Source organism: Melanotaenia boesemani, chromosome 2 (assembly GCF_017639745.1).
Source record: "Melanotaenia boesemani isolate fMelBoe1 chromosome 2, fMelBoe1.pri, whole genome shotgun sequence".
Taxonomy (NCBI): domain Eukaryota; kingdom Metazoa; phylum Chordata; class Actinopteri; order Atheriniformes; family Melanotaeniidae; genus Melanotaenia; species Melanotaenia boesemani.
The window spans coordinates 34,311,114-34,428,925 of record NC_055683.1 but is presented as its reverse complement, the minus strand read 5'-3'; the positions used below and the strand labels follow the sequence as shown (position 1 = coordinate 34,428,925).

Sequence of the window (117,812 nt, the reverse complement as noted above, 5' to 3'; positions counted from 1 at the left end):
GCCTGAAAAGAAATGTTAGTATGGTACAAAGAAATAGTGTACGAACGTTTGTTGCAACATCACAATACTTCAGACATTATCATGCTATGTAACACTGTTTAGGGCTCATGTGTGTCCTAGACTGATATTTGGAGTATGTATTTCAACATGCAACATTGTACCATGGAGAGTGGGCAGCCAGTGTTATTGCACTCTGGCTAGTATTTTCCATATTTACTGACAGTTATGACATTAGACATCAACTAAATGTGATCAAACACACAAATGTAAAGAATGATAAATGCAAAATTCCTTAACACAGTGACTTTCAAGAAAAATAGTTCAAATTAATAAACTTGTACAAACCCAAATGACCACAAAGATAATCACTGCTAACTAAAAGACATAGCGTTTACATGCTTCTGCATCCATAATTTGTTAATGTATTGATATTTTTATTGGTTCATAGAAGGGAAGCTGGTGCTGCACACAGATCAGTGGATCTCCTGTAGCTAACTATGTAGCAGGTGTTAACCTAACTCTGGCCGGTAAGCTATGTCAAGAAACTAAAAAGAAACTATTAAAAAAAATTTTTTAATAGGTTTGCCGGTGGTGTCTGTATTTTATTAGCCGAGCCATAACAAGCGTTCTCCAGAAACACCACTGCTGCTACTTTAGTCAGAGGGCACAAAGTGTCATTGAGACAAGAAAACAGGGTGTTTTTGTTTGTAAGATACACTCAGTTTTCAGTTTGATCATTGAAGAAGTTGATCTGGTTAAACTTTTGGTTGTTGTCGTATCACAGCTGATGGAAGTTACAGCCAAACTTGTAAGTCTGTTACTAACTAAAATCTTGTCAATTTCAACGTAAACTAGCAATTTAATTAAATTTGATAAGGAAATGGCTAAATTTAGTCCAAAATACATTCATTTTGTTTATTAAATTTCTACAAGCAAAGACAAAGTCAGTAAAACACCCTAAAACTTGACATCCTGGTTAGCTTAGGTCCTCTTCTCTTCACCATGTAACCCCTGCAATTCTCCATCTTTCCGTCTGTTTTTCTCCTTCTTTTTCTCTCTTTGCTCCTGCTGGGGCGATCGAAGCACCTCTGCAGTGCTGTGTGATCAGAGATGTGGAAGGAGGGTCACCAGAGAAGAGATAAAGTGCCCCCCCCCACCTCGCCTTGGCTGGAAATAGTAAGCGCAAACACACTTGTTCTGTCTCTGCCCAAGCCTGGCCTTGTGTCTCTGGCAGGCTACAGTTACATAACCTCACATCAAACCTTCTAATGCCCTTTTTGTGACCTTACTGGACAACGTTCTGGGACAGGGAGGCCGACACCAGCGGGAGCTGCACCTCCAAATCCACTGCCAACTTGGAGTCGCTGAGGAGAGGCTGCAAACCTCAACATTCGCTTTCTGAGTAACATGAAATATGAGTTGACTTCTGTTCAGAGGAATGTTTATGATTATTAGTACGATTTTTTTTCCTGTGCATGCAAGCATTAAATCTGCATGTGCAAGCCCGAGTGTCTGCCTGTTGTTTGTGCTGACCAGAGAGCAGTTGCTGACTGCGCTCACCCCAGGTTATTTTTGGGTCATGTAAAGTTGAGTGGCAACAGAGCTATGAGCACAGTCCTCCAGCTAAAAAAAAGAGAAGAAAAAAAATCATTGGAGCAAATACAGTTGGAAATGACATGTTCAAATCACTGCTGCTGTTGATACAAGCAGTAAGAAGGGCCATCATTGTCCTGCATAAGAAACTATACAAACCAAAAGCAGTCTGAGCTGTCTCCCTTCTGTTTTGCAAATTATCTGATGCTTTTAAATCCAGCACACAATAGAGGACAGTTTAAAAAAGAGAAATGAAGAGGAGGAACCAAAGTAGGGTACAGAACACAAAGTGCTCTTGGATGCGTGAAGCAAATGAAGCGCAGGGCTCCGCCCTCTGGTGGTGTGATGGGAGAAGAGGCACAAAGCTGCTGCTGCTTCCATCAGCTCAGGGAACGCTGTGTCCATGAACGGGCCTGGAATACTGATGCCACGGTGCAGGGGTGCAGGAGCCGCAGTCTGAAAGGACCCACAGAAACCGTCAGATTCAGTGTCACCTGCAGACAGAATGAAGAGGGACCACTGACTTGTGATGCCACATTGCTTTCATTAGCATTGTGCATCTATGTAAAATTGATGAATGAAGATTTTTCACTTGAGGAAAGAGTCAAAGTCTATTTTTTATTAAATAAAGGCTGGAAGGGAGAAGAAAAAATGATCAGTTAGGTATTTCCACCTGCTTACATCAAGTGTGACATATAAATATGTTTTCCAGCGTTTATGTTAGGAGTTTAGCCAAGAGGACTGTGATCGATTTACGCTTTAAAATTACACCCTGAAGCAATATGAAAGCCAGACATCCAGACCACATGAAGAATAAATGTATCTTTAATGATATAACTGAAAAGGCATTTAGCCATCAAGAATGCTTTTATGTTTTCCCAGGAAAACAGGAATTAGGTGCAGCACATAAACAGAAAAACAGCATATAGGGGCAAAAACAGAATTTGCACAATTCTGATTATGAAAGTCATTATTTAGTATGAACACTTTTATTTTTCAACACAGTCTGAACCCTCTTAGACAGGGTTTCTTGTATATATATTTTTTTTTTAAAAAGCAGTGTTCTCCAGGTTTCTTCAAGGACTTTTAAAGCTCCTCTTTAGTGGTTGCCATTGATTTTTAGTCCGGTTCTTGTGCCATTTGCATACTTCAGCTTTTTCTCTCTGTTCCCCTTCCTTCCTCTTGCCCTTTTCTATTTCACACTTTCATGGAGACCATTTCTGGTGAGGCTTTAGCCAACAGTGGATGGATAAACTGAAGGTCCAGGTGCATCTCTCAGCTCCTGGTTCAGGTGTTTGCTGGATTTGTTTCTGAAGGGACATCACATTAAGATCCTATTAATGTAACTCCCTCCAACTTTTTCTATAAATGGCATAAAACAAAGACAAGTAGCAACTTTACATGTCATTTCATGTGAAGAAAAGTTTTTTCTTATATATTGCCTTTATAATAATCAAATGTAGAGTTTGACAATGAATGTTCTTGGATATCTACTAAGAGCAAAATTCAGGATTTCAGGATCACATTAGTGTCTTTCATTAAATTTGTTTGACTTTAACAAAAACACAAATTTTCCAACCTGATATAATATATATATTCTATAGATTCACCACGTTGGTGACATAAAACTGTCCCACTAGCTTTAGGATAGTCACCGTCGGACCAGTTGTCGCCTGTGGCCTCCATCCTGTGTAATATTGGTACTGAGTGTGTCTAACAGTCTATCCTCCTGTTAGACTCCGTGATGGCCCCACACACTTTCCTCACTCTGCAGGACGGCCCACCTCTGTGCCAGCCGGACATAAGTGATGCCAGGAAGCACACCAACACACAGATGCATACACCTACATGTGCAGGTAACTGCACACTCACTGCACAGATTCACATAAATCAAACGCTTGGCCCTCTTCTCTGCTGTCCCAGCATGCACTCTGGTTACCTGGCCGCTGTCCCACGAACAACAGCTGCTACCACAGCTCTAGACTAGAGGTTCCACTGCATGGTAGCACATACACAAACACACACACACTGCCTTAGAACAGAGTCAAACAATACAGAAGTCTTCTTTGTTGACTGAAGGGAGAACTCATTTGAAATGACTGGAGACTAAAGTATTCACAGGCAGATCCAGGTGGTTGGTGCAGAACAACTATGTTGTGACTGTCAACATTCGCTGTCACTCAATGAGCAACAAAATCACATAAAATACATATATGTGTGTGTGTGTGTGTGTGTGTGTATTGGGATGGGGGGCATCCCAAATATACTGTTTAGAGGCTATGTGCTGAGCACAAAGAGGAAGGTAGAGGATATGTGAGTACCAGAACCACCATCCAAGATGAAACATTCAACAGAAATATTGGTGAAATAGGGTGAAATGGTGCACACAGGCTCCTGTTGGAGCAGATGCTGGAGGTCGCACCTTCCCGAACAACCAGCCTCACCTGAACTGGACCCCAGTGCAATTAATGGCACAGCTCTGAACCATTAACTGCCACATACAGCTGGGAGGGGGGTCGTTATGTAAAGCTAAACTCTGCTTATGCCACAGCAGGGCAGGGGTCAGAGCCTCTGGAGGTGGTTATGTAAGAGCACGGCTATCTCAACAGTTGTCCTCTGGCGGCAGCAGCACGAGGCTTCACCCTGCTTCTTCTTCATGGACAGCTGGATCACTTTTAACACAAGCGTCCTTTAGACAATGTCTCAACTATAGAAGTGCTTTGGTACAGAAAACGTCAAAAAGTATTAAAAATGCTGCTCCGTGGAGAAAAGTCATCCTTCAACTCCCTCAGCTCCAGGTGAGGTGGGTGGGACCTTGAAAATCCTTTAAGTAAATCCACATTTCTGCAAAGAGAGCCGAATTTTAAGCAGATGTCTCAAAAAAAGCATTATTTTGCAGGACATCTGACTTTTGGAGCCCTCTCAGGGTCTCCCTCATTACCTGCTGAAGCTGAGGTTTCAGTTTTGCCAGTGATGAGTCAGAACAGATGATGTTGGGGCTTAATTATCATCCTGTGACTACTGGAGCTCTGTTGTCAGCCAAATGCAAGCCTTACAGCTCAAGGACACATATAGCCAGTGGAAACATGCAATGTTAGCTAAACAGTGACTTGCTGTCCATCAGTTCTGCATAGGTCGCTGCTCTCATCACGTCTGACACCAGCCTTTTCAGCTGCACTTCCAAAGTGGACGCACTTATGCTCAGTTAATGCAAACCTGCAGTTTCAGTCCTTGTATAGAAGCCATTCACACTTTTCCCACCACTCAATGTCACTCCAGTCAACTACCACATCAACTACACTGAGGCAAAGGTGTTTTTTTTATTAAATATTTTATTAAACAACTCTGCACAACAGTAAAGATGGTAAAATTCAACAAAGCAGAGACTGTTGCAGTTGGGGACTCTAAGCGGTCTCCTCCTTGGCAATGCGGTCCTTCTTGAGTGGTCCCTGTGGAAAAGAGAAAGACAAGACCATCAGTCTCCTGTCAATACTTAATAGTCTGCTTTTGGCTCTGAGCAGCCAGTGTTCCCAGAGAGTGAACAGGGAGCCAGCACAAAGAGGCACTGCTCCCCTGCCTCACTGGAGCTCAATGTGGCACTGGAATGGAACCCAGAGTTCATACTGAGGACTGAACCAGGTTACGAACAGTGCAGGATAAACCTAACTTCACACATGCTTGTGCTGGTTGTTGCAGTTAGGAAGTGAAGCAGGTTTTCTGTTATCCATGACTTAAGTTAAAAAAAAAAAAAAAAAAAAGTTCAGAATTTAAATCAATGAAGGACAAGAGCTGATGAACCCAACCTTTTGAGATTTTAGATGCACCAGTTAGTAAACAGATTTTGTATTCCTATGAACAGCTTTAAGAAAACTAACTTCAATGTTTCAGGTTCAGATAAATTGAGGGATTTCATGTTTATATCTCAAATAATCTGATAATAGTTTTTAAGTCTTACCATAAATGCCTTCTTTTCCTCCACAGTCTGGAAACGGCCATGACCAAACTTGGATGTTGTGTCGATGAACTTGAGGTCGATCTTCTCCAGAGCGCGACGACTTGTCTGCACAAGCAGAGACTGGAGAAAAGAAAAAAAAAAGTCAAGTGTTTCCACAAAATAAAATCAACTTCATCTGCTGTAAACTGATAATATAAGCGTTTGTGATATTACATAATTGGTCCCAAAAACTGCTCATTTTTTCCCCTCACCTTGCGCAGAGTCAGCACCCTTTTCTTGGTTCCCACAACACAGCCCTTCACCATGACAAAGTCATTGGTCACCTCTCCATAGTGGACAAATCCACCCTGTATTTTGAAGAAAAATGGATGAGCCCCGTTTCCAGAAAAATTCATCAGTGTGTCTCTGCATAAGCGATCCTTACCAGGGGGTTGATGCTCTTGTTGGACAGATCATACTCAGTGGAGGCGTTATTCTTGACAACCTTTCCATCCTTGGTGTGGTAGCCTTGGCCTATCTTGTAGATCTTCTTGTTGATTTCTGTGCGATGGTGGTAACCCTTCTGACCAGCACGGGCCACAGAGAAAGCCACACGGGCAGGATGCCAGGCACCAATACAGGCCACCTTACGCAGACCACGATGGGTTTTGCGAGGCAGCTTCTTTGTGTGCCAACGGCTGGTAACACCTGACAGGGGAGATGTTTGTTAGGACTCAATGTGCACCAGAGGATCTTCTTGACGGTTCAAAACCAGGCAAATTCTTACCCTTGTATCCGTGACCCTTGGTAATGCCAATAACATCAATCATCTCATCCTGGGTGAAAACGGTGTTGACTGGTACGGCCTGCTCCAGCTTCTCACGAGCCCAGTCCACCTTGTCAGAGATGGTGCCTCCATTCAGCTGCACCTCCATGAGATGAGACTTCTTCTGCCTCACGGGCAGCAGACGCATCTGCACAGAGGAAAAAACAGTCAGGACAAAACATACATGCAACCAACAGACTAGAAATAATTGTAGCTCTCTGGTCTCAGAAGGAAGGCAGCATGGAAAATATCCTCATAGCTATCGGGCGCCATGCCTGACGCAAGTTCCGTGGTCACATCACTGACAGTTTGGGGATTAAACGCTCACCTCAGAGTCTAACGTACCAACCTGTGTGTGTGTAATGACACGGATGACCTGGCAGTACTTCTTCATGGCAGCAAAGTCTTTCTCCAGCTGTTTCTTGCCCTCCTCATCCTGCCATTTCTTGCAGTACTTGGTGAAAGCCTTCTTCTTGGACTTGTACCTGAGAGCATGAAGCAACACTGGTTGGCACAGGTCCTTCATAACCCCGAGGGGCCAGCGGAAGAACACAGTGCAGAGCTGCCAGCCCTCCCTCCATGATGAGTGTGACTATAACAGCCAGCAATGATTTCGGCTCATGGCACAGTTTCTAAGAAGCACTTTCCACTGGCCAGAGGAGCCCGGAGCTCATCAGGGCACAAGGCACCTGAGCGGAGCTGCCACAAGGGCCACCGTGATGTTAGACTTGCACAGTGAAGACATGGTTCTGTTTCATTCCCACTGGCAACTAACACCTGCTTCAAGTACTTTTAATACATAATTTCATTTTTATGAAAAACTCACCAGTTTTTGTAAAACCGCCGCTTGCACTCATCACTGATGTGCTCAGCAAAGACGGTCTTGAAGGAACGCAGGCCACGAGGGGTGTTTACGTAACCCACAACTCCAACGACAATCATGGGAGGAGTCTCCACAATGGTCACAGCCTCAACCACCTCCTTCTTGTTCACCTCTGCATGAGGAACACCACATTACATTTGGGTTAGCCAACCTAACATTTAAATCTGCATGTCGGGAAAAAAGTAAATAAATTAAACAAAAAAGCTGCACTCAGTGCTCGACATTCAGCAAGGGGTATAAACCCATTCTGTCCGCCCGTCGAGTGTCTCATCACAGGCAGAGCATTTCACCAGAGAACTTTCATACTATGGTTATTACAGCAATATAACTTGTTTTTTTCAGAAACTCTTAAGCCAATATAAAAAAATGTTAATGATTAGCTGTGTAGTTGATCCCAAATTAACTTCCTTTACAAGCTTAACAGTGTTAAAAAAAAAAAGAAGGGGGGGGGGGGGGGGGGGGGGCAAAGGCCTCATTCAGTCTTTATGTGCCTTATTATTGACCATCTTTAAGCCTACTTTCACTTACTTGAGCCAGGTCTGTCCACCTCACGGACAATGTGGGTCATGCCAGCCTTGTAGCCAAGGAAGGCAGTCAGGTGCACGGGCTTGCTGGGGTCATCCTTGGGGAAGCTCTTGACCTTTCCACGGTGACGACGGCTCCTCTTGCGAGGCAAGAAGCCGAGGGACCCGTGACGTGGAGCCGAAAACTTGCGGTGAGACTATTAGGAGAACAAACCATTAGCATAGCTGGTAAATTAAATTGATCTCGAGCTACCTAAAAGTGATTTATAAATTACTGCTATTTAATTGTGACACGATATATGCTGACCAAGTGTGGATGATGGCTGCTAAAGTTTTCATTAAGCACTGACTAATTGATTAAAAGTTATACAGTAGTAGTGATTAAGGCGCAGTTGGCAGCCTATTAGCAAGCTAAGTACAAAACGAGTACGAGATTCTGTCGTTATTCGGTCCGCTAAAACTCTGCTGTTAAGATAACCAATTTATCCAATGCACACGTTTTGCGATGTAATGTACAGTTTGTGATTTAAGCGGACCATTTTATAAAAATGTATTGGTCGGCCTACTTAAACCAGCCATTTTGGACGGAGTGTCACCGGCGCGGTTACACATGTATACCGAAAGCTACAATTCCAAAAGATACTTCGAAATGTTTGTATGGATCTCGTTATAAACTTCTGTGAACACAATATAACAATTTTAAGCTTGTGAAACATGACGGATGCCTCAGATAAAGGGAGGATCCCCTGCTTCAGAAAAAATGCCTGATCACTTCCACTCACCATTTTGTCTCCAGTCCGTATGAAAGAGAACGTAGGACGGGCTGACGGCAAATATATACTTGGGCAAATATCGCGAGAGTTAGCGTGACTATTTTCAGAGAAGTCCCGCCCCCGTAGTACAGTTACGTTTCAGACGTAACGGTACTACATGCCTTTACCACTAGATGTCACTGTTTACTTTATTAATGTATGGGTGTTAAAACACGAATAACTTGTAATATAATTGACGATTATGACTTATTTTTGTGCTTATATTCTCTGGAAGAACACAACAGGAAATTTAACCTTCTAAAACCCGAGGTTTTCCAAATGTGGAGACAGAAAACAGATGACCAAAGTGTGCCAAAATAGCAATTTTGGAGACCTTTTCTGAACAGGCTTTACTGGCTTGAATTGGCTTTACTAAATCCTCTCTAATTTTGTTCTGCTTTATTTGATCAGAGTTGGCTTTGCAGAGATAACGTTCATACATTGTACAATGGTTTGTTAGTGATATAGATTTAGAGGTACAGCTTCATCATTCCAAAGGGATACTCATATCCATCCTAAAAAGTTTTTTTTAGATGAGCATGAAATTGTTTAGTTGTGCTGTATACCATCTTCATTCTTCACCAACAGCACATATATTTACACATCTTAATAAGTCTCCCTTCACCAAAAGAAATTCAAATATATTGTTGATGTACTTTTTGTTTGATTTTTTTAAAAAAAAATCCACTTGTTTAAGATGAATCGTTTTGGGTCCAATGCCACAGCTCATCTTACAATTTTAAATAACATACATAATTCTTGTGGATTTGTATTTTAAACAGAACTATCACACCACCATATATCACTCATTAAAATCACGTTGTGTACAATTTTATTGACATAAAACTGAAAGAACAGAGTCACAGCTTTGAAATTAAGGCAGAAATGACTTTGATCCAGTGTTTGAAAGTTTTATCTATTATCTGTGGATTGAGAGAATGAAAACATTTTAAATCACCAGAATTTAATCAGGTAATATTCTTAGGACCACCTCTGTGCCCTTCATTAACCATTACCCGCAAGCTCTTGGCAACTTATACTTTTTAAAGAAAATTATATTAATATAGCATCAACATGCACAAATGAACACAGTGTAAAGTCCAGAAAGGGCAGATCATATGTTTTCACCCCATTACAGGTCATATTCATTGTCTTTCTTAGAGCTACAAGAACAGAGCAGATGCATAAACAAACTAAAACATATTATTGTACTGGATGTAATTTAACAGCTCTTGTAAACTGTAAAAAAAAACTGTAAAAATGAGCTTTAAATCCATTTTTCCAGCATACAAAACAGATTTGAAAACCATCTACATAGCAGATAATCACCCTAATTTGTCTTACTGCTACAGGACTGTAGGTTCTGCAGGGAGGCAGGCAGCAGTATGTATGAAGTCTGTACTGAAAAGGGCTGACACACAATACCACCATGCAGTTTGTCAGGCAATGGGAGTAGATGCTTTCCATTCATGCTACAGTACAGATAAACAGTGGATGAGTGGGATCAGGGTTGCATCAAGGACGACTGCGGTCAGGCTGACATATTCCAGCATTTTTTTAATAATTCAATACAAAATCCTTCTTTCAAGCACAAATTTCTGTTTTTAAATCACGACAGAGCTCTTCAAATAAGCACACAAAGTCTGTGGTCCTTCAGTCTTCAGACTTGTAAAAGATTCTTTTAGTGGCCAAGTCTGTAGGTGTCTCAAGTCTTTCTTGTTGCCACTTCATGACAACAAATCTGCAGCGAGATGCATGCCTGAAAAGAGTGCAAATCCTCATTGTTTGTCCTTGAAATCCTACATCCAGGCCAGCCTGTTCCTCCCAACTGTCCTGGCAATAAAAACCTGAATGTTTATCACGTTGACAACAAACAGCAGCAGCCTTCAGGTTACCAGATGCTGTTTATCAAGGTTTATCTTTTGGAAGAAAGCCTTCCCAAACTCATAGCTGCTTATCATGACGGCACAGGCTGGGGCAACTTTGATGACCCGGGGCATGAAACCTGGAGAAAACAAATAAGTTTTTACTTTTGGAAAAAAAAGTCACATTTTTACCTTATGAATGTAAAAAATAAGTGTGTACCTGCAAAAAGGCCCTTGTAGCCCATCTCAGCCCAAATTTCCTTCATTATGTGCCAGGTGGATGTGGTCTTCTTCAGAGAATCTATGAGGAATAACAAAAAGAAATCATAATAAGTAAATGTAAGGACATTTTAGACAAAATTAACTGCGTACATTAGTATGAAAAGCACAGACCTCCCAGTGTATCCAGCTCTCCAAGCTGGATCTGCCTCCGCGTCTTTACAACATCGAACGGCAGCGTCAGGATTGCAGCAATCTAAACATAAACATGAAGAACACAAGTTACACTTCAAACTCCTCAGTCTTATCTTTCTTAAAGTATAACCATCTCCAGCTCATTGTTTTAAACCTCATTATCAGAGACTTGCATGTTATAAAGTTACATAATAATATGATAGAAGCCGGTAGTAAATGAACTACATTTGATCCATTTTCACTTGAGATAGTTGACATGGTTGTGTTTCCATCCAGCTGATAATTGGAACATTCACTTATCAAAGTTTATTACTATAGCACCTAACAACACACAAGCTGACCAAGATGCTTATCATAAAAACAAATAAAAACACATTAAAATAAAGAAAACATAAAAGAAAGTAGTAAAAGCACAAAACAGATTAAAACTAAGAGGTAACAAGGAAAGTGTTAAAAGTACAAAACACATTAAAATACATTAAAACAAAGTACTACAAGCCAAAGGTCTTCTTAAATAAATAGGTCTTGTCTTGTTTGCTTTTGCCACCAAACACCACTTATCTTGTAGTAAGAATCCCACACAGTCAGGGGATGGAAATGGCACTAATGTGCATTTATTTATCTGAAAATCATCTGATCTTATCTGCAGTTGCAAGACATCCTACAATTAACTGGTGCATATTAAATGCTGTTTAACCAGCGTGTGTGTGTTGGTGTTACTGTCGAGTACTCACAGCTCCAGAGATGGCTCCTGCAGTAAAGCTGATGGAAAAGTTGGCCTGAGGCATTTGATACTGTTCACATAGCTGGACCTTCACCAGCTCATAGTTAAACCAGTACAAAGCTGCAGAGACACACAAACAAGGATGGTTGTTTTCTTAGCTGCTGTTGTGCTAATAAGCAGCAATGTTACAAACTGCTGTTGATTTCTACCGGTTTATCTGATGGTGTCTAAAATGTGACTTAATGATATTGAGCTGTAAAGATAAAATACACATGACTTGTGTAAAAGTAAACATAAATTTCAAACATGGCCTCTGAGGGAATGCAGAATGTCTGATGGTAGAAAAGCATAAAAAACTGTCTTGATTTATTGGTAGAGGGTTGATTAGCTTCATCTGTTTTCTTTGTTTTACAACATCAATGTATTAGTCCTCACCAGAAAAGGGTACATCCCTGAGAACAGTGGGTCCCCAGCCCCTCCACAGCGACAGCAGGCCGCCCTGGGCCACAGAAGTGCGGATACACATCCGCAGCTCGCTGTAGGACAACTGTCTGGACTGCATCTTGGTCCGGACCAGCTCCAGAGGACTGATCACTGTCACAGCTCCCACTGGAAGACACAAAATACACATGGACCACTTAGAGAAAGCTGCTGACATAAAACTGGGTTCTGTGTGTGTGTTTTGGGCTTTTCATTTCCTTACATCTGGCAAGACCCCCAGCAAGAAGAGGGACATGGCTGCCCTGAAGACCCAGACCAAACCTCAGAACATCCCGCAGCTGGTCATAGCAGGTGAAGTAGATGATTGTGGCTGGCACTGCCATGACCCTACGCATGCAAACCCACACACACACACAATTAAACAAAGAAACAAGCATCTAAAAACATGCACATTTATCATTCAGGTAAAAATGATGCTACAGTCTGTAGGTATGACAAGTACACTTAGCAGGAAAGGTTATTTAATAAAATCTATGAGCTCTCAAACCTGCAGAAAAACTACAAATAATAAATGTTTTGTCTACTTATTTTGTTAGTTTAATCATTTGTAGAAATTCAGTTGAATTTTGGGTGGATTTTTCAATGAGAAGAAAATTCTTAATATTATTGCAGGTTTTTTTTTATAGTGATTGTTGAGACGAGGAGGAAATGAAGGCAGAGAGAGGATAAATGTCTGACTGTGTGTGCTGCAATCAGCAGCCTTCTCCAGTCAGCTACAGAGAAGCCTCCTGGTTAAGACTTTCCCTAACTCATTTTAACTGCTGCTATATATCTTATATGTGACGGTGGAAGATGTGACCAGTGTTTATGGACATCTTTTAAATAATCAATAGTAATTTAGGGCATCGCTAAATGGATTAAAACTAGGCAAAAGGGCAAAAAGAGGGGGAATGAGTGTGGAGTCTTTCTTCCTTGTTTTATCTGTGGGGTGATTGATTGTCTCAGACTGAAATCCTTGTCTACTGATGATGCTTCTGGGGACAAAGACCAATATTTCAGGGCTTCCAGCAGATGCTGTGGACTTCCTAACATCCTGATACAAGTATTGCTCATAATTTAGAAGTAGATATATTTTAAAAACAGAAGAAAAACTTATCAGAAGCCAGTATTTGTTTAAAAACTGCCCATAATTTTGAGATTTCATTTTAGCGAATGTGTTCCACATATTTTTCTATCTACATGATTGTTTATATACATAGATATTAAATTTCTTGTTCCTTTATCCTGCACATTCACATGCTGATAACCATTTATAGGGCTCTGGTAGACGTCAGTCTGACTCGTGGAATTATAAAACTTACTTTTCTTTGGGGAATTTTTTTTAAGTTGTAGCCTTTATGCTAATCTTAATGACTGCAACACATTCAACATGTTCTGCAAATATTTTCTAGATGACACTCACAGTGTTGGTGGCAGCCCACTCCACAGAGACCGGACTCCTTCATGGCGTGTTATTTTCACAAAAGCATCCTGCAGCACAAACAAGGAAAACAAGAAATCACAGTTGAGTTTGGAGAGCTAAAAGACTGACAGAAGCAAAGCTGCTAATTTGCTGCTACTTACAAGAGTCCCACTAAAATGAGTTGGTTTTTTATACCAGCTGGTGCAACTGGTTCCATTCTGGCAAACGTAGATGTGATCCATCAGCCCATTGCAATACAGAAAGCACTTCCCTGTGTATAAGAACAAGCAGTAATTAGAAGAACAGATATAACCCAGTATATTAACACTTAGACATTTTTAACAACTTGTGATTGGCAATATTACTGTAAATCAGCAAAGTGAGTTATATAATCCTTCACAGAGGAGAAAAGTTATAAATAATTCAGAGGATGGCACTGACCGCAGAGCCACTCGGGAGATAACATCAGGCCTGTCCTTGTTTCTGCTTACTGTCTGTTTAGTCAGGGCCAAATTCTAACTAGCTATTGAACAGTTCTTTTAAAAAAAGGACCATTTCCCAAACAGCCCCACAAAGAAAATATTTACAGAAGGATAAGATTACTTGTAAGTGACTGCTCTCCAAAAACAATAAAAAAAATAAATAAAAATGGAACACCGATGTTCCTTCACTATCTACACAGGTAAAAATCTATTGAATCTGTCTGCAAAGGCCGTTGCTTTGTGGCCATGTGCTAGAATAACAAACATCAAACAGCAAAATGTGCAATGTGTCAGCATGCTGCAGCAGCAGAGTCGATACTCACACTTGGAAGAGCGTCCAACAGCACCCCATGGAGCAGAGTCACTGGCTAAAGCTTGGGGTCGAAGCAAACAATAAATAAATAAAATAAAATAAAATAAAATAAAAAGGAGGTGGGGGCAAAAGAAAGGCAAGACATAAAAACAGAGCAGCTAAATGTAATGGGGTTAGTATCAAGAGCAAAGCATGATGACAAACGCAAATGCAACATGATTTAAAAACAGATGACTTGTTTTCTTACCGTGGTGGAATGGTCTCTGCTGAGCCTGCAGCCTTATCTTCACAACGTCCAGCGGTGTGACTGTAAACAAAGAGAACTGTCAACAAGCTGCAGAACGGTGTAAATGAAAAAGAAAAAAAAAAGAACTCCTTTGAAAAATAAATAAATAAAATGCTTCTACTAGTCCTCGTTTCTAAAATCTAACCAAATAGAGATGTGAGGAGGGCTCCAGTGCCAGAGGCCAGCATCTGCTGCACTGGAGAGATCGCAGCCACAGGGCTGCAAACAGTCCGCTCCCCCATCCTGCCCACCTGTCAGACCAAAAAAAAAAACATTAAATACATAAACTAAATAATATCAACAAATCACACACAGTTTCTAAACTGTTTTCCGATCCTATCAACAGTGTCCAAGTTACGTAAAACAACTGTGAAGGAATAATGGTGTCCTAAAATACCAGCAACCTTACACCAGGCTTGTGACTAGGTTAGAATCCTGTTATGTCAGAAAGGTGAGCGATACCTTCTCCTTGGATGCTTCAATTAGTGCCAAAACAAATTAAGAGGAAGAGAGTGTGGAACAGAAAACTAATCGTTTTCTGGAGTCTGTCACTGAACTTAGCAGGGTAAGTCTAGGTGGAGTAGTTAAAAAAAAGGTCATTGAAACTTTAGATAGCTTATCTTTTGCATGCATGTCTCCAATCTCACCATGCAGCTAGCAAGAGCCTCACCCCTTGATCCACTTAAACCAGTACCAGCCGCCTCAGACTTGTTTTCATATTACTGGTTACCTTTGTTTCCACATGCCAGTCCATTTTCTTTTGTTTATTAGTTTAGTAGGGCAGTTATAAACACAGAGCCCTCGGGTTTTGCTAGACCAGTAAGATGATTTGCCAAAGATTTCTCGCGATGCAGAGACGCCCCAAACTGACATGTGTCTGCAGAACGTGCGTCCTAACACGAGGTCTTTCCAACAAACACAGCGCAACACTGAAAGCAGTCTCGCACCCCTAAAAGATTCTATACTTGTGCACACCAGATACAACATTAAAAAACAACATACTATCTTCAGTTTAGATTAACCAGTCGTCTGGAATCTACAAGTTTAAAAACACAACACAATCCCAAAGATGTCCTAGCAACCAGTGTTGGTACACTATGTTCCTTTTCAGTATTAGCATGATAGTTTAGCATTTTATATTTTAGGCCAAGCTAGAGGTGAGCAGGATCATTTATTTTTGGGCAAAAATGTTACTGAATAAAATGCATCTTATCAAACTGCAAAAAATTGTGCTTTTTGTTTTAACTGCAAGCAATAGCTGAGTAGCTAGCTAGTTGTTTTCATGCTACATTACCCCCTTTTCTTAGTGAGAAGCTAAAGTCACTCACCTCTATTTTAGTTGCCAGATTCTTTTTAAAACACAGGTGTCTTCTTCACCCATGTTAGTTCAAAACTAACATGGCTGTGATTCAGCATATTCGGGTGTTTCATATCGACTGCCCGTTAATGTGTTATTGGAGTCGAGCTTAGCTCGTAGCCAAGGCTATTCGAGCAGAACATGTCACGAAACACTTACGTATACTTCACGTAGATTTAATAAACACATGCTCTCTGTGATTGGTTCAACGACTAGCCAGGAGCGGCTTATGCGAATGATTTGGAGATCAGCACTATGATCTGCTTAGCTCCACCCCTTTTTACTGCCAAGGTCTAACACTAGCGCCGCCTAGTGGACATGAAGCTGCGGTGCGCTGTGAAGCATGTAAACAAGTTTGTCCTCCATTCAAATGCAGTCTATATTATGAAGTACAGAGCCGCGATGGACACGCAATAAATCGTATTTAGTCATTTTTAATTTTTTTTTTTAATAATCAAAAGTTGGAATTTATAGACGAAATCAAGAGTGTGAAGACTGTTTTTTCAGGGAAGTTAGGAACCTCTCTCTCTCTCTCTCTCTCTCTTTCTCTCTCGGGGGCGTGTTAAAGCAGATGCAGGTCCATTACTTGGGTGAAGTTGTGGTGAGACGGCTGTGAAACACATTGCAGCTCACAACAGCCCTTTAGTCTATCACAAAGGTAAGACACATTTAATTAATTTTTTTTATCTTAAAGTATCGGTCGAACTGTTTCCAAATAAAGACCTGTCAATAAATTGTAAAGGCTTTTTGATAAAAACAAAACTAGTTTTTTTTACAGTCTAATGGTGGTTTCATCTTCATGGAGTGTAATAAGTTATCCATTTGCTTAGATAATCACAATTTATTCTGAAGTGCTTGAACGGTAAGTTATACGAGGTTTTATTATTTCATTATTTATTTTCTTTTCCCTCCTGTTGTATCTGACTTGCTCACTCATGGGCATTAAAGGAAGTATGTTACTCTGTCAGGAATGAATGAAAAATGTTGATTCTCAAACCATATTTGTATGGATTAGTTCAACTGATAATAATAAAGGAATATGTTTACCTTGGTCCTAGGGTTTTACAAACAAGTCAAGAAAAAGTTGGCATGTGCAAATATAGCACAACTGCTTTTCTTGAGAATGCACATTTTCTGTAGCTTTTTTTAGGAACAAAAAAATCTAACTTGTGATGTTAGGTGGAAATGAAATAACTCATGTACAAGTTTCACTTGCCTTTTTTAATCCCTTTGTCTGTGTGTGATTCCCCCATGTCTCCAGATGCAAAGGTGGGTTGTGATCTGTTGGGCTCTCCTGGCTCTGGTTGGTGCTGATGAGTGTCCAGATGGAGGGAGATGTGAAGAAGGTCAAACTTGCTGCAAAAACCCAGCTAGCGGCTATGAATGTTGCCCACTAGATCAGGTAGATGTGGCTAAGCAAATGCAAGGTTTCCTAGAGCGCAAAGAATATTTGCCTCAGGTGTGGCCTGGAACTGGGCCATGTTAACCTATTTCTTAAATCAGTCTGAAACAATCATTTTTATAATTTAAAATAATATATGTATGTATTTTGTTTAAAACCCAATCCCTAGACGTCCAGGCTGTTTAAAACTTTTATGTAGGGTAGTATATTACAATATTTTAGCTTCTTTATTGTTTATGATATTTTTGTCATATTCTGATTTTTTCTAGTTACACGTAGCCACAGCTAAGATCATATAAAGCTAAATTAACATATTTTTTCCCTATTAAAGTGTCTTCTTATTGAAATATTTTGATATTGTTATATGAAGACCTCAGTGATATTGTTTAATTTAATCTGTATACACATAAATTCAGTTATAGAAACTATAAAGATGTAAACTACATAGCAACATAAAGGAAGTTAGCATTAGCCACGTTTAGATTAGCTACTGAATTAGAATTTACTTTTTGGTATGATAAGCTATGTTTTAAATATCTAATCAAATTAAATGTGAAAATATCTTTTCCTTCAGAAAACTGTTAGTTTAATAAAAAATATAATTTTATTTTATTTTCCAAACATAAACATTCTTAAGATAAGGTTTGTCTAGCAAAAGTATTCAGTTTTAGCTTCAATAGATGAATTGTTCCTTTGCTATTTCACAGGTAAATGGGCATTCAAGATAATATTTCTCTTTTACTCTAAGTTAAAAGCTATTGTACAGTAGTGCTATTCATCAGTGATGTTTTACTACTTGACGAGTCAGATAAAGGCGCCAACCTCAATATGCCTGTGTGATAGTCCTTAATTAACTTTGGTAGTCAAAGTGTCTTTACTACTGCTGTCTCTACAGGCTGAGTGCTGTGAAGATCACATCCATTGCTGTCCTGCTGGCACACTCTGTAATACAGCCACATCCAGTTGTGACAATGCCACTGTGTCCATCCCATGGGTAGAAAGAGCCTCTGCTAACCAACCCAAAGTCTCCAAAGTAGGACCAACACTCATCGCTTGTTTTCTGTCTTGAATCCAGACTACATATTCAGGTTGTCCCACATTCCTTGTCCTTGCAGTCCTTTAGGATGATCAAGTCATATGTGGGTGAGGACGATGATAACATCTGTCCTGATCTGTCACGGTGTCCGGCTGAGTTTTCCTGTCTGAGGGCTTTGACGAAGTTCGGCTGTTGCCCCCTAGCTCAGGTAATTTATAGCCCATAGATAAGATGTAACAATCTTCAATAACACAATTCAAGTGAAGGTGATATTTTCTTGCTGAGATAATAATCACAGAAACCTGCTGTTCTCCTACGTTGCATTTATTAAACTGACTATCTTCCAAAAGTCTGTTTTATTCAGAGTTCTGTTCTTATTTTTTTTCCAGTCTTCTTTAAATCTAAAGATTTTTTAATGTCAGTTCTCATTCTAATTGCCATAATGACTCACCTTGCAACTGATATTTTCTATCATATTTGAACAGTTTCTAAATTTCTTAAACATATCTGCATTTTTCTGGAAATAGCAGCTGGGATTGATTCCAGCCACCCCCTTTGCGATCCTGCATTGGAAGAAGCCGGCTGGCATTTTTAAAATTGGACTTTGGACGTGGATAGCCTCAACAATTAATTCATAATCTTAAAGTTTTAAAGTACATGTTAAATTACAGCAATATACCAAAGACCAAAGCTGTGCAGCACAAGGGTTTTCTTGAAATTTGGCAGGTCTTTACTTGCATTAGCTTTGTGGAGTAAAGAGATTATGTGTTTAAATCTGAGCTTCTTTTTCTTCAAGATGAACCTGGAGATTGTTTTGTCTTAATAAACAAGCTGTAATTAAATATATTCCCATTGTATATGGGCATGAGCAACAACAATTAAACAAATAACCAATGAATGGAGGTGCATACTAACAGCAACCTCTAAGGCTGAAAATGAGGCCAATATTGTGCTGCGGTTTCTTGAATAGCCACTTCAGACTACTTTCAAAAACAAATCCTTTTTGATAGATACACATGTTTAAATACTCAACTTACTTGTTTTGTAAAACACTTTTACAGTTTTACATGTTTTAATCAATGCTGTACTAAAGTTTTTAACAATCTCCCTTTTATTCATATATTACGTTCAAAAAGTCATGTTTTCTAAAAGACTATCTTCTACGTTTATCTTAAAACAATAGCTGCTTTTTTGTACATTTATAGACCAGTCCTTGTAGCTGATTGCCATTTAAAACCAGTTGAACCAGTGTTGTGTTTTTAAGGAAGAAGCAGCTGGCCTGAAAAGCTTTGTACTGCAGATAAACAGTATCTAAACATTATGAAATATAAAAAACTAGAGCTGACTCTTCAGTGGACCCCACTTCTATTTGCTCAAACCTATCTAGAAATGGTCTTCATGAAAGGATGGCTGTCAAAAAGCCATTCTTAAAAAACTTAAGCAGCGAAGAAAGGTTAATGTGTGTCAAATGACACAAGAATTCGACTGAAAATCTGTTTAATCAGGAGTAAATATAGTATGTATTCTCTCTGTTTTTGCTTTATGTACTGTATTTCCATTTAAGCTTCCATATTTAAGCAAATCACTGCACATATTTCCCAATTTCTTAGCAATATAATAAAAAATAAATGGCCACTCGGGACTTCTCTATTATAATAAAGTTTAAAGTATAAGATTATTATGGGTGTAAGAGATATATTATCCATTGGACACAACTTCTCAGAGCAAAACGCAGAACATTTCACCTCCTAACTAAATTTAAGTCAAACTTTGTTTTTGTTTTTTTGCTTGTTAAGGTGAATACAAGCAGACGTTTGCAGTAATAGCTCTTATTGTGGGAAATATACAAAAATGAACTCATCTCTGTTTGCACTCAAAGGTGTGGTGATAGTAGTTGCTGTAAACTGATACATGGGTTTGTTTTACAGCCAGGCCATACCTTCCCACTGTTTCTTCATAGAAGTGTTATTTTGAGGATTGATTGTATTTTCATGTTTTCACCCCCATCAGGGAGTCCCCTGCTCTGATGGCAAACACTGCTGTCCTGAGGGCCACCAGTGCAGCATCGACTGCCGCTCCTGCATCAAAAAAGGTTGAACTTCTATATGTATTTTCATTTTGAACTCCAATGTTATTATTCTTTATCCAGTTTCAAGATGTTGATGTTCCTGCTGTATTGTGACAGAGACTGTGAGCACAGTTCTGTGCAATGACAGCGTGTCAGAGTGTCCAGATGATACAACTTGCTGTGAAACTCCAGAAGGCAAGTGGGGATGCTGTCCAATGCCAAAGGTACAAATTTTTTTTTATCTTTTTTAAGTAAGCCACAAGTGAGATTATGAATGAGTTAAAAGTCAAATGACGAATTTTGCATGTTCCGTCTCTACTGTGTCTTATTGTCTCTTATCCTGCATAGCTCTAAAATGATACTGCATGTGACTTTATTGTCTAAACAGGCTGTGTGCTGTGATGATAAGACACACTGCTGCCCTGAGGGGACTTCATGTGACATTGCACATATGAAATGTATTTCCCAAACTACCAAAAAAGTGATGCCAATGTGGGCCAAGTTCCCTGCCAGGATAAGAGCAGACTGGGAGAACAAGAAAGGTCAGCCTGTTTGTGTTGCAAATACTCAAAAATACTTCCTTGTTTTTGAGTTATCTTTGACTAAAACTAGTTGTTTGTTCTTCCAGATGGTGATAAGGTGACTGCTAAGGAAGCTGGTGATACTGAAAAAGAAAAAATTCCTGAAGCGACCACAGCCAATGAGGTTCCTCTAAAAGAGGAAAAAGTATCTGAGTCATCTGTTGCTAAGGCAGATGAAGGTGAGCTTGCAATTACACTTACAAGTATTTGGACAGTAGATAGAGAGTATGGATGTGTGTGAAAATAATACAATGAGACTAGATGCAATTTTTTTTGCCCACTACAAAGTTTTAAATTTAGTTTCTGATGGTTTAGGCTGCAGATTTACAAACAGTGACCGTTCCTGATATCTCGCTACATGACAATGTACATGTTCAACACTGCTGATCCGACCACAAGCACCTAAAAAGAGGAACAGGGGGTGTTGAGATGGTTTCTTCTACAAACTTACTGTACGGTGTAAAATCATAGAACTATAGATTATAGAACTTCACAATTTCTCTAAATTTACTGACAGCAGTTTCATTAATTAAATGAGGCAAAAACAGTTTGTATAATTCCCATGAGTCTTCAGGAATAAATCTCCAGGTTTTTTGCAGGACTTTCCAAAGCTTGTCTTTGGATGTTTTTTATTTGTTTTGTCCTCTGTCCAGATGTTCCCACACTGCTTCAATAATGTTCAAATTCAGGATCCATAACTCCATATGACCTGTTGCCATTGATTTTCAGACCTGTTCTCATATTATTTAGCATACCTCAGCCGCTTCTCCTTGTTTTTCTTCGTTAAGAATTGCTTTCTGACAGCCCCCCTTCAACAGGGGAACAGTAAACAGCTCAATTGAAGGGTTGGATGCAGATGTTTTTTGTTAAAAACATCACTTTCTGATACTGTTAATTTGCAATAGATATTTCTTTAGTCCTGACACTTTGCTTTTGATATCCAAAATTTTTAACTAACAGCTTTTTGAGAATTACTTTACTACAAAATACTACTTCATAAAAACTGTTAAGATATTTCTTGCAGATTCAACTAGAAAAATGACAAGAAAAAAAAGTAATGAAGTGCCTAAAAATAAACTTAAAAATTGGTTCTTTATTAAGTTCTGTATTTTGTGTAAGAGCCTTTTTATGCTTGAATAACTCGTAAGTAAAAGCAACAATAAAAATTCCTCCAGAGCAGGTACAAATGCTGGGGGAAAACACACAAAAAAAACCTTTGAAATACCTTCAAACATTCTGTAGAACTATCACTCGAGATCACTGTAAGATTACGAGAAGGTATGGCTCATTGGAAATGAAATAAAGAAAAGAGGTATAGGTCAGGACCTTTGCACAGACTTCATATGTGAAAAACCACCAATTCAACTTTCAACCTATAAAACAATGTTCCACAGTCCTATAACATTCTACTTCCTCTCATTTATGTAAAGTAGACGTCACAATGAATATGGATTAGTGTAGATGATAGAAACTCCACATTTTTCTGTTGATGAATCATCCTTGTCGCATGCATTCTGCTCCTTTTTGTTCTGCATCACATGATTAATTATCTTGGCTAAATGTTGTTGTAATACGTTACAGTATTTCCTTCTATGACAAGACAAAAATGATGCTGCAGAGCAGGTTTGTTGAGGCTGAATTAAAAACACCAGTGTGCAAAGGTAAAAGTAGTTTACCAGTTTTCAGTAGTAACTGTGATGTGTCACCTTTTGGTAAGTTGATGCAACAATTGGAAGAAAAGTTGAATAAGTAAGTAAAGTTTATTTGTATAGCACCTTTGGCAGACAGTCGTCACAAAGTTCTTCACAGAGATAGTCAGTAAAATTCACAAACTAATAAAATATTAAGACTAAAATAATAGAAGTATAAAATGTAAAATCGGTCATAAAAACCCAAGTCTAACTAAAAGCTTATTAGAGTAAAAATGTATTAAGGTGTTTTTTTAAAAGATAGGGGCCTGATATTTCATAGTCTGGGTGCCCCTGCTTGGAATAATCAGTCTCCATGAGTCCTAAAGCGAGTGCGAGGGACCATTAAAAGATCTAGTTGGACGACCTCAGAGTCAGCAATATAAAAAGGAGCCTGACCATGAAGAGCTCTGAAGGTTAAAAATAAGATTTTAAAATCAACTGGCCACCAGTGAAGCAACAGGGGTTAAATGAGCTCTTCTGTTTGAGCGAGCCAGAAGATGGACTAGCTCCTTTTTATTAGGTCAGATGAACAGACTATTACAGTAATGTAATTGGGCTGAGATAAAAGCATGGATGGCGCCTGTGCTTGGCGTTGCCGCGGCCAGACTGCTCTGTTGTTGGCTGTCATTGTTTGTTTTAGCTTCTTGTATTAAAGTGTGGTTGTCAAAAACATGTGCTGATGTGTTACACTACTGGAAAGCCCCATTTTATCATGGTGTAACTCATCCTATTGAACTTACTGGGTTCTATAAAACAGCACTAACAAGTTCAGACGGGAAGTGCTGGGAATCTATAATGAGTGTTGTTGCTGAATGAAATAAAACACAGATATCATAACAGATTTGTCAGAATCTTGTAGACTTATAACTAAAGCTAGTTAGATAGATAGCTGTCCGGTTAATGTGTAGAAATATCTATCTTGGATATCCTTATGTGAAGACACAAACTCAATCATGTTGTTATTTAGTAAGACAGGAAGTTAGTGGGCAGCACGTTATGGTGGTCAGCATTGCCACATCACAGCCCCTCTAAATCCCTGAGTAGGATGGACCATCAACATAGATTTTTTTTTTAAATGAGAACAGGTTTGACATAAAGAGGAAACGGGTGTTGAGTTATTTTCCATCATAACTTCTGTTTTTTGCTTTTTCAATAGTCAATGATGTCCCTTGCAATGATACAGTAGCCTGCAGTGATGGCACCACCTGCTGTAAAACCAAAGCAGGTGGCTGGGCCTGCTGTCCTCTTCCTGAGGTGCTTATTTCTTTCCTTCCATACAAAAATTTCCTCATTTAGTAGGTAAAGCTTTGATGATTTCCCATCTAACCATCTCTATCATCCTCAGGCTGTCTGTTGTGAAGACATGGTACACTGCTGTCCAAAAGGTAAGACATGTAACCTTGCTGAGCAGACCTGCGATGATAGCAAATGCTCTGTGCCCTGGCTGGAGAAAGTACCCACAATCCCAAGGAAAAACGTCCAGGTACAAGTAAAGGATGTTCCATGTGACGACACAACAGCTTGTCCTGATGGCACCACCTGCTGTAAAACCCAAGAAGGAGGCTGGGCCTGCTGTCCTCTTCCAGAGGTGACATCATGAATGCTGTTTTATTTATTTATTTATTTTTAAATTATTTAAACACATTGGCCCTCATTTATCAAATTAACATACGACAGAAATCTGTGTGCACGACCATTTCCACGCAAGGTTTGCCATTTATTAATCTAGACATGAGCGTAGGATACGAGCAAATCTCACTACAGGTCTGAGATCATGTACGCAAGTTTGACTCAGTGTAGATTAGCGGTGCAGCACAGCAGACCCTGAAAATAATTATTAAACACACCTCAAAGCGTCATCTAAGCATAAGCAGACACATACTTAGTACACTCAGAATGAACATACTAAAATGGATCCCGAAACGAATAAAATAACTTGCTGGAGTACACACCGATGCGTTTAAAAATGATTTGGGAAAATAACAAATATGATAAACAGCCTCAGCCCACGTGTGACAATTACAGTAACTGAAGTTAATGAGTAGGCTCATAAATCATTATGCACTACAATTTGAAATAACAGCGGGGGAATGCTGCTGTCCCCTCTGGAGAAAGTGTGCAACATAATTCTGTCCTGTGCAGTCCTGCACAATACTGCTCTGGCTAGTAGAGCCTTTTGATGCACCTTCGCAGCCAGAGGAACGGATTCCTCTTCCATGTGGCGTTTTTGTGCACACCTTTGACTCTGACTTAGAGGCTGCCAAGCAGTACCTTTTTATTCTTTTCCACCTCACAAGTGAGAATTTCAAGCTCGACCTCCAAAAAGTTCATTTTTTGTGGCAGAACGTCTGTTCTCTATGGTTTGAGCTCACTGGGCAAGGCCTCTGAACCACGAATATTTGAGGGTGTACCATGTAAATGACGATGGATTTCAGAAGCTGCATTCATCCAGGCCCGATCATTAGTATGCTGGGATCAGTCAGATACGAACATTTCATGAGTCACACGTGAATCCGATCATAAGATCATTCCTGTGATCAGATGTGCGCTCATTTCCACATTCGTTTGATAAATGAGGGACATTAAATCTTTAGACTTCAGGTGTTTTTTATGTATTGACGGTTGTCCATCTGTCTAATCATATCGTTCCCAGGCTGTTTGCTGTGAGGACTTTATACACTGCTGTCCAAAAGGTAAGACGTGTAACCTGGCTGCACAGAAATGTGAAGATGGCTTGATATCTCTGCCCTGGCTGGAGAAGATACCTTCAATCCCCAAGAAGAAGGTCCAGGTACAAGTAAAGGATGTTCCATGTGACGACACAACAGCTTGTCCTGATGGCACCACCTGCTGTAAAACCCAAGAAGGAGGCTGGGCCTGCTGTCCTCTTCCAGAGGTGACATCATGAAAGCTGTTTAATTTATTTATTTTTAAAATTATTTAAACACATTGGCCCTCATTTATCAAATTAACGTACGACAGAAATCTGTGTGCACGACCATTTCCATGCAAGGTTTGCCATTTATTAATCTGGACATGAGCGTAGGATACGAGCAAATCTCACGACAGGTCTGAGATCATGTACGCAAGTTTGACTCAGTGTAGATTAGCAGTGCAGCACAGCAGACCCTGAAAATAATTATTAAACACACCTCAAAGCGTCATCTAAGCATAAGCAGACACATAGTTAGTACACTCAGAATGAACATACTAAAATGGATCCCGAAACGAATAAAATAACTTGCTGGAGTACACACCGATGCGTTTAAAAATGATTTGGGAAAATAACAAATATGATAAACAGCCTCAGCCCACGTGTGACAATTACAGTAAATGAAGTTAATGAGTAGGCTCATAAATCATTATCCACTACAATTTGAAATAACAGCGGGGGAATGCTGCTGTCCCCTCTGGAGAAAGTGTGCAACATAATTCTGTCCTGTGCAGTCCTGCACAATACTGCTCTGGCTAGTAGAGCTTTTTGATGCACCTTCGCAGGCAGAGGAGCGGATTCCTCTTCCATGTGGCGTTTTTGTGCACACCTTTGACTCTGGCTTTGAGGCTGCCAAACAGCACCTTTTTATTCTTTTCCACCTCACAAGTGAGAATTTCGAGCTCGACCTCCAAAAAGTTCATTTTTTTGTGGCAGAACGTCTGTTCTCTATGGTTTGAGCTCACTGGGCAAGGCCTCTGAACCACGAATATTTAAGGGTGTAACATGTAAATGACGATGGATTTCAGAAGCTGCATTCATCCAGGCCCGATCATTAGTATGCTGGGATCAGTCAGATACGAACATTTCATGAGTCACACGTGAATCCGATCATAAGATCATTCCTGTGATCAGATGTGCTCTCATTTCCACATTCGTTTGATAAATGAGGGACATTAAATCTTTAGACTTGAGGTGTTTTTTATGTATTGACGGTTGTCCATCTGTCTAATCATATCGTTCCCAGGCTGTTTGTTGTGAGGACTTTATACACTGCTGTCCAAAAGGTAAGACGTGTAACCTGGCTGCACAGAAATGTGAAGATGGCTTGATATCTCTGCCCTGGCTGGAGAAGATACCTTCAATCCCCAAGAAGAAGGTCCAGGTACAAGTAAAGGATGTTCCATGTGACGACACAACAGCTTGTCCTGATGGCACCACCTGCTGTAAAACCCAAGAAGGAGGCTGGGCCTGCTGTCCTCTTCCAGAGGTGACATCATGAAAGCTGTTTTATTTATTTATTTTTTAAATTATTTAAACACATTGGCCCTCATTTATCAAATTAACGTACGACAGAAATCTGTGTGCACGACCATTTCCACGCAAGGTTTGCCATTTATTAATCTGGACATTAGCGTAGGATACGAGCAAATCTCACGACAGGTCTGAGATTATGTACGCCTTTGGTTTTGAGGCTGCCAAACAGCACCTTTTTATTCTTTTCCACCTCACAAGTGAGAATTTCGAGCTCGACCTCCAAAAAGTTCATTTTTTGTGGCAGAACTTCTGTTCTCTATGGTTTGAGCTCACTGGGCAAGGCCTCTGAACCACGAATATTTAAGGGTGTAACATGTAAATGACGATGGATTTCAGAAGCTGCATTCATCCAGGCCCGATCATTAGTATGCTGGGATCAGTCAGATACGAACATTTCATGAGTCACACGTGAATCCGATCATAAGATCATTCCTGTGATCAGATGTGCTCTCATTTCCACATTCGTTTGATAAATGAGGGACATTACATCTTTAGACTTCAGGTGTTTTTTATGTATTGACGGTTGTCCATCTGTCTAATCATATCGTTCCCAGGCTGTCTGTTGTGAGGACTTTATACACTGCTGTCCAAAAGGTAAGACGTGTAACCTGGCTGCACAGAAATGTGAAGATGGCTTGATATCTCTGCCCTGGCTGGAGAAGATACCTTCAATCCCCAAGAAGAAGGTCCAGGTACAAGTAAAGGATGTTCCATGTGACGACACAACAGCTTGTCCTGATGGCACCACCTGCTGTAAAACCCAAGAAGGAGGCTGGGCCTGCTGTCCTCTTCCAGAGGTGACATCATGAAAGCTGTTTTATTTATTTATTTATTTATTTTAATTATTTAAACACATTGGCCCTCATTTATCAAATTAATGTACGACAGAAATCTGTGTGCACGACCATTTCCACGCAAGGTTTGCCATTTATTAATCTGGACATGAGCGTAGGATACGAGCAAATCTTACTACAGGTCTGAGATCATGTACGCAAGTTTGACTCAGTGTAGATTAGCGGTGCAGCACAGCAGACCCTGAAAATAATTATTAAACACACCTCAAAGCGTCATCTAAGCATAAGCAGACACATACTTAGTACACTCAGAATGAACATACTAAAATGGATCCCGAAACGAATAAAATAACTTGCTGGAGTACACACCGATGCGTTTAAAAATGATTTGGGAAAATAACAAATATGATAAACAGCCTCAGCCCACGTGTGACAATTACAGTAAATGAAGTTAATGAGTAGGCTCATAAATCATTATGCACTACAATTTGAAATAACAGCGGGGGAATGCTGCTGTCCCCTCTGGAGAAAGTGTGCAACATAATTCTGTCCTGTGCAGTCCTGCACAATACTGCTCTGGCTAGTAGAGCCTTTTGATGCACCTTCGCAGCCAGAGGAACGGATTCCTCTTCCATGTGGCGTTTTTGTGCACACCTTTGACTCTGATTTAGAGGTTGCCAAGCAGTACCTTTTTATTCTTTTCCACCTCACAAGTGAGAATTTCGAGCTCGACCTCCAAAAAGTTCATTTTTTGTGGCAGAATGTCTGTTCTCTATGGTTTGAGCTCACTGGGCAAGGCCTCTGAACCACGAATATTTAAGGGTGTAACATGTAAATGACGATGGATTTCAGAAGCAGCATTTATCCAGGCCCGATCATTAGTATGCTGGGATCAGTCAGATACGAACATTTCATGAGTCACACGTGAATGCGATCATAAGATCATTCCTGTGATCAGATGTGCGCTCATTTCCACATTCGTTTGATAAATGAGGGACATTAAATCTTTAGACTTCAGGTGTTTTTTATGTATTGACGGTTGTCCATCTGTCTAATCATATCGTTCCCAGGCTGTTTGTTGTGAGGACTTTATACACTGCTGTCCAAAAGGTAAGACGTGTAACCTGGCTGCACAGAAATGTGAAGATGGCTTGATATCTCTGCCCTGGCTGGAGAAGATACCTTCAATCCCCAAGAAGAAGGTCCAGGTACAAGTAAAGGATGTTCCATGTGACGACACAACAGCTTGTCCTGATGGCACCACCTGCTGTAAAACCCAAGAAGGAGGCTGGGCCTGCTGTCCTCTTCCAGAGGTGACATCATGAATGCTGTTTTATTTATTTATTTATTTTTAAAATTATTTAAACACATTGGCCCTCATTTATCAAATTAACATACGACAGAAATCTGTGTGCACGACCATTTCCATGCAAGGTTTGCCATTTATTAATCTGGACATGAGCGTAGGATACGAGCAAATCTCACGACAGGTCTGAGATCATGTACGCAAGTTTGACTCAGTGTAGATTAGCGGTGCAGCACAGCAGACCCTGAAAATAATTATTAAACACACCTCAAAGCGTCATCTAAGCATAGGCAGACACATACTTAGTACACTCAGAATGAACATACTAAAATGGATCCCGAAACGAATAAAATAACTTGCTGGAGTACACACCGATGCGTTTAAAAATGATTTGGGAAAATAACAAATATGATAAACAGCCTCAGCCCACGTGTGACAATTACAGTAAATGAAGTTAATGAGTAGGCTCATAAATCATTATCCACTACAATTTGAAATAACAGCGGGGGAATGCTGCTGTCCCCTCTGGAGAAAGTGTGCAACATAATTCTGTCCTGTGCAGTCCTGCACAATACTGCTCTGGCTAGTAGAGCCTTTTGATGCACCTTCGCAGCCAGAGGAACGGATTCCTCTTCCATGTGGCGTTTTTGTGCACACCTTTGACTCTGATTCAGAGGTTGCCAAGCAGTACCTTTTTATTCTTTTCCACCTCACAAGTGAGAATTTCGAGCTCGACCTCCAAAAAGTTCATTTTTTGTGGCAGAATGTCTTCTCTCTATGGTTTGAGCTCACTGGGCAAGGCCTCTGAACCACGAATATTTAAGTGTGTAACATGTAATTGATGATGGATTTCAGAAGCAGCATTTATCCAGGCCCGATCATTAGTATGCTGGGATCAGTCAGATACGAACATTTCATGAGTCACACGTGAATGCGATCATAAGATCATTCCTGTGATCAGATGTGCGCTCATTTCCACATTCGTTTGATAAATGAGGGACATTACATCTTTAGACTTGAGGTGTTTTTTATGTATTGACAGTTGTCCATCTGTCTAATCATATCGTTCCCAGGCTGTTTGCTGTGAGGACTTTATACACTGCTGTCCAAAAGGTAAGACGTGTAACCTGGCTGCACAGAAATGTGAAGATGGCTTGATATCTCTGCCCTGGCTGGAGAAGATACCTTCAATCCCCAAGAAGAAGGTCCAGGTACAAGTAAAGGATGTTCCATGTGACGACACAACAGCTTGTCCTGATGGCACCACCTGCTGTAAAACCCAAGAAGGAGGCTGGGCCTGCTGTCCTCTTCCAGAGGTGACATCATGAATGCTGTTTTATTTTTTTATTTTTTTTTTAAAGTTATTTAAACACATTGGCCCTCATTTATCAAATTAACGTACGACAGAAATCTGTGTGCACGACCATTTCCACGCAAGGTTTGCCATTTATTAATCTGGACATGAGCGTAGGATACGAGCAAATCTCACGACAGGTCTGAGATCATGTACGCCTTTGGTTTTGAGGCTGCCAAACAGCACCTTTTTATTCTTTTCCACCTCACAAGTGAGAATTTCGAGCTCGACCTCCAAAAAGTTCATTTTTTGTGGCAGAACGTCTGTTCTCTATGGTTTGAGCTCACTGGGCAAGGCCTCTGAACCACGAATATTTAAGTGTGTAACATGTAATTGACGATGGATTTCAGAAGCTGCATTCATCCAGGCCCGATCATTAGTATGCTGGGATCAGTCAGATACGAACATTTCATGAGTCACACGTGAATCCGATCATAAGATCATTCCTGTGATCAGATGTGCGCTCATTTCCACATTCGTTTGATAAATGAGGGACATTAAATCTTTAGACTTGAGGTGTTTTTTATGTATTGACGGTTGTCCATCTGTCTAATCATATCGTTCCCAGGCTGTTTGTTGTGAGGACTTTATACACTGCTGTCCAAAAGGTAAGACGTGTAACCTGGCTGCACAGAAATGTGAAGATGGCTTGATATCTCTGCCCTGGCTGGAGAAGATACCTTCAATCCCCAAGAAGAAGGTCCAGGTACAAGTAAAGGATGTTCCATGTGACGACACAACAGCTTGTCCTGATGGCACCACCTGCTGTAAAACCCAAGAAGGAGGCTGGGCCTGCTGTCCTCTTCCAGAGGTGACATCATGAAAGCTGTTTTATTTATTTATTTTTTAAATTATTTAAACACATTGGCCCTCATTTATCAAATTAACGTACGACAGAAATCTGTGTGCACGACCATTTCCATGCAAGGTTTGCCATTTATTAATCTGGACATTAGCGTAGGATACGAGCAAATCTCACGACAGGTCTGAGATTATGTACGCCTTTGGTTTTAAGGCTGCCAAACAGCACCTTTTTATTCTTTTCCACCTCACAAGTGAGAATTTCGAGCTCGACCTCCAAAAAGTTCATTTTTTTTCGGCAGAACATCTGTTCTCTATAGTTTGAGCTCACTGGGCAAGGCCTCTGAACCACGAATATTTAAAGGTGTAACATGTAATTGACGATGGATTTCAGAAGCTGCATTTATCCAGGCCCGATCATTAGTATGCTGGGATCAGTCAGATACGAATGTTTCATGAGTCACACGTGAATCCGATCATAAGGTCATTCCTGTGATCAGATGTGCTCTCATTTCCACATTCGTTTGATAAATGAGGGACATTACATCTTTAGACTTCAGGTGTTTTTTATGTATTGACGGTTGTCCATCTGTCTAATCATATCGTTCCCAGGCTGTTTGTTGTGAGGACTTTATACACTGCTGTCCAAAAGGTAAGACGTGTAACCTGGCTGCACAGAAATGTGAAGATGGCTTGATATCTCTGCCTTGGCTGGAGAAGATACCTTCAATCCCCAAGAAGAAGGTCCAGGTACAAGTAAAGGATGTTCCATGTGACGACACAACAGCTTGTCCTGATGGGAGCACCTGCTGTAAAACCCAAGAAGGAGGCTGGGCCTGCTGTCCTCTTCCAGAGGTGACATCATGAATGCTGTTATCTTTAAAAGTTGTTACTTTAAAATTTAAAACTTTAGAGTTAAAGGAGGTGAAGTTCCTCTACCTTAGTTAACAAACCACTCATGATCACTTTGTTTTCACAATCCATGCTAAATATATTCCCACAAAAGTCTTGCACTAAATTCTGAGGATATTCCAAACAGATCTTAAAAATGTTAAATGTTCAGAATGGCAACATGAAAGTGATGGCTTATAACTCCTGCTGTCATGTTTTTATAAAAGGCGGTCTGTTGCGACGACCATGAACACTGCTGCCCCTCTGGCACTACCTGTGACACGGCCACCTTGTCCTGTAATGGTGTTTCAAGCTCAACACCCATGAAACAGAAGATTCCTGCTTTTTCTGCCACAATCCTCAAAGTGGAGACGACAACCAACAGCCAGGTTACAAGCTCTACAGAGACCGATGAGGGCGGAGCAATGACGACACAGGAGAAGGAGAATACAAAAGTAGAGGCCATGATTAAGTGTGATGCCCACACCAGCTGCCCTCAGCACACCACATGCTGCTTCATGGCCTCAACCAAAAAGTGGGGCTGTTGTCCACTGCCGGAGGTGAGCTTATCTTCCTCACAAGCTTATGAAGAAAAATCAAATGTACAACAGTGTGACAAAATAACTCTGATAACTATCAGCCAACTCTTATTTCTGGTTTCTAAAACATCTTTTGACATTGTTTCAAGTTTTAGGGGAAAAACTCCCTCCTACAGTACAGTCACACACTGATATGTTTTGTTTTTCAAGCCCTAGAGAATAAATCAGTGATCAGTTTAACCCCTAATTTGCATAATAATTAACTTTATTTGGTATCTTGACATTTATTTCAGTAGCTAACATCATACTTATCAACTACAGGCCACAGTATTACAAGAAAATATAATTTCTTGTCATCACTTGGAGTTTTTAGATCAACGAATACAGTTTAAACTTAAGTCCAACACTTTAGTTTAGCTTTCAAACTATAGCATTTCAGTACAGATGAAAGCAGAACTGAAGACAGGATGTGTGACGTTAAAGTCATGCTTCCTCTCTCACTTCTCCTCAGGCGGTGTGCTGCAAGGATGGAGCCCACTGCTGTCCCACCCACTACAAGTGTGAAGAGAGAAGGACTTCGTGCATCAAAGATGAAGTGGTGATCCCGTGGTACACAAAGATTCCAGCCACCACAAGTGCTGAGGCTCATTCCACCTTTGTGGATTGTGATGGTGTGAATCGATGTCCTGAAGACACCACCTGCTGTCAACTTTTTACGGGCGAGTTTGGCTGCTGCCCGCTGAAAAATGTGAGCACTATGTGTGCGTGTGTGGCTGAGATTAGTGAAAGTGGCTTTGACAAGAAAATTTGAGATGCTCTGTCTGTTTACATTACCTTCACTAGTCTTTGCCGATGTAAAACAGGAGGTGTTATAATTGTGTGCAGGCTGTGTGCTGCCCAGATAAGGAGCACTGCTGCCCGCAGGGATACACCTGTGACATCGCCTCCATGTCATGTCACAAGCTCATCATGCTGCAGCTGGAGACGGTCCCACTGACACCAGTCTATCTACCACAGCCTGAGTCCCTTCCTCCAATAAATCAGAGAGATGTCAAGTGTGATGACCAGCACAGTTGCAAAGATGACGAGACCTGCTGCAGGACATCTTCCACCACCTGGGGCTGCTGTCCATCTCCTAATGTATGACATATGACACACTGCATAGTGATGATACAACTTATCTCAGTGTTGAGCTGAGGACAGCAAAACAACTTAAGAAAAATGTTTTGATTAACTATTTTTAGTTAATCATTTAACAAATTAAATTAGTATCTAATTGTCATTAATCAAATGACTGGTGCAAACTAGTTCATAATGTTTTAAACAACTTAAATTTGATGCACAATTAACACACTTCCTAATTGACTAATGAGGTAGCACGTCCTCCCTTAAAGCCAGTTTTAGGTTTGGTGATATAAACTGCAGAAACATCTTGGGGTTTGAGGTAGATAGGTTTTGCATAATTTTACTTAAAAATAAAAACATACATCCTCAGAGAAAAAATGTAAGTAGAACAAAACAGAATAAGGCGAATTAAGTAACTTTAGTTTGTTGAAAATAGTAAAAACAGTTCTTACTGCAAAAAAATGACCATTATTTCATCTTAAGTTATGTAGTTGTTCCTGCTGCAGATTGTACCTTTATCCTATATTTTAAGAGCAGCAAAACAGCTGTAGAGATTTTCTCTCTGAGCACAAGGGACTCAAATATGCACATATAATATCACCACCCCAGAGAATTTAACCTCAGCTTGGAAGCTGAGTGGATTGTTTTCTTTTCTTAGGTGTGTTATGTTTGACTTGGGAGACTCGTTGATTCACTACACCTTAAAGATGCACGACTAAACTTTGGCAGATTTATGCACTTTGGCGCCCCCTAATGATGGCTTTGCATCCTGTCTCTTTTCTAAGCTCTCTCCAGCCAGTTCAAAGTCAATCCAGTGTTGACTCTCGCTCTCTCCCTTTCTCTATTTCTTTCCCTCGCTTCCTCCAATAAAATCCTCTTACTTTTCTTTGCTGAATCATCCTTGGTGTGTGTTCAGACTGGTCAGTATGTTGGTATCCAATTGCTGGCCTGTGACACGTTGCCGTGAAGCAAAACACAGCTGTCAAGTTATGTCCTGGGCTGGAAAAAAAAGTTGTGAAGTGCAGTTTCTTAGCTTCAGGATGCTGCACGGCCATGATGGCTCCAGGAATGTACATAAGGGATGTCATCAAAATAAGTTGCACCATCAAAATATGTTAGAAGCACAGAGTTTTAGGATCAGAAACAGCCAACTTGTTTTATTTAAAATGTCTCTTTTTGCATCAAATTAATAGTCCTGAAGTCACAGATGAAAGTAGTTTTACCTACTACAGGTGGTAGGATTTCTGTATTCTTCAGATGTAAACAGTAACACATATAGGTGTGTGTATAGACATAAAAGGAACATAAACCACCACCCACCTGTTTTTGCTCTCAGATTATGAAGTAATAAATTATCACTAAGTTTCCTAAAGCGATTTAAACCTTATGAATACTGAGGCTTTCAAATGATGGTTCAGAAAGTGCTAATGAGTTGTGAGGGGTTAACTGAAGCTTCCTCTTTCCTGTCTGCAGGCGGTGTGCTGCAGCGACATGAAACACTGCTGTCCCACCGGCTACACCTGCACTGAAGCTGGATCCTGCACCCAGAACTCTGGGCTTCACTGGTACAACTGGCATGTTTTCCTCGCCAACAAGAAGAGAGCTCTGATTCTGTGAAAAAATCCATATGCACTCTAATGTATATCTGCATACAATGCACTAATGGAAGTTAACATACAGGGATTTTTAAATGATTTTAAGTGATTTTAAATGTTTTGTTTTTTGAGAAGTGTGGTCAATGGTAAGGGAGATGCTGAACAGCTGAATTGCACTAAAGAGATATGATGATCTGTGAGCTTGGAGTTACAAGTTTCTATCTGCATGCATGTAGTTGACATCAGATACAAAAAAATAAATTACTAAAGTTGTATCATTAAAAAAACACAAAACAAAAAGATAGATCCTTGTTATTCTAAGTACACACAGTTTGTTACTTGAAAACTGTACTCCAAATAAGAAGAACACAACTTAAACACTCCACAGGCAATATGATTTTACACCCTGTCTGTCATGGTTGTTTCTGTATGTCCTGCTGCAGCTGCCTACACTTTACAAAGTCCACTTCTTTATCAATAATCACTCATAGCTTGGGGCCTAATTTACATACTATCTACTATAGTTTTGAATAAGACAGACTGCTGTCTTATTCAAAACTATGTTGAATGAGCAGTGCGGTTGATAACTGTTACATTTTTACTTGCTAATACAATCGTAGAGCTTTTTTGAGTGTGTAAATTAGTTGGAGGTACCATGTCTAATGGTTTCATTTATCATGGACTTGTAATCTTTATTGCGTTCACCTTCTTTTTGATTTCCTGTTTTTTTTTTTAAGCAAAATAAATAATTTTATGTTTGGTGCCTCTTGGGGAATTAAGATTTCTCTACAGTTAATCAATAAACAAGTAATGTCAACATTAAAATGACACTGACATTCATTCATTGTGGTGCAAGAGTTTTTGTCATAGGAATAAGTGTAAATGAAAGTTAAAGAGAACTCCTATGTTCTAAAGAGTCCTACCACCATGTGATGTTGCAGGCGACAAGAAGTAAATTTCAGATGATCATAAACATGAAAAGAGCAGAAAAGGAACTTTTTTTTTCATATTTTTCACTTTCTTACCAGCCAGGTTTTCTAACTCACATTGTTAAATAAAACAGGCATTATTCTGTTGTACATATGTAATTGCTTTCTACTCCAAGGTCACGTCATATAATTGACTGTTATTACTGTCATGGTGCAGCAGAAGTGAGGACCCAATAGCAGGACTCAGGAGGTAGGCAGTTAGGAGGCAGACTGGTTTAGAATGAACAAGGATCTGACAAATGAATCTGAAAACCAAGGGGTATAAATATACTGAGGCACTAATAAGTAAGAGGTGAAGTGAATGAGAAAATCAAACCAGTTTATCAAATGACCAAGAAGGAAAACAAAACACAATACACAAGGGGAATTAATCTATAAAATAAGATAGGAAACCAGAACTATACATGACAGGACTAAAACCCTTAAATCAAAACCTACAGATCATGGCAATTAGATGAAAACTGCATGTTTTCTGTGCCTTAATTTGTTAACAAACTGCACCTCCGATTTTTTAAAACCTGACATATAGTAAAATGACACTTCCACTGTTAAAATTTAAAAGAAGAAGACAGAGAATATTTTTCCCCTTATTTAGTTCAGAATTACTGAAGCGTGGAGCTGTCACCCAAATAAAAAACAGGGCCCTTATCACCTTATAACGTGATAGTTTTATTGTAAAAACTTGAAAGTATCACGTTATAACACAAAAAAGTTGTATTATAAAAGTATATTTAAATATCACAACCTATGCAAATAATCCTTAAGATGTGCAAGCCCAAGTGAATAAACTAAATAAAGGTTTGCAGGTTGAAGAACATTACTTTATGATTTAACTGTTACATATCAAAAATATGCACAATTTTATGCATTACAAAATAGAACATGCAATTTATTTATTAGTCCATTTTTACTGTATTAAATTGAAATGGCAGACATAACATGACTTAAAATTTAATAGGATTCTGTGGTTTAAATTTTACATTAACAAGTTAAGTTAAATTCTCCGAATCTAAAGATTTGACTTCTTAAGAGATAGTTCAGTAGAACAACTACTGAAATTGATAAATAACTAGAACAAAAAAATCTCTTCGAAGATATTTAATAATCCAGTCACGGTTCATAAGTTTCAGTTTAAGTGTCTTCTGTACAGTTTTTTTATGAAGTGCGGGAAATGTATTTGTTTGATTGTAACGGAAGTACATATAAATTAATCAATAGCCAATACTTTTAGTTAGCCTTAACGCATTTATTTTGGAAGGTGAAGTGATAATCTTCCGGCGTTTTTTCGTTACGCTCTGGTTAACTTTACGTGCTTACGTTTTGACGTATGAATCACCCTTCCCAAGATGGCGATGCACCTGTTTTATTAGCGATGATCCCTGTTATCTGCGTAGCATTAGAGATTAACCGTTTGAAACGCAGTGTTACTAATCCGGAGGTGCTAAACAAAGAGCTGGAGTGAACCTTGTCATCCAAAATGTCCACCGAGGAGCTGTCAGCTTCGGACAGCGAGGCTGTGCTCGCCGGCGCAGGGGAGCGATGGACACCGGTGGGCGCTGTGGCCAGTCCCGAGAATGAGAACATGACCGGTGGTCATGCGAGCCAAAGGAGCTTGTCGTCGGCCGGCGACAAGGAAATGACCACCAGACTGAAGAAGCTTGAAGAAGAACAGGACTTGCTGAACTCCTCTCTCCTCGCCCTCACTTCACATTTTGCTCAAGTTCAGTTCCGACTGAAGCAGATCGTTCACGCGCAGAGCGAGGAGAAGGAGAGGATGCTGGCCGAGCTGGAGGAGTTCGCCTTCAGGGGCTGTCCACACGTCGTGGGCTGCAGAGCTCAAGATACCAAACAGCTGGAGAACTCGGTGAGCTTTCTGGTTATGCTGCCTCAAACTATAAACACCAAACAGACCTCCAGCGTTCACATACATAGTGTACATGCAAGTAAGGGCAATTTAACGGTCAGTAATGTCACATCCAGGCGTAGAAGTTCAGTGTTTCTAGCCACAGGTGCCTGACTCCTCCAAACAACTGGAAATTAATTGTTCAAATAAATGTAACATGTTGCATTTTTACACTTTAATGGACTACATTTTAATTTAATTAATCAACTCACCTTAAAAAAAAAAGCTTTAAACTGCAACCTCCTTTCTAAGCCAGTATTCATTAACCCATCTTAAATTAATATCTGCATCTAAAAGCCAAGATTTGAGTTATGAATTAAATAACCAAAATAACATGCTTTATTTATGTCAGCATAATAAAAAAAATAAGAAAGGCTTAGATTGCACATAAACAGACACGCTGTGATTGTTTTACACAGGCAAAGTAAGTGAGAGGATTCAGTTGCTGTAAACTGTCTTATTAAGTGACTGTGTGCTTGTTGAGTCATTCCCAGGACTGCTGCACCCACCTGTGCTTTGTTTCCAGAGTTTTCTTATCTCTGATGGAAAATATTGCTTTTGTGTGTGACTCTCAGCTGCACAGCCTCAATGAAAACCCCTCAAGCAGATCGCTATCTGCGTAATGAAAGCTTCTGTGTACACAGTGATGTGGAAGCAACCTGCTTTGTTTCAGTTCAAGTAAAATTTCAGCATCATGCATTATGACGTTAGCGCTTACGTTGTCCTTATTTTTCCCTTTGCATGCTTCACTTGCAGGGTGATTTGGTGAGTATGATGTATTCAGGCCTCATCATATCTCATTTAGACTTGAATGCATCTCAACTCCAAAAATCAATTTTCTAAAAAAGAAAAAAAAACATTTATAATGCAAATAACCAGTACACCCCTGCAGTCATTGTGGCCACTCATCTCACTCTATCTGAATAAATTACCATCAATATCTGTGTCTTCTGTCAGAGTGAAAGGGAGAAGAGGGAGCGTCTGGCGGCTCAGAGGGAAAAACAAAAGGATCTCATTTTCCAGCTGAAAACGCAGCTGGATGATCTTGAGCGCTTCGCCTATCAGGAGGGCAGCTACGACTCGCTGCCACAGTCTGTCGTCATGGAGAGACAGAAGGTGGGATGCAGAAATGCTACTTGATGCACAACATGAAGGTCACAGGTTACAATCAGCTGTGTATATTCTACAAGCAGAACAGCTCAGGTTTTTCTGAGTTGCTTTTTTGTTATTTTCAACAAATAATGTGGCTTTTGTCAATTTTAGATGAGGTACAACAATAATTATTATTACCACTTTATTTTGAAATATTTAGATGTTCCCCATATTTGCTTTTCTCGAACAGTACACATATTTCTTTATGTTTATTTTTCCCAACACTAAGTGCCACTTCCTTGTTTGCGTAACTGATGGCTCCATTCAAGGAAGTCTGAGTTATCAGGTCCTGGAATCGCTGGTTTGTGAGGTGGCGCTCACTTGTTGGACTGTAATCTGCAACATGCACAGCTCACTGAGGATCAGGAAGCAGTTTGCTCAATGATAGCATCAAATAAATCTGAATGTTATTTTTTAAAACATTGCATTTTGTTTGGAGAGGATGAATTGCAACAGTTTTTAAAGAGCAGCTCTTTAGTGTGTTTTAAGCTGCCACTATAAATATAGGTAAATGAAATCTAAACTAAAATGAAAAGATACAGTATTTACTAGTATTTAGTTCTTGTGTGGAGTTCAAATGCCACCATTTGTAGGTAAGGCAGCAGCTGGTTGTGGTATTCATATATGCACACATATCTTCACATGATGGTCATCTATCTGGTCAGCTCAGTCCACTTCTGTCAGTATGTGTCTGTCCAGGGTGGGTGGTGGTGGGTGTGGAGGAGCTGTAGAGGCAGAAATGGCCTCTTATATCGCTCCTTCAGACAGAGAAGTTAAAGAAGTTTGTTTGCTGTAGCTTCTTCTTTTAAATTGGTTTTCCACAAGCACATTAAAGCGGCTGCAATCAGTATTTATTTGGTGTGTGGGGGTCAAATGTTGCAGTGAACTTAATTACAGAGAATTATCTTCTTAATCCGGTGCTTCGATCAGCTTTAGAGTGAGCGTTTACTGCTTTGGTTTACTCTCACTAATCACATTAGTCCCGCTTCCATCGCTTTTTCTGATTCATGTTTAAAAGAAACGAGTAAGAAAAGTAAAACATGCAAAACTTTAACATGCAAGAAAGGTTTATGGGTTTACTTGAGGTGGTAAAGGCTGTGATGGGTTAAGTAAGGCTACTTAACCCAGAAAGGAATAACATGCTGCTCTGATTGGGCTCAGTTTGGTTAATTTCCATCTACGTCTCTAGTTCTTGACTCTTCTCAGCACACTATGCTACTGGAAGTTGCGGTTATGTCTTGCAGATTCTCATGGTTACACCAGGTGATTTCTTTATGTTTCTATTACATCTGTGCAAAATAATGAAATAAAAGCTAAAATAAAAAGGTTCCTTTTGAAACGTAAGGAGTAGAAAGTACTTTGAGATTTAAAATGTTGCAGCCAAAAGCTAAAAAAACAAAATAAACAAAAGCCCAAATTCAGATACCAGAAAATCTTCTTGGAGGGATAATTCGCTCATTGATGGCTTTTACTTTCGGTTTGTGTCGTATTTTCCAGGTCATCATTGACGAGTTGATCAAAAAGTTGGATGTGAATCTGAACGAGGACATCGGGAACTTATCGCCCGAGGAGCTGAGGCAGAGAGTGGATGGTGCCATCGCTCAGATAGTGAACCCAGCCAGAGTCAAAGAGCAGCTGGTGGAGCAGCTCAAAACCCAGATCAGGGACCTGGAGATGTTCATCAACTTTATTCAGGGTATGTAGGCCTCTCAGGCATCACTAAAAAGGTTAAAAGCTTCATTTTTCATAATATTTTTCTTCTTTTTCCTTTGAAAGATGAGGTAGGAAACCCACTCTTGTCAGATGGTGGACACAGTCATCCGCCGCAAGCTGCAGGGACCAATGCCAGAACTCCAGGTGTGAAAAAGAAAGGTCAGTCACTTTTTAGCATCTGCTTGTAGTAATTAAACTGCCAACTTTTCCTTGTGTCTAAAATATAATCTGAAGTGATCCATGTGATGTATGCATGTGTGTGTGTGTGTGAAAGACTTTAATGAGTGTTTTTTTTTATTGCTATGTTTACTATTTTGATGTGTAAAGGTTTGTTTTATTTTTTAAAATATGCACAAATTGCTTTTTTTTATTATGTAATGCACTTTGTGTTGCCTTTGGCATGCAAAGCGCTTTATAAATAAAGTTTGATTTGATTTGATTAAAGCTCTACTCAGTCTTCTGGTTTTTCTCTTTGTCCTGCAGTGGACCCGGAGCAGGCCCAGAGGATGCGGGAGACCGGTCTTCAGCTGATCCAGAAGGCCCTCGCTGTGCTGCAGATATTTGCTGCGAGCCAGTTTGGCTGCGCAACTGGCCACGTCCCCCAGAGCATGTGGCCTCAGGAGTCCACCATGCAGGACTACGGACCCCTGCTGCAGCGTCTGGAGGCAGCAGTAGAGAAGGTGAGAGTTTTGGGCTCATGCAGACAGCCCTCTGTGGACCATGTGGTCAGCTACACCAGCACCTCCACACTTGGGGCCCGAGATGAGCTGACAACAGCTGTAAGGAAGGAGCTAGCGATCGCTTTGAAGGAACTGTTGGCCCATGGCCTCTTTTCCCCCTCACAGACCATGAGCCTGGTGCTGGCTCCCATCTCCTGCCTTCTGCCTTACAGACCAGCCCCACAAACAATGCACCCATGGGAACTCTTTGTCAAGTACTACAATTCTAAAAATGGGAAAGCCTTTGTGGAGTCACCAGCACGCCAGCTTTCACAGTCCTTCAGCCTGCACGTAGGCAGCGGCCCGGTGACCGTCACCCCGAAGCAGTCACTACTGTGGGCCATTCACAGCGTGCTAAAGGAGCACGGACGCTACAAACGAGGACCGGACACAGAGTTCAAAGCTCTGGTGTGTATGGCTCTGAATGAGCAGCGGCTGGTGTCATGGCTCAACCTGCTGTGCAAGTCCGGGACTCTCATACACCCACACTACCAGGCCTGGAGCTACATGGCTCAGACCGGCTTCGAAGGAGCCCTGCGCATCCTGGGTCGCATCAGCCACCTCAGATTCAACCTCCCAGTGGACCTGGCTGTTCGGCAGCTCAAAAACATCAAGGATGCTTTCTGAGGACAAAATACTAAAATCCACCAGTGTGAAGCATTTTATCAGCTAAACCATCTGCTCTTACTAAGCATTCGGGACCAATAAAAGCATGACTTTCTATAAAGTATGTAGCCTTTTAAAGGTTATTCAAGCGTCAACCTATTTAAAGTGCAAGTATGTGTTAACAGTACATGCATGGATATTGTGTCAATCTGCATATCCCACTGTGTTTAAGATGCCAAAATGTAAAGAAAACAGCGCTACTTGTACTGTATATATGCCTTAGAGTGGAGACTGAGATTACCTCACCTTTAGTGAAGCCTTCCTGATCTTTGTAACCTGTGCTCAGCCTACACTACCATCCGCTCTTGTACCTGACAGTGCTCTGGCCTATGCAGCAGATGTATTGTGTACTTTACTGTCATGTGTTTCCTTTCCAGGAAGAAAGTAAATGAATGGGAACTTTGCGACTACTGTGGCTTCTGCACAGTGACCAGGAGCTTAGTTGTTATAGAATTATATATTTAGCAGGTAAATCATGTAGCAGATTGGTTGATGGCAACGTTAAAAATAAGCACTCAGGTCAAGTTGTTGATATCTTACAGTTTCCATCAGAAAGCACTGAGGGAAAATGAAAATTTAAAGTGCTGCGTTATGTTTCCCATAAATATGCAGCTTTCAGCTTCTTTCTCAGCTCAGTTTTAAACTGAAGCTGTTGTCGTGTTTCAGGTGTATGAGCATTTTGACCCTGTAAGATCTGCTGCTTTTCTCCTCTTCATGGAGGAATCCAATGTGATATGAATTTATCTCATATATTTAGCACGATTGTAGGATGTAAAAGTTTTATTCCAGATTTCCTTTTTATCTTCCAGAAACGGCATCAAAACATAACTGAATGTATAAACCGTAGATGCTGTTAAACTGGGGTTAGTTTATATCCGCTGTATGTTTTGTTACTGTTTATGATGTTGAGCTCAGTGTTCCCGTGACCACGTGTATGTGTCAAACCTTCATTTGTATTTCTTGATTATAACAGCCTTGTTTTCTTTGTAATGCACTTTGTCAAATTTCTCTTTTGTTTGAGCTAAATTTAGTAAACCCTGTGCTATATTTTACTAAATCTTTTTCCCTTTTTTGTTGTCTTTTGTTCAGGTCTTTATTTATTAATAAAGTTAGTAGAAGACATCAGAACATTTGAAGTAGCTGCTGTACTGTAGCTGTCGTAGTTTATTTTGGAAACAAGACATGCTGCACAATTTAAACTGCTATTTCTGTTACTTTTATTTAATCACTAATCACAGATTATATAGTGGGGGACATGAGTCGTGTGTGTTTTGGTTTTTATTACATTTAATGTGTACCAGCAGGTGTAAACAAATTAAACATACCAAATGAGCTCCTGTGTTGCCTGTTATTATTATTTTATTTATTTATTTATTTATTCGTTTGTTTGTATTAGTTTTAAGAATGTAATAACCTAGAACATTTAAATGTTAATCTTTACAGACTGGTAATGTAATCAATTTTGAAGACATTTAATTAAAATAGAAACAATATGTTATTTATTTATTTCTGTTTCATCATTAACAATGTATTTCAGTTAAATGTCATATTAGTAAATGTAACAACTTTCTTATAATACAAACATTTTATCCTTTTCTTTCAGTAAAAATGTGGGACATGGGAGAGATCACAGCTTAATTACATGAGTTTATCCAATATTATGACAAACTTAGGTTTACTTGGTCCTTTTAATTGAAATGTATGTTATGATTTATTTTAGGGGGGAATGCATGGACTTATTTACCAGTCTAAGTCATTCGTCATTTCTCATCTGAAAATAATAGAGTATAGAATATAGTTTGCTATAGTATAGCAAGTCTGCTTTTCATGTGTAATCTATATGTAATATATAATGTATATCATAACTAAAATACACAAAGGTAAATATTTTACATTTTTTTGGGAATATTCTTTTAAAATATTTTTTTTATTTCTTTATAAAATTATTTATTTTTCATACACTCACATTTTCAAGCTAATGATTTTTCCAACTGAAAAGTCTAAACAAGGACAATATATAATGTAAAATGGATCTTGTGTTCAGTTTTATGAAGATCATTTTTAATGAATTCACAAAATTATTTTTTATGGGAGGATAGCCATTTTAAATGATAATTAAACAATGCATTATAATTTTTTTAAATCACATCCGGAAGTGACGTATCGTTATCTGGGGGTCAAAGTTGACAAAAACCCTCTGAACTTCCTTTCCTGTTAGCGGTGGCCGTAGAACAGCATCAGTGAGTGCGATTTCCATTTAAAAAATCGTCCTCCATCGCTCCTAATGTAGCTTGTTCTATTGTCTTTTCACAACATATCAGCTGTCATCATGCTGTTAGCTAAGATGTGATTGATATTTTGGAAGTCCGCGTTTGATTATTAGAGAAAATGAACGTTTAATTAATCTCTTAGCTCCCGCTATGCTCATTTCAACATGGCAGCTCCCTTGATGTATTAGCGCAGCCTCCATTCTGAACTTTATATGAAGGCGCAGTGTTTTACATCTATAAGATATGTATTACCATTTTAGGTTGTAATTAAGGACGTCTTTAAAGATTTCCCAAGTGTATATGAAGACGGGAAAAATTAATGTGTTGCCGTTTTTATAGCTGTTCACTAGCTTAAAGCTAATGCTAAACGAGCCGGCCACTCGAGCAGCAACAGGGGAAAACTTGGACCATGTTGCTAAATTAAAGTCTTTGTTTTGTATGGACCCGCGGTTGTAGATTTGAGTTTTATTACACACCCTCTAACAGCGTCTTCTTCGTTGCAGAAATGGGCAAGTTTATGAAGCCTGGGAAGGTTGTGATGGTCCTAGCTGGACGCTACGCCGGGCGCAAAGCTGTCATCGTCAAGGTAAACCTTGCTTCTAGTGGATGTTGGATGGTGCTAATACTGCTGGAATTACTGTGATGGATCTTAGACAAACATAGCACCCATTCTTTAATCATTTTAAGCTTTGGTAGGATTTTTGAAGACTAGTAGCTATTTGGGTCTTGCATTAGATGTAAGGAATAACAGAGATTCAGACATAATCTCCTGGATGAGGTTCACAGCTGCCCCAAGCCATGTTTTCTCCAAAGACTTAAAATGCACATCCATAAACATGACTGTAAACTTATGTATTATTTCTAAAGAAGTTATACTTGAATTCCTACTGGACTCATGTCCAAGGCATTGTTACCCATAGTAAAAAAAAAAGTAGAGGAATGTTGCTGGTATCTATAGGAGAATGAAGTAAAGCTGTCCTGTAGCGTGTGGCCCAAATCCATCCTTTTTTCCGCCTGTTGTCATAGTCTGTTGTTCATCTTTCTGCAGAACATTGATGATGGCACCACTGACCGTCCTTACAGCCACGCTCTGGTTGCAGGGATCGACCGCTATCCCCGTAAAGTGACTACCACCATGGGCAAGAAGAAGATTGCCAAGAGGTCCAAAATCAAGGCCTTTGTTAAGGTTTTCAACTACAACCACCTTATGCCCACCAGGTCAGTGTCACAAAACACTGACTTCAAATGAGGCTGTAAATCCACGGCTGGATTATTATTATTTTTTTTTTTGACAATGTGTCACCATATAAAATGCAAGTAGCATTTCTCTATTCAGAGCTTGGTGCAATGCATTGCTATACAGTTGAAGTTTCAAAATTGGCCTCGTGCAGACAACACAACCATTCACAAGTGGAGAGGAGTAGAGAAAAAATCTGGTGTGGTCACAGATGCTCAAAGTAGGAAAATATGGAGTTTGGAGTTGGTAAAACATGAAGCACCCACTTTACACTGTTTACAATGTCTGTTTTGGGGTTAGGGGTTAATCATTAGGCCTCATGTACACCAAACTGAATAGACTCCCCTTGTCTAAACAAATGGCACATGAATGGACTGCATACTTTTTCCAGCTGTTGGTCAAGATGTAGAGCTTGCCATTGCAGAAAAGGGTGGTAAAACGTACATTACACACAAAAAGAGAAAGACCACATAGATTTAAAAAATCATGAAGCAAAAGCTTTGTTTTTCAGTGATGGACTAATTTGAGTGTTCATCAGTTGGTGTTTAGTTTTTTCCCTCCACAGGGCAGCATCATTTGTGAATGTGTTGCTGACTGACCTGATTGAATGCTGAGATGTTCACCAATGCTCCACATGTACCCGATGTTAGATTATCAGCTTGTTGTATAAGAAGCCTTAGTCGTTTGTTTCAGGTGACTGGATGGGGTACAGTATGTGCTGCCTCTAATATTCACAGATTATGTTGATTTTGCTCAGTAACTCAACAGATTGTAGTTTTTATAAAAACCATTGCTCTTTACTGGAAACAGCTGTAGCTAGGGCTTGGTGATAAAATAATCTCAATTAGATTGCAACTGAAGCGCATCGATCTAAGTGATTAGCAGCAGACATTTTAAGTTTATTGATCTAAGAGACAGCTCTTTATCTCTCAGCTTGTTCCAGTTAACTAGTTAGTGGTAATGGGCCTTTAAACTGGTTGCTCATTGCCAAGAAAACCCAAAAGCTGAAAACAAAACTGAATAGAAATGTAGGAGAGGTTAGGTTTAGTTATAGAGAGCCATTAAAGCAGACATGAGGCTGAAACTGAACACGGGTTATCTTTCCAGACTGTAAGGCCCACTTTGTCAGTAATATGGAAGTGGTCTGGAGTTAGTAAAAGTCATAGATTAATACAATGTGCAAGCTTTGTTGTTGGGTCGGTCAGTGAACAGTAAAAATGGAAAACGTAGCTTTGTTTAATCACCTCAACTAGTATCAACCCAGTGACTACGCTGACCAGTGACTAGGTGCAGCAGCTCTTGCAGAACACAAAAGCATCATCTCGTCAGACGTGGCTGCACCCTGCATGAAAAGCTTTCAAAACAAAGCAAAGAAGTTACAATAGCAGTTACCTATTTTTTTGCAAATATATGATTCCACTTGCATCATTATCAGTACACTCTAGAAACTGACAGCATTAACTAGCTGTGCTGTGATACAGATCCATGTATGAAATATTTTCCTGTACTGCCCAGCCCTGCTGGAGCATAGAATCAGCTTCTGTTTTTACTGCTTTTCACGTGCTTTCAGTGTTTCAGCACCATTTTAGTGAAGGGCATTTTAACGCATCAGTGGTTTTTCACTGAACTGTGCAGAAATGCTTCAGTTAAACAAGGTTTGTTACATGAAGCAGCTCGTTTTTATGTTCCCAGTATGAACCCAGATGTTACTGAAATCTTTCAAGTGGGTGTTTACCTGTGTTTTGGCCGACTAACCACATGTAGCAATTTGTTTAGAGTTTAAAATAAAACTTATTTTGGAAAATGTTTTCATGGCTTTGCTGTTTCACCTGCAGATACTCTGTGGATATTCCTCTGGATAAAACTGTTGTCAACAAGGACGTCTTCAGGGACCCCGCCCTCAAACGCAAAGCCAGGCGGGAGGCAAAGATCAAGTTTGAGGAGAGGTGAGTCTCTTAGATTTATTATCTTTTATCTGTTTGTAGTAATTTGTTTTTCTTTAAATGTTGGGAGTCCATTTATTATTTTTCAACTAATGTGGTAACAGGCTGTTAAACTGTGATGTTGGAATAAAAACATGCTGATCTCCTGTCTCTTCTGTTTTCAGGTACAAGACGGGCAAGAACAAGTGGTTTTTCCAAAAGCTCAGATTCTAACTTCATTTTTAAACGTTAGTTTCACAAATAAATGTTTAAAAATGGATTTTTGACTGTTGATTCATTTTTATTTAGCATTTTCATGCAAGTGATTAAATGTTTTTGACTTATGCAGGGTGTAAAGACACTCCTGTGAGTTCCATCTGAGAAAACGTCAGGCTGCAAAGATTAAATAAATATCAAATTAAACTATTTTCTGTAACTACATGCTTTCTGTTTACCTCATTGTTGAAGCAAATGGTTTCTTTTTAGAAAATATGATTTTAAGGTGGTGAAGGAACAGTAAATTATTTAAATTTAATGTGTAGTAGTTTCGCTGTTTTTGCTGCTATATTTTCAATTTTACTTTTAAATGGACAATGATGATAAATTGCTGAGCTGCAGGTCATTTCTAACTCTTCTGCAAAGGCTTTCCACAATGTTTAGGGGTCTGTTTATAGGATTATGTATTATAACATTTTTTCCAGAAACATATTTGCAAGTCTGCAGGCCTGTCAAGTTTCTCCACACTGAACTCTTTATTGGACCTTACCTAAAACACTGGAATTCAATAACCCAGAGGCATGTCCCAGTACTTGTGGTATTTTTGTGTGTTTGTCTGGCAGACATTAATCCTGCATAATATTGCTACTTTTACTAAGCAGATCTTATCGTTTGAGCCAACAGTGGTGAAATCTGACTTTTGAGCAAAATCTTTTTGTTTGAAATCTACAGCTTCCAAAAATTTCAACAAATTATTTTTTTATTTTATATCAGACCAAAACTGTAGATTAATAATATTTCTTTGTTTAGTGATTGCCAGCAGTGTTTAGGTTTTGGTTAAGGAAAAAAAAACATTGTATTCAAATACAGCCACAAAACAACCTGAGTTAAAATAAGATACACAAATATAGCGGTAAATTACATTAGCAACAATTTATGCAACAAAATACAAGTCTAACTTATCATACAACTAATAAAAGGTGGCTATTTGTTGTGGTAATTTCAATTAAAAGGGAAAAATCGACCTCAGTCGCTTAAAAAGTACCACGTAAATTATGGCTTATTGAAATAAACTATCAATTCAAGTTAAAACGAGGACAACTGTTTTATTACAAAAAAGAAAAAAAGGGTGATTTAACCAAACTGTAACCGGTGTAACACAAAGTATAAAGATGAAAATACGAAAAATGTCCACGTTACTAATGTTGTATCGACAAAAGCCGATTTCCGACAGCATTTGAACGCCGCGTCACAGCCTCACGTGTCCCGTGTGACGCGTTCAAGCGCTGCTGAGAAATAGAAAGTGAAAGAACAAATATCATTTCTGGACAGAGCTCGGAAATAGGTAAGTTGACACGACCTGCTTTTAACGAAATAATCTAAATAAATAATCAGATAAACGCTCTCATATAAAGTCAAACATCGTTCATTTATTTAATCCAAAATTTGTTTCTGGGAAATTTAAGTTAGAAATGTTGAGTTGTGAATCTGAAAAAAAGGCCTACAACGGATTTATTGTTATAAAGTTAACTTTCACGATGTTTTATCTTTAAACACCACTTATCCGTGGTTATTATCACTAATTACTTATATTCAGTAGCTTATGTTGAATAAAGACATGTTAAAAACAGTTATATTTTCTCATATTTCAGGTTACTTTCACCATCATGTCATCAGACGAGGTGAGACGTCATTCTGTCTCTTCCTGTTTACCTGGGTGTTACACAACTTTCACTAAAGTAGATTCTTTATTCCAATTGAAACAAAATTATATGTCTTCTAAATCTCACTTTTTGTTTACTTTTGTCAGGATTTCTCTCTGGTGACAGACCCAGAGCCCTCAGAGGACAGCTTGGAGGGAGTTAAAGCTTCAATTAAGGAGTACAAGGTGCACAGAAACACTTCCATAAATTCCCAGATTGCTGCAGTCAAATGTAACTTCCATACTTCTAACAAATGTTTAAAAGATGCACACTTATTGCTAGAAACTGCACAGTAAAATATAGAGGAAATTTACAGAAATATTTACAGGAAAAACATGACAAACATGTAACATGGTCTTTACCACTTGTTTTAAAGCTTTAGCCTCAGAGTGTTCAGTGCATGTTATAAAAAAACAGAACAAAAATGTAATGTTTTAGACTAAAAACACAATCTTTTCCTTGTTTTCCTTTGTTATAAAGAAATATGTAAGTTTCCAAAATCAGTATACTAATATGTGTCAAGTTAAATTTCTGACAATATAGTTATATAGACATCTTTATGCTTTTTAGGATTAATCAGCAGGAAGTTTAACACTTTTTTTTTTATATATTTTATAAAGAAAAGGTAAAAGAATATTTCCTCTACAGCTGTACTTAAAATCAGTAAAATAATGGACACCCTGATGAAACTCTTCCTTTGCATCCACAGAAAAAGTTCGATGACCTGCAGCAGGAGCAGACGGAGCTGGCTGATGCCACAAAAGACAGTCGAGACCTGGTCGACCAATGCAATAAGAGAATTGAAAAACTGACCCAGGATCTGAAGGAGGACGAGAGCTCCTACAGAGATCAGCTTGCGGATGCAAAGGTGTGTCATCTGCAGGTGTTACTTCTGTGCAGAATGATGTGAGCAAAGAGTCTGTTGTCATCATCAGAATATTTGTCTTACTAGGAGAAGTTGGATGCTCTGAAGCAAGAGGAGAGCGACATCAGGATGGAGATCCAGAAAACCCAGGCTGCAATTGAAGAGGAGGAAGCCCAGAACGCCAACCTGAAAGAGCAGAGTGACGTACGCTGATCTCAAAGCTTGCACCTGTTCTGCCCATCACACACCTCTATTCAGCCTGTACTTCTTGATTTCAGGTGTTTTCTGCCATGCCAGAGCGGAGCTTCATCTTTAAAGGGTCGACTGGAGACTCAGAGAAATGGAGGACATTTGAGATGAAGCCGCACATAATTTACCCGATGGAGGGAGGAACGGCGCTGATCACGTTTGAAGAGGAGGACGGTGAGTTTGTGTCCAGACATGGATGATTTCTACCTGATGGGTGCAACCGGTTTACTTTGTTTATCTGGAGAATTGAAGGACTAAATCCTTTTTTTCTGAAATAGCTTTCTAAACCAGACTTATACTGTGATTTACTGCTGTTTAAAAAAAGGTAAATAACCAGTGCAACTATTTGAAGCTCATTTAAACACAATATTTTAATTTAAGATTAATTTAATTTAGAAAGAATCCAGAAAAATGTTAATCTGCAGTTAATAGTATCAAAATTATGAGAGAAATTTGCTGATAAAGGACAAATCCTACAGCTGATACTGAATGTTTTTGGTCTTCAGCCCTTCAGGCATCACTGCATTCAAAAAACTTTATTTCAAACAAATTATCTTTGTATTGTTTCAGAGGATTTTCAGCAGCATCAGCATATTTTGAAAAGAACAACTTAAATTATTGCACTTTCTTTAGGGCTTTAAAAGTGAGTTCTGTCTCCTCTGGAAACAAACAAACCCCACAATATTTGTTTGTGGATTGTTTGTTTCAAAGGCAACTCTCCTTAAACACGTTTATCTCAAGCTGGTACTAGATTATGTTTATTTTTTTAAGCAGAATTTTTTTTAGGTTTAGTTCTTATTTGAAGTTGTGAAAAGGGAGGCTGTAATTAGTTTAATAAAACAAGTTTTGTTTATTCGTTATTATGAATTTTAGCTGCAGTGTCAAAATCAGCCACCAGGGGGCAAAAATAAGCAACAGGTTTCTGCCCTTAAAAACTGCAGCACATGAATGCCCTTATACAGGTGAAACTTAAAAAATTAGGATATCGTGCAAAACATAATTTATTTCAGTAATTCAATTTAAAAAGGGAAAATAATATATTACATAGACTAATTACATGCAAAGTGACACATTTCAAGCATTTATTTGTCATAATTTGGATGATTGTGGCTTACAGCTTAAGAAAACCCAAAAATCTAAAAAAAAAAGAAAATTAGAATATTAGAATATTACATGAAATTAAAAAAAAGGAAATCAAAATTATAACAAATATATGCTTGAAATATCTCACTTTGCATGTAACAAGTCTATATAATATATTAGTTAACCTTGTTAAGTTGAATCACTGAAATAAATTAAGTTTTGCAGGATATATTTTTTTTAGTTTCACCTGTATTTGTATTAAAATGTGTATGTCTCGGTATATTATGGAGTTTTTAACTTTGTAAATATCAACGCTGGATTAACTGGTAATAATGCATTTGTTTTGGCATCAGTTGCAAGAAATATTCTGACCATGAAGAAGCATACAGTGGATCTGGGAGGAGAGTGCAGCGTCACTGTGGAGGCCAGGCCAGTTTTCCTGATGCTGCCCAGGGTGGTGGAGGTAAAGCTCAACATAGTGAACCAAATCAAGCATTCAGCTGCAGCCTGTATGTGATCTGTGCTGCTCCCTGTCCTCCAGATTGACTCCAAGGTGTGTCCTCGCCGCATTTTAATCTCCAACCTGCCCAAGATGGACATTGAAAGCCTGATGAACAAGCTGGAGATCTACTTCTCCAAGAAGAAACACGGAGGCGGGGAGGTGGAACACTGTGAATTCATGCCTGACTCAGGGACTGTGGTCATCACGTTTGTGGACAGCAACAGTGAGTGTGCGATACTTGAGGAATACTGCTTTTACAGATTAAATCTACATGAATATTTTGTAAATTAAAACGTTTTCATGAACTTTCTCCCATCAGTCGCCAAAGGTTTGACAGAGAAGGAGTTTCATGAAGTGAAGCTACAAACAAACTGCCACACAGTGAGAGTGACTCCCTTTCTGAATGGAGAGATCACCACCTTAGAGGTGAGGACATTTTGTCAGGTGAAAAACACCTTCAGAGAGAATTTTAGTTAATAACGTTTTCTGACTTCTGTCTTTGGGTTCCCCCCACCCAGACGAAGTTCACGATGTGTCCTCGCACGGTGCTGCTGACAGGAATACCCAACATCATGGAGCAGGAAACTTTCCAAGATGAGCTAGAAATCCACTTCCAGAAAAATGGCAACGGTGGAGGAGAGATCGAAGCCTTCCTCTACAACCCGCTGGGTCAAAACAACGAGGCCATATTCAGCAGCAGCTCCTCGGACACACAGGAGTAGAAGCAGCTGCTCAATAAAAACTGCTCAAGGTGACATCAGCATTCGTGCTACAAAGCTATTCTGCTATCGCAGTTTTTTTTAAAGGACGTCAGTAAAACTCAGCACAAAGTTATTTAACTTCATGCTTTAGGCATCAATAGAAAGGGTGGAGGATTTTCTTTCTGGAACAAAAATTTAAAAATTTTGATTTAACCTGAATGATGTCTGTTCAACCTCAGTGATGCTTTTGCCTCAATCGGTTTGTGTATTAAACATGTAAATCTTTGGTGAAACTGTTTTATTCTGCTGTAAAAATTAAACAGTCATGTGACATGATGAGGACACCTCATGCTGTTTTCTGACATCAAGGAAGAAGTTAGAAAAAGACAATCGGTAGGAATTCAGTTGACTTTTACTGCATGTCAAATCAAATCAAATTTATTTGTATTGCACATTTAAAAACAACAATTTTAAGAAGCAAAGGATAAACAACAAAAAGACATTTATATATTTAAAAAAAACATACAGTAATAATAATAAATAAATGAAAATGCAACATTTTTTTAAAAGCTTAAGAACATGCAAAGGCTTTGAAAAATAAAAAATTTGTTTTTATTTTGCCTTGAAGAGCGGAGTTTTTGACTGAGATGGGAAAACTTTGCCAAAGCTTCAAAGCTGCTATAAAAAAAAAAAACACTTTCCCCTTGCTGAGAGAACATGATGGGTTAGCGGGTCTGAGACATTTAGTGGTCTTCTATGGGCAGAGGACATCTTTGGAGCTTTAAATACATGTAAAAGAATTTTAAACTCAATACAATATTTAAGTGGAAGCTGGAGCTGAGGACAGGAGGGATGCTGTCTCTTGTTTTTGTTCCAGTTATGAGTCAAGCTGCAGCATTTTGTACCAGCTGCAGATGAGACCGAGCAGACTGGGACACACTGAAAAAAAGGGAGTTACAGAAATAAAGCCTTCAGGATATGAATGCTGAGGTAACAGATTTTAAGTTTTTCAAAGAGAGGAATGGCTTAATTTTGGCTGCTATTCATAATGGGAAGAAACAAGTGAGGGCAAATTTGATTACAGAGATGGTTTGTATAAGATAGACGTTTATATAAGGCCCACACGATGTACAGTTAGCTGGTCACTGAACTGAAAAAAAATTTCTTTTTACTATTATATTGATGAACATTGTGGGCAAAGATGTAGGTTTAAATTTTTAAAGGTTGGATATCAAGTTCATCTGGTTCAGCAGCAGATAAAGCCTCAAGTTGTTGTTTTTCTGGGAGTTCCAGTAGTTTATTTAGAACATAAGAACGAACAAAAGGAAGCACAAGCCAAAGAAAACAAGCAGGTGGTGAATCCACCACATACTAACTTAATATTACCCATCAACAACCCAGTCAGTCAGCCTCCTGCTCAATAGCTCCAAGTATAGATATAGTAGCACAACAAAACCCCTACAGTGACTGGTATGCAAAGGTATGCATGCATGCTTTATATGCACACACACACACATATACATAGAGACACAAATATGTACATGTACACAAATATGCAGATGTTCACATACATTTCGACATTTAGGAGGTAGAGTTGAAGTAATATCAGTGAACAGTGGATGATGTTTAAACATTATTTACTTGCATACTTTTGATATCTCCTTCAATTTAATTCCACAAACAGTACACAAACTTTTTTTTACTGTATGAAAGACCAAAGATTTTAAGTTTTCTATTTAAATTATGACTTCCCTTACAACAATTAGTTTCTGAATGTTATCAGCTACCCCAAGCCTCTGCCCAGTGAGAGAGAGAGGTGGAAGAACTAGTGAGCTATGAGCCTGTTTTATTCCGTTCAGTACTGCAGAGCTCTGAGATTTTTATTTGTACGCTTGATTTGTCTGTTATCCCCCCAAAATTCTGATTTAGTTTCATTTTTTTTTTTTTATAACCCTGTCCTGTCCAGCATCCTAACATACAGAACGGTGGTCTGTGTGCCACAGATTTGCTCTACCAAGGGAGATATGTTATATAAATGGCTGCCCATGATGTTTGGAATATTTTTAATATTTTTATTATAAGATTATTTTCTTTAGTTATAATATGTCAGTGTTGAACCTGACAGGGAGACAGAGGAAGAGAGAGAAAGAGAAAAGAACAGAATTGAAATGTTGTCTAGGCTGCCTAAATCACATCAGTATTCACAAAAACAATATAGACTACCACAGTACTACACGATACATAAAGAAAATAGGATAATGATAATATGAAAAAATACAACCGTCATCAAACATACCTTTAGAGAGACGTACCAAGATATAACAACATCTAGTTGGAAGCGGATGGAGAGACGAGCACGTTTGTAAGCATGCATGTGTGAACATGGACATGCATGTGTGACCATGCAACAAGGATGAAAAGTGTGCTTGCAAGAGGGCCGTGACCACGCCGCACCCCGAGGGGAGCCCGAGGCCCCAAAGGCCCGGCAGGTCCACAGAGCACAGAGCCCAGGACAGCCAGAGCAGAGAGAGCAGTGGCCCCACTCAGCCCAGAGCAGAGGGACCCCCGACTGGAGCCCCCCAGCGTGTTGGGGCAGGGGCACCGAGCAGCCCAGGGTAACGGTGAGCAGGCCCAGTGGGCACCGGGCGCTGCGGCAGGCACCCCACAGATCGTTTCATTTTTACATCTATGCCATCTGTTTACTTTAGTCTGCATCATCTCTCTCCAGTTTCAGAAGAATGTTTCCAGATATTTTATTTTTAGAAAGTTTTATGTTTCTATTTTGGAGGACAAACATTTTAAGTGGACCCATTTTGTACCTTTTTTTTTGTTTGTTTTAAATTTTGCATCCTTACATCCTTATTTCATCCATGACTTAACCTCAAGTATCAGCTCAAACCAACTGAATGCTACTTTGTGTGGCCACCAGGGGAAGCTGTTTTACAGAAATCCTGTGGGCAACACAAAAATGATTCCTTGCTACATCCTCCCAACCCCTGACTATTGTTTAAAAACCAGTTTTAGGTTTACCTCCAATACAAGTTAATTTTTTTAGACTACAATCCTATTCATTGTGAAGTATAACGTTACCTTACACAACTCCCCTCTTCAAGGAAATAAAGGCAGCTCCATTTATAACATTTTTTATTATTCCATTCCATTATTCCATTTTTATATTTATTCTACAACTAGAGAAACATAAAAGGCCCAATTAGTAAATAATATAAAGGCTTTCTTTAAGTTAATAGAAACTTAACAAATACAAGATAGGGATGGCAAAAGGAAGCTAATATCACAGGAAATGTGGCAACAACATGGGAAGCTGCCAGCTAACACCAGTTCTGTAGGTTGGAGGGATTTCTCCTGGAATTACACAGTTTATAAAAATAGGATTAATCAGATTTGGCATAAAAAAAAAGAAAAAGAAAAAGTGGAGCTGTAAAACTTCCAATGAACGTGTCACAGCTTCTAAAATGAGTAGATGGCGATGAGGGACTTCAGGCTTAAATCTGCAGATAAACCAAGCGATGACATCCGTCAAACCAATGAGTCCTAAAAGATAAAAACAAAAATTCTACAAAATATGAAAAACATACAACACAAAATTCAACTCTGTACTTTTAAGAAAATTAATCCTGAGAGAGGAACCCTGGGTTTTGACATTTTTGTCTTTAATTTGCAGTAAGGAGACAGATTGCACTCAGCTTCTATATTTGAACACATGCTGTATTTCATACTCATTTTGTATTTTAAAGCAACACTTCTGTACATGGGCAGATTTTCACACTCCCTAACAACGGCTAATTCGGCATCCATCTTGCATCCGGTCTCTTCTCTGAGGTCCTTCCAGCCAGTAAGTCAGTCTGATGTGGATTCGTCTCATCTCTCGCTCTGTTGCTTTCTTTTCCTTGCTTGCTCCGATGATGTCCTCGGTTTCTTAGCTAAATCAGCCATGGTTCACATTCAGAATAACTGGTGTTGATATCCAGTTGCTAGCATGTGACACGACGCACAAATCAAAATACTGCCATTAAGTGGCGCAGCCTTAGTACAACTTCTCATCCTCGGGACGCTGCTGGGCAACAATGGCTCCAAGAACATAAATGATAGATGTCACCGCACCATCAAAACGAGTCAGAAACATATTTTTTAGGTCAGGAAGTTAAATTGTGCTACCACTGAGCGTTGATAAAAATCTTTAACTTTGGCGCCCCCTGACGGCTAATTCAGCATCCATCTTGCATCTTGTTTCATCTCTGAGCTCCAGACAGTAAGAGTCAGCTCGATGTTGATTTTTGGAGGTCACACTTCACCACACATGCATGAGAAGCAGAAACAGAGCCGCTAAGCTCAAATCAGATTTATTGTAAAAACATGAATTAAAGTAACAGCACATGTAAAATAAAACTAAACCAACTTTTACATCCACTTGTGCACAAACAGGAACAAACAAATCATCAGTTGTTTCTCCACTAAAGGACGAGGCACTTGGAGCAGGGGGACAGGTGTACGAACAGGTGTGTGTGTGTGTGTGTAGAAATAAAATACATTCAAAGAGAGAAGAAGAGAAAACAGTGGACATGAAGTGAGAATACAGCAAGACTTTGGAAGACACTTGGGCCAAATTCCACATCAATACAAGGATAAAATAATTTAAAAACCTCTAAAATAACAATCTATTTGTTTCTATACATTGTTCTCATGGAAAACACACAAATATTGCAGGAGCAACTGCCAGCATCTAACAGTCGTTTTTCATCTACAACGTGTAGGCTTTCTGTCCTACCGTTTGTGCGTGCTGCCGCTCAACTTTCACCTCCGTCTTTATCTTTATTTTTGTCTGTTTGTCACAAACAAAATGACAAAAAAACAAAAAAGCCTCTTGTGCTTCCTTTCCGACAAAGATCACCTGACATTAACCGAAGTCAGTGCAAACTGTGGTGTCAAAGTGACTTGCCCCTCCCCCCCGTGAGGTTTACAGCAGTACTCGCTCAGGTCTATATTTACACAGCAGTAACAAAACATCCCCACAGGTTTTTCTATTAATCGTCTACTTACATGTAACAGTTACAAGTTTTGGAGAAAACACAATGGCTTCTACTACAGATTGACTTTTTTTCCGTTGGAAATACATTTCTACACGTTAGCTGATGAGAAACGGTATTTGTAGTGCATGTTGTTGAGAGGCTAACGGTCTTAATAAAGTCCTACACATCAAATATTGAGCTGCTTAGTAAATGTCTCACAACACCAGAGTTATGTCAGCTTGTGCCTACTTTAATATCGAAGTGATGATTGATGTTTGTGCTGTTAATGGACGCCTTCCTTAGAAGATCTTCATAATTAGACTTGAATGCCTTAATATAATGTTTTATATGTGGATACGTTTTTATCGTCTAGTTTCTTGATTTTCTCTCCTGCTGGACTTGTTAGAAGGTTGCATTTGGTTGTTAATATTGCTTTCCAACGCAAGCCGCTACATTCAAACCACCAGCTGGTTCCCTGTGAGCGTCCTCAGAGAGAGGGACGTCTGTAAAAGCCGTCCCGAGCAGACGATGGATGGAAGGATTACCGTCCGTCCCCTCTGGCCGGTGAGTTAAGCAGGAGTGCATTAGTGTGCTGAGGGGGAGGTGGGGTGGTGCTGCTGGTCGTCTGGACTGGAATTACGGGACTGACTGTTGATACAACCGGCATGTGCAAAAATGGCTGTTTAAACAACCAGCGGTGCCCACTCGCTGGGTGTGCGTCCATACTGGGTGAAGCAAGAGAAGATGGAGAGAGGATACGTCAGTCGTCGAGCAGAAAAATGTGAAAACGTTAAACTGAAGTCACTTAAACTGTCATATGAGAAACTTTCATTATAATAACTCATTATAATAATGTACAGAAGCATTATTCTTTAACAGTTACTGAGATAACACATCATCTCATAACCCTGATATTTAAAAAAAGCCACTGATTTAACTTGTTAAAGTAAAGCGAATTAGGACTTTGGTGTGGACACACAAAATGCATGTTAGGAAATAAAATGTTAAAAGGTGGGTCTGAAATCTTGATTTGGAGTCCGTCCGTCTGTGTGTGTTTGTGTTTGAGAAAGACTGACAAAGCCTTTCTGTACAGCACTTTGAGTTACAAAACTGTATGAAAAGTTATTATATATATAAAGTCTGCTTGATAAAGAATTTAACTACTTGCCTTTTTAGTTAAATTAATTTAGATTCATCTGAAATCTGTCACTCAGCATTTGAGAACAGAGAACGCTGCTCATTTTACTTGACTGCTTTAACCATTCATACTTAGACAAGTAGTTAATAAATTACAAATTAATAATATTGTTTCATTTGCTTCAGACTGACTTAATAATGAGGAATCTCTCATGATTCATCTGTCAGAAAAATCTAAAAATGGGAAGAAAAGGAGATGGAAAAGGAGAAAACCTGCTCTAAACTTTTAGAGGGTGGCCATTTCTTAATGTGTGAAAATAAACTGTTGAAGTAAAAACAAACTGTGGCACAATTTTAAAGGTGAAACCAACAGTCTGCACACAAACAAGCTCCTGCAGGTGAGTAAACAGCGTCGGCGGACAGACGGCCTCAATTCAAGTTTCCACACAATGTGGTGTGTAAACCACGACCCATAAATCACCCATATTCAGCACAGCATGACTAAGCCCCATATTCTTAATAATTTATTAGAGCAGATGATTGTAACAGGAGAATACTGGACTACAGTTTCAATCCTCCACCTTCTGTTTGGTTATGAAAACTAGAAAGCAGAGCTCTGCCTTCTCAAGATATCGACCTTTCTCCATCATTGTCTGAAATTCATGCATTCACTCAAAACCTGCAGTGAAGATGCTTCCGTTCCAGCATTTCTCTGACTTTTAACTGTAAATTAAAGGTGTTGGGCTTTTTTTATTCACAAAAAAGGGACATGCACCACCTTAACAGCGACATTTAATAAACTAAATGACAAAGAAAAAAAAAGGACTTAGTTTAAATCAGATCTTTGACTTTTCTCAGTATAAAAAATCTTCAGCCACTAAAAGCAACATGATGTAAAAAATGTAGAAGGCTGCAGACTGAACGGTGCTCTTACCTGAATATCAGTAAGCTCTTTGTAGAACTTCTTTGCCAGATCTGGGCCGTTCTGCATGGTAGGAATCTGGTATATCTGAGGAAAAAGAGAGCATTCAGCAAACATTCAGCTTAAGTTATGGAAAAAAAAGACAAGAGAAATCTAATTTCCCAGACAGATTAGGTTTCCCTTTGGGAGGAAAGGCTTCTGTAAAGAGCAGCTTGCTGAGTAGATCAATCCTTACAAACAAAAATCGCGTGGCTTCTTCATCAAGCAAACCTGCCTTTGACTATTTTTTTAACTGGCGGGATGTGCTTGAAGCTCCCTCTAGTTCACCAGAATTTCTGTTCAGTGCAGAGACATTTGTCGCCTCCACAGATAAAAACAAAAATATTGTTTTTGCAAGATGTTGCCTGTGAATGCTGCTTTATGTATGTATGCAGTGAGGTTTCTAAACACCTGCTAGTGAGGTCACACAGCTGCTTCATTTTCAATTCATCTTGTGCATCAGGTTAATCCAGCTCGGCCAGGCTTCACAAATCCACCTGATGACCGGCTGCACCCAGTTTCCTTCACTTTGTTGCAGTAAGTCTTGTAGAATTAGAGGCATTGACAGAAAATGACTCAATTTAAATTTAGTCTCTCTGGGGTAAATAAATTGAACTGAAAAAGTACAAAGTAGAATATAGAGGACTTGAATTTGATTTATTTAAAGCAGTTTCTCAGAAACATGAACTAAAAGCAGAGTTCTGACCTTTCCTCTGTAGAGGAGGCTGCCGACCGGACAGACGACGCAGGCCGTCCCTGCTCCAAACACCTCCAGGACTCTTCCAGCATCCAAAGCTCCGAGCAGCTCCTTCATGCTCATCGTGCGCTCCGTCACTTTAAACTCACCCTGATGGAGCACAGACATGTGGAGGTCAATAAGAAATCAATGCTTTAGACTCATATGAATCTTGCAGCTGTTAGTAGAAATGACAAGAAATTCTAGAAATGGAGGGATGAATAAAAAATAAAAAAAAAAGATGATGCAGCTTTTTACAAAAGACACTGAACAGAGATGAATGCAGTAATTGGAGTAAAGACGGCTTATATTTGTAAACAAGAAAACATTGATGTCGGACTGAAAGAGGAACAGTGAGATAAAATTGTTCTTGTCTACATAAATACAAACATGCATTAAAAAACAATAAATGGATAAATAAAACATGTGTTTTGCTTGTGTGACAGTTTGTGTTTGGTTAGCTTACCCAAGCTCTGCCCAGGTCCAGCAATGACTGTCTGGTCACTCCTGGCAGAATAATACCATCCAGAGGAGGGGTGATCAACTCTTTCTCTGCAAACAGACACATAAATTCAAATATTTCCTAAAGGAACAAACAAGAGAAACCTTCAACAAACCCAATAAAAAGGCATAAAAGAGGGAGTCTGACCTCCTTTGTCATTGGTCCAGTAGATGAAGAGGTTCATGGTCCCGACCTCCGTGATCTCCTGTTCCTCTCCATACAGCCAGAGGACCTGTTGACAGCCCTGCTTCAACGCCTCATTCTGCACTGCTATTGTAGGCCCATAATTACTGGAGATGAGACAGTTAAGCGACACTAAAGACAAGCTCTTCTGTTGTTTTTTTGTTTTGTTTTTTTCATTTAAGGCACAGCTGCATTAGTTGTAAAGGTGATCACAGCTGAACAGTAGTGATGTGTGGATCGATAGCGAAAACTTGATTAGCAAGAATGCACGAGTCTGGTCAGAAAATAATCCGAACCTGGGCCTCTGCAGCAGCAATGACTAAAAGCTCACTGGAATGAGAAATGTGTGTCTATTTGTTCATTTTAGTTTATATCTACACACTTATTTAGGCCTACAGGACACTGATAAATAACAAGACAGCTTTATAAATATATGTACTGTATGCAACAATATAGAAGATTGTGTCGGGACAATGGGACTGTTGCTATTTGGAGGGGTTATTCTGGAAAGGTGGGAAATGGGAAGCAGACACCTTATACTGTATCACAGTCTGAATTCCCATGTCCATAAAAAAACAAAACAAAACAAACAAACAAAAAAACACTATATATATATATATATATATATATATATATATATGAAGTGAAAAATAATCCATACCTAGGCTAGATAACATAATCAACAGATAACAGAATCCATATTGGCTCATTTTCATCGATACTGGCTTGAATTTTACTTTAAGAACTGCAACCAAAAAACAAACAAAAAAACAAGTTTCAAGTAGCATCGTAGAGGTAGAAGTGGTTTTCTGCCTCGTGACTCCAAGGGGAACATACAGAATAAAGAACCCATAGAAAAGTGTTTCTAGCAGGAAGAGTCCTGCTGATAAATCTAATCAGTGTCAACAGCAGGTCATCGTGGTCAGATGGAAATAAATTAGTCTGCAACAAACTTATTTAACCCTGAATGAAACAGCATCCTGGGATATATGTCAGTGTCAGAAAATGTTACAAACTGCAGTCAGTACCTGGACATCGACTATTTGTATCCTTTTTCATAAGAGCTAAGACAATTATGTTGAGTTATATTAAAGGTCCCATATTATGCAAAATTCACTTTTTAATGGTTTTGGAACAGTCATACTGGTCCCCCCGCATGTGTAGGAGACCCGTAAGTGTGAAACTCTTTCAGGCGCTCTCTCTCCCCCCTGCTCCACCTCTAGGGAAGTAAGCGCTGAAATGAGCTTGTTTGAAAGCGTGTACGTTATGACGTCATAAGGGACAATAACCACTCCCCACAGAGCGATGGACCCGTCTACCGGCTCTCAAAGCCCGCCCTCTAAAAATCACCTAGCGCCCAGTGTTTTTCCCTCTTCGGCAACCCTCGTTAGCGGACATGGCTAAGCCACAGAAGCACTGTTCTGTTTGTGGCTGCATAAATGAACACGAAAACGTTTTTTTACTTCCATCCACTGAACCCACGAGGACTGAGTGGATTAATTTTATTTTTGGAGGAAATGTACCCGGAAAACTTCCAAAGGTTTTGCATGTCTGTGGCCAGCATTTCAAAGAGGACTGTTTCCACAACATGGGGGCATGGAAAGCAGGCTTCGCCAACCGTTTGAAGCTGAAGCCAGGTTCAATACCAACTGTCCGTGACACAGCTGGAGAGGTAAGAGCTGGCAGTTATTTTATCGTTTCGGCCTTATTAGTCTGATAGCTTGAAAATATATTAACCTGTCAATCACCTCATGACGGGCGATGCGATGGGCGGAGCCAACAGCTGAGCTGCTCCACCAGGGTTCCGCCCACCATAAACGGCACATTTCTGAAGCTGCTAAAAAGAGGGAGGTGAAGAGAAGCCGCTGCACTCAAAATGAGGGTCGATTTGTCCATACCATGGCGGAAATATTTCATTTAGATATTAATGAATGGTCTCAGATTGGGAATAAAGTGTATAATATGGGACCTTTAACAGATGAGATAAATCTGCCAGACTGTAAACTTGCTGACAAGTACTGCCCGAGACCTTCTACTTATCAAAGTCCTGATCAAATTACTTGTGCTGATGCTTGTCTTAAAAATAAAACATTTCAGAAGGTCAGATTTTTTTTCCTACTACTAAAATTCCTGCAAACAACAACTAAACACAGGTGGAAAAACTCGTAGTTCAGAAAGAGCATCCTCTCACACACTTATTTAGGTTAAATAAACATAATATAGTGACTACAAACAAGCAAAGAGGATGTCCTGAAAAACTCGACTCCTGACGACTGCTGCTAAATCAGGCTCAATGGCTGAAGTATTTCCTCGTCTTTTGGTGGGTGGAGAGCAGATTATTGTTGGCTTAGTTATGAGCGGGTGTTCGGTGGAGTTATGCAATCACACAGGAGGTGGACAAGCAGAGTCATGTGGAAACATGGCTGATTACAGGCAGAGTGGAACAAGCATATTACAGCAGCAACACAATCTGTGGCTCAAACAGCTGAAGAGATCCACCTTCAGTCCTGCTGCTGTTCCTTTCCTGTTTCCTATTTCATTCTTTGATTGTTTTTACATCCAACAGACCAGCAGCAGAAAAAGAACCACCAAGCAGTGGTAGTTGACAAAAACAAAAAAAAATTGGAGTTAATTATTTTTCTTTGGAGTACTGTCATTGTTGTCTTAATTGTAAAAAATATTGTTTTAATTATTCAGAACTTAACATCCTGAGAAAGGTGTATTGCTTAAGATTACATGATGTTGATAGATTATGTGACAGAACTCAACCTTGGCCCAATTTCACCTCTGCACAACAGCATAAAAGCAACAAAGATAAATTATGTTAATGTACTGGATCAGTTTATTTTTGTCTGGTCATGGAAATTTAAGAGGGATGACTCAGGATCTAAAGGAAAACTTTCTTCCCATTTTAACAGGTAAATAAAATCTTTATACACACTACTATAATCCTGTCTAGTGTCTCTATCATTGTCTCTTGTTCTCATCCAAGTAACAGACAACTTCACCATTTCCAAGAAACTCCTTTGGGTCACCTAATACATCTAAACTAGTTTGGTTTCAGTCTGCTCGACATTAGGACTCAACTCGAGATATCAAACATAATCAAATGCGGGAGACTATTTAAAGAGGCCGATACAAAAGGATTAAACCTCACAGAAAAAAGTCAGCAGAGATCCAGAGTTACTCGCCTGGTTTATGGATAATGTGTTTAAACAGGAATTGAAAATATAAGCTCACCCTCCCATCTTGTACGCCCCAACACCTCCTTTCCAAGCTCTGACAAACGATGGATCTGCCAGCAGAGAAACCGGGTTGAAGGATCCCGTAGCAAAGTAGGGTCCCACTGGGCCGATGATGACAAATATCATCGCTTTTCCGGGTCGGGAGACACCGAGGGATGGCTAGAAAAAAGGCGAAGAGCAGGAAACCAGTGAAAAACTACCAAAAGCATCCATCATCTAATCAGCTCAGCTGAGAGAGGAAGCTGCAGAAGTCAACCGTCCGAAGCTCACCTCATTTCCTATAAAGGTCGGTCTGATGTAGAGGCTGGCTTCCTGGGAGTACGGGACCCAGTCTTGGTCAATCTCCACCAGCTTCTTGATGCACTCCAGCAGTTCACCTTTATCAAAAAGCTGCAAAATATGATCACAGATTTCAAACAAAACTATATCTTGAATAGTGATTTTATGATCTGATACTTAAATAATGTCTTAACTTAAATATATGTTTGCATTAAAACCCAGAAGATTATATAAGTTTTATTAACTATAAATTGTCTTGCATGTAACTGATTTAGAACTTGTGCTTAATTTTCATGCAGCTGTTGTAGTGTGAGCCTACTTGTAATTACATTTTTCACAAATTACACAGAAAAACAGACATTTAATAGAAATCAATAGTGAACACAAAACAATTTTATTTCTTAATTTCATGCATCTGTTTTCAAATAAGTGAAAGGAGACTGTAGATGTAGTTATCTAAAATAAATGTAGCTACACAATTATGTAGTAACTTCACTGTCAGTATTACTAGCTGTTCCTTGTTTGGTGAGGATCTGTTGCTTGGTGCTCAGAGCGAGACGCAATCCAAAAAGTCCAGTTTTAGTGACAAATTTATTTCAGGTAAGAGGTTGTAAATAGGGTTGTGATATGAAAAAATTAATAAAACATGCACATGCACGTATTTGACTGCTAGCAGTGACTTTCTCTGCTGGCAGGTCCATCTGCAGTGAAAGCTGACTCGAGATGTTGCCAAATGATTGTGCAATTTTTGTCTGAGCTCTGGGCATCCTTGGCAGCACCGCTGGAGTGATGGGTTTCAGAGAGAATGAGGTGGTTGCATTTTCTCATGCTGAACAAGGCCTCACTGTCTGTAACTAAAAGCTCCTTTCAGAGGCGTCACCACTCTGATCACAATGAAATCCTGTTTTAAGAACTGACAAAATGCTGCATTCAACATAACATAGCAGCATGGGGGTTCAAACTCACAGGAAGGCAGCTTCTGTCTGCGCTTCGATGCATCCTCTCCATGTTCAGCATGGGTCTGAACAGACGGATGTGGTTGTCAGCTCCACGGAAAGCCTTCATCCCTTCAAACAGCTGTAGAAATGGGAACATACACTTTAATTTAAACTTTAAAGCAAGGGAAAATGTCAGTCTGCAAAGAAAAGACCTGCTGCATCTGCTGAAAACATCAGACAGGCAACATTAAATCTGTGTGTTGGCACAATGCCCCTCCTTTACCTCTATGGAGTAGTGCAGGGCAGAGCAGGCCGGATGTAGCGACAGGTTCTGGAAAGGTTTGATTTGTGGAGCTTCCCAGCCATCCTTCTCCGACCAGCTGATGGTCAGCATGTGGTCGGAGAACTGTTTGCCAAACAGCAAGGTGGAGGGGTTGGGCTTTGGCTTGCATGCCGGATTGCGCTCAATGGTGAGATCTGCTGCCTGAGGTGGAGACGAACAAGCGAACCGGAGCGGCAGAAGTGGACGGAAACGAGAGAACAGCGGGCCACGAATACAGTGATTGGTTTTAAATCATAGTTAATGACATAGCATGCTTTAGCACATTCGGCGGAGTGTTATGCACAGACAGTTAAGATGCTGACTTGTCTGGTCAATTAATCAGGATCAATTAAAACAGAATTACATAATTACAACAGGAAGATAGCAAGAGGAAGCCAGAGGAGGAGAAAAACTTTAAAATACAAGGTATTATGTCCAAATGTTACTTCCTTCTTTCTATGATGCTTTATATACATCTTGTGCACTAGAAAAAAGGTACAGTTACACCAGAGTGTAAATTAAATTAAATTTACATGAGAGGCAAATAAAATTGAATATTTTCCCCATTACCTTAAAGGAGCTAGCAAACCGCAGTGAGCCAAAGGAAAAAGGGAGGGCCTGAACAAGTCGTGCATGCAGTGCCTGCAAATGAATCACAACAAAGACCTTTGCAAAAGCAGTTTTAGACATCAGGGTCAAAGTTTTACCAGGCAGCTTGCAGCTCTACCTTCTTTTCCATGACAATATATCAAGAAATATATGTTAAACAATGACTCTGTGGATGTGTATGACTCAGTGCCAGTCATTTTGTCTTTACATTGTGACATGCATTGCTGACCAAGACTGTGTAGGAGGCATCTGGTGATAAGTGGTGCACTGTAAATAGAATCAAGGGTGCTATTCTGTAAAATGAGGTCTGCAAGGTGAGAGACTGGTAGAGAAAGGGCTTCGAAAGTAGACATGAACAGCAGATAAACCAGCGCTCATAGCTTGTTTTGAGAAAAGTAGTCAAGAATATGCTTATTCATGCCACTAGTTGCATTGCCTTCCAGCAGTTCATGACAGTTTTTTCTTTCTAAACTCTGTGTTTATAAAGGGTTAAAACAGGTGAAAAGAGTTTTTTGGGGTCTTCAATTTCTGAACAGGTTAAATACATTAATAGCTCCCAGTGTGACAAATGACTATCAGGACAAATGGGATGTTTGTGGCCAGTAGAACAGTGTAATTAATGCCTTCAAAGAGCAGCACAGAGGAGGAGCCACTTCAGGGGCAATGTCTGCATTTCCAAATTGTGGATGATGCAAGATATGCCTTGATTGCCACCATGGCTGGAAGTAGTTACACACACGTTAACTGTAGCCTCTGTAATAAAGCGTTTATAAATCGGATGACTAACCTGATGTGTTTTTTTCCCAGCTTTGGATTAACAACGTGGGATTGGAGCAGAATTGCATCAGCAAACACTAGTAGTCGTGGCTAACATCTAATCCAGGAAGGACGGCGCTGGCCTCGTTATTTACACTTTGTACACGTGTAAAAACAAAGTTGCAAACATGGTAATAATACACCTATACATGTATAGTCGACATATTCAGCACACCGAAAGACGTTGTAAAGGGCAACCGTTTTCAGCGTAGCCATAGAAACGGTCATAACTGACCCCTATCAGAGGGACGCATTAGCATTAGTTACTTCATGGATATGTTCAACAATACTAATTAGGGAAGTTAGAAAGGTCTTTTCATTGAGTGTAAATATATATATAAATAATTACAATTCAATAAATTGTGTACAAACTGTAAATATTTACACGACATGCCTGGCGAAAATCATGAAAGCTTTTGCGGACTTGTATTATGCCTTTAAATATCTTTCAGGGTAAGTCAAAATTCTCCTGTACAGATAATAAATTATACATTTCATAATTCTTAAATGGGTTAGGTTCACTGTCCTTCCCATGCTGTTTTTTTCTCCGTCAGTGAAGGCGGGACTGATCTCGGGCGCGTGAACCAGCACACTTACAGGAAACGTTATCTTTTTTCTCTCTCTCATTAGCATCTGATTTATCGGCGATTTATGTCAATCATTAACCCAGACAATCAGAGTAAACAGATAAGACAGTCTCAATGAACTCACCGTCCGGAGGGCTGCCATCTCCTCTGCGTACCGCCGATAAACCGAGAATACACGTTCGTGTGGAAACACACACTAAAGTAAACTTCAGTTCCGCTCACCTGCAGTCAAACCACAAACCACAAGGACAGAAAATGTCCTTCAGGACCGATAATATAAATATTTGACTGTTTATTTATGAAAAACTGTTTGTGACTTATCTTTTTAATAGTTTTTAATAGTTTCTGGGTTATTTATTAAAAATTCACTAACTGTTCGGTGGATAGACAAGATGTTTAATGGTTAAGAAGAGCCACAAAATAAACCAGAATAAAACAGACCAGTTTTATTAAACAGTAGAAACGTTACTCTGGAAGTCGTTAGAGGCGTGTCAAAAGTCTTGCATCTGACTGGCCAAGAGAAAGAGAGGGTACCGTAGGTCAAAGAGGCTGATGCTGATTGGTCGATCAGTGGGGAGGGGTGCAGGTCCTGTTACGTTGGCATTGAATGCCAATGTTTGACCCCAACCAGGCAACATAGGTAACTAAAGTATTGAAATTCCACTTTATTCTACATTATGACAAACCTCCTTGGTTTTTAAAGACATTCAGTGTTTGATTTAGTCATATAACCAGCACTTATATCCGTTCTTGATATGTTAATGTGTTAAAGCAGCTGCTCCACAGCCAAGAAATCTCTGAAGGGCAAGGTAGTCAGGTTGGGATTTGGCTCTTGAAGCCGTAGTTGAGTTCGGCACCTCCACTGAGCAGCAGGTCGATGCCAGTGCAGAAAGTGGCATCAGCAGCCAGATACAGGGCAGCCAGTCCACACTCAGCCTCTGTCCCCATTCGACCTATCAGCTGGTTTTGAGGAGAAAGCAGCACATGTGAGAAGTTGCACTGGGTAACTTCCTTGTGGTTGTGTTTGTGTGTGTGTTTATACTCCAGCAGCTATTTCCACAGCTGCTGCTGAGCTGTAAAAAAAATAAAAATAAACTTGACTACAAACTTGTTCAGTGTTGGTATAAAAGAAAGTCCCCACCCACTTAAAAACATCTGATTCTTTACATTCCATCAAAAAAGTAAAAGCCGTCTCGGAGCCTTAAAAAAAGAAACAACCCTTTAAGCTACGAGAGCTTAGACACGTCTAACTGGCCTCAATCCTTCCACTATAAATAATGCAGTGTAAACAAAGACTAGAGAGTTTCTCCTCTTATTCACTCCAGCAGCTCCAAATGGTTTTCTAACTGGGATCATCTGCTGGCCAAATAAAGACCTTTTGAAGAAACTTTCTACTGAGACCAAAGAAAGTGTTCATTTTTACAACTCAACAGAAGGTTGACAATGGGCTGTTTGCCTCATTAACACAACAACACTGCAAGAACTGTATCCAGAGAATGACCAGTCATTAGCGAGTTTCTTCTAGCACTTTAGTTTAGCTGCACCTGCTGAGCAGAAACCAAGCCATCCACATTTAATCTGTCCCAACACTCCAGTCTTTCTGGGATCAACCAAGATGTGTTACAAAAAACTTGACTTAATTCAACAGTTTCTAAATCTTTCTTATATACCATTTGCCAACTTTCCACTAGCTCACCTGAGAATTTTCTCCCTTTCTGATGGCGTCTGCAGCATCTGGTGTCTGCTTTGCCAATTCTTCCCACAGAGGGGTCATCACGTTACCTGGAGAGATGCTGCAACAGATGTCGGACAGAGGATGGAAACAGTTTAACATTTGCAGATTTTTCATACTATTTAGGTAGTGTTATTTGGGACTTGTGATTTAAATGTGAATGTTTTTTAATGATTAGAGATGAGTAATAATTTCTAATGACATCATCATCCTACTGTAGGCGACCTAATGTTTAGTTTTTCTGTTTTAGTTTAATATTCTGTATATATGGTTTCAAAAGTTTGTTAAAACGCTTATTTTTTTCCTTCTCATTGCAACTTATTTGTCTACATCAGCAGCAGCTGCGAAAACTTCAATGAAAAATAATCGCTTCACTAAAGCGTGATTGAGATGTATTTACACAACTAGATAACTGAAGGACTATTTAATCAGCTAATTAAATGCCAGCTAACTGATCCCCACTTTACAAGAATATCAAACCTTTTAAATGCTTGACTAAAAAAATAAACACAAGCAACTAATTTCCATTTGCAGTGTTATAACGGACAGCTTTGGCTAGATAAGGACTCAGATGAGGAACTTAACTGTTCTGCATTTGTTCTGCTTCACTTTGTATCCCATTTATTTACTGGCTGTTCATATTGACAGTTAACTCAATTGCATATATACACAAGGGCTATTTTCTTATTTTATTTCCTTGTTCACTGACTGCGGATGAGAAATAGCCTGTTGGCTAAACTCAAGTCTGCCTCTTGTCTGTTTAGTTGTTACATCTCATTGTATCTTAGGATATTTTTTTTTAAATATCACTGTCCCATGCATGTAAATCAAAATTGAATCTGATGTTTGAAAGGCCCACAATGGGTCCATAAAAACACAAAACTACACAAGTCTATAGCAGGTAAAAGAATAACGAGTAAATAAAAACAGAACAGTAACAATAAAAAATAGGATGTAAAAGTCTTGATCCAGACCTCATTTATTCATAAAGTACCAGTACTCCAGGTTTCTTGAAGAACTTTCCAAAGCTCTTGTTTGAATGTTGGCTGCCTTTTGTTCTGTTCTCATCCAGATCATCCCACACTAGTGATGTACCGTGCACGAAAGAGCCGGCTCTCTGAAAAGAGCCCAACATCCCATCACTATCCCACACTGCTTCACTAATATACCAAGTCCAGGTTCTGGGGAGGATTCACCCGTCCATCAACTGGACAGATTTTCAGTCCAGTTCTTGTGTCATTTGGCTTTCTGAACGCTACCCTTTCATGGAGAGCATCTTTACTAAATTATAATGTGTAGTCAACAGTGGTCCGGGCCCAGATTTTGGTGCCTTTAATAAAAAGCTGAATCATTCACGTGTCCGTGTTAAATGGGTTGAACAAAAGCATCCTTCTGAAACGGTCAGGTACAAGGACTGGACTGAAAATGAGGAAAAGAATAGCAGCTGACTCAGACCTTCAGAAAGAATGGAGAACAACTGCTTGAATAAATCATTACACTAAAGTGTTTGACTCAAAATATTCTAAAAATGAGGCATAGATCAAGACTTTTGCAAAGTTCTGGATTTGTCCTCAGTCACCTCTATCGTCTGCTGTACAGTCAGGCATCTAAGGACCACTCTGTGAAAGTGCCCAGACCCTAGTTTGAGAAATCTGAAATCTGAAATATCTGAATGTATTTATGCTAAAAAAATAACCTGTACATGTGGTGAAAGTTAAATTAGTCAGCAGAGAGTTGTATGTATGGTTTCTTTCTGTCAATAATATGAATTCTACTTACCAGTTCACTCTCACGTTGTACCGACTCTCATCCACAGCCATCGCCTTTGTCATGGAAATTATCGCCCCCTGGTGGAGAAAACATCACATTGCAGGACCCACAGTTCTAAGATTTTAGAAATGATGTAACCATAGACTGTATAAAAGATAAAAACATGCTGCAGTGACATTTCCTCACTTTAGTGGCAACATATGGTGCAGCATCTTTTTGACCAATCGTGCCCACAAGACTGGAAACATTTATGATGTTTCCTTGACGCTGCCGTAGATACGGTAGCGCAAACTGCAGAGAGACAATTCACAGATTAACAAGCTTTAGTGGCGTGACTAGATACGCGCTCACAATAAAAGTTAGTACAGTATCACTTGATTAAGAGCTGCACTTCCTCTAAATGCATTCCTGACAGAAAGAGGTCACATTTGTGTTTCACTGTCAGGTTTCTGCTGTGGTTGTGATTTACAATAGACACACACTTTCTGGTCCAGCTACAGTTTTGTGCTGATTTTATTTAGGAGCAGACTGTGCAAATATTTAGTTACATCATTTTAAGAGGATGGCCATTTTCAAAGTTAATGAAACTGTACAGGTTTTGTCCTGCCTGGTTTTTAATTCTTATTTTTTACCCCAAATCATCCCACAACTTGATTTTTAAACTATCTCTTCACAGCTCTTTTATTTGTTCTTTACCCTGTTTCTACTTCTAATAAATCCAAGCTGAGTATTTATGGAGTTCACAGGTCATTTTTGTTATGAACTTTTCAGATAGTTCTGGTTAAATGGAAATCTCACATGTACAAACAATTCTGCTGAATTTAGTCTCAACTTTGAGGCTTGTATTTTTACTGCAGTATTTTTTTCAACATTTATCTGAAGACAGTTTGTTTATAACATCACACAGTTATTAGAATGCATGCATCCAAATTAGTGTTAATGCACAACTGTTGTAAAGTGCACTTTGAAGGAAATAATCTGAATTAATTAGATTTGAATTAATCTATAAAATTTTACAAGTTTATTTTCTAATCATTTATACACAAGTGTAAAAATGTTACTTTAGATGCCAAGAAGTAGCTGACGAGGTTGAGATTCAGCAGATCTCTGAACTCCTCTGCTGTGGTGTCAGCTGTGGATTTATGAGGAGGGTCTGAAGAGGAAGAAATCAAAAACATGCACAAATTAAGCAGCAGTTGCATCAACGTGTGTCTGCAGCAAGGAGAGAAGAAATGCAAGACTCACGCCAGCCTGCATTGTTGACCAGACAGTCAATGTGTCCATAATGTTCCACTGTGACTGTGATCAATCTCTGGTGAGACAATCAGAGCCACAGGTGAGACATAAATGCACAAATTTAATACAAAATCTACTCCAACTTAAACCCATGAGGTCTGGTTAGTGCTAATGTGGCTACAGATATACCACAAGTGTAGTGTCTAACCAGCATGAGGTCTAGATGTGGACTCTACCTTGAGGTCTTCTTCTTTAGAGACATCACACATGACAAATCTGCATGAACCTGGTCCCGTTATGTTCAGCTCTGCTTCCAGAGCTTCACCTGCTGCACCTAAAAGACATGCACAGTGAAATATAACATGTCTTTGAAGTTACTTTTTCTGTATGTAAACAAATCCTCTGACACGATCTACAATTTTCAGTCAGTTAACTGAATGTGCTGCAGCTTTTTCAGTCATATCACTGACCTCTTGCACAAAACACCACTTTGGCACCATTTTCCACTAAAACGAAAAGCACGCAAAAACATTTAGTGCGCCACTTCCTAAAACAACTACATTCAAACCCACTGCGTAAACATGGACAATTATCCTACCAAACGCTTTGACAATTCCTCTACCAATCCCCTTGGATCCTCCAGTGACAATAACAACTTTGTTTTGATAACGGAGAGACATTTTGCGTGCACGCTGCGGATCTTTCCGGGAAAACCCCGCAAAAGGCTGAGTTGCTGTCAAACAGCGCGACCTGATTGCAGAAAATCAGGAGCGATCATTTATTCACCGTGCAAAGCTCAGAGTCTCCTCCTCTTTGTCAACTGAGTTTCTTCCTCTTCTCTTTTTGGGTTCAAAGTTCAGTTGCGTTCAAGCTCCTCTGGCGTGTTTGGAAATCACAAGTTCGTTCACAACTCAAAAAAAAAAAGAAAAAAAAAAAAAAAGGGGGGGAGACTTCCATGTCCCAGCAGCTTCACTCTCCAAAACAGATTTTAGCCAGATTTTGTAGACTAAAACTTTACAGGGTCAGACATTACTGCTTAGTTGCAAGTACCTTTAACAATTAACTGCAACTAAGGGATTATTTTTCATGCCCAAAAGTGTTTATTAAAACTTTATCAGAATTACGATTTTAATTTGACAAAAATTTCAGTACAGGTGTAAACAGGAGGCAAAGCTGTGAAATCTTGTGATGAAACTTACAGCTGTCCAGGAAAGGATATCAAAAATTGGTAGTAGTCCAAGTTAAAATCCTGGTTGCAGCGTTTTCTAAAAATTTGCCCTCTTTAAATGTTTCACTTGCTGGTATCACAATAAAGTAGGGCATAGAAATAATATAAAAAATAAGATATAAAAAATACAAGATAATTTCTCACCTTTGAATGACAGCTACCATATATTTAAAATAATAAATACATTTTCCAAGAGGGAGTTCACAGTCCAAATCATGCAGGCACAAGACAGAAGGCTATAACATCACAGAACTTACTTTAACTGATTTTATCAAAGAAACAATAAAGCAGCTGGAGATCAGATAACTGACAAGTCTGAACAAAACTAAAGATAAAGAGAAGATGGGACAGAATCCCAGGGAATAAGACAAAAATAAATAAATAAATAAATACAGGAAAAACCAGAGAGAGCTCAAGAGACAAGACTAACATCCAGATGGAAGAGGCCCCATAGGACAGAGGTGGAAACAATCAAGACAATTACAGCAGATTATACATACAGGGTGTGCAGAATTATTAGGCAAGTTGTATTTTTGAGGATTAATTTTATTAATGAACAACTACTATGTTCGCAATGAACACAAAAGACTCATAAATATCAAAGCTGAATATTTTTGGAAGTTGGAGTGGGGCTCTTTTTAGTATCTTAGGAGGATATTTCTGTGTGTGCAGGTGACTATTACTGTGCATAATTATTAGGCAACTTAACAAAAACCAAATATATACCCATTTCACTTATTTTCACCAGGGAAACCAATATAACAACTCAAAATTTACAAATATACATTTCTGGCATTCAAAAACAAATCAGTGACCAATATAACCACCTTTCTTTGCGAGGACACTCAAAAGCCTGCCATCCATAGATTCTGTCAGTGACTTGATCTGTTCACGATCAACATTGTGTGCAGCAGCAACCACAGCCTCCCAGACACTGTTCAGAGAGGTGTACTGTTATCCCTCCCTGTAGATCTCACATTTGATGAAGGACCACGGGTTCTCTATGGGGTTAAGATCAGGTGAACAAGGAGGCCATGTCATTATTTTTTCTTCTTTTAGACCTTTTCTGGCCAGCCACGCAGTGGAGTACTTGGATGCGTGTGATGGAGCATTGTCCTGCATGAAAATCATGTTTTTCTTGAAGATGCTGACTTCTTCCTGTACCACTGCTTGAAGAAGGTGTCTTCCAGAAACTGGCAGTAGGACTGGGAGTTGTGCTTGACTCCATCCTCAACCCGAAAAGGTCCCACAAGCTCATCTTTGATGATACCAGCCCATACCAGTACCCCACCTCCACCTTGCTGGCGTCTGAGTGGAGCTCTTTGCCCTGTACTGATCCAGCCACGGGCCCATCCATCTGGCCCATCAAGACTCACTCTCATTTCATCAGTCCATAAAACCTTAGGAAAATCAGTTTTATGATATTTCTTGGCCCAGTCTTGATGTTTTATCTTGTGTGTCTTGTTCAGTGGTGGTCGGTTTTCAGCCTTCCTTACCTTGGCCATGTCCCTGAGTATTGCACACCTTGTGCTTCTTGGCACTCCAGTGATGTTGTAGCTCTGAAATATGGCAAAACTGGTGGCAAATGGCATCTTGGCAGCTTCACGCTTGATTTTCCTCAGTTCATGGGCAGTTATTTTGCGCCTTGTTTTTTCAACACGCTTCTTGTTGACTATTTTGAATGAAACGCTTGATTGTTCGATGATCACGCCTCAAAAGCTTGGCAATTTTAAGAGTGCTGCATCCCTCTGCGAGACATCTCACTATTTTTGACTTTTCAGAGTCTGTCAAATCTCTCTTCTGACCCATTTTGCCAAAGGAATGGAAGTTGCCTAATAATTATGCACACCTGATATAGGGTGTTGATGTCATTAGACCACACCCCTTCTCATTACAGAGATGCACATCACCTGATATGCTTAATTGGTAGTAGGCTTTTAAGCCTGTACCGGTTGGAGTAGAACAACATGCATAAAGAGGATGATGTGGTCAAAATACTCATTTGCCTAATAATTCTGCACACAGTGTATATAATCACAATCTGCAACATACATAAAAGAAAATAAAACCAACATTTATAAAATGCCACAAGAGTTTTAATGCACATAATGAAGTTTGATTGTGTGACTAGAATAACCACAAACGTCTATATTTTCATATTCAGTACATAACAATTTATGGGTTTTAATTTTGTTTAAATGTCTGCAAAAGCCAACACAAAGATTTCAGCTTTGATTTATTGCTGAGTTATGAAAGAGGCTACGAGCCAAAAATAACAACAAGCCACAAGTTATTGAGTGTATATCAGCATTAGACACATCAGCCTGCTCTCTATTTATTTTCTGTCATATATTTTTTTTTTAGGTCTCCTGATTTTGCTACATGAAAGGGCAAGTCGATGTGCACATATGCATGCAAACATGTACAGTATGTTTAAGAAAGAGCGAGGAACTTAAGAGGTCAACATTTTAGTGCAGGAAGGGTTGTTGGGACAGAAAAAAAAAAAAAAGAAAGTGCAGGGAGCAGAGGCAGTGGCCTTCTTGGAGCTGGAGAGGGGTCAAAGATTGAATTTCTTCCCTCAAGCATTCCCTGAGTGGCGCACTGAGCGTGAGAGAGCGTGCAAGGGTGCAAGTCAAGACAGTGAGTGACCTACAAACAAGCTTAACTTCACCCAGGGCTGCAGATTAACACCACAGCAGCCCCTGAAGAAGCTCTCTGCCTCCTCCCTGCTGCTCATGAAGGAGGGACAATTGGGAGGGCTTTCCTGGACATCGCAATGAGGGACCTGGTACAGAAGCTGTTGCAGAAGGAAGGAAGCAGAAGAAACACCTGGAGGTGGAGGTACAGCCGGAGAGTTATGGTTTCTCTCTGGAGGTTTGATTAGTGGGAACCAGTGGAGCAGGCAGGCAGACAGGTGAGAAGACTGGTGTAAGGTGGGCTTTTACTCACTGTATGTAATGAGAGTTTTGCATGGTTCATTTGATGGAAGTTATACAAGATATGTGAAGAAAGGTGGGAAAATAGAAGGTTTTGCTTTTGTTAAATGGTGTTGCCTTTTGTTTATAAGGTGCACTAACTTAACTTATCCAAATAATATAATATTCCTGCACTAAGTCTTTGTTATAGACATGATGTTCAATTTTCATTTTACTGTTCTGTTTCTCCTATCAGTCCGGCTTCTTTGGAGTATTTTTATTATGTTATGATAAATATAAATTCATGTATCTTTCTGATGATGTGTAACTTGTCAGAAACTGGCTAAATATCAGCACTATTCTTCAGCTTTGAGGTGATTTCTTAACTTTTCCATCCATATCTTCACTGCTGGGGTAACCTTGTTTTGTTTCCTCCCCTTTAGAACAAAAACACAATAAAAGTAGCAAAAAAGTCATAAATCCAAAACTAAGATATGCAAAATCAAGACAAAGGGGGAAGACTGGATGAAGGAGGGGACTCAAATGAAAAACAAAAAGCAGAAGATGTCAGTGATGAACAGAAGCAGAGCAAAGACAAGCTCAACAAGCTGGAGAGGGAGAGTGGAGAGAAGGAGCCGAGAAGCGTGGCCAGGAAGGAGAACCGTCGCCCCTGTCACTGGAAGAGTGGCTGGGCTCTGACTGAACGCCTGGCCATCAATGTGTCAGGGATGCGTTACGAGACCCAGCTCCGAACCCTCGCTCAGTTCCCCGACTCCCTGCTCGGCGACCCCCGTCGACGCCTCCGCTACTTTGACCCCCTGCGTAATGAACTCTTCCTGGACAGAAACCGCATCTGCTTTGATGCCATTCTCTACTTCTACCAGTCAGGTGGGAGGTTGCGGAGGCCTGCCAACATCCCCCTCGACATGTTCCTGGAGGAGCTGCACTTTTATGAGCTCGGGGAGGAGATCATCGACCGCTTCAAAGAAGACGAGGGTTTTCCCAAAGAGGAGGAGAGACCTTTGCCCCCCAAAAAATGGCAGCAGCAAATCTGGATGCTGTTTGAGTATCCAGAGTCCTCTAGCGGAGCCAGGATCATTGCCATCATCAGCGTCATGGTCATCATCCTCTCCATCCTCATCTTCTGCCTGGAGACTCTGCCTGAGTTCAGAAATGAGAAGGAGCGGAGGGAGGTGAGGATGGGTTGCAGGGTGACACATAATACTTATGTGATTATGCTAGCTTGTGTAAAGGAGGAAGACAGTCAGACAAGGGAAGACGCAGGCAGGCCACTGACAGGGGGCAATGACAACAGAGGTTAACACTGTAAAGTGATGAGGTGAGCACAGGAGGACAATAAGTGCTGACAGGTGTCGCCTTGCCCAACATCAACCAGCTCCTACAGGACAACATCTTTATCTGCTCTATCAACACTAACCTTAAAAAAAAGATGTCAGAGAAAAGCTAAGAATCAAGACTGAAGGAGGAGGAATCAAGGGCAGCAGGGAGAGACAGCTAAAGCGTGTTTCCTGAGATTATTTTGGACTTGTCATTAAATCTGATCCACTCAGGCTGAGGGGAAGGAATGGAGAGGATGAGGAGAGCAGTTAAACCACAAGCAGAAAAAACAAAAATGAGGAGAGCAGTCACAACAGTTTGGATGGAGGGAGACGGTGCAGAGATGCTATGCCTCTTAGACCAATCATAAGACACCTGCAAGACCAACGGGTGTGTTTAGATGAAGTGATACTTTTAAAATTAGTGAGAAAAGAGACGGAGTGAAGGGGCTTAGAAGTGGAGAAGCAAGTGTGAAGGCAAGCAAAGAGAGCTAGTTTCACATTACCCCTTGAAGAGCTAGTGGGCTATATATAGATGAAGGACAACCCTTAGAGTGCATCAACACATAAACCTAAGTCCATATTAATAAACGCTGTGAGTCAGAGGCACTGAGAACGGCATGGAAAACGGCGGCAGATCAACTTTTCTGATGACTGCCGCAGAATGAAATTAGCCTCATGAAGCCTGGAGACGAGACATATTCTGGCAATTCGAGGAGCAGAAAAGATCCCAGCAAACACTCGAGGGATTTATGCAGCAACATTCTCGTACTCTGATACCATCAGACTGTAGGTGATCAGTGCACACTACATGAACCACCACAAAACTGTATCCAGAGCATAATCAGCTATTCACTGGGTGGAAAATCTTACAAACTGCATTTGATTAGTTAGATCTTAAGGGGTGTGTGTGAATGGTTTTATGTGACCTTTTCAGTCTGGAACTGAAAGTTGGATAGCCAAAATTTGGATATCTTAGAAATCAAATCCATGTGAGTATTTCCTGTCTTTGCACAAGTAAAAACCTCCAGATTATACATAAAGTAACAGACACGAGGACAGAAAACTGACACTAAAAGCAAGCGCTCAGTTTCCAGTTTATTAGGTCCATCCAGCGGAAACTCATCCACAAGTACTGCTATAAATCCTCCTTTCATGAAGGTTGTAATGTTCAGAGTGAGCTGAAAAAAGGGGGATTTTTTCAGAACATATAGTTCTCATTATCTACAAAAATACAAATTTTAAGATGGTCAAATTGATGAATCAGCACCTTTTAACACGTACATCATCACCAGTTATATTAGACTAAATTATTTTTAACAGCCTCTACCTATGAACGTGAGACTGAGTGTACCAATAAGTGTTGAGGACAATATGTGCTGCAAAGCCATCAAATGCTTATAGTAACTTTATCTAACTTGTTAAAAGACATTAATGCCCAGTTATTTCAAACCTGCAGCTTCGGCCCAGAAAAACAGCAAACAGCTGGTTTAAACGAAGTGTCAGATGTCTGTAACACAAGCCGGCATCACATGGACGTAATGTTTATTTGTGTTTAAATATAGAGAAAGTGATTTATATAAAAGTCTGTGGAAAAAATTAAAGCAGGGAGAGTGAAAAAGGAGAGGAGAGAAACGTTAGCACAGTATCACAGATATCACAGGATCCTGATGACAGATGTCATACCTCAAATGTGCAGAGGACAAACTTTGATTACAATCTCACTTGTCCCCCTCCTTCTTTTCTCTGTTTACACCCCTGTAAACATCGTCTCCATGATACTATTTACTATCACTCCACCTCTTCTTGTTATTCTCACATTTCTCTTTCTAACTCATGTTTGACAAGCAGAAAATGGAGTGAAATGAGTGCATCCGTGTGACCACCTGTGCTTCATTATTTGTCTTTCAGCAATTCACCACCACACCTCACCCCACCATCCCCAACGAAACCATCTCTGTCCCACCCACATTCACTCCCTTTCAGGATCCTTTCTTCATTGTAGAGACTATTTGCATCTGCTGGTTCTCCTTTGAACTCGTCATGCGCTTCATCAGTGCTCCGAACAAGATGCACTTCTTCAAAGACATCATGAACATCATCGACTTCTTGGCCATTATGCCTTATTTCGTCACGCTGGGCACAGAGCTCGCAAAGGACAAAGGCACGCAGCCCTCCGTGTCCCTAGCCCTGATCAGGGTCATCAGGTTGGTGAGAGTCTTCAGGATCTTCAAGCTTTCTCGTCACTCCAAAGGTCTCCAGATCCTGGGCCAAACGCTGAAGGCCAGCCTGCGAGAGCTCGCCCTGCTTATCTTCTTCCTCTTCATTGGGGTTATACTCTTTTCTAGTGCTGTATACTTTGCTGAGGTGGACAGTCCTGGCACACTCTTCACCAGCATACCTGAGGCTTTCTGGTGGGCAGTGGTGTCCATGACGACTGTCGGTTATGGGGACATGTGTCCTGGGACAGTTGGAGGGAAATTGGTGGGCTCCATGTGTGCCATTGCCGGTGTGCTCACTATCTCTTTGCCGGTGCCCGTCATCGTGTCAAACTTCAGCTACTTCTACCACCGAGAGATGGAGTGTGAGGACACCAGGGAATACCACCATGTCTCCACATCCCTGTGGGAAAAGGACAAAGAGGATGATGAAGGGGATGATGAGGAGGATGGAATGGATGAGGATCCTGACCATATGGAGGATTACGCACCACTTTACGAGCAGAACAGGCTCACATGCCCTCAGTTCAATGGGGCTCTTCTGTCAGGGCTATGTGCAGGACAGGTACCGGGCGATCAGAGAGGGATACAGTTTAATCTAAAAGAACCTTTGGTCACTCAGGTCTGATGGACAGGAAACTGATTTACACTCAAACACTGTCACACATCAGGAAAGAAGATGCTGCTGAGATGGGTCAGAAGAAAACACCACCATGACTTGCACTGACATAAACCACAAAATTAACAGAAATTTTTATGTTTTCAGATCCCTCAAAGCTTCTTCTGTTGTTGCTTTAAAGGACAATATATATATATATATATATATATATATATATATATATATATATACATATATATATATATATATATATTTTTTAAACATTTCAAATAGTTCTTTAATAGCTATTATAAGTTTGACAGTTGTTTGCACATAGAGGTTGACAAAACTGCTCACAGGTTTTTAATTTTGACCATCTTTTTTTTTTCTTTTTTTTTGCTAATGAAGAAGTTGTGTTAAAACAGAAAGTGGGACAAATTTCTTTCCAGCTGAACAGGAAAAGGTCTGAGGTTTCTGAAAATGAATTTAATCTGTGAGATTTCTGTTTGAATTCTGTCATTGTGGGAAAACTGATTAGCCTCTTTCTGCAAAAGTTTGACAAACTTTTATATTTATTTAACTTACTTATTGAAAGCAAAGTCTCATATATATAAAAATGAAGTTTACATGACACACTGGTGAAAACACTGCAATGAAAGAGCTGCGTATTTGTCTGTGGATGTTTGGTATCCAACTAGATCAATCCAATGTTCGCCCCCCTGCTTGTACGGCAGCTACATTTGCAGCGGGTGTTAATGTTGCACTTGTCCCAGTTATGGCAGAAATGTGGAGCCGTAATCTCAGGCTGACGAGGACAATAAAGAGATCGCTCATCGGCTGGCGGTGCTGCAGATTCAGCCGATGTGTTTGGTCCACAGCCAGTTTGTGTGTGACACACTTATACGGTGTAAACGATACAGCTCAGAGAGGTGGATGGCAAACGTTGATCTCAGCTCTGTGCTGGTTGACATTTCTGTCACAGAGGTGAGGACAAAACTACCTCAAACTGAATCTGAGGCTCACCTAGTTACTACTGAAACTGCTCACAGTAGTTTTAGTGGGAATGAGCATCATCACTGAAAATCTTCTGCCTTTATCACCTTCCAAGTGTGCAACTAAAGAGAAGCCAAATCTGTTTTCTCAGTCTTAAACACTCAATGTCTTTAGGATTAAACTTAACTAAACAAAAGCTCTGGATCTGTCATACAGTGAAATTGAAACAAGCTGTTTATCACTTTTAATAATCTTCTCTCTTACCAAGGATTTGTTTTTTGAATTTATCAAAAACCCAAACTGTAGATGCTGTAACCAAAAACTAACAGCCAGACAAGAAAAGTGAAATAACCTAAATAAAAATCACTGCTTCACAAAGAAATACAAGAAAGAATATAAAATGCAACAACAAAACTAACCAAAAGCAAGTTTAAAAAGATGGTTTTCTTCTCCTTTTTAAAAGAGATCACAGAGGTGCTAAGGCTCCGTCCCCTTTAGCCTTTAATCCTGTTTGCCGCACGACCAGCAGACCCTGATCACGTGACCTCAGGGACCTGCTGGGGACATATGGCTGCAGAAGTTCTACGGTAAATGTTGGTGCTTGATCATGTAAAGCTTTACCGTTTAAAGCCAAAACTCTGACATTAACTCTGTGGTGGATGGAGAGCCAGTGCAGCTGAATGAACGATGGGGTGACACGATGATTTTGTTAGGAGCCTTGCAGAAACATTCTGAATAATTTGTAGATGATCCTGAGATTTCGTGCTTATTCTCTTCCTTTAAACTTTGGAAAGTCGGCGGACTCTGTGGTCACTTTTAAAAGTCAGTTACAAACGCATCTTTTTAAAATCTGCTTTTAATTCATTTTTTGTTTGTTTTTACATTGTTGGCTGTTGTGAAACACATTGTGATTTTATATCTTGAGAGGTGCAATATAAATAAAGTTTATTTCAATTTACTCACTTCTTACAATGAATTGCAGAAATCTAGACATCATAAAACAAAATCATCCAGGATCATTTTCAACTCAGGAAGAGACACAATGTGGCTCAGCTTAACTGTATTTCTTAAAAAAAACAAAACACAAACATAAAAAATTTTAAAATCATAGAAATAATAAAATAATTATTTACTTATTCAATTTTAATTCAACTTACTCCTCATATAGGTGTTTATTCAGGCCTGGAAATCTTTCAAAATACGTTGCTGTACACTGTAAAACAATTTTTTATTATTATTACTTAGCACATGTAAAAAAATATTTATCAATAAATAAATTACAGGTCATTACTGCATTTTATTTAAATTCATAGCACCTTATATCAGTTTTGTTAGTAAATTATAGGGTCTACAATATTTATCTATGCTTGAACCTACAGGGTACAGTGTAGATTTTTAAAGAATGGCGCTATAACTATAATTATTTCTAATAATACTGTTAGAATAGCTAAGAATAAGACATCCATATGTGCATGTGCTACTTTCATTTCAGCACCACCATGCTGAAAAAATAAAATCAACCAAATACAATTCAAGCTGCAAAATATTTTCAAGAACATGTTTCTTTACTTTCCCTCAATGTCGAGCTGTTTACAGTCTGAACAATGACAGTCTCTTATGTGACATTGTTGTTTACGGTATGATGCAAAGTGACGATCCTACGGCTGAATTATTATTCTTATTTCAGAGTTTCCAAGGGTTTTACAGTGTATGTCTCTGATTAAAATGTCTGTCACAAGGAGTTCCTGTGACATGATTTCACAGAAGAGTTATTCTGAGACCAGCCCTGCAACGTAATCCGCTTCAGTGTTGTTCATCCGGATGCTTGTTATGCTTTGAACAAGGACAATACAGAGAAAATCCTATTTATTTAAACTCTTTTTTCTGTATTATGGCACAAATTAATATGATAAATTTCTATTTCTATTTGATTTTATCTGGAAACACAGTCAGAGCTTTAAGGAGAACAGTTGCATGAGGTGGGAAATATCCAGTTTAGGAAGATATGAAGATTATGTATTTAAGCAAAGAAGTTGTTTATTTCACCTCATGTTTTTTTTTATTATGACTCTTATATTTGTCACCATGTCTTTAAATTTAAGACGACTGCAGCCATTAAGAGACTATTTTCAGCCTTAAGGAAGTGAATGTTTAGCCTTAAAATAGAAGAGAACCTTATGAAGTAGTGTCAGTGAGATACCTTGAAAGATATATATGTTTGTGAGGATGTAGTGTTGCCTGCATACTGAGGGCAATGTATATGTATACGTCTTTCTTAATAAAGATCATGTTTTATCACTCCTGTCATAAATTTCTGAATTCCTGCCACATGACACTCTGTACTGCAACTCTGGAATGTGATGACGGCCATCTGCTGATAAATCTCAGGGATTTTTCTGAGGTAGCATCTAGCTCCACTGCTCTCTGCTGCATGCAATGAGCAATCCTGCCTCTAGATGTCAGACTGAGTTATGAAACAGTGGCACGGCACAAACCTGGACGCCCTCTCCCTCCTGCCTGTGGGTTTGATTTACTATAATATGACATAAAAGACTTCAGAGCATCTAAATGTAACAGCCGTCATCTTGAAATGATCCTGCTCATTCATACCATATGACTAGTACGATTTATGCTTTTTATTGTGCAAAGAAATGTTTAGTTTATAAAGGAACACATTCATCATTTGTGAAGTCATTACATTTGTTTAGAAGTTGAGGTTTTCCAGAAGTTTTGCTTGTCCTTGCTGAAACTCTAAAATAAGATAAAACAATCAATCACATGGGTTTAATTGAGATGATTAATTTAGAGTTAAGTTGTTTTAATCTCAATTTATTATCTTAAAATCTCTAAAAGCTGAACATGTGCAACATTAAAAATCAGAATTACATTTTGGACATTTTCGTCTCACAACAGAAGATTCACCACCTAGCAAAAAAAAAAAAAAAAAAGATATACATTTTATTTTTGTTTGACCAATATTGGTCTAAACAGTGCAAAACATAGCTTGTTTGCTTTGCTTGAACAATCAAAAATCTTCTTATTTGATTAGGAAAAGGGTGTGGTGTGTTACTATAATAATGTCAGGCTGTACTACTTTGGTTTCTATAACTAAGTTCTAAATATATTCTGTTTTAGACTCTAAATAGTAGAGTTTACACCACATCTTGCTTTAAGGTAAAAAAATAGAAATGTATTTCTTCAGCTTTCTTTTATATGAAGATATTTTTCCATTTAAATGCCTGATTGAGCTCATAAATAAAATTATGTTTTAACATTTTAGTGATTGGGTTAAATTAACATGTGATATTATCTCATATTGATCGCTGACTCCTGAATCGAATTGAATAAAAATTGTATCATGGCAGAATTTGAGATATTGGCAAACAATTAATTGTTATTAACTAAATCAATATAATATTGTATTGTAATCAAACTTGTCATTTACAGCCGTTATGGCAGATATGGCAGAGGACAGGAGTTCAACAAGATGTTATTCAAATGATATCATTTAAACACAATCAAGTACAAAACTGTATGGAAAAATATTTCAGTTAGGTTTTACCTGGCTTATTTAATAAAGATTGATAAATATAATTGTAAAATTGTTCAATCGGGATGCCAATTCTATCAAGTAATTGTGATGATACGATTATTGTTAACTGTCACGGGCCTAAATACATGCTCAATTAAAAATATAAAAAGTGGAATGAGACCTGTTTTCCACAACTATAACATGTTTAAAAACACATGGAAACACTATTTTCTATACTTGTTACCTTCTCAAGTAACAGGTATGGAAAATGGTGTCAGTTGCTATTATTAGGGTTTGGGTAAAAAAAAATCATTGCTGGGCTTGGATTTTTATAAATACATGGAAAAAGGTCTGACGGCCTACAGTCATACAAAATAACGCTGAAAGTAGAACGTTGCCGTCACAGTTTCTCTGCCTTATTACGTGTCTGAGCTGTGTTGGACTCCATGAATAGGATTTAGAAAAGCCACATATTGTCATCATTTTATCAATTAATCAAGTTATTCTAGTTATATGGAGTTTTTAATTTGGAAAATTGTTATTGCAGAGAAACCAGCTATTAACTGAGAGTTGAACATTCTGGCAAACTGTATAAAATAAGTGTAAGCAGGAGAGTTAACACACTGTAAGAATATACAAAAATTTAAAATTTTCTAAAAATTCAAATGAATTAAACTAATTCTTTCAATCTCCTTGAGTAACAATAAAATCTTTGAAAAAAAGCGTTTTCTCATATGAAAGTTGGGTAGATCACTGCTGCCAGGATTATTCTGGCACACTGAAATTTAGAGAACCGATGGCCAGAATGAAGGTTTTTTGTTTTGTTGTTTTTCTTTGGACTCTCTCCAAGAAGCTGATGGAAACTAACTATCCAGTTATTTAAATGTAGCTATTGTTACTTCGTATTTCACTTTTGTGATAAAAACAACTGAAAACTTGGGAATATAAGCTGGAATGAAGGGTTATGGAACAGATGATGCTCACGCACACACATGCTTCTCTCAGTGATGATGCCTGCAATGATTAAATTCCTGACCCCCCTGCTTACTCAGATATCCCCGCGTCATGTGTTGGAGGAGCAGCTCTAGCTCATGCTACAGAGCAGATTAGAGCTTCATTGTGTTTCATGACAGAGAATCTGGAATTTCAGAAACATCAACACAACTTTAGATTCACACATCCACCTGCAGTCTTTCAGCTTTTACTTCACACTCATGCAGGACCTGAAGCTAACGTCAATCATGCTTGCAATTACCCACAGTGCCCTTATGCTGTCTGGGAAGAATGAAAAGGATTGACGTTCTTCTGGCCATTTGCTGCCCTACGATTCCTCTCCCATCCATCACTCTCCCCTGCCTCGCCCATCTCTGACTCTTCTTTGAGAGGATTAAGAGCGTTGGCATCTCTGTGTTTCTTTGTCTCATCAAAGTACAGCCTAGTGTGTAATGCGTGTATTGTGTCAGTGTCTGTTGCAGATTCTCTATCCAGTAATATCTGCAGGATTTTTCAGCTGTCTTTAGTCACCAAATACTGATGCATGACCCCTTTTGACAGCAAATCCTTGCAGAGATTGCACAAGTTACTTAATCAGCAGAGAAAACAGACAAATTGAAGTAACTTTAAGTAAATCTTTAAGATTTTATTACATACAATATACACACAACCTGGACCTGTGAATTTGAATTAAGACTTGAGGATGTGGGGAGGCATTTGATAAACTTCTGTTTGAAATGACAGGCAATTCAGTGGGACAGAGGAGGCCAATAAAATAATTTTACAGTAATTAATAAGTTAAAATAGCAAATTAAAGTAACATAGCTAATAATTTTAAAACATACAACAAAATTAAAACAGCATGTTGTTGAGTATTCATCATTTCACACACCAGACCACAACAAGAAAATACAAACCATGGGTGGTATAGACAATATTAACATCAACAGTGACTGCTGTCAGGGTGAACTTTGGAAGGGCACCAATGTCACATTTCTTTCATTTACATTTTCACTGTGTTGGTATTCTTAAGCTCATTTAAAAGACTAGTTTGATGCTTTAAACAATGTGTAATCTCTGTATTTTTCAGAGTTATGAGACTCTGCTAGCAACAACAAGCTAGTTAGCTAAGCTTAGCACAGATGCTAACAAAAAGAAAACAGCTAGTCTGACTCATTAATATGAAACATTGACTACAGAAAAATATCTGACCATATGTCTTAACTGGGACCAACAGCTATGCCACCAAAGATTGTAGCAAAGCCAAGCCAAGCACCAAACATCTACTAAAGGGACAAATTGCAACTAGCAATGTGCCATTTGCTTTTACAGTAGCTAAACATTTTGCTAAATGATGATACAAATTTTGACACATTACAGAATGTATAACATTACATGCTGCTTTGTGAAAGTCCTGTAAATCTGTTAACATCTCCCTTATTCTTCGTGGTCACATATACAGTAAACACAGTCAAAATTACCCAATAAAGCTGCTCTTCATATTTCTCTGTCTGCTGTTACATTGTGACTGAAAAGCCTCATATTAAAACTGTGTAAGCTCACAGGGACCATCAGACCATCTGTTGCTCATCCCTGATAAAATAATATATCTAACAAAACAATCCATGTAGGTGAAAGACAACAACTGTGTAGTGACTTTAGCTAGTATATTTACATGTATGATGATCACCAAGAGAGAAAGTAGCAACAGAGTGTCTCAAATGCTTTATGTACAGTCCCAAGCCTCCTAATGTATCACAACAACAACACGGCAGATGCATAAACAGCTCAAAGGTGCTGCTTTCACTCCTATCAAGCAATAAGTGAGCAGAGTGAAAGCAGACAAGAGGTGTTCCCGCATCTGGAAAAATCTTGTTTATACAGAGCAGTACTGGGGAAATTTCTGATTTGATAAGGAGTTGTTGAACGGGTCTAAAAAATAGATTTAACTAGTGCCAAAGTCACCAATCACTTGGGGCACTCCTTCCAGAAAATTCCTCTCTTCTCTGATTATCCTGAGAAAGCACCAGCTAGTAAACATCCTTGTGTACAGAATGAGTCATCAGCATTTTATACTGTCTTTGAGGAAATCTAAACCTTCAAAATTACATTAAGAATATACCAACTGAAGTGTTTTATTTTTATTTTATCTTATTTTATTTTTTGTCAGAAACTGACATTTAAATAATTTTTAGTGCAAGAAATACTACTAAAAACGTAACATTTTATTTCATGGGACTTAATCCTTTGAGTTTTTGAATAGCTGGAAAGTAGATTTTGTTACCTTTGGACAAAAACAACCTAGCTTTGTGCTAAGTTAAGTTAACCAACAGCTGGTTCCAGCAAAATGTAATTTAAAGACAAATTGAATCAGCAAGATTCTCTCTGTAAGAGAACATTTTTCGAAAGTAAAACTTTTCTTTTAGAGGTAAATAATTTGATTCCCTTATAAAGTAAAAAAGAACAAAATGAGTTTAGGAAAAAAACTGGTTAAAAGACACATAATAACACAGACAAACTTACTGAACAGTTTCTGTTATCAACAACAGACCAAATGCAGTTTTCTGGCACAGAGCAAGTCTCATGCCTGGCTTTAAAGGGTCCCTCTCAGAGGTGTTTCAAGATGTCGTCATCACAATATTTAACATCTATGCATACTGAGCTCCGTGCAAGCTTACGGGTCAGTCAGATTTTAGCAGTGCAATCAGCTAGAAATCTCCTCTGGACCTCTTCTGGAATCCTGGTAAACAGTGAAGCTGAAAGTGTGAGGATCTGTCATGAAACGGAAACGGAAATAAAAACATTAAAGCTTTAAGCTGGTGCAGTGTAGTTACGGCAGGTCACAGGGAGGGATGGCATGCCTCCGATCGTAAGCAGTATCATCACTCTCCTCGCCATCGCTCACTTCACCCAGAACTCTCTCTCTCTCATCCTCTTCCTCTGTTTCACTTTCTCGTCTCAGTCGCTCTCGCTCTCTGTCCCTCTCTCTGTCCCGCTCTCTGTAGGTGCGTGGCAGTGTGGAAATCTGACAACAAGGAGAAGGATATCAGCCCCTCCAGCCAAAATTCACTAAATCACATGGCAACATCTTCACATATCAAAGGATAAAATCAGGGTTCATAGTGCAGAGTATGCAGGCTATCTTACCGCATAATAACAAAGTCCAACTTGTATTCAAGGTAACTTACAATCATAGTATCACATCTTTTTCATTCTCATATTCTAAATGCTCACTTTTTAGAACAGAATTTATTCCTATTACTCTAAATTTAGCTCACATTGTGTAAAAATTGTACACTTATTTATGATCTTCATATTTTATTACTTTATACTAAAATAAAGTTTGAAAGTTATTGTTTAAAAAGAGAAAAACATATCAACTCAACTTTCTCAAATGGGAAACAGTGTATTACAATGTAAGATAAAGCTAAGTGTTGGTTACCTGATTATCATGGCTGGGCAGGACGCAGTAGCCCGGCTCTGTCCTGTGGAGAATGCATGGCGAATGAGTACGGAAAGGTCGAGGAGAATGGGAGCACACAGAGCGCGGAGAGGGAGACTGGATGGAGCGTGGTGATGGAGATCGAACTGAACGGGACGGCGAGTGAGTGATAGAGTGGGAGGAAATGTGGCTGTGGTGGTTTAGTTTTGGTGGGCGTGGGGAACGAGGTGGCAGCTCAGGGGGTTTGAATGGATCCACCAGGTCCATCTCTGTGAGGATTGGAGGTGGAGGAATGAAATCCAGCTCCTCCTCTGGTTGGAGCATTTCTGCTGCATCAAGTTCTGCAAGCTCGTCCTTTGACAAGTGATCCACGATCCCAGCACCGAAAGAGTCGCCTACCACATTGATGGAGGTACGCATTCTGTCACTGAGCGGACAAACAGAATGAGTGAAAGGAAGTAAAATAATGAGCCCCAACACCAGTACTGTTACAGATAACATACCCAAACACAAACCACAGAGCAGTGGCTTCTTATGCTCTGCTTATCAGACACCTGACTTACAGCAACCAGTCGACAGCAATCAGCAAACTGATGTCCTGGGTTGGCAGGCCGACAGCCGTAAGAATCAGCAGCATGGTCACCAGTCCAGCACTGGGAATACTGGCAGCTCCAACACTGGCTAGAGTGGCAGTCATACTAGGTAGAAATAAAATTACATTTTATAATTACTTCAGTGACATTGTGTTTTGTGGTTGAACTCACTGTCACAAAGGCAATGTAGTGTAGCATCATCACCCAAAATTACTTTAAATTAAAAGTTAAAGTTAACAAATTTCCTCTCTTTATATCGATTAAAAATGTGCCTTCGCTGATGGAATTTTTGCTTTTGAATCTAGGTTTTTAAAAACAAAAAATGTGTAAAAGCAAAAGTTGTTTAATATGTCTTATTGACATAAAAGCAAACGAAGCATCACCAGGGAAGGTAGAGGTGAAACCAAATGTTGGATTCAAAATCTGAGAAAGTGAGAGCTTTCATAGTTAATTCATCATGCTTATTCAGTCAAGTGGCTGCAAAAAAAGATGAGTTAACTCAAAGAATAAGAGCCGTAAAAACACTTTAGAATGAGAGGAGGCTTAAAATCAGTTTTGTATAGAGACTACTGTTACATAATAAGTATTTCTGCATCATAAAGATGAACACTTGTAATAATGAAAGCATGTTAGGCAAGGCAAGGGAAATTTATTTGTATAGCGCATTTCATGTACAAGACAATTCAAAGTGCTTTACATAAAACATTACAGCAGGGTGCAGAAAGCAATACAAGTGCATTTAAAAAATAAAGATTAAAAGATATGCAATTAATGAAATAAAAGCAGAAGGAAGATGTTAAAATAAAATAGGTAAAATGCAAGAAATAAAGTTAAAGACAATATTAAAACATGATTCCAGCTTAAAAGAACCAGATGTAGATTTTGACTTCTAAATAAAAACTAGAACAGGTGGGTCTTTAACCTTAATTTAAATAAACTGAGTATTTCAGCTGATCTGAGGCTTTCTGGGAGTTTGTTCCAGACATGTGGAGCATAGAAGCTGAATGCAGCTTCTCCATGTCTGTTTCTGACTCTAGGAACTGATAAGAAACTGGAACCAGATGATCTGAGGTTTCTGGCAGGTTCATAGAGGGTCAAGAGGTCTTAACTTTGAAGTCTATTCTCTGATGAAGAGGCAGCCAGTGAAAAGACCTCAAAGCTGGACTGATGTGGTCCACTTTCTTGGTCTTAGTGAGGACTCGAGCAGCTGAGTTCTGGATAAGCTGCAGGTGTGTAATTGATTTTTTTAGGTAGAACCTGTAAAAATACTGTTACAATAATCAAGCTGACTAAAGATGAAAACATGGACTAGTTTTTCCAGGTCCTGCTGAGACATCAGATCTTTTACCCTTGATATATTCTTAAGGTGATAGTAGGCTGACTTTGTAATTCCCTTAATGTGTTTCTCAAAGTTAAGGTCTGAGTCCATCAATACAGCCAGATTTCTGGCCTGGTTGGTGGTTTTTAGGTGTAGAGACTGAAGCTCTGTGGTGACCTTTAATCGTTTCTCTTTTGCTCCAAAGACAATCGCCTCAGTTTTGTTTTTGTTTAACTGAAGAGCGTTTAGACACATCCAGTCATTAATCTCCTCAATGCATTTACCAAGAGCCTGTATGGGGCCTCGATCTCCTGGTGACATATATATTTTTTCTAGCCTTATGTAAATGTGCATCATGATTCAGTCTACGTCCTAAAACAGGCAGCTATAAACAGTCACAAAGACATGGCTGAGTAGGGAGCTGTTGTACTACCTCCCTGTGGTAAGCATGCCATAGACATTTCATTAAGACCTCAGGAAATTACATCATTTTGTGAAAAAATGGTTTGTTTCCTTAATGTTCAGTAATAAGACACAGGATGATATTTTTATGTGTTCTCCTTCTTCATACATGCAACAGAGACAATGTGGTTGTTCTACCCACAACAAAACATGTAGGAATGCTTCTTGCCAAGACTTGTCTGCAATTAAACAAATTATCAGTTCATGTCGGTCCCACATGACAGTGCTGGCCACTTTGGACACTGTTCAAAACTGATATTTTCCCCATTATGTTATCCATGTGAGCTCAGAACTCCATGAGGAACATACACACATCTCTCAATTGTCTCTGACAGTCTGCAGTTTTAATTATCACCAACTTTACGACTGAGATTAAATGGGAAAGTCAAGAGATTTACACACTGCATGTGGATTGTATTTCAGGAAACATTGACCACAGAAGATACAATGGTCTTACAGCACGTTTTAAAAATTAGATTCACAGGATTGTGAAAGACACACAATAAACAATTTCAGAGTGCTGAGTATCATTTGTAACCCGTAGCCATAACAAGCTGAATCTGATCCATGTAGACTGGTTCCAATTAGATTTAAATGGTTTGCTGAAACCGCAGACATGGGGAAAAAACATCTGATTACCTCTTTACTGCATTCATTTTAGAGTTTCTTTCTGTCGTTCATTTCGATATATATCATTACAAGCTGCTTTAGTCATGCAAGTCTTACAGAATGCAATGAATTTGTGTTTGTGTTGTTTCTTGTCAGGGTAATGTTACATGTGGATTGTTTTATATGTGAAAACAACACCATTTTAGTGAATTTGAGCAGTTAAAAGAGCTACAAATCCAACATATTTATAATGTATATTGTTAGCTTTGGCTAACAGGAGATATTTGGAAGACTGTGCAGCATGCAAGATCACTCCGGACAAGGATGTTTATCTTCCTTTACTGAAGGTGGCAACACTTTACAGTCTGCAGGACAATTACAGATTAACGAGCGCTCTAGCATCAGTGCAGATGAACTTTTATATCCACAACAGAGCTAGCGAATGATCATTCTCTTTACCACCAAAAACATCCCCCTGAACACACACAAGCTTCTTATAAAATTCTGTTTAAACAGGTAAAGCTGTATTAAAAAGCCAGAGGTTTTTCTGTACTATTTTAATATAACTGACAACCCAAAAAAATAAGCAATATGAGCACATAAACATTGCCTGTACTAGTTCTACAACATATTATGCCATGTGCCAATATTAATTTTCTCATCTGAATGATCTTTGACATAACATAAAGAGACTCATCAACATCTGGCCAGTCTGAGAGAATTTGGACTGACCCCCAAATGAAGGCATGCTGCAGAGAGGATAAGGACGGTGAGTAAAATGTTTGATAAAATTGAGTAATTTGTATAATTAACAACCTGGGCATTGTTTTTGTTATCTGCAAGTCATGCTAGCTCCAGCTGTTTGTGTTTACAACCCCTACCCACACAGCGTATGGTCATAGCATGCAAGTAAATTTCATCAGGCAAGTTTTGATCTGACTCAATGATAAGACCCCTGCATACAGTTAAAGGATGGTGTAAACAAGAACTGACAATAAATAGCTTGTCGCATTGACCCCCCCCCCCCAAAAAAAACCTTATCCAGCTTAATTAGATTTAAGTATTTATTTAAAATCTTAAATTTTGTTTTTATATTAAGAAGTTTGTTAAATCAAAACATGTTAGCTAACAGTAAACAGAAACCTTTGCATATGCAAAGCTTTGAGTTGGTGCACACTCAGGAAATGGACAGAAACAATAGAAACAAAGCCCACATTTAATCACATCAGCAGATCTCAATGCCTAGCACTCAGCATTGCAATCAAATAGTAAACCTCAAACATGGCAATAAGTTAAAACCGATCTAGCTTTAGATGCCTACTCTGCAAGCCACCTTAGAACCTAACTCTACTCCTGTACTCCTTGTAGACTGTATCTAACTTAATCCAAAGTTCTTTCATTGGCCTTACTTTCTGTTTTGCAAAGGTAAGGTGTCCCATCCAGCCCTTCAGCCAGGGTGCTGAAGGGCTGGATGCTTAAATTATCACTACTGCTTTTTCTCCAAAAGAAAATGGACACTTTACCCTCTTCAGAACAGAATGGTGCTGCTCTCTGCTTCAGGCAATCTACATGCAAGAGCCAAATTTAATACAATTAATTACCAGTGTTACTGCAGATGATTAGAATAATCTGGACTGAATTACAGTGTGATGTTTAAATTAGGAAATAATTGTGCACACTGTTTGAAGGTCATTCCTTCATTTGACCTTGTTGAACTCACTGTAGATGCCCAAAAGTAAATGAAACAGCTGAGTAAAGGTTGAAAAAAAGCTCTGGCTCCTTTTTTGCTTCAGCACAGCTGGCTAAACATGGTGTTAAGTGGGTGTAAACGCTAGATTGTTGTATTCTCAAAGCTACAGAAACTGTTAGAGTCCAAACAAATCAATTCTTGGAAAGATGTGAAGGGAAGGAGCACACTGGCGCCTTAATATCTGGACACAGGAAGCTTGCTAATGCTCCACAAGAAGAGCACCAGATGGAGATAAAACAGGATTAGTGGTTTGTATACATACCTGACAGTTAAAATCTGTCCACTATCCAGGGTGATGTCATTCATCTGGGCGATAAAGATGGCTGCCACCGCCTCATACAGGGCAGTGCCATCCATGTTGATGGTAGCACCTATTGGCAGCACAAAACGAGTCACTCGTTTATCAATCTTCAGGTTTTCTTCCAGACAGCGGAAGGTGACCGGCAATGTCCCTGCACTGGAAAAAAATCAAAATAAGAAGACCACACAAGATGCACGTTAGAGAAAAACATGCAGATGTCCAAAAAAAAAAAGGACAAAGGGTCTGTTTGAGGATATAAAATAGGCAGACAGGTGGTGAGAGACATACGTGCAGAGGTGGGGAGGAAGGTGAAGGGGTAAAGGAGGTGCAGATGCAAATAAAAGGCAGCAGAAATTTGAGTCAACCAACAGCCTCCTTCCAACAGCTTGTGGAGGCCACTGTTTCAATCTGCCAATATGTGAATTAAAGGAATTTGATTCCCAGCCCTGTTAAGCTCGGGTCATAATATAATTAGAGAAAATGTTGATAGAATTACCCATTTTCACTAAAGCCTCAGTGATGTGCCAAAATGACAGTTGGTTTCAGCAGACAGGCCAACCCAAGCCAAGCCAAGCCAGGCAGGATACAGTTTGGCTGGTGGCGATTAATCCAAAGGCTTAGACATTTACAACTCAGGATCTGTCTGACATAGACTAGTCCATGATAGCCTGAACTTACACACATTTGGCTCTGCTGTCCCGATTTGTCACCAAGGCTGCATAAAAACAGAATTTTGCCATCGGGGTTTTCAGATTTAGCCCAAATAGCTGACAGCGAGCAACAGACTTCACCAGTCAATTATTGTAATAAGCAGCTGCTTGAGGAATAAATGCTGTAAAAAGTGACACTCGCAGTAACTTGCACACACACATGCATGTACACACTTCATGATGTCATACCTGCTGGCGGTGCCCAAAGCTGTAATCCATGCCTGAAAAATTCCAGAATAGAAAGCAAAGGGACTTTTTCTGGTCATAGCGAAGAATATAGCAGGTAGGATCAGGCCACCGTGGATCACCAGACCCACTATGACGGTCACCATGTACATGCCCAGCTGCCTGGCCATTACCTCCAGGTCGCCGATAGCTGCAATCTTCCCTGCAATCAGAGAGGCAATTCCAACTGGAGAGTACCTGCACACAGAGTTAAGAGTCGATGATCAAATGATCTTATCCTAAAACCCCATGTGTGGCACGTCTCTGCTTCTTCAAATTTTCTATGTTAGATAACAAAAACTTCTTATAACTGATGAACATCAGTGCATTAGCCTTTAGAAAATAGTAATTTATAGTAAAAATGATTTTGCATAACAGTATGATGTGAGAGCCTAATTAATATTTCACTAGCAAGGAGCATGCCTCAACAATGTGAGTTTAGTGCTTCAATGAGAGTATGGATGAAGTGATCGGGAGAAAGTTCTCTGAATGGCTCAACAGTGGGTGGAGGAGAATCACAATGAAGATGGAGTAAGGGATGAGGCGGATGAAGGATGGATACATACTGTAGATAGGTGAGAGAATGGAACGGAATTCGTAGAACAGATGAATGAATGAGGAACTGGGGATGGTGGATGAAAGAGGAAAGGATCGGTGGGTGGGGGAGACTGAGGATGAAAGGATGAATGGATGAAGGATGTATAAACAATGAGGGAGGGAAGGATGGATGGGTGAGGGAGGGGTACTGTTATAATGAATGAGGACAGGGATAGGGAGGGTGGTGTGGAAAGAACAAGATGAACAGTCCTGAATGGGTGAAGCAGGTGATGAGAGGGGTAGCTGAGGTGTGGCCTTGCTCCTGAACCTTAACAGGTTAACTTAATTTGACCATTTTTATTGGACTATTGAATGAGGCGTTCTCAGATCTGGTTTCCAGCTTTGGAGTGGCTTTTTCCATTTTTGACTACAGACAGCTGAATTAAGGAAAGACATTCCTCTAAACTCCTCTCTCTTTCAGGTCACTGCTCTCTCAGGTCAGCTGTCTGCTGCACTCAGAGGTTGGCATGTACTGACAGTTGTTTGGCGGAATGTGCAGTGTATATGATTAGAAGGATGTGCTCCTTGTATGTGTGTCTGTTTACACAGGACTGTGTGTTTGGCTAACTCCATAGGCCTTGGAAAATTATGTTTACATTTAGTGAGTGATCTGAACAGGACATATCCTTTGGTGTCCAGCTGCACATGTAAATGACCTAGAAGAGCAATGAGACAAGCATCTTGCTGTTTCTCTAACAACCGCCTACCCTGCACCCCGCTTCCCATCCCTCCTCTATGCGCCACAACACCCTCTTTCTCTGCTCACTTATTCTGTGAAACCCCAAGGCATGCTCTGCTATCTGAAGGCATGCTCTCACATGGATCTTTCCACATTGCTTCTGTGTGCATCTGCTTTCTGCTGCTGCCAAGCGGCTCCTCTGCCATCAGCGGATCCATTACACTTTGGAAATCTTCCACTCAAGCTCCCCTGGGAGCCTGCAACGTTGTTGTGGGCCCCAGCTCCCGCTACTCCCCAGCATACCACAGACTCCAGCATGTCCCAAGGAAACCCTCTCTCTTCCCATCTGTCTGTGTCCTTCACTCGCACTTTCTCCCTCTTCCTCCTCCTTTCTGTCCATTTCAGTTTCCTTTTCAGGTTGCTGCTGAACCCTGTCGCCCCTTCCCACAATTAGTTTCATGTACACAGGCTGCGCCGTATCCATCACTGTCACTGACCTCTGTGTGAGGTATCTCCAGAATGTCTAAGCAATGCGGCCGCTGGCCACTGAGAGCAAAAACAGAGACACATGTTGTCCATGCTGTCAAACACACACACAAATACATGCACAAAATACAAGACACTGACCACATGATCATGGAAACCATCGTCATGATGATTTCATTCAGGATGTTGAAAAAGTCACACATGACCTTTCCCCGTTCGCCCATCCTGCTCATGCAGATTCCAAAGGTGATGAAGAAGCCAATCAAGCCTGGACGAGGACACAAAGCAGGATGTCAGCGGACACTCCAGCATGCAGTCGAGTCAAAAAAAAAAAACAAAGACACAAAACTCATTTAACTCACCGAGGACATTCATGCCCCATTTGTGTTCCAGTTTTTTTCTGTTCACTATGATAGGCTCGGTTTGGTTCGGCCCTGCCACTGGCACCTTTTTCATCACTGTCTGAACCTAAAAAGGAAACAGACCAACTCAGAGAACAAGATATTCTCACAAAAAACAACAAAGAGATAGAAAAGAAACAAAATGGTTGAAAGGGGAAGTACGACTCCTTCCTGTTAAAACATTATTTTTAAGACTTCAATTAATTCCTGATGGATACCAACAAAAAAAAGCAGTAAAACAGAGAAAAGAATCAACAGAAAAGGAAAAAAACCACCAAGGGAAAACCACAGGGAGGGGAAGAAAGTGAAGGGGTATTATAAGGTCAGGTTTAGCAGCGTTCCCTGTTCACCAGCAGATCCCTTAGTGAGGTAAATACAGATGTAGCAGTACAGATGTAAAGAGATTAGCAGTAGCAGAAAGGTTGACCCTCATCCAGTTAAACACAAGCAACTACTTTTGATTATTCAGACACACACATGGAAAGAAAAGGAGGGAAAAAACAAGATGTGGACAGAGAACAAGCAACTGAGCTTTGGACTATTGAAAAATATTATCTAAAAACTGCATTGGTATTAAAACCTAAGTTAATTTAAACTGTCCAAGAGCCTATAAATCAAACCAGGCTATCACAGAGCAGTGTGTAGGTTTGAGGACGCCAGTTGTTGCTTACCAGTTGTCAAACTGCTCAGCGATACCTTACAGGGACATATTCATCAATTCAACAAAGACCGAGAACTCAAACAGTTTGTAATTGTTTTATAGTGACACACAGTCCAACCTCAAGGTGCATTCAGAGATTCAGATCTGTGGTGATAAACCTTTTGTTTCCATTGTAAATCAACATACAGGGACCTCATCCTGCTAACCGCTATCAATGAAAAGCCGAACCAATAACAACAGCTCAGTAGATGGAGTTCAGATGTGGTGGGTACCTGTTGGAAGCATGCCTGCACCAGGTTCTCAGGGAAGAGATTCCTGATCAGGTCGAGGAAGGCGTCCAGGCTGCTGACCTCCTGGTTTTTTGGGGCCGTGGACACTGTGCTTCCCCTCAGTTTGGGGTTTCCTGGGTGGATTCCCAGCACCAGGATGACCCCCAGGATGGCAGCGATTACAGTGGTGGTCATGTAGTACACCATAGCTCTACTACCCATCCTGCCACTGGAGCGGGCATCAAGACCGGCGAGCCCTGAGAGAAAAAAGCAGCAGCTTTGAAATAATGCCTGGACACGCTTACACAATGAGATAAGAGTGGCTTTTGTAAAAAGTACCACAATTATAAACATCACATGTTTCCAGAGTCAGAGAAATCCATGTTGTCCTAAATCCAATGCAACTAAAATCAACTTAGATTATAGTATTTGCTTTTCAGACTTCCTTTTTATAATGCCTGCCCTTAGTAGGGTTAATATTATGTCTCTCTAATTTGGCAGATCGTTCATACAATACAACTCTTTGTTTTTTTTTTTTTTTATTAAAAACAAAGTGTGTATGTTGAATAATTTCTCATTCTTTTAATTGATCTTATATATTTAAATAGCAAATTTCAGGCTTGTATGCACATGTCCCAAATGACAAATCTCCTAGAGCAGGAAAAGTGAGTCTAGACTTGTTCATGGATAAGATCATTTCATATACTATAGAAACTTTTTTTGTTACTTTAAGATTGAACTACTGGAATTCCTCATTATTGTTCTGTCCTAGAAATCCTCAGACAAGCCTCCAGCTGATCAAAACGTCTTTTTAAGCTCCTTGTTAAATCTAGAATATAATTTAAAATTCACCTCACATATAAAGTTCTTCATGAACGAAGCTCCATCTTAGTCACAGTATGTTCTATATATTTTAATAGAGTACTTTGCTCTCATGCTGCAGGTTTACTTTTGGTACATTAGTTTTCTGAAAGTAGAATGGGAAGCAGAGCCTTTAGTTGTCAGGTCTTTTTTTGTAGAACCAGCTCCCCGTTTGGGTTCAGAAGCATATTCCCTGTCTTCCTTTAAGGGTAGGCTTCAAAATATTATAATTTTTTTCTTTCTTTTACTAATGTTTATTGTTAGGTTTGGCTTGGTGACCCTTAGCCATCCCTTTAATGATGTTGTTATAGGCTGAAGAAATGTCCCACGAGCACCTTCCTGAACACTTGATTCTCTATGTGTAAATATACAACATTGTTGCTGCCATTATTCTGTGCTTCTCTTTTTCTTTCTCAATAGGTATCCCTGGCTTAGAATTGTGGTGCTTGTCGACCCCTCTTTCCTGTCCTCCCCACCCCCAACCACTCGAGGTAGATGACCACCCTTCTTGAGTCTGGTTTTGCTGGAGGTTTTTCCTTCCTGTTAAAAGGGAGTTTTTCCACTACTGAACACTGTCATCCGCCACTCAGTGCATGCTCAGGATATGAGAATGAATTGAAAAAAAATTAAATAAAAATATGTTTGTTTCCTTTTCTACGACATTGTTTTGTTATGATTTGGCTCATTCCAACTGGAAAACCTAAATGACTAAAGAAGTCAAGGTCCTGTTGAGGCAACATGATATTGCTTTCAGATCTGGTGATGGAGCACAGTACAGTGCAGCTAGAGCTTATCTGAAGAGGGACATCAGAGAGGCCCAGAGAGCTTATAGGAAGGCTGAGGACCACTTCTGTGATAAGACATGGCAGGTGTAGCAGGGAGTCCAGCATCTCATTCACTACAAGTCCTACAACATCCCGATAACTGAGGCAGGTGTTGTGCTTGCTGAATAGCTGAACCACTTCACCTGGACGTCAAGGTGAAAGGATGTGGGATAGCCATTGCTCAAACACTGGACTGCTGTAGCCCTGGCTTCACTGTGCAGCAGCACATAGACAGGGGCACACTGAGGATAATGAACTCCAGTAAGGCAGTCGGACCAGACAGAGTGACTGGAAGAGCCCTCACAGAGTGTGCAGACACTCTATGAGCTGGAGCCCAGTCCAACGTCCCACCATGTCTGAAGTTGGCCACTATCATCCCCGCTGCCCCAAAAGACCTTCGACAGAGGATGCCACTGTCATAGCACTCGACACCATCATCTCCCATTTTCTTCAGTCTAAGACTTCCTCTCTGACCACATACAGAGAGTCAGAGTGGGTCCCCTTCTTTACACAGCCCTCAGTTTGAACACATGAGATTTCCACAGGGTTGTGTGTTGAGCCCTCTTGACTGCATCAGCACCCACCCAGATAATGCCATCATTAAATATACTGACAACTCCACAGTGGTGGGGTTCATCTCCGGTGATGATGAGATCCAGAAGGTGGTGAGGGGGTGTAAAGTTAACAACTTGGTCCTCAACTCCTCACAGACCAAAGAATTGATCTTTGACTTAATGAGGAGAAACTCTGACCTGCAGCCTATCTATATTAACAGGGAGGAGGTGGAGCCCAGCCTCAAGTTCTTGGGCATGCACGTGGATGCAGACCCCTATTGGAGCTCAAACACCAGGCTGCGTTTGTACAAACATGTGACATACACTCTTTATCATGGCAAATTTCAGATGTATTTAGAGTGAAATGACCGTGTAAACCTGCGGTGCCTCACGCCATCTTCAAGGCTGACGTACACATGTTTCTACACTTAGAGGTGATGCTGGGAAACTGCTATAATTTAGTCCACATACTGAGTGATGTGCACATTGGAGAAACATGAACAATTAACACTGATGAGCAATTAACACAGCTACATGTCTGCAATTACATGAGTGTCTATAAAAGCCTGCACAACGTGGTGCAAAAATTACCATTAAAACCAGTGGCTGCTTTAGCCATATTAGAAGACATTGTAAATGGTGCAATACAAAGAGAGCATGCGTTCAGAGACAGAGGATTTACTGGCACATGATGACAACTGGCTCATCAGCTGCTTTAGGTTCCCAAGGGCAATCCTCCTGGAACTTGGCAGAGCTGAGGTCAGTCTTGGTCACAGCGAGGAACCATACGCTGCCTGTGCCCATACAGGTGCTGACTACACTGGGGTTCCAGTGCAACTGGGGAATTCCAGATAGAGCTGGCAGACCGATCGGGGCCGTGTTAGTAAACCCTGAGCTGAACCACGCCAGCCATGTGGGACAGAATTATTCACATGTCAGCCAGGTAGATCAAATTCCCATACAATGAAGCTGAACAGGTCAACATTAAAGTGCAATTTGGTGAGTAAACATATTTGTGTAATTGTCCTAAAATTAATCCCTGTGATGCTATTTGAACATGCGACCTATCCTGTCTTTACGGCAAAATTGCTGTTTATTTTTGTCAGTTAAACTACAGCCTAAGATCTTTCTAACAAGCCCCTGATTGTCGCTATGTGCAAAATACTCTTGTTAATAACCCCATGCATAAAGTCTTGAGCAGCCTCACTTTTTCCATGGCGCACATTCATTCTCTTGTAATTTTCTGTTCGTGCAGATAGGGGAGTCTCAGGTGCGGGCTCAGTTGAATATGATTTCTGGATTTAAATGGAGCCGTGAACAGGGAGGAGTCGGACACTCCAAAACGTGGGCTCAATTCCACGTTGATTGGGATGTACAGAGGAAATGTGCTTGGATTCATGCATGCGCACATATTCATACATCTGGATTTTTTCTGCGTATGACATCTTCTGGATTTGAGTATATGTCATGTTTCAGCGGGAAATCCACGCAAGTCTTTGTACATGAGGCCCCCAGTGTTTGAGCTGCTGCCCTCTGGAAGGAGATTAAGAGCGCTGAGGTCACAGACTAACAGACTCACGGATGGCTTTTACAACAAGGAAATAGCCATTACTAATAGAACATTGACCACACCTGACCTGCTTAGCTGCATTTTAACCATATTTTGTTATTTATTTGTGCATATTTTATTCTGTATCTAAATTTATTCTGAAAATAAAATGTATATTTTTAGCATTCTCAGCATTAGCTTTTACCTTTAGTGAATGTCCTGTTGTGCCTCAGTGTTCAAATGGATGTTTTAGAAGGTCTTTTATTACATCTGCTGTCACAGGTTTTCTCTTTTTTTAAGAAATACTTTTAGTCAGCTGTAGATTTTCTTTTTTAAAAATTGTCATTTATTGTTGTTTGTATGTGCTGTTTGGTGGCAAAAAAATTCCCCTCTGGGAGATTAATAGAGAGTTTTTATATTGTGCATTCATTCTGCCATAATTAAGTTATTGTTTGGGAGGGTGGGGGCATACATATATTAATAACATAAAGCTTTGTTTATTTTACAGGAAAGAGCAGTAAGAATTATTAACAAAGCAGCGTGAAGAGAAAACACCGGCACACTGTTTATCAAGTCAGGACTAAACTGAAACTTAAAGTTTTAATTGAGCTTCACACATTATCCACACATTATTAGTTATGTACAAAGCAAAAAGTAAAAGTAAATAAAGATTAATTTACAACTAATCTTGAGCCTTTCCACATCAATTGTCATTAATCACTAACTTTTCTCTTTTTACTTTTTCTAGCTTTGCATTACTGTGGTCGAGGCAGATGGCTGCTCTCCTTGTATCCAGTTCTGCCAGAGGTTTCAGGAAACTGAATCAAACTGGGAATCAGGATCAAAATCAGGATTTGTGTTCTAGATTATAGGGAGAACTTTCAAGGAGTAAACTTGTATTAACTTGTTTCCTTTCTATGCAAAGTGCCCCTGAGATGAATGAAACTGAGATAAACTGAATTAAAAACTAAGACTGCATTAAATATGCAATGGTAGGAAAAATGATAAAAGTGGGTAAGCATTAAATATGGGGTTAATGTTATCTAGCACGACTGTATCCTAACATGTAACACCAGAAAATCTCTATGTTAACAGAGTCTGAACAGATGGTATGAAAAGTTACACACTTCCTGTCTGAAAAGTAGGACTGAAAGCATTCTGTGGATGGATAAAAGTGCATTTGAATTATTGTATTTGTGTTACGACTTTATAGACACAAGATTGCTAAATCTTATTCAACGTAGCCACTGAGAACAAATAATTTCTCATTATTTCACTATCTAATGTCAGAACATCCATAAAATATGCAGCTTGTGAAAAAATCACAGACTTGCTGAAGGAAATGATCCAAATCAAATTCACATTTTTTCCCCATAGAAACAGATTTAGGCATTACGATGATCTCTTATGTGAGCCTTTCAGTAAAAACCAGAACACAACACAGGAAATACCGCTTGAGATATTTATACAAACTGTATAATTCTCACAGATAATCTGCCATTAGTGACATCAACAGAATATTGATGAATGCACTGTGTGATATAACATAATATACCTCACTGCAGGGCTAGAGTAAATATGACCCACCTGTGATAAGGCTGGAGATGATTAGAGGCAGGATAAGCATCTTCAGCATCCTCATGAGGATGTCTCCAGGAAAGGAAACCATAGTGAGGATGGAGCTGTCTGTTACCTTCATGTACCGCAGCATCATCCCAAATACTGTTCCCATAACTACACCTGAGGATGGGAAAAATGTAATTTATCACATACTCAGTAGCAGTAGCATAAAGTGAATGAAGTTATGGTTAATTTAAGGTTAAAGTTTTGGTTTTTGTACAGCTATCCTTAAGCAAATTATGTTGATATTGTTTTTAATACCAAACAAGTTACAAATAAATTTCTACACTTGTTTGACAGGAGAGAAAAGGAAAAAGAAAACAGAAAATTGGTTCATAATTTTTGTACTAAGTTTACAGTCTTGGAGTGGACTCACTGGCCTGTTGATTTACATCTGACATGCAAGGGGTCTATGACTAATGAGGGCCATTTACTGTAAAGTAAACGGCTTCATTTCTAAGTTTAAATCTAAGTGACAAATTATAGACAGAATAACCCGCTTCTCAATTTTGCAGAGCTTTTTTTTTTTTTTTTTTTTTTTTTAAAAAAGAACTTAGCTATGATGAAACATAAAGTGTTTATAAAAGCAGACTAAAGACAACAACAAGCCTACGATGTTTCCTGGCAATACGATCATGGAGTGTGTACATCTGTGTTTGAGTGTGATAACATTTGCTACTTTTTTTCCTATTTAAAACAATCAACTTAATTTCATATCTAACTCTAACCAACTAGCAGAGATATTGGGGAGGTGGGATACAAAAGTTAAGACTTGTCTTGAGTACATATTAAATTCAGGGTACAGTTCCCGCATACCGAGAACAGTGAGGCCCAGCAGCAGGTTGTGGGTATTGCGGCTGCAGTGGCCAGCATCTTTATATGCAATTTCTGTGTTGTCATCTTGTGGAATTTCTTCTTTCTCCTGCTCCTTTTTTGTGTTGGATTGGTTGGCTGTCGGCTTGTTTGTCATCCTGCCTGTGAACAAGGAGAAAAAGACGAATTTATTCCTAGATGAAGACATGCATAACAACTCAACAGCTGTACAACTTACTAATGTTGTGGTATGTGCAATTAGCTTGTACTATATACTAAAACAGTAAACCTTTTATTTTTTATGGCGCACCAGTTCCTTGGTTTGTTGTGTTTTCAGTTAGCTGACTTTGTTTTTGAAGTGGGATTAGAGCAACCGAAAGCAACTGTGGCTCACACAGCATGAGTGTGTTTTGTGTATTTGGTTTAACTTCCTGAGGGTGGTAAAGATGCATGACTACAGGCAACCCAAACACAGCAGGCGATGGCTAAACAGGACATGAAGAAACAACTCAAGAGATGTAATCTGTGCATTATCCGTTTAAATGGAAGCAAGAGCTAGAAGCTAAATACAACGTGATATGGATTTGCTGAGAGGCAAAACAGGAAATCTGTTAGGAAAAGAATGTCGTTAAGATGAGTCGGAAACAAAATATTTGGCTGTGTGACATGCTCAGACTGTTTCAAGTCTAGACAAAGATTTGAGCAGGTGATGCTAAATATGTAATGAAAAGACACATTTGCATTTGTATATGCATTGATCCATTTATACTGACACTGGTGCTAGGAATGGTTGAAATCACTCAAAATTTATTTTATATTTACCTTAATGGTCTCCATCATTGAAACTTAGGACTATCAAACTATTTCCAAATTTGCATATTAGGCAACGAGTCCACAGCTGTTGTAGTTGAAGCAATGACACCTCAGTACTTCAACATGAGATATACAAATCGATTTTCAAATCACACTACAAGTGTCTTAAACATTATCTGAGGGGATTCAAGTCTTCAGTTTTAAACCTCTGTTTGTTAGAAAAACTTGTGGATTTGTGTTATCTGGGACTCAACTTTTGTGGGTTATCTTTGCAAATAATCAAGTAATGACCAAAAAAATAAATAAATAAAAATTGTACCAAGATGTTTGACTTTTCCGCATCTTTAAAGGAACTTGCCATGAGGTCATATGAGCCTTGCAATGTAACATTGTTGTAGAGGCTGGATCTACTAATAATAAATGTTCTTCAATAATAAAAAAACATAACATAATGATCTATGTTGATGAATAATGAATTATAATGGAGTGCTTTTTTATTTTTAAGTAAAAAATATATGTAAGTAAGAACTCAGAGTTTTACACTTTTGGTGATGTATTACCATAGCAACAGACAAAGACAGCATATTCTCATCACTCCTAAGTACCACAGCACTAAAATAAAGAAGAAACCATCATTGTGTTTATCGGTTTTAATCAACAGTTTATAATACTACTATCATGAGTTGACGGACGGTGGTCAAATATTTACATCATTTAAATGTTTGATTTGAGTTGCTACTATCTGTGCCATTGAAAAGTACACAGCAGTGTACTTTTCAAAAGAAAAATAGTTGAATACAACAGAAAACTGAGACATGTAATGCATACATTGGCATGGCATTTTGTAGCATATTTTGTAGTTTCAGCAGGACAAACTGGGCTTTTTAAGAACAATGCAGCCCATCTAATTTCTTTTTTAACAAGACGTTGATCACCCTCTGTTGAGGAAAAAATGTTTAAGTTATTCTTAATTCTGATTTTAAAGTAAATATAATATGATTAACATTTAGTCAAACAGGTGACAACTGCATCCAAAGCACCTTAAAATGAAGAACTGTATTCAATTAAATCTAAACAAAAACAAAACAATTTAAAAAAAGCATATAAGAAGAGAAATATATACTTTCCACAGAGAATTGTTCACACATACATGTGATTCATATGGTGTTAACTCTGGAGTGGGATGACTGATCGGGCTGTGAATCTGTGAGCTGTCTGGTTTCACTGCCTCCCAAGCCCATGTTCACATTTTCTTTTTAAATCAAGACTAAACACAGCTGGGTTTGCAAGAATACCATTTGTCTTGCAAATATGAGCTAATGACCAAAAATGTTGATTAAATCACATGAAAAATTGAACAGGGAGTCTTAAGCAGGACAATTCTATGCCAACATGCACAATTTTATTAGTATTTTCATTTATAAACAGTATTCAATTAAAAAGCATAAATGTAAAATGCACAATGATCACTGTGCAAACTGAATTGAGATATTTTGTTGAATAAGTTAAAGTGTAAGCTGCTCTTGAGTTTAATTTAAAGCCAATCCTCAAGTGACATGTTATTGTACGTTTTATAGATAACGATTATCATAAAAGTTCTAAATGAAAAGTTGGAGAATTGCTTGTACAAAATGGCCTCACTTTTTGCACCATTAGTCATGATAATCCATCCAAAAATGACAGATTGATGACAAAACTGACAGTGCTACAAAAGGATGACCTGATAATGATGAAGTCCCATAATAATTTCTTTCTAAATGCAAACAAATGGTTTGAAAAATCAGCTAAATGTGAAAATGATACACAAAGTCCACATGCAACACCTGCCCCAAAGCCACATCACTACTTTGACTGAGCAAACTCTCCATGTAACACCTGTTGAACAATAATTTTTACCTCCTGAGCATCAACAGGGGATTGTTATGGAAACCCTCAAATGTACCTCCAAGGAAGAATTATACCTGTCAACTCAGAGAAAGGTAAACAAGAATGTGCTGCTGTTTAATAACACTATGGAGGTCTTCTCAGCTGGGAAATTTCAGAGACCCCACAACCAACATCAGTCATATATAAACACAACTGGGGAGCAGAGCAGTCATGCCAAATCTGTTCAAAAACAGTTGAACTCGCAATCAGAAGTGATTATAATCCATCAGTTTAGCAAACAGCGTTGTCTGAAGCAGCACAGCCGTACTGTACAGACATGCACATTCATTTAAAAAGTAAAGGAGGAGAGGAGAGCATGAAAAAATGTCACCTACTGGTTTATTCGCTTTCACGGACTCATCTCCACTTTCTCATCTCCTGCTGCCTGCAGCCATGCAGTCGTCAGTCCAGGCACGTGAAGTCAGACTGCCAGTGTGATCAGAAATGCTATATTTTAAGGGCAGAGAATGCCCTGCCAAGTTTCAATCGCAGAGATATAATCCTCAGTGAATGGAGTGCCGAGGGGAGGAGGGGGAGGGTTTCCACTGTTCTAGTCTTCACAAATCCTCTTTCCAATCTTTGCATCATTCTTAGCATGAACGCTGTTGATAATGTCAGTTGGCCACATGGTTATGTTTACACAAATCTGAAGGGAAACTCATTTAAGGTGGTCAGATGATGGATTCTGCTTGTTTCTGTGGGTTGTCACATTTGGCAGATAAAAAAAACAAAAATAGAAAGGTGATAAAGCTGCTTAGTTTGGGGTAAAATGGAATATTCCACTGTGACACTTTCCTCAGAATATGAAAATAAAAAATCACAAAAATCCAAAATACACAGAGGATTGCTGAGTTTTTAAAGGTACATTCAGAATTAAGATGTGTGACATTTTTCCCAACACTAAAAGCGGCATGTTAAACTCTGAGTAGGGCAGATAGAGGCCCTGAAATAATGAAGCAGCAGCAAACATCCTGCAAAGAGAGCAAAGTCAAGCAATGTGAGCTCCAAGGACAAGCTGAAGGACCTGAAGCTGCAAATCCGTCCTCCTCTTCCAAGAGGCAGATTATTTTGCTGCGCCAGGAAATGTCAGAGCTGCCTCAAGACATAACATATCTGGCCTCGAGGAATCCCTTCTTTCTCTGCTGTCCTGATGCCTCTGCTCAGCTGAAGGAAACTATTTGACCTCTGAAGTTTCTAATGTCTGGCCTGAAAAGAGGAAAAAGATCCAGCATTGGGACAACAAGCCTGTTGTATTGTATTTCGCTATCACTATGACTTGAAGCAGGTTTAGATTGGTCGGGCAGCGTACCTTAAATCCTGGATTTTTTCCAAACATGACACTGGTAATACTACTCTGCCAAGTAGGTTCTTTTTTTTCATTTGAACGGGGTAATACCTTTGATTTTTTGCAAGAGTTTTGGAAATGTATTTTTGTGATGGCAGCCGCCATTGGCAGGGTGCTCTACTAGACACACAGTCCCCCATATGAACCTTAAAGTAATGGCAACTGGATAAACATGAGGATCCTCAGTGTAAATACTGCGGCAGTCCATCAGATGTGTGATAAAGGACAGCTCTCACAATCAGCCCACACACGACCATGTTCTTAAGGTACATCTTCTTAATCATCAGTGGTTTCCGGGACGATGGGCTACAGTCACAGAGTGACCTAATCTCCCATAAGAGCAGACGCTGATTACTGTAAATAAGCCCAGGCTGCATGGAGCGTCAGAGCAGGACTCCCCTTCACAGACTCATCAAAGTCCACTTCCTGGGTCTTATCTTCAACATTATAGATCCAACCAGCTCTCTGGCAAAGTCTCAATACAACTTGTTTGTGCCTAAAAAAAATCAACATAATAAATAAAGATTATGGGAACTTGTCCAAACAATGTTGCATTTCAATCCTTTCCAGTCACTTACCAGCCATGTACACTGTTTAAGTCTGGTGTTACATTCAGTTAAGGCAGGCTTTCACATGTTTGTTTGGTTTTATACTGAACTAATGGTTAAATATAGCTAGTATTACAGAACATTGATCTACGTAAATGTTATCATCAAGATGACCAAAATGAACCTTTCTTTATGATCACAGAGCACCAAAGTGCACAGTGAACAACCCAAACGTTGTCCCAGTGTGCAGATTTCCTCTGAATGTGTCTGTGTGTGTTCTATTAATATATGGTAAGTTGTTATATATTGTTTCAGGGACATCTGTATGCGTGTGTGGTTGTAAGTATGGTGTGTATGGGTGTCTGTGTGTCTCAGAGGATTATTTCCAGAGGTTGATTGTTCGGTGTGAGCTTTGGGATCGAGATATAATCCTCACCCCGCCCCTCCACCAACCTCGTTTAACAGAGGGAGAGGAGGATGGTCACTGCAGTAATGCTGCACTGCAACTCTACACACAACTACTTAGGAGTGAAAAGACATGGCAGCAATTTTTAGTATTGATATTTAATATTAGTGATAAATCATGCAGTGGTAAGATATAGTCATTTGTCCTGAACTTGTCTTTTTTTTATTATTAGTCAGTTAATCATTAAATATACATATATATATATGAATATATAAACACTGACATTTTTGAACAATTTGTGAAACTATCTGCCATGTTAAATGCATTTTCCAGATAACAGATAAAAAAAAGAATATATTTAGATTTCTACGAAAAATATTGCAAATTTAAACATTATTATTTTCCACAGCACAATTAATTAAGCTGTTGAGCTGGTAAACAGTGATTACTTCCTAACTATGCAAACTGGCTCACCTTTAATTTCATTAAATATATTTAAATATTAACCATGTATCATCGAGCTAAACATCAGCTATACTTTTTAAATATTAATATTTTTTCAAGGATTGTGCTAGTTAAATTTTAAAAATCAGCTAAATTTGACAGAAATTCAGATTTATTTGTTACTGTCAAACCCTCACCATTCTGGCATGGACAATGTCTGTGACACACGCACACACACGCACACACACATCTGCACTTCAAAACAGCAGCAACTAATTCCTTCAACATATGCACAACTGGCTTCAAACACGTGTCCGGCATATGGCTTTACCAGACCACTGCAGACGGTGGGTTAAACGGTGTATATTAACTTTGTCAGTGACTGCCACTGCCAATCAGACGAGAGCTGCAGAGATCAGTTGTGACCACTCATAGGTCGCAATACTTCAGCGCTTTTAACTCTTTTTAACCCCTTGTTGGATAAATGGGATGTAACTCTCCCTGGAGAGCTTGTCCTGGTTTGACAGGGATTACTTTAATAATTTTATAGATTACAGTTAAGGGACATTATCGCTGTAAAAATGCACACGTTCTCCCAGTGTTGGCTGGATTTTCTGGTCTAAAGGCATACATACCAGGTTAATTAGCTACTTTGCATAGACTGAAAGAGTGAGCATGCATGGCTGCCGGCTTCTTCTTGTTTTCCCTGTAATGGACTGCTGACCTGCCCGGGGCATACACGTACACTGCCTGTCACCAAATCTCAGCTGGGAATGACTCCAGTCTCCTGCAAGTCTCTGCAGGTTAAGCTGTTAATGGATCCAAAACCCATTTGGCATGGAAAGAACTCACTAACTGGCTACTTTAACAACACATAGGCACTCAAGGACTCATTGTAGCCAGGCTGCAGATTACAGCTCAGAAACGCTGACCAAACAAGGAAAATTACAACCTTCAGTTATTCACTCTCCATTTCTTCTTCTATGCATAAAGCATTTTTTATGTTTACGAATGTAAAAGCTAATGAGTACATCTCAGGTAAATGTGGGGTTTAAATGACCCAATAATACTTTGACATCTGGACTGGAGAAACTATTGATTTCTGCTCTACCTTTCAAACCACAGCTATCTTTTATCAAACTAAACTAGCTTATACAGGAAATATAAGACTATAATTATTGTGTTTCTTTTTATTATATTGTCAAGTATTTACTTAGGATTAAAAATACACAATTCAACATTTGGTAGCTCTGTTTGACATCTTAAAATGCCGCAGTAAAGTAGATTAACTGTCTAGATAAGAAGATCAGTTTCAAGAAAATCCAGACAGCTGACAAACTGAAACTTGTCCAATTTCAACCTCTTAATATTTCTTTTTTTCTCATTTATTTTTATTTCACATATGAAAAAAACTCATTTACCCAAGCTCACTAACACATTTTAATGTTTAAGTCCAACTTTCGGAAACAAGAATTTTGTATTTGTGCTTGAGAAACTGTAAAAAATTAACAAAACAATCAACATTGATTACTAAATTGATTAACTGGCTTTACTTGTAGGATTAAATGAAATTGACAAGTATCAGAGAGGAGGATGAAGAAAAAACCTTCAGGAATATAAACTGTGAGATTAATCTCAATATCTTTTTTCAAATAAATCTGTGTGTGTTAAGATTTCTGATTGGATGGGCACGCATTGAGAGAGTGAGGAAACAATTCGGTTTGTGTATGTATGATTTAGTCTGCATGTGTGTGAATGTGAACACATGTCAAACAGACACACACCCCTCCCCTTCTCTCTCTCAGATGATAATCTCAGTGTATTAATCTGTTGTTTGAACTCCTTAAGCACAGACTGTCTATCACATCTGCTCTCTTCACCCTTGTAAAGCCCTGCTATTTATAAACTCCCTCTTTCTCCTGTTTTCTCTTTTTTGATCTACTGCAATTTCTCCATTGCTATTTGGTCCAGCAGGACTGAATTTCACACAGCTTATTCTCTCCGTATAGTAAATCCATTTTTCCATTTAGCCAGCAGTTGTTCTACAAACCTTTTATTTCCTGCTTTAAACCTCCATGATCCTCTTTCCTAAAAAAATTTGCCCAAAATTGATAAGAGATTGGAGGTTGCATATGTTTGCAAAACAGTCTTCTTTGACGCTCACTCAAAGTCACTACAGATCAGCTACAAATAATGTCTCTAAGGCATCAATAAGTCTTTTCCCTCTTGAAAGATAACACACAATAAGCTTATGATCTCACGACTGAGGCATGACAAAACTAATAAAAGACATGAAACAAATCAAGTCAACCTGTCAAAGGGGATAAATGGTGTAAAGTCACAGCATGTATCAGCAATGCATTAAAGGGAGCACAGAGAAGTAAAAAAAACAAAAAAAAAATCAGAAAGGAGGCAAGGCTTACCTGCTGTGTGTCGCTGTCTCCCATCCAACAAGACCAAGGCATCGGGAGAGACCCGGAGACGAGGGATGTGGAGATGAAAAGGGGAGAGGGGACGGGAGGCAAAGTCACAGTCCTTGCGTCATCTGAGAAAATTTGCAGATTAATACAACAGCTTGGTGTTCTGAGCGCCTCCACCCTCCACCTCACCCCGCTGCATCTCACTATCCTCCCCTCCCTCCTTTTCTTTCTCTCCCATTCACCAACCAGGTCACTTTTTCAGTGCTTTACTGACATGTTTTAGGGACCATATCTGATCCAGGAAAGGTAACAGATGATTAAAGAGACTAACTTTATGCAAAAACTTACCAATTATGTGTGTATTTGGTAAGTGTGTTTAATAGAGAAGGGTCATAAGTACCCTCTGTTCCACCGGAGGGTGCTATGACTCTGTACCAAAAGGAAATATTTGCATAGAAGCCGTACTCTGTCAGATATCAGTGTCAGTCATGAGGCCTCAAAGTGCTTGGAGGCTCCAAGGCGGAGCTGCTGCATACTGCGCATAGAAGGTTCTCACATTTTATTGTAACTGTGACTCAGTTAGAAATAAACCAGTGAAGAAGGAATTTCAGGTAGGCACTACATCATCTAGTGTGCCAAATTCTGGTTTTATGAGGTTTATGACAGAGCGAGGATTGATTTACAAGCGTCTCAACTGTCAGACAAGATGTTTGTGACTGCTGATTTAATAAGCAAATTACATCTGAAAAGTGAGTTTTCCTTGCTGATATGAAAGATACATGAAACTAAAGTTGGATTAAAAGCCTTTGAAATAGGAATATATTTAAAATTATGTCATAAATACCTTGTCTTATTAATCAATTAAAAATGATAAATGCTACTAAATGGCTATTATTAAACTAAACAGAATGACATTAATTTGGTTAATTACAACACAACACACACATTTCCACACAAACATATGCAAACAAGAGTTTAAACATGCGCACACTGCCTCACACACAGTCCCACAGAAATGACAGATGGAGAGGGGGCAAAAACGGGAACAGGGGCTCGTACAACCGGGCTGGTGCCTCCATTGTGCAGTAGGTGAACTGTAAGTCTATCCTCTACTAATTGCCAGAGCAGTTCAAACACAAAGTCTGCCTCTGAAATCCAATCCTGCGGGTGTTGTACAGTGAGTAAAGTTTACAATGTGTAACATTTTCCCCCCCTTGGCAAGAAAAAAGGCAAAACGTGGCCCGTGGAAGCGGAGGTGAGGGGACAGAGGGGTGCAAAAATGCAGAGAAACACAGGAAACTGTGGACATGGAAGACGTAACTGTAAATAGATCATTCACTTTTTAGGCTCCATGTCTAATGTGGGAGGTGTGTGTGTGGACTGCAACAAATTACCAGCGAGTGAATGAAAGTGTAGCCACTGTAGGTGGACCGAGCCCTGTAACAGGAAACTAAGGAGCGACAGATAAGGAGACGAGGGGGAGTGATTGAGAGGTAATCTGGGGAGAGAAAAAGTGAGGGTGCTGTAAGAGGAGATGGAACAGCGGTGCAGACGATGTAAACAAGACGTGCAAAGTGTGTGTATGCTGAAGCCGTTTCGTAGACTGACAGTGGAACAGCTTCTGTGTGAAAATCACATGGAGTGCGGCAGAATTACACCTATTCCAATCTGTTTCTGTTTAGGCATTAGCAGAATTATCTAACCATATCCTCCCTTCCACTAATGAGGCTTTGCAGCTCTGATGCTCATGTTCCTCTCTGCCTCCTGAGCCGTTTCCCCAAAGGTGAACATTCCACATGCTAATTTCAGTTCCATGCAGGGAAAACTTGTAGACGCATGTGTTGTTTGTCAGAGCAGCGGTGTGTTTGCATGAGTATGTGCACGTGTGTGCATTCTTTCTTCAGTGTGCATGTGTGAGTTTACGTGCGGTCTGGCTCCAGCTCCCGTCCCTCCACTCATCGTTGTTCACATTTAGTAAGCTGTGAAATTTAATTTCAGGCTTGGGTTCCTTCTTTTTGCACGGTCCTACACCTGTGCCAAACATGTCTATGGGCAAGTTAAACCACAACTTAAGCATGGCAACCAGACAGACTGAAAGCCAGCCAGCCAGACAGACAGACAGGAAGTGATGCCTTCATCAGTAAGTCTGACTCTCCCCTTCAATGAACAGCATCACCTTTGACCCTTTAACTTTTTACCACCAAGGCTGGTGACTGGGGCATTTCCAGGAGGCTCTGGCTAATTGGGTCAGATTGTGCGGATGGGTGCATTACGCCTGAAATTGGAAACATATGCAGCTATACCTCAGTTTGCATGTAGTCATGGTGGCTGTGCAGATTTCACTGGTGAAACTGCTTCTAGTTGTGATGAGGTGGAAGGGACAGCTTTGTGAGTGAGGAATGTGATATTGGAAACAATAGAAAAGGTTGAAAATAAAAGCAACTCAAGTGGAAACAGTAAAAAAAAGATGGAAGAGGAGGTGATGAAACTCTGACAGTACATACCTTGGAGATGAGGATCTGTAATAGAGGTCTGATTTTGCAGCTCTGTTGTGGACACAGTGTTAGCCTCAACCCGACAGTTCGGCTATTTGCAATAATTGCCATAATCGCTACCTTCCAATTACACTCAGATCCCGGTTTCAAATGAAGGAGGATCTCCACGCGCAAAAAGCAACAAGCTGACAGCTGATGGTGCTCCGTGTGGGAAAGATTTCATCAGAGTGGGCCGATGGGAATAAAAGTGACATCTGGAAATTTCAGAATGTTTTCATGTATTTGCTCTTGTTGACAAAATGAGAGTCATTTGAAAAGGATCCAAAAGGTGGATCGGTGAGGTTTTTCCAGTTAGGCTGCAGCTCCTTGTGTACAAGGCAACGTTGTGCTATAAACTTTGAAAGTCTCACATTTAACTGATTAAATAATTTTGGGCATTTAATCCTAAACTACTATATCCTTATTCACAAGTTTTCATCAGATATTACATAATATCAGAGATCACACTGCACCTATTGGACCAGCCAGGTCCTGATGAGTTTCTGGTTGCTATGGTGATTTCCACCTTTGTTGTGAGTAGTTGAAGGGAAGAAAGCAGCACTATTCTGTTGTGCAGACAGAGGAAGACAAAGTCAGACTATAAACAGAGGCTTTAAAAAACAGTGGCTGTGAAAAATTTCTCATATTGAAAAAAAGACAAAAACTTGTGTTGGATACGCAAGATTTTTTGTTAGTTTTTTTTAATAGCCATTATTAGTATTATTATTACCATTATTATTATTTTTATTGTTGTTGTTGTTGATTAGAGACCCCTCACCTCTAAATTTGTACCTGAACATTCTGTAAAAAAAACTTTTACTTCATTCATGTAGAAACAATAAAAGAAAATAAAAACAATACTGTATCCATCAACTGTCCTTTCCATCTCCTGTTTAACCGTCTACTGCACAAATCATTCATCATTTCATGATTTATTTTAGCTCGTTTTAGTACCAAAACACTAACCAGACCACTGCAGATGGTGGAAACACCCTCCCTTAGTTCAAAATATGTTTTGTTGCCTTGGGGCAAAGTTGTGCAACAATGGTACAAAACAATACAGAAAATTATTAATTCAGAGATCATAAAACAACTATAAGAGAGCAATAAAAACATCAGAAAATCTTCCAAATATGTGAACAAATTACAAAACAAAGAACTAGAAATCTCCTGAACCATATTTCCATTCATGGCTCAGGTTTGTATAATCCAGGCTTTTCTGTGTGAAACTTCACAGAAAAGTTTATTTGTTCACTTTTTACACACCACCTTTGGTGTTACTGAATCTTCCTGTTTTATCACAGATTATTAGCCAGTGTGGTGTAATGACCAAGGGGACATCAGGATTTTGGAAAGGGAACAGTGGATCCCAGAATCTTCCTTTTATCCTCATACTTTTTAGAAAATAACACCTCTAGTTCCAGCTCTATTCTTGCTTTCTTTTTAAAATTTGTACAGACTTTGTGCAGTTTGGGATCTGAATGCATATACCGGTAAGTGCTTTTTGTCTTCACATTCT

The 117,812-nt window shown here is 39.4% G+C and overlaps 10 protein-coding genes, 1 long non-coding RNA gene and 2 other non-coding genes across 19 annotated transcripts; 6 read left to right on the top strand and 7 right to left on the bottom strand.

The window, feature by feature from the left end:
* Nucleotides 1–4,905: 4,905 nt before the first annotated feature.
* Nucleotides 4,906–8,601, bottom strand: rpl3 (ribosomal protein L3). The gene is made up of 9 exons (XM_042004563.1): nucleotides 8,543–8,601; nucleotides 7,765–7,957; nucleotides 7,180–7,348; nucleotides 6,703–6,838; nucleotides 6,315–6,501; nucleotides 5,973–6,235; nucleotides 5,800–5,895; nucleotides 5,549–5,668; nucleotides 4,906–5,042 (listed from the first exon to the last, which is right to left on the bottom strand). Exons 1-9 carry the CDS (start codon nucleotides 8,543–8,545, stop codon nucleotides 4,998–5,000), a joined length of 1,212 nt encoding a protein of 403 aa, XP_041860497.1. The 5' UTR covers nucleotides 8,546–8,601; the 3' UTR covers nucleotides 4,906–4,997.
* LOC121634806 lies at nucleotides 5,116–5,248 on the bottom strand. Its single transcript, XR_006009300.1, has one exon. It is a non-coding gene; the product is annotated as a small nucleolar RNA SNORA54 (small nucleolar RNA).
* Nucleotides 6,571–6,662, bottom strand: LOC121634815. Its single transcript, XR_006009302.1, has one exon. It is a non-coding gene; the product is annotated as a small nucleolar RNA U83B (small nucleolar RNA).
* A 786-nt stretch (nucleotides 8,602–9,387) lies between the features above and the next one.
* slc25a39 (solute carrier family 25 member 39) lies at nucleotides 9,388–16,079 on the bottom strand. 2 transcript variants are annotated; one of them, XM_041969814.1, is made up of 12 exons: nucleotides 15,888–16,079; nucleotides 14,705–14,810; nucleotides 14,521–14,580; nucleotides 14,284–14,334; nucleotides 13,640–13,749; nucleotides 13,479–13,546; nucleotides 12,279–12,403; nucleotides 12,011–12,184; nucleotides 11,586–11,695; nucleotides 10,831–10,912; nucleotides 10,658–10,738; nucleotides 9,388–10,577 (listed from the first exon to the last, which is right to left on the bottom strand). In XM_041969814.1, the coding sequence occupies exons 2-12, from the start codon at nucleotides 14,799–14,801 to the stop codon at nucleotides 10,459–10,461; spliced, it is 1,077 nt and encodes a 358-aa protein (XP_041825748.1). In that variant the 5' UTR covers nucleotides 14,802–14,810; nucleotides 15,888–16,079; the 3' UTR covers nucleotides 9,388–10,458. The 2 variants fall into 2 exon arrangements, with proteins under 2 accessions (XP_041825748.1, XP_041825753.1); XM_041969819.1 differs by lacking the exon at nucleotides 15,888–16,079 and adding an exon at nucleotides 14,969–15,860.
* A 392-nt stretch (nucleotides 16,080–16,471) lies between these two features.
* On the top strand, nucleotides 16,472–36,188 carry grna (granulin a). 2 transcript variants are annotated; one of them, XM_041968212.1, is made up of 21 exons: nucleotides 16,473–16,574; nucleotides 17,178–17,318; nucleotides 18,214–18,351; nucleotides 18,434–18,562; nucleotides 20,365–20,446; nucleotides 20,540–20,646; nucleotides 20,811–20,964; nucleotides 21,051–21,182; nucleotides 23,851–23,948; nucleotides 24,040–24,282; nucleotides 25,348–25,590; nucleotides 26,654–26,896; nucleotides 27,498–27,740; nucleotides 28,808–29,050; nucleotides 30,117–30,359; nucleotides 30,966–31,208; nucleotides 31,811–32,053; nucleotides 32,317–32,649; nucleotides 33,140–33,376; nucleotides 33,514–33,768; nucleotides 35,227–36,188. In XM_041968212.1, exons 2-21 carry the CDS (start codon nucleotides 17,178–17,180, stop codon nucleotides 35,368–35,370), a joined length of 3,894 nt encoding a protein of 1,297 aa, XP_041824146.1. In that variant the 5' UTR covers nucleotides 16,473–16,574; the 3' UTR covers nucleotides 35,371–36,188. The 2 variants fall into 2 exon arrangements, with proteins under 2 accessions (XP_041824151.1, XP_041824146.1); XM_041968217.1 differs by lacking the exon at nucleotides 31,811–32,053 and having other exon boundaries at nucleotides 16,472–16,574.
* A 1,472-nt stretch (nucleotides 36,189–37,660) lies between these two features.
* On the top strand, nucleotides 37,661–43,841 carry rundc1 (RUN domain containing 1). 3 transcript variants are annotated; one of them, XM_041974101.1, is made up of 7 exons: nucleotides 37,661–38,201; nucleotides 38,997–39,005; nucleotides 39,198–39,356; nucleotides 40,890–41,088; nucleotides 41,169–41,264; nucleotides 41,589–41,785; nucleotides 41,951–43,841. In XM_041974101.1, the coding sequence occupies exons 1-7, from the start codon at nucleotides 37,815–37,817 to the stop codon at nucleotides 42,449–42,451; spliced, it is 1,548 nt and encodes a 515-aa protein (XP_041830035.1). In that variant the 5' UTR covers nucleotides 37,661–37,814; the 3' UTR covers nucleotides 42,452–43,841. The 3 variants fall into 3 exon arrangements, with proteins under 3 accessions (XP_041830035.1, XP_041830017.1, XP_041830026.1); XM_041974083.1 differs by having other exon boundaries at nucleotides 41,589–43,841; XM_041974092.1 differs by lacking the exon at nucleotides 38,997–39,005 and having other exon boundaries at nucleotides 41,589–43,841.
* An 825-nt stretch (nucleotides 43,842–44,666) lies between these two features.
* On the top strand, nucleotides 44,667–48,199 carry rpl27 (ribosomal protein L27). Its single transcript, XM_041969601.1, has 5 exons — nucleotides 44,667–44,730; nucleotides 45,264–45,346; nucleotides 45,809–45,978; nucleotides 47,833–47,943; nucleotides 48,105–48,199. Exons 2-5 carry the CDS (start codon nucleotides 45,266–45,268, stop codon nucleotides 48,151–48,153), a joined length of 411 nt encoding a protein of 136 aa, XP_041825535.1. The 5' UTR covers nucleotides 44,667–44,730; nucleotides 45,264–45,265; the 3' UTR covers nucleotides 48,154–48,199.
* Nucleotides 48,200–49,414: 1,215 nt separating this feature from the next.
* Nucleotides 49,415–53,574, top strand: ifi35 (interferon-induced protein 35). Its single transcript, XM_041969590.1, has 10 exons — nucleotides 49,415–49,480; nucleotides 49,788–49,817; nucleotides 49,946–50,023; nucleotides 50,548–50,706; nucleotides 50,791–50,907; nucleotides 50,982–51,126; nucleotides 52,389–52,498; nucleotides 52,577–52,760; nucleotides 52,857–52,963; nucleotides 53,056–53,574. Exons 2-10 carry the CDS (start codon nucleotides 49,803–49,805, stop codon nucleotides 53,257–53,259), a joined length of 1,119 nt encoding a protein of 372 aa, XP_041825524.1. The 5' UTR covers nucleotides 49,415–49,480; nucleotides 49,788–49,802; the 3' UTR covers nucleotides 53,260–53,574.
* A 4,009-nt stretch (nucleotides 53,575–57,583) lies between these two features.
* On the bottom strand, nucleotides 57,584–68,882 carry bcat2 (branched chain amino-acid transaminase 2, mitochondrial). Of its 2 annotated transcripts, none has more exons than XM_041999207.1 (11): nucleotides 68,705–68,882; nucleotides 67,139–67,210; nucleotides 66,530–66,730; nucleotides 66,275–66,385; nucleotides 65,300–65,419; nucleotides 65,025–65,188; nucleotides 61,749–61,891; nucleotides 61,566–61,651; nucleotides 61,070–61,210; nucleotides 60,337–60,411; nucleotides 57,584–58,990 (listed from the first exon to the last, which is right to left on the bottom strand). In XM_041999207.1, the coding sequence occupies exons 1-11, from the start codon at nucleotides 68,720–68,722 to the stop codon at nucleotides 58,949–58,951; spliced, it is 1,173 nt and encodes a 390-aa protein (XP_041855141.1). In that variant the 5' UTR covers nucleotides 68,723–68,882; the 3' UTR covers nucleotides 57,584–58,948. The 2 variants fall into 2 exon arrangements, with proteins under 2 accessions (XP_041855141.1, XP_041855152.1); XM_041999218.1 differs by having other exon boundaries at nucleotides 66,530–66,895; nucleotides 68,705–68,732.
* Nucleotides 68,883–69,011: 129 nt separating this feature from the next.
* On the bottom strand, nucleotides 69,012–74,119 carry hsd17b14 (hydroxysteroid (17-beta) dehydrogenase 14). Its single transcript, XM_041999231.1, has 9 exons — nucleotides 73,917–74,119; nucleotides 73,789–73,824; nucleotides 73,555–73,652; nucleotides 73,328–73,394; nucleotides 73,144–73,235; nucleotides 72,269–72,373; nucleotides 72,092–72,159; nucleotides 70,277–70,373; nucleotides 69,012–69,540 (listed from the first exon to the last, which is right to left on the bottom strand). Exons 1-9 carry the CDS (start codon nucleotides 73,996–73,998, stop codon nucleotides 69,394–69,396), a joined length of 792 nt encoding a protein of 263 aa, XP_041855165.1. The 5' UTR covers nucleotides 73,999–74,119; the 3' UTR covers nucleotides 69,012–69,393.
* On the top strand, nucleotides 74,065–99,240 carry LOC121648815. Its single transcript, XR_006012039.1, has 4 exons — nucleotides 74,065–74,142; nucleotides 83,091–83,095; nucleotides 97,690–97,695; nucleotides 99,230–99,240. It is a non-coding gene; the product is annotated as an uncharacterized LOC121648815 (long non-coding RNA).
* On the top strand, nucleotides 77,360–81,777 carry LOC121648799 (potassium voltage-gated channel subfamily A member 7). Its single transcript, XM_041999191.1, has 3 exons — nucleotides 77,360–77,460; nucleotides 77,905–78,654; nucleotides 80,710–81,777. Exons 2-3 carry the CDS (start codon nucleotides 77,956–77,958, stop codon nucleotides 81,643–81,645), a joined length of 1,635 nt encoding a protein of 544 aa, XP_041855125.1. The 5' UTR covers nucleotides 77,360–77,460; nucleotides 77,905–77,955; the 3' UTR covers nucleotides 81,646–81,777.
* On the bottom strand, nucleotides 87,811–113,829 carry slc1a9 (solute carrier family 1 member 9). Of its 2 annotated transcripts, none has more exons than XM_041999169.1 (11): nucleotides 113,763–113,829; nucleotides 105,861–106,019; nucleotides 105,012–105,164; nucleotides 99,640–99,893; nucleotides 98,668–98,773; nucleotides 98,447–98,573; nucleotides 96,508–96,741; nucleotides 95,570–95,764; nucleotides 91,139–91,273; nucleotides 90,576–91,002; nucleotides 87,811–90,158 (listed from the first exon to the last, which is right to left on the bottom strand). In XM_041999169.1, the coding sequence occupies exons 2-11, from the start codon at nucleotides 106,012–106,014 to the stop codon at nucleotides 89,964–89,966; spliced, it is 1,980 nt and encodes a 659-aa protein (XP_041855103.1). In that variant the 5' UTR covers nucleotides 106,015–106,019; nucleotides 113,763–113,829; the 3' UTR covers nucleotides 87,811–89,963. The 2 variants fall into 2 exon arrangements, with proteins under 2 accessions (XP_041855103.1, XP_041855111.1); XM_041999177.1 differs by having other exon boundaries at nucleotides 90,576–90,618.
* Nucleotides 113,830–117,812: the final 3,983 nt, after the last annotated feature.

Excerpts from the sequence above, each read along its gene's own strand:
- rpl3 (XM_042004563.1), bottom strand. Across the intron at positions 6,236-6,314 it reads CAAGGGTCACGGATACAAGG|GTGTTACCAGCCGTTGGCAC; the intron begins GTAAGAATTTGC and ends CTCCCCTGTCAG. Across the intron at positions 5,896-5,972 it reads ACAAGAGCATCAACCCCCTG|GGTGGATTTGTCCACTATGG; the intron begins GTAAGGATCGCT and ends TTCAAAATACAG.
- slc25a39 (XM_041969814.1), bottom strand. The coding sequence starts at position 14,801 with ATGGGGGAGCGGACTGTTTGCAGCCCTGTGGCTGCGATCTCTCCAGTG. Across the intron at positions 12,185-12,278 it reads TGCTGGGGGTCTTGCCAGAT|TGGGAGCTGTGACAGTGATC; the intron begins GTAAGGAAATGA and ends TGTGTCTTCCAG. Across the intron at positions 10,913-11,585 it reads CAGGAGCCATCTCTGGAGCT|ATTGCTGCAATCCTGACGCT; the intron begins GTGAGTACTCGA and ends GTTTATGTTTAG.
- grna (XM_041968212.1), top strand. The coding sequence starts at position 17,178 with ATGCAAAGGTGGGTTGTGATCTGTTGGGCTCTCCTGGCTCTGGTTGGT. Across the intron at positions 18,563-20,364 it reads GCTGTTGCCCCCTAGCTCAG|GGAGTCCCCTGCTCTGATGG; the intron begins GTAATTTATAGC and ends CACCCCCATCAG. Across the intron at positions 20,965-21,050 it reads AGACTGGGAGAACAAGAAAG|ATGGTGATAAGGTGACTGCT; the intron begins GTCAGCCTGTTT and ends TTGTTCTTCCAG.
- rundc1 (XM_041974083.1), top strand. The coding sequence starts at position 37,815 with ATGTCCACCGAGGAGCTGTCAGCTTCGGACAGCGAGGCTGTGCTCGCC. Across the intron at positions 39,357-40,889 it reads TCGTCATGGAGAGACAGAAG|GTCATCATTGACGAGTTGAT; the intron begins GTGGGATGCAGA and ends CGTATTTTCCAG. Across the intron at positions 41,089-41,168 it reads GTTCATCAACTTTATTCAGG|ATGAGGTAGGAAACCCACTC; the intron begins GTATGTAGGCCT and ends TTCCTTTGAAAG.
- rpl27 (XM_041969601.1), top strand. The coding sequence starts at position 45,266 with ATGGGCAAGTTTATGAAGCCTGGGAAGGTTGTGATGGTCCTAGCTGGA. Across the intron at positions 45,347-45,808 it reads GCAAAGCTGTCATCGTCAAG|AACATTGATGATGGCACCAC; the intron begins GTAAACCTTGCT and ends ATCTTTCTGCAG. Across the intron at positions 47,944-48,104 it reads AAGATCAAGTTTGAGGAGAG|GTACAAGACGGGCAAGAACA; the intron begins GTGAGTCTCTTA and ends TTCTGTTTTCAG.
- ifi35 (XM_041969590.1), top strand. Across the intron at positions 51,127-52,388 it reads CACGTTTGAAGAGGAGGACG|TTGCAAGAAATATTCTGACC; the intron begins GTGAGTTTGTGT and ends TTTTGGCATCAG. Across the intron at positions 52,964-53,055 it reads GAGAGATCACCACCTTAGAG|ACGAAGTTCACGATGTGTCC; the intron begins GTGAGGACATTT and ends CCCCCCACCCAG.
- bcat2 (XM_041999207.1), bottom strand. Across the intron at positions 66,731-67,138 it reads GGTTTGCTAGCTCCTTTAAG|GCAGCAGATCTCACCATTGA; the intron begins GTAATGGGGAAA and ends TCTCCACCTCAG. Across the intron at positions 61,892-65,024 it reads GGGGCGTACAAGATGGGAGG|TAATTATGGGCCTACAATAG; the intron begins GTGAGCTTATAT and ends TCTCATCTCCAG.
- hsd17b14 (XM_041999231.1), bottom strand. The coding sequence starts at position 73,998 with ATGTCTCTCCGTTATCAAAACAAAGTTGTTATTGTCACTGGAGGATCC. Across the intron at positions 73,653-73,788 it reads AGTGGTGTTTTGTGCAAGAG|GTGCAGCAGGTGAAGCTCTG; the intron begins GTCAGTGATATG and ends CATGTCTTTTAG. Across the intron at positions 72,160-72,268 it reads CACCATATGTTGCCACTAAA|GGGGCGATAATTTCCATGAC; the intron begins GTGAGGAAATGT and ends TTTCTCCACCAG.
- LOC121648799 (XM_041999191.1), top strand. The coding sequence starts at position 77,956 with ATGCAAAATCAAGACAAAGGGGGAAGACTGGATGAAGGAGGGGACTCA. Across the intron at positions 78,655-80,709 it reads ATGAGAAGGAGCGGAGGGAG|CAATTCACCACCACACCTCA; the intron begins GTGAGGATGGGT and ends TTTGTCTTTCAG.
- slc1a9 (XM_041999169.1), bottom strand. The coding sequence starts at position 106,014 with ATGACAAACAAGCCGACAGCCAACCAATCCAACACAAAAAAGGAGCAG. Across the intron at positions 105,165-105,860 it reads GCTGGGCCTCACTGTTCTCG|GTGTAGTTATGGGAACAGTA; the intron begins GTATGCGGGAAC and ends TCCCATCCTCAG. Across the intron at positions 98,774-99,639 it reads TGCAGGCATGCTTCCAACAG|GTTCAGACAGTGATGAAAAA; the intron begins GTACCCACCACA and ends TTTCCTTTTTAG.